The sequence below is a fragment of the Myripristis murdjan genome, chromosome 4, assembly GCF_902150065.1.
Source record: "Myripristis murdjan chromosome 4, fMyrMur1.1, whole genome shotgun sequence".
Classification (NCBI taxonomy): Eukaryota; Metazoa; Chordata; class Actinopteri; order Holocentriformes; family Holocentridae; genus Myripristis; species Myripristis murdjan.
In genome coordinates, this window is record NC_043983.1 from 27139183 (window position 1) to 27282578 (window position 143396).

Consider the following 143396-nt stretch of genomic DNA (forward strand, 5'->3'; position numbering starts at 1 on the left):
AGAAAGACTCATCTGACATTCACTGAATAGTAATTACATGGAATTCATCTTCAAAAAAGCTTAATTGTTGTCCTAGTTACAACAATAATAAATGATACTAATTTTAAGGTGTGTGACCCTATGAGCAGGCTTTTCAAATGCCAGTCCTCACTCTGTTTATCCTGGTCATCCATGTATTGACTAGTGAATTGGAAAAAAAATAAATAAAAATAAAAAATACAGAATTACAAGTGCAATCTCAGCCTTAAAGTGGGAAACACAGCAGCCCAACAAAATGCTAATTTCAATTTGGAGGACCTGGATAAAATGTGGCCACAAATACTATGACATGATTATGTGCTCTCATTTTGAATCACAGCCCTGTAAGCATGACTAACACTTTAAGTTTCTGTTTAAACACACAGGCACAGAATATACTAGAATAACAACGCTGAGTTACTGAGTGAGATATCAAGCTTAGGCAATACTGCTGGCACTGAAATCGTGTAAGTATCATTATTTGAAAAAATAAAATACAAAAAAAGGAAAAAAATGTTTTAAAAAACCTTTTTAGGCCTCGCCTTTGATGAGGCCCAAGGCTGCAGCCAATGAAGCCTAAGCGCCTAATCAAACGATATGAATATCTTAAAACTTTAATTTATACTTTCAATCTTTTATTATACTTTTGAAAATATTTCTTCATTTTCATGCTGGTTTTATTTTCATGCTTAAATAGGCTATTTATGATAAGGAAATAACTTTATCTTTGTTATTTTATTCCTCGCTCATTCTTCTTCTTCCTTTTCCTCTTTTACAAACACTCTCAAAAACACACATAAAATTACACAGGCTTCACAGGAAGACAGGAAGAGGAAATATCAAGAAGGAATGTGAGAGGCAATCATATCCTCATCCAGACTTCATCAAATCACACTGAAATCATGCAACATATGCAGCATTTGGTTTTATTTCAAGTGAAAAAGACATTTTACACATTTTCTTGTGAGACATTTGGAAAACATAAAAGGTGTAAGGCAACATTTCAATATAAAATCCAAGCGTTAGGGGTCTTTGTTAAACGTGTGTGACTGGTAATCCTATTTCATTGTAACCTGAGAGGGATTATAGTCAGTGAAATTATCTTTGGACTGATCCTACTCTGTTAACGTTTTTCTTTTCCTTCTCCCGAGACACTGATCCACTTCCCTCTGTTGTTCATCCCAAAAATCTGCCTCCTCTTGCTGTTGAAGAAGATAGAGACACATTAGCATCAAGCACACAGCATCACAACCATCATTATCAGCTCTCAGTGTCTCTGGTAATGCATATGCCCTCTTACATACATACACACACACACACACACGCACACACACACACACACAGTACCTTTTTCAGTGACAGTATACAGCGCCTGCATGCCACCTTTGATGTGGTCAATGACGTGACAGTGGAGCAGCCAAGTACCAGGATACTGCGGACGCATCTTCACTGTCTGAGGAGGAGGAGGAGGAGGAGGAGGAGGAGGAGGAGGAGGAGGAGGAGGAGGAGGAGGAAAACAGGACCGGGTTCAGAGCAGGATATTCAGGTTCTCTGAATATCTCTGAATAGCTGAGAAGTTTCTTATTTTGTAGGATTTACTTTTCTGTATATTTGCTGTGAAATGCTGGGACTGCCAGTAGAGGCTGTCAATCTTCTCAGCGAAAGACTCATTTTATTTTTTTTGGTACCACTGATATATTATTTATGTTAAAATACCACATGTAGCACCTTCAGTTTTGAAACAGAGAAAAAAAGTTTCTTATTCATTTTTCCTCCAAAAAAAAAAAAAAAAAAAAAATACAAGGCAAAAATGATGAGGTTTTACCTGGAAAGTGGCTGGAAACAGCTGAAAGACATCAGTGCGATGAGGGCCTCCACCCAACTGGACAGAAAGGGACAGGATGTGGGATTTATTGTGCATGTGTGTGTTTGTGTGTGTGTGTGTGTTAACTTGCATTCTTTGTTGTGTCAGCACAAGCATGTTGTATGCTTGCGTAGCCATGCTGTGTGTGTGTGTGTGTGTGTGTGTGTGTGTACCTTATATTCGACGCTGTGGCCGTGCCAGTGTGCACCATGTAAGTCCACTTCATTGCCCATTCCCATCAGATACCAGTACACCTTATCACCCACTTCCATGTTCAAACCATTTAGGTTAGCGTACACAAAACCATTAATACCTGCACAAACAGACACAGACAAGTACACACACACACACACACACACACACACACACATACATATATTGGAAAGAGTTGGAAACAAATTTCCTGTGAGATGAAAAATCACAGGCGTTATTACAAAGACTGACAAAGCAGTAAACATTTCAGATTCCCGGCAGCTTCACAAAACAAACGCTGCAGTTACACTTGTCTTTTTCAAAGTGGCTTTTATCATCCCGTCACATCAGGATTCATTAACTGGGCAGATTATGAGGTAGTAGCCGACTGGATAAAAATGCAAGCAAAATTATATTGTCCGCTTAATCAAAGGGCTGCAGCGCAAGTGTGTGTGTGTGTGTGTGTGTGTGTGTGTGTGTGTGTGTGTGTGTGTGTGTGTGTGTGTGCGTGCATTCATGTTTATCTCACTGTGCATTTTGTTGCTCTCTATAAAATCTTCATCTTCTTTCAGGTTTCTGGCAGGAGTCCTGATCTGGGTCCTGATGTTTTCATCCAGGTACCTGGAGTAATAAATAATACAGCAATTATAATAACTTGCTTGCTTACTTGCTGCAGATACATGCAGTATCAACACTTCACAGAGTAGCGTGATACATGAATATAGTCAGTGTGTTATTCGCACTTTAGCAGTCGGGTAACAGTAGGAATGTTATTTCAGAAAAGCCGGGTAAGTGAGAAACCTAGATTCCATTCTCAAGTTAGGGGATTAAGAGAATCACAGTCAACACAGCAACATGAAATCAGGTTTTTTGCAGATCAGTTTGAAGCCATATTTCTATGTGGTTTAAAGTGTGCTTCAAATATAGACGTGTTTCAGTCTGACCGTTATGGCCACTGAAATTAGTTTTCAAACCATGCTTGACATCTTGATGGTGATGTTTGCTGCAACAGAGGAATTCTGCACTGTGACTTGATAAGTAGACGGCATGACGGCAGTTTTGCCTCAGCTTTTGCAAAACACACCATCAGTTACCGCACACACGTCTGTGTTGTTACCACAGCACCTGATACAGATATCTTAACTGAGCCTGAACATACAAATCTAACCTAACTATTTTTGCAAATAATAGCATGGATAGTCAGTTTTAATGATCAAGATTTGAGAAACACATCAGATTTGCCTGCCTGAACTAAATGTGTCAAATGGTTGGCTCTTACACTTGACCGGCTGTAGTTTTTATCAGAGAGCAGGAAGAGCAGGGTTAGGCGTTAATGACAGGATTACAGCCAGGGCTAAGGCCAGTTTTAGAGTTGGGATTCGTTTTTTCGGGAGCGTCAGTGGTTAGCACTGTCACCTCATGGCAAGAATACCCAGGTTGTAATCCCATCAGGTGGATTGGAGCCTCTAAATTGCCCTGTAAAGGTGTGAATGTGAGTGTATGTCTGTCTGTATGATGCACTGATGACCTATTCCAGATGTTTCCCTTCCTTGTGCCCAATCCCTTTGACCCCAGTAGGAATAAGCAGCTGTTGGAGGGCATGGAAAATGGATAAATTAGTCATCAGTCTGCTTACCAACTCTTGTTCTCATCAAACACCATGAAGAGCAGGGCAAACTCCTCCACTTCCTTCTTCAGACCCAGACTCCTGGAAGCACCACGGTTTACAATAATGTGCATTAATGCTGTGTTATAGATATCCTCCAACGCAAAACATACAATAACATGTTCCAAATCCTCCCCCTCCCTCCTCAGCCTGTTTATATTACAAGACGCTATGCAGTAACTAAATGTTAGATAGTAAATAAATACAGTGCCTAATTAATTTCAACTACATGCATTAAACACGCAACTTAAGCAGATTTACCTGGAGAATTTGCTTATTTCTTACCCCACTGGTGATTATGTATTTTTGCATGATAGGTAATATAGAATGAACTCAGTACTGTCCCTGCAGATTTGATGTGGGATCACTCACCTGGCCCAGCTACGGCGGCAGATCACCAACGGACCAATCAGACCACTGTACAGGTCCTGGGTGGAGGGACAACAACATGTCGGTGTGTGAGCGTCTGTGTGTGCATGTGTTGTGTGTGTGTGTGTGTGTGTTAGCCTACCTTGGTGACATCAACAGTAGAGTAGTACGCCCCAACAGCGCACTCCTCCTGTTCTTGGGTTGGCCCTGTTGCCTTGGTAACATACCAGTAGTATGTGTGAGTCTCCCCTGGTGAGGGAGCAAAGGTTGTGGTCAGGAGTTTGACCCCCACATTATGTTAAGAAAACAAAAAAGTTACACACATTTCAGCAGAGACATTGGGTAACTATAACATGCCATTTATAATAATATTCATATTTTAAAACACTCCCTCTGCTTCAGGGCCCTAACTGAACATAACCATATGTGTAGTTGTGTGACAATGCAGTTCATATGACATTTAGGAGGGAAAAACACGCTATAAAGCCATTTGTATCATATATGATACAAGTTATCAGATAACACATTCCGTTTCAATTTAATCAATACTTGACCAAAATACTGTTGTATACCTTTGGACACTTCCCCTGTTCACCCTGGACCATACCACTGGCACTTCAAGTACTGTCATATATGATAACAGAAAAATCGTATGTAATAAAATATTTTTTGAAAAATCTTTTTTTTTCTTTTTTTTTTTTTTACATTTTGTTATAGGACTAAATAAAGGGTTCAATTTCAAAAATTGGAATTTTCTGCCAATTCTTTCATAGTTCAGGCTTTATAGGGTTAATTACTTTAATAGGCTATTTCCAGTCAGCAATCTGAGATTGATATCAGCTTCAGCTCTGTTGTTTGGGCGGATGATTGTCTTTGTGTTTGATCGTTTGTCGCTCTGTCTGCTCATGTCTCTTTTTGTCTGTACCTGGTTGGGTCTGGTGGACATCGGGGCTTTCTGTCTTTACTCCGTGGGCATGGATGGAGTACGCTCTGGTCGCCATGTTCTTAAAAACTATCTTCACCTTATCGCCCACGTCAGCATGGATCATAGGACCTGAGGGGAGATTATTGTCTCAGGATGTTTATTCTCTCACAACCAGACTGATCAAGTTACAACAGCATAAACTCCATACACACAGAACTGCATGATGTTTTATGTATTTTACTGTTTGAATGATGCCATTAGGCCAGTAATTTGGCCTTATGTATATAGCACCTTTAAAAACAGAGTTAGCTTTGCTTTGACAGACATCAAAAGCAAAATAAGAACAGAAAGCTGTGCAGAGAGGCCAAACAAGAGCAATATAAAGTAAGGTAAATTCAAGATAAGGTTAAAACAGGAAAAAGAAAGAGATGCAAAATGCAGTGGAAAGAAAACAGAAGGATGTTTAAAGATGAAGACGATAAAAAAGAGATAAAACAAAGAGTAAAAAGAAACAAAAAAAAGAAATCTAACTACAACTATACGAACTATACGAATAAAAGCAACAATAAATCAGCAAATCAATAAATAGTTAATATAAAAAGAAAAATCATTCTGAATTCCCTCGCATCACCCCTGGCTCTCCCAGCTTACCATAATGCCGAGGTGCTCCATATCAGGAGGTCTTTGCACCTGTGTGGTGAACTTGTCGTTGGTGAACTGGCGGTAGACCACCTTCTTGTAACGACCACCAATAAACTTATTCTGCTTGTCTAGATATATCGGGGCAGGGCTAGAAAGAGAGAGAGGGAGAGAGAGAGAGAGAGAGAGAGAGAGAAATAATGACATTAGCCTTTGAATAACAGTTTTTTAAGGCCATTACTGATACAAATCTTTGGACGGAAGGAGCTGATAGCTGATCATTTGTGCGCCAATCTTCTGTGCCCACATCATAATTATAAGTCCACTCTTTTTATGCTTCCCTCTTCTCTTGTGCATCACAAAAAAATGTAAAACTGGCAGCTGCAGCCTCTGCTCTTCTGCACTGTGCTTGACGTCTGCTCAGGTCCACACACAGCTAGTTAAGAGCGTTACGGGATGCTACCAAAATGCGATATGCTCTTGGAAAATCTGATGACTATTTTTGCATTTAAAACCATTTGAAAAGTACTAGAAACACAGTCTAGAGGTCTCTGTGACAGTGACTGTACCTAAAGTGCTGGTTTCTTCTGACGGATTCACATCATCACATGCTTGCTTGTTTTGTGAGAATGTACTGTCTGCTGTCCTGCTTGCTAAAGAGATATTATATATGGGAGATTTACCTGGTTAAATATTTTGATCATGAAAAAAGACACTATCCTCCGAAAGCTTTAGGTGAGTTAGTGCAGGGTTTACACTCCAAAACCCTTTGAGCTGTTGAGTAACGAGTCAGTATCTGATAACTGGTGTATTGCTCTAACCCTGTGTGTGTGTGTGCGTGTGTGTGTGCTACCTGTCATGTAGTCCCCTGAACATCTCTGTCTCCCAGGTGCGGTTCGGAGCGTAGTCCCACTCCATTTCCATGGCGGCGATGTAGTAGGTTTTGGAGTGGAACATGGTCTCGCTCTGCCGGTGAAAGATGCTGCACTTCTTCACCGTGTAGTTGGCTCGCATCCCGCCGGTGTAGTCGTTCACTGTAGCAGACGCCACCTCAAACTCACCTGGAATATACACAAACACACAAAAAAAATGTCACCCACGTATACACATCAAACTTTAAAATTAACACCGGGTGCTGCACTTTTGCCTGTGGATGTTAAGTGAATTGGTTATTCTAGCCATTTCATCAAGTGGACAACCTGTTTTTAAGTCTTTTCTATTCTAAAATAACTAAATAAACTAAACCAAATAACCAACTCATATGACTAAATAGGAAAACCACCCTCTGTTGTATTTAATTGGCGTTTCAGCTGTTTTACAATCACAGCGCTGTGTGAAATGCATCACTGACTGGTTGACGTTCAAGTCAAGCGAAGCAGCTGATAAACAGTCTGGAAATTGTTTTACAGTGTTTCTTTAAAGGTAATCAAATTAATCTTCTCGCTCAGTTCGCTGAACCAAACGCGGACAGAGAGATGTATCGCATGGATTCATCTCATTTATTTATCTGATGGTAAACTAAATTAAGCCGAAGCAGAAGCTACAGCTGTGTGTGTTCCCTCTAACGCTCTGAGAGAAGTAATCAGCCTTGCAGAAAGTTTTTGGCTAAAGTTCAAACTGGCTTAGGGAGTATAACTACATTCCAAACTCAAGGATTTTTTTTTTTTTTTTTTTAATTTAATCACACAGCATAGTAGTGTTGTGATGAGTCTTCCATCATTTATACAAATTGCAGCATCTTGATTTGAGAACATATGGGAAACAAATAGATAAATGTTTAAATAACAAATGACTTTTAAGAGTTGACTTTGCAGTGAACGAGCTTTGGTTATTTTCACTGTGTAATATAGTTTTAGACACTGCAACTGTTGAATTCAGTATGTTAATGTGTGTGTGTGTGTGTGTGTGTCATACCCATGCTATCCGGCTCCATAGTGACAGTGTGTGAGATGTGAGGGAACAGGCTGATGCTGTCTCGTCTGTTCTGCCGGTAGATGAAGCGGTTCCCGTTGAAATAAAGGCTGTGGATGTCCGGCTCCGAGCCCAGACCTGACAGGTGCCACGACACTTTGTCCCCCTTACACATCGTCAGGCCTGGAAGGTTCCTATACAAAAAGCCGTTGATGGCTGAGAGAGAGAGGGAGAGCAAGAAAAAAATCATCGAGATACCCATACCCACACTGTCACACCGAGAGCCCTGATCTTACAGATGGACTCCTGAAGGGCACCAGAGCACCATACAGAAAAATTAAAGCACTATATTATTTTTTTCCATATAAAGACATAAATACAGAGAAATTCACATTAAGTTAAAGCAGAGATATAGTCTATGTAGGGAGATATTCCACCTACAAGAACTTCTGAGGCCACCAGGGGGCGACACAGAAACATCCGGTTGACTCTATGAATGCTAATTCTCGCTGAATGCTATGCTCCTGCTGCTTAGAAAGGACTTCATATTCTCATAGTTTCATATTTTATGCACCTAATCATGACTATTTTACTGAAAAATTGCATATTTTAGAGTTTTAGTTATTTTAGTACTGTCGCTTTAAAAACAGAATGAGCACAATGCACTTACTCAACACAGTACAATAAAAAAGTAGATGACGCAACATCAAATGAAAATAAATGATGCAAATCATTATATGAAGCTGGAGAATCATTAGATTCGTATTATTTTACTTTTCTCTTTCTCTTCTTATTTTTAGGATATGCATGTGCTCGTGTCTTCTCACCGTGCATCCTGTTGCTCTCTATAAAGTCCTCGTCCTCCTTGTTGACAGTGTTGGGAGCGGTGGTGTAGGTCCTAATGTTGTCGTCCAGATACCAGCTCAAGTTCTCGTCGAACACTGTAGCCAGGAGGTGGAACTCTTTATCGTAGTTTTTCTACAGGAGAGAAAAGTGACTGTTTAGAAGCACGGCTGCATAAGTGCTGCTCTTTCTTCAGCAGATCTTCTCTCAATGAACCTGCTTCAGTCGTTGTTTTCCTCCTCTCCTCTCTCACCTGCACTCCCTTCTTCAGGGTGTTAGGCCGACAGATGAGGAGGGGTCCGACCAGTCCGGAGCTGGTGTCTTTGACGGGATCCACCGCAGAGTAGTAGAGGTAAGTCAGACAGTCAGCATCCCCTTCTACTGGCCCAGCATCCACCGGCACCGTCCACTCGTAGGTGTACACCGTGCCTGGTTTGACCAGAGCCGCCGGGGGAGGCGTCACCACCCCTAAACAAGGAGGGAGTGAGAAAAATGATCACAAACAGAGGGTATGGTGCACAGGTTTGGCATTTTGTTGATGTATGGCATACTTACAAACAAAAGTATATATTTTCATTAACTCATTTGATTTGTACCATCCTTAGTTGCCTTGAATGTCAGATACAAAATAAATAAATAAATAAAAAGGTTCAAGGCCTTTGTCAGAAAGAGAAACAGCTACAGTTTTTGGCACCGTGATCCTCTGTGAGCCAAAATATGAAATACAACGGCGTTTCCTTGCAAGAGGCTGTAATGTAGCTGAGACCTTGAAACCCAGATGTTCGCCAACCTATTTTGCATTTGGTTGTTAAAACCGTATCATTGCAGGAAGGTTTAATACCACGGTGCATCAGCGTCCTCAGTCCAAAATAGATTGGTTCAAAAGAGTCCGTATTTTTTCATCTTTAATACAGTATATTGCTTTTTCTGATTTTGAACAAAATAAATAGTTTTTGGGTGAAGTGTTCCTTTAAGGTGTCTGTTGATTAACTCACTTGGTTCCCTCCTCAGCTCACGCAGTTTCTTAGCCGTGTAGGACTCTGCAGAGGAGGAGAGGTGGGGAGAAAACACACCAAAACGGATGAGAATGCAGTGTGCCAGGACTGCTGTTCGATGTGCGTGTGTGTGTGTGTGTGTGTGTGTGTGTGTGTGTGTGTGTATTAACCTTCCAGTTCATTGTGATAGAGTGTCCCGTCCTGCTCTATGCTGTACTGGACACCGTGTGGCTGAATGGAGTAAGCCCGGCCAGCCTTGTTCTTAAACACCACCCTGATAGTGTCCTTCTCCTCAGCTCGCAGCACTGGACCTGCAGGCGCACACACACACACACACACACACACACACAGAGAGAGAGAGAGAGAGAGAGAGAGAAAACGACACACACAAGCAAAGACACACACATAAACAATCACAATTAAAGAAACACACAGACACAGAGCCAGGAACACATACATACAGACACAGAACAGAGTTTGTCATTTTTCTGATGAAATGGGATTAGAGCACAATCTGCCGGACAAACTCCCCCGCCCAGTTTAGATTACCCAGAATTCCAAGATGTTCCTCCTCTGGGCTGCGCAGCATCTTGGTCAGGAAGGTGTTGTCAGTGTACTCAACGTAGCGGACCTTTTTATATCGGCTGCCGATGCGGTTGGGACCTTTGGTTAGATATGTCTCAGCCTCGCTACACACACACACACACACACACACACACACAAACACAGGATCAGCTGTCTTTCCTTTGAATGTTAATGTAGTTGTAATTTTTATCACTACAGCTTCAACGGATTATTATTTCAAGCGCTGCAAAATATTGTGTACATGTGTGTTTATGTGTGTGTGTGTGTGTGTGTGTGTGTGTGTGTGTGTGTGTGTGTGTGTGTGTGTATTTAGTCAGTACTGTATATACCCATCAGTAGACTGTACAGGAGCGTAATCCCAGACTTCTTCCTCTGCAGCGATGAAGAACTGTCTGAGCTCACCGTGTGGGCGGGGCTTATGGACATTGGGGAAACACTTCTTGATTTCGAACAAAGCCTGCATGCCCGCTGGAGGAGATGAGAGTAAAAAAAAAAAAAAAAAAAAAATCACAATCACAATCAATACATCATATGAAATGACAAAATAGAGAAACTTATCAAAAATATGTTGTTGGCTACCAAGAAATGAGGCAGCATCCCCATCCTCACTGCACAAAACAAATCCATCTTAACAAATCTCTGAATCTTTTTTTTTTTTTTTTTTTTTTTTTTTTTTTGAGTAAAATAATCTGAGAAACTGCCTTTTGTTTCTGATGAGCTTCATTATTTTTACATGAGCGAGACTACATGACTGTTGAAGATGGATATTTGTTTTGTATTTTGGGGGTGTATGTTTGTGTGTGTGTGTGTGTGTGTGTGTGTATGTGTGTGTGTGTTTACCCATGAGATGGTCATTAACGCTGCAGGACAGCAGCCAGTGTCCAGGGTTGTCAGCGACCATCTCTGCCGCGGCGCTGGTGCCGGGGAAGAGGCTGATCGTGTCTGTGTGACGCTTCTCGCTGGTCAGGATCTGCCCGTGGAAGTGAACTGAGTGCAAGTCCACCTGTCAGCGGCAAATAAGTGACAATAAAATAAGTGACAATCTCTGAAACAGGGCTGCACCAATATGATAACAATATCGTTTTAACTCAAGCTGCCGGTATGCATCGTCTTTAAATTTGAAAATACTATGGGCCCTATCTTGTGCCACCCGCTATCCGCTGCCACTACCCGCTACCCGCAAATTGCGGATTTAGGAGCTTCCGCTATCCCTAAACGGTATCTTGCGCCACCCGCTACCCGCTATCCGTTATGCCGACTGCATCATTTGCGCCTGGAGGTGCGTCGTGGGCGTGTTTCATGCGCTATCCCTAAAGTTGCTATCTTGCGCACACACTTTAGGGAAAGCGGATAGCGGGTGGTCCTGACCACCCGCTATCCGCTATCCCTAAAGTTTGGGCTGTTAGGAGAGCGCGTCCAGGCGGCTTCAATGCGCGCCCCGACGGAGCCTCACCACACACACGGTCGGACTGATACCGGGACGCCGCCGGAATGGACTGAGTATATTACTCATATAGACTGTTTAGAGGAAAGACTGTTTTAATTGGACACTTACGCCAGCACGTTTTATTGTTTTATCATAAGCCAGCAGCTGTGCTATATTTTTATTTTTAATATTTTATTTGCCCAATCTACCTTGTCAATAAATTAGTTTACACATAGTTCCACCTCTGCCTCTTGTGTGTGTGTGGTGTGACCCGGGGATTTTACTCAATCAGTACAACCTTGTGACACGTCCACTTGGACACATGTGGCTCCACCTCCCGAATTAACTCGCCTATAATATAATATATAATATGTATATAAAGCCAACTTGCTTTAGCCTCAGTAGAAGCCCTGAGAAAATCTACCTTCCTCTCTTCATCACGGGTTTAGGATTTAGGATTTAGGATAGCGCATCCTGCCCTTAAAGGCAATGGCACCTGGCACACTGATTGGTTTAACTGGCGTAACGCCCAAAACACGCCTATTCATAATATAGCGGGTAGCGGAGGTGTTTTGCGGATAGCGGGAGGTGCACAAGATAGCAACTTTTACGGGGGAACGCCTCTTCCTAAATTCTAAATCCGCAAATAGCGGGTTTAGGGAGTCTGGCGCAAGATAGGGCCCTAAATCTGTAATACTAACGCTCTGTTTTTTCATGTGTCTTTGCTGTTTGTTCATGATTATGTTAAAAGAAAAAATTCTGTTGTATTTAGCATGAACAAGTAAAGGCTTGATGCCAACAATTAGACATTAATTCAAGGATTCAAGGAACTTTATTGTCATTACCAGCTCACATTTACATGTTAGTAGTACGAAATTAGCACTCAGGTCCTGGTATAAGCCTAAATAAATTAATGATGTATTGTATAATCATGGTTACCCACATTGGCAAGAAAAATGTGACAAAAGTTACCTCATTGCCCATTCCGAATAAATACCAGTGGATTTTGTTGCCTTGGCACACACTCAGCCCAGGCAGGTTACCATACAGATAGCCATTTATACCTGCAATGCACACTCAGGGTTAAACGTGTGTCCTTTGTATGTGTGTGTGTGTGTGTGTGTGTGTGTGTGTGTGTGTGTGTGTGTGTGTGTGTGTGTGTGTGCCTCCTTACCATGCATCTTGTTGCTCTCTATGAAATCCTCATCATCCTTCAGACCATTGACAGGGTGGGGGATATGTGTCCTGATGTTGTCGTCCAGGTACCAGCTGAAGTTTTCATCTGATACCATGAACATGAGAGCGTACAGATAGTCTCCTGTCCTGTCGCCATGCAGGTCCAGAGTTCCTACAGAGGAGAGGAGAGGAGAGGAGAGGAGAGGAGAGGAGAGGAGAGGAGAGGAGAGGAGAGGGTTCAGCCCCTACCTTTGGGATACAAGCCGGGATGCGACAAAGGGCAAACCAACCAAAATTCATTTCACTTCCTCTTTTATTTGCAAAACCCTCTTTTCTTTGTGTATGATCATCCCACATATGGGTCACCACTGGCTGTTTTTAAATATGCTTTATAAGTAAACAGACTTCACTTGACTTTCTAATCTCAAATATTAGTCAGCATTCATCAATCAGTGATCAATTTCAAACTGATGTGCCGTCACTGTAGGGGGAAAAGCAAAAGGCAATGCTGTTTGTGAAAATGTAATTGTTTTTGTGTATTTTGACGGTTGTATTCCTTATAATGATGACCAAATGGAGGTCACAGTTTATGATAATGATAATATTAATAATAACAGTAATAATAATCTTTACCTGTAGAGCACTTTTCAAAATCCACATTGCAATTAAAATAAAATAAATAAACAAGTCATTAGCTCATCAGATTTAATGCAGCACAAGCCTGTCTTGATTTTCATCAAACAAAAATATCTAGATATCTTATTGTACGTCCTGCTGTAATTCAGCAGGTGCAGGTGGACCGAATAAAGTGGCCTCTGAGTGTTTTTGGCATCTCTGGAAACTCTTGGAAAATACAGTTTTGTGGGTTTGAACAAAAAGCTCACTGATTGGCATGTCAGGCTTGAAGAGGTTTAAAAGAGAGTACCTGGCTTACAGGTGATGAGGGGTCCTATCAGCCCTGAGGCGATGTCTCTGGGAGAAGCGACATGTGAGTGGTAGAATCTGCTGAGGCAGTTGCCGTCCTCGGTTGCAGGGCCGTGGGACTCTGGGAGGGTCCACTCGTACATTACCGTCGTCCCAGGAGCCACCCAGTCGTCCCGCTTCTGCTCTGCATCAGTACTGTCTGGGTACCAGGCCCCTGGGGAAGAAGACGCATACACAGATTGATCTATCTATCCACTCATTCAGGCATCAATTGGTTTTATTTGTTTGTTCACTGATTTATTCATTCGTTTATTCCTCACCCTCGTTTCCCTTGCTGTAGCTGAGTCCATGTGGGTGGATGCTGTAAGCTCTGGATGCCGTGTTCTTCAGGTGGATCACCACTGTGTCACCCTCCTCAGCGGACAGCAGGGGTCCCAGGTAGCCCAGCCACGCCGGCTTCACCACCTCTGTGCTGTAGGTGGCGTCGCTGTACTGCTTGTACACAGCCTTCTTGTAGATGGGGCCGATACGCTGGGGGCCTTTCACCAGGAAGACTGCGGCTTCTCTGCAGAGAGGTAGGCAGTGAGAGAGGGAGTGCAGCCAGGAGTTAGCATGTTGTAGGTCGGGGGCAATGGGAGGGATGCAAAAGAGAGGGCGAGGAGAGGGGGAGGGAGGAAAGAGGGCAGGGGCGCAAGGGGGAGAAGCTTGCAAAGATGAGCTTCGAGTGTGTGTGTGTGTGTGTGTGTGTGTGTGTGTGTGTGTGTGTGTGAAGCCTGTGTTTTCTGAATGATTACACCTACAGGATTTCAAAAACATTGTTACATTTAGCTGAATGCCGTTACTGAAGAGAAAAAATGCATCAATCCTATCAGAGATGCTTTCGTAAATTATACAAATATAGATCAGTCAAAAGCATGTTAGTCAAAAAAGAGTGTTTTTTGTATTGTGTTTTTTGTATTTCCACAATTCAGTGTCCATTTTGAAGTAATTCAATAATGTCACATGACAAATAACTCTGGATACAGTTTTAAGCAAGCATGCAGTGATTCGTCATGGATTTTATTCTGAAAGTCACCTCACAAACTCTATAATGTGGTGCAGAGAAATTAGAAAAACTGAAATTATAATTAATCACACTGTTACATTTGCCTGTGGGCACGCCTATAGATCTGTGCCCACATGTTTACACATACAAGTCATTTGCGCTTGGGACTTTTGCTGTTTTTATTATCATATCAGTTTATTATGTCATGTACTATATTCTATGTGTTTTGTATTATTTTCCGGTGTATTTGCTGTGTATTCCTTTTGCACCTTGGCCCTAAAAGAACAATATTTCATTCTGCTGGATGTGCCACATATACGGTGGAAATGACATAATTTTGATCTCGAACTTGATCTGACCTGCTGCAGAGTATCGTCATTGATAAGCTTTACCTCTTCCTAACAGAGTCATCCTGCACACATTAGCTGCACACATGCAGTACGTGTGAATGTACTGTACTGTGTAAGTAATCATACAAATGTGTGTCTTTGTGTGTACTTACTCGTCTTCCTGCAGTGTGTGGTTCTGAATGACGTTCATCCCAGACGGAGCGTAGTTCCAGTTTATCTCCTCTATTTTGAGATAGTACTCTCTCCTCATCGCAGACACACACACCGCCGTGCAGCACAGCAGCAGCAGCAGCCTGAGCCCTAACCCAACTCTGTGCATTTTGGTGGGTTAATACCAACACTTTACCAATTACAAATGCATACAAATAAAAAAAAAATAAAAAAAAAATGGAGTCAAACTAACCCAGAACCCTTAAACTGAATGCCGAGGTGCTGATGGGTTAATACCAGACAGGTGGAGATGATGAGGAGGAGGAAGGTGAGAGTCCAGCCTCCCACAGAGTTGTAAATGCCTGTCCCTCTGTGTGTCTGTCCTATATAGCAGCAGATGATTTTGAAGACAGCTGATGCCTGCTGGTTGGCCTGGCAGTCTGTCTCGGGGACTTTAGACCGTCTCTCTTTGTCCTTATATACTCTCAGCTGACTGACAGCCAGGAGCCAAGCGGGCCAGATGGGTCGCTTCAAACGAACAGGCGAAGTTTGAATGACAGGTCGATTCAGCCAACCAGAGGCAAGACTTGTTGTCTGATACACTGTTGGGTCAAAAGGTTGGACTTGCATAACACCAGATGTTTCTGATGTTTTCCCCAAATTTCACTTTCTGGACAGAGATACATCACATTTGATCTCATTTGAGTAGATAAAAGAAGGTTACACCTGAACCAGAAAAAGTTAGAAAATCAGATTTCACATAGTCTCTCCCTTTTCAGATGAATGTTTGAGTACAAGTTAAGTATCCGATTTGTAAGAACAGACAAAACTGCTTTGGTTTAAATAAAGAAGTGACTTTTGATCCGGTCAATACTGGTGTCTGGTGCTCCCTGGACAGGCCTGGAGAAGTTACTTACAGTATAAAAATGACTTAATAAAATCTACCTAAAACTGATTGCCTTCTTAAAACTGTAATCAAATGCAAATTATGCTGAAAGAGGCTTTTAACCTAATTACTTTCACATTAATTTGGATTACTTTCCATAAACCAAAATGATACAATTTTGGTATGATGATGTCCTTATTTTGTAAAACAATAGTTTGTGTTGATCGAATTACATACACTCCATAAATTCTACCTTGCAAGAAAGTTTATAATGTTCAGTTTTTTGTTGACATTGTGGAGAATGTGTAAATTTAATTCTGTGTTTATTATTGAAGTTGTAGTTTGCAGAGGTCTTGTACTGACTACATCAAATTGAGAGGTGTTTCTAATTTTTTGTCCTCCTTATTTATATACATGAGGGGGGACAGAATAATGGAAACACCTCTCAATAAAATGGAGTCCAATACAACAGCAGCACTAACTATCAGCTCAGTGTTAAACATAGAAGTGAATGAACACCTCTATTACTGTGACGAAAAGAAAACCTGAGCATTACAGGCAGCAGAAAAATAAACTTTATGGCAGAACAGTTGCATTGGATTATATTAGACTGTGCAGGTGGACCTAATAAAGTGGCCACTGACTGTATATTTCCTTTAAACATGTTTTCAACTTTACCTTTAATTAGATTAGTCTTAAACAGCGACTTCCCGTTTTTAAGAGTTTGTTTAACCTTACCGACATATTACCCATTTTTCTCTTTCTCTCTTTTTCTTTACTCTCAGCTCAGCCTGGCTCTGTGTACCAGGGATAAAGTCGAGGGGCAGAGGTCGATGTTTAAGGCGTGGATTTGAACAGTGGGCTCGTCCCAGGCTGACTTGGTAGAGATCCTTTTTCCGGTGTGTCCCAAATTAATTAATGACATGAGCCTGGTTCTTTAATGAGTCTGGCTCACTCGGTTTGGCTCCCCACAGTGATGTAACTGATCAGTCAATAACAGTCAACTCTGGAAATTCCAGGGCACAACCTCCAGTCCGGGAACTGATTTCAACACAACAAGCTCGAGACACACACACACACACACACACACACACACACACACATACACACACACGCAAACGCACACACACAGAGTTTTGTATTTGTGTCACTGACCCTCTCAGTAATAGTCACAGGATCCCATACCAACATAAACAGAATTCAGGGTCAAAATGGGGTTTTGAACAAAAAAAAAATGCATTTAAAAAAAAAAAAAAAAAAATGTTTCAACTTTAACATGAAAAAACACTGGAAATTTAAAATGGAAATAGTTATTTTTTTATTTTTTTATTCAAGGCAGCACAAACAAACAAACACACATTATAAAAATATGACACTAAATATATATATAAAATGTCCTTAACACTGAACTAGCATCCGGAAGACATACAGCAAACAATTTACAACATAATTTGTGAAATGAAAACGAAACATACACACACAAATGTAAATTTGTCCGTCATAGAAAACTCATCATCCATCTGCATTTCAACAAGTGTAGACATTACAACAGCATACATAAAATAAAAAAAGAAAAAAAAAACTGACAGAATGAATACTTCCTGGGGTATCATGCCAGACTTCAGATGGCAGCCTTTCATAAAATTTAACAATCAATGCCACTGAAATGTGCATTGTGTTATGACTGCAACTTTTCTCACTAATACCGGTGAAATGTTTAGTCTGCAGAACTTAAATGAGAACTTAAAGCTGCAATAATCAAATCTAACTGAGGATGATGTAAGTGCGAAACATTTAGACTCATTGACTAATGCATGGACTGAGCTGGTGATTTAATAACTGCGTGTGAGTGTATACGAGTCTTGTTATCAGCCCCTAATAAATTATGTGTGTTGCCATATTTTTGTCCATTGACTTTCACAGCTCTGATTATTGTAGCTTTAAAACTGGGAGTCAGTGCAAATTGTGTGGCTTTGATAGCACATCAGCTTCTTGTCAAACCACTGTCCATTTCCATTCTGAGCATTATTTAACATTACATGGCAGCTTTTTTTAAGTATACAAGTGAAATAACACTGATTTGTATGGGAGTATCATATGTACCCATCCTAATTATGTTGAATGAACAAAACAGTTGCTGTCAAAGGTGCACTATGCAAAATTGCTGATGTCCTGTTTGGACTCATCCGACAAATAAAACATGGAATAAGCGTGTGTTTTCATGAGTCTACATGGTTCTGATCATCGGCCTCTGATAAAGTATGTGCTTATTCCATGTTTTTTTGTTGGTTTATGATTTTGTGAGTTCAGCCATCAGTCATTTTACACAGTGCATCTTAAAAATAAGAAAGTCAGTAGTGTTTTTGAGGGTTTATGTCCGTATACAGAGTGTTGCCACCTCTTCCTGTTCCTATAGAGAAAACCCATCCATCATGCTAATTATTATGGATCTACAATCCGTTGCCTTTAGAGCGCTGAGAGCTACAGACACTAAGCTCTGTACAACATCAAAGAGTGAGTTCATGCTAATTCGCATGAGGCAGAAAACTTCTGCTGCACTTCTTTCCAGAGGAAACTTTCAGGCATGTTGCACCTCTGGTCACTCCCAATCCGTCATGTCACAGCAGGTATTTTGCTTGTGATAACTGCTGAGAAATACCTGCTGTGATGTCGCTGATTGGTTGTCTGACAGTTTCAACTCCTAAAAGAGCAGTGACGCAGGGGTTTTCTGCTCATGTTAACTCGCTCTTTAATGACTGGAAAGTGACTCCGTCAGTGTAACAGGCTGGCTTAAAAGCTGTAAAATATCATTATAATTACACAGTTGTCAGATGTGATTGTGTGTGTGTGTGTGTCCAGGTTGGGACATTGTATGATATCTACACACACACACAAATGTGGTGCTAGGCATCAACACAGACCTCTGTGTTATCATTAATGAATGTGTTTATTCATACATGTTGCATGTGTGTATGTTATATGTGCATGTGCACCCGTCTCTGTGCGTGTGTGTCTCCATACACACTGGCATCTCTCTAAGCATTAAGACTATACTCCTGTTTGTAGCAACAAGGCCTGCAGACAGCATTGACTAAGCCGCTGCCCAGCTGCAGGAGACAGATGATGAACTCCAGCACAGCCAGGCCCAGCAGCACACACAGCAGAGTCACGTTCCACTCCACGATGTGGACCGGCTGGTGACACACAGACCATGACTCTGGCTCCAAGAGATACCTGGGAAGGAAGGTGTAACAGGCATTAACACACTGGCTACTACATTGAGTCATAAAAGAAGTCATCTTGAATGTCCAAGGAAAAAGTTTTAATCACAAGCCTCATAGAGAATAAAAATTCCTAAATCTGTAGCCATCCCTGTTTGCAACTGTCAGGAGCTGATCTGCATTTTTTCACAAACAGCAGCAAAACAGATATGAAAACAATGATAATCCATGCCATTGTTTTGATCTAATCCATTCATGTGAATAGTATTGACAGGATCCTTTGCAAGCCTATGTGAAATAGGTTATAATAGCAGTTTAATTTGGTGCTTGTAGACAGTGATACACTTGAGGATGGATACAGAGAAGAAAGCTCTTTTGGCTTTAGAGGTGGCTTACAGCTCCTCCATGTTAGATTCTCAAACACTGGCAGTCTGGTGCTGCGTCTGCACTGCCCGCCCCTCACAGGTCAACAAAGTGCTGTTGGTCATCGGCACAAATTTATGGGTCAAAGTTTACCAAGTCAGAACTCTAGGTGAAGCTGTAATTCAGTTAAAATTAACTGAAGTCATGGCAAAATATCCCTTTCATTTATCCTAGTGTGACCTGGGCCTACATGCACCGACTGAAGAGTGCAGCCAGTGAGCCGGACTCCAGGCCAGTGAAAAAAACAGAGGCCGGTCTTCAGTTTGGTGAACGTGCATGCTACTTTTGCACTGAACACACACAAAATGCAGAGTCAAGACTTGGATTATGCTGCACAGACTTGGAGAATTTGAAAGAGATGTTGTCGTCCTTTTCACAGCTGTTTATCACCATGCTGATGGAAATGCCTGCAGTTTTGAGAGATTATTTGAAGATACCACTGTGCTTGACGGACTTGGTGCATTATCCTGTCATTTGACAAATTCTTTAAATTAAGCATTCCACTCATGGAGTCATAACTGTTTCTCCAAGAATACAGTTTTGGAAACTTCATTCTCCACGAGCATTGCAATCGAAAACTTTTTGTCAGCCATTCAAGACAAGTCAGGGTGAGTAAATGATTTTACACAAAAATAAATTAAAAAAACAAAAACAAAAACAGTGTGTGGACTAGGTTGAAATATCACAGGGTGGTCTCTCTCTAACAACACATGTATATTCAGCTATACGGGCCACCCATGCTGTGTTATTTCATCAAAACTCTTTATAGTCAGTTAAGTGTAATCAGTTCCACAATATTTTATACACAGAGCTGTGTAATGAACAGCTGTTGCTTATGCGCTCCATGCCATCTCAAACACACACACACACACACACACACACACACACACAGCACACACAGCACTGCCAGCTTACCTGCCCGCCCTCTCTGCGAAGGGGTACGCCCACCCCTTTGCGGTGAAGCACTGGGGACCCTGCAACAAGGTGAGCCCTGATATGACGAAACAGTAACATGACCCCGCCAGGCCGACCACAGCTGCCAGAGCTGAGCCACACATCTGCAGACAGAGGCGGAGAACATGATGATGCTGCTGTTTAATAAGAACATGAATGTGTGTATCCGTGTGTGTGTATATGACTGTATGTCTGACTGTGTGTTTGTGAGCTTCTTTATTGCACGTATCAGTCTAGTCTGTCTATAGCTCAGAGATAAGAGAGGGAAAGCTCACACACACACACAAACACACACACACACACACACGATTGCAGCTGTTCATGTGGCTGCATTGTAGTGTGGGCCAAGCTTACTTTGTTGAGTGCTAACTAACAATGGGACCCTTGTTAAATTATTGGAGCTGGATTAGCATTAGCATTCCACCTCATGAGGACACAGGGTTTGCTGGCTTTCTGACAACAGCAAACTATTATTCTCCAAATTATGCAAGAGACAGAAAAAAAAATAAGGAGGAAAATGGAAACCTCTCAATGGTGTTAGGATTCCCATGCCTGAGATGCTGATTTAAGACAGAAAAAATAAATGCAAAATACTGTCTGTTAATTGCAGTGGTCTTATAGTAGACAAAGTAATGACTATAGGCTGCAAAAAAATCTTAACAAATCATTTAGTGTTATGTTCACTATTAAAATCTGGCTTTTCATAAAGCAAGTAGGATGAGGTGAGGTAATCCCACCTGTTTCCAATGCACTTCTACTTGTTTTAGTGTAAATAAGCTGAAACAAGACAGAGTCAGGCAGATGTTGCCTTCTATCAAGAAAATTATGGAAACAAATTGATTCGCACCAGAAACAAGAGGGATTATCTCATCCCTCAGATTTTTTCCACTTGTTTCAAGAAAATAGAAAACAATTTTAACACTGAAAATGAGACCAAACGACTTGTTACAGCAAAAATTATTTTTTTCTCATGGTGTAATTAATATTATGCAACCATATCTCCAGTATGTCAGATCCTTGCTACATGGCATCTTCCGGATTGAGAAGTTGTTTGGAAAATAAAAGTTTTTCAAAGTATGTTTCAGTAAACTGTTTAAATTTGTTCAGGCCAGGTTGGTTTGTGATAGTTGCTGTGAGCCTGATGCAGGAAGGGGAGCTGGTACCACTTCCACCACACAGTTAGTTTATCATCTCTCCCCTCCAGTTCTTATCTTAAAGCAGCATGAGCTCAGCGTGCCTGCTATAAGTTTTGTATGCACATTAACACAACTACTTACCATCAAGCTTTCATTCCAGCAGCAGTCACATTTTCCCAGGCTGATGAAGGTCACAGCTGGAATCAGCATCTGAAGAGAAAAAGAAGACATTTCTTTTTTTTTATTGCTTTAGTTGAGGAAGTGAGATGCATGGCTTCTAATGGCTGGATCAAGCAGCAGGGCCTTACATGGCTGCGAGTGTGTTGCTTTAATCTCACAAGGACGTCTTATGGAAAATAACAACAGTAAATCTTTGTTGCCTGATCATGAAAGCATTTCCCATCAGTGCTTCCATAATATCACATCCTTACAGTCCACTTTTTTTCCTAGCTGCCAGTCCTCATCACTGAGACTATTTTGTTTACATAAACTATCCAGAGCTATTAAAGAGTAATTTGTCTATCCTTCAAACCATTAATCTGACAACCTGCTTCTATATTAAATGCCTATAGTATAGAGCTCAGTATAGTATAGACATACTACACTATGACAGCTGCAATACAACACCTTCTGACCTGTTACAGGGGACAGATTACACCTTATATGTCGTTATTTATGACCGCTCTCACACTTTCACCCTCAGAATGATAGAAGCAATCAGTGATATGAAGACAAAAGCACCTGCTGCACAAACCATCTGAACTTTTCAGAAGTTCCCAGAGCCGGATGGTGAAACGAACAACGTGGGCAGCTGCCAGAGGAGCCGAGGCACCAAGTTTGCGAGCTTGTGGGTAGCCACATCACCACTGTAATAATGGCCAACAATGCCAGTGAATGATTTTAGGGAAAGTGCCTATTACATTATGCTGTTGAGTCAAGTTGCCCGTCATCCCCCCGACAGTCTCCATTCAAACTCCGTTCAATCATGTTACACAAGTCTGAATGGAAGGATGCAAGCAGTGGGTGCGTAGGGTTATAACATTTTCATTCAGTCACTGATTAGCATCAGGAGGAGGAATTGATGACGAGAGAGCAACGAAGCAGAGCAGAGCAGGGCGGTCTGAACCTTACATCCCTTTGTTTCAGGGTCCCACTCTTTCATCGTTTCCTCTCTCCCTCCCTCGCCTCCCTCCGTCTCTTTCCTGCGCGCTCATCTCTGTGTTTCTCTCCCAGAGGTCAGGGACTTTAAATCACATCCTCACAGAGGGAGGGAAGTTCCCAAGGTTTTACGTTCACACACACAAAGATCAAAACACAGTCGCACACACACATCCTGGATGTCCCCCTAAAGCACTATCCTTAACATCCTTGGCAGCGCTAGAGAGAACCTGACAGCACAAATGGAAGAGAGGAGGGACAGTAGGGAAGAGAGAGAGAGGAAAAGGACAAGATCGGTGAAAGAGCAAGATGGAAAGAGGAGAGGGGGAGAGGAAAAGAGAGAGAGCTAAAGATAGTTTTCTCCCAGAGGGGTCCAGTTTGCACTTTGACTCCTAGCGTTCTGTCATTTCCAGAAAAAAAGGAACCAACAAAAAATGGAAACAAATAAGGACAGGAAAAAAACAACTTCAGATAATAAACAGATAAGTAGCCCTGGCTGTCCAAGCAGCTGATAGAGAGCTAAACAATCAGTCTTTCTACTGAGCTCAGATACAACCTCATGCAGCACAGATACAACACTGTTTCCCCACCTAACCACAGCCACGTATCTCACGAAGCTGAGCCAGTGAACTAAACAAGACGTCACTACGTCTTAGTGAAGCAGACAAGAAGTTAATGCTGCCTTCAGTTCCAGGAAAAACAACAAAACAACACTGAATCGATTAGGATGATCATTTACTGTATGCTTTTTTTCACGCTGCACTAGTGACTGATAAAGTGAGTACAGTCAGCGCATCAACCCAGAGCAACAATCGTCATCAGGACAGAGAGCCAGGTCAAACTCAGACTCCACTGGGTGTTAAAGTTCGGAGTTTAACCCGTTGTTCGCTCGACATGTTGAGCATCTTGTCGTTGACTGCGTCGATGCAGAATATAGACACGTCTGCTTTTGATGATGTAAAGTGACAGCCCGTAAGAAGCTCCTATTTAAGGCTCAGCATACTGTTATAAATGTGTATTTTAGGATTTTGTCTTGTGTTTTATTCCATTTTTGAGATGTTCCATGTGTTTCCTGTGCTGATGCATCACTGCCACAGCTCTTGTGTACACCTGAAAATATAGGTGATTTGAAGTGCTTCTCTTGCAACAAAAAACACAGATATATATTTTAAAAAAAAAAAAAAAAAAAAAAAAAAAAGTACATCGGTCATATAATTAAAGGTTTTACACAGGAAGTAAACCTGTAAACCTGTTTTAGCAGGCTCAACAAAACAACAAAGCAACAATCGAACCCTGCATGATAAACGTCATAAAAGTCAAACATGTCACGTTTGTTCTTGGCGTCTCTCTTAGTTGTAGAAGCTGAGAAATCTCATTCTTTGCTGTCAGTTAAATGATGAAAAGGAACAAAGCAATATATGCAGGCTAAACTCACTAATTTATTTGTGTCCTCAGATGTCCCCTTGTTTTTTTTTTTAGATTAAAAACCATAGCCTTCTTGACTTTCATTACTTTACAAGTAGAAATAAACCAAAACTAAGCAAAGTTAATATTTTAAGAGTGAAGCTTTAGGCACCTAAGCCCTTGGCCTCTGCTGCTCATGGAGGTTAATTTGGTGCAGGAGAGCACAATCTCTCCTCTGTTCTTCTTTAAAAACCAAACCTAAAGAACAGCTTCTTTCTGCTCAGGCAGAGGGTAAACCCGTCAGATCAGCAACATGTAGGGCAGATGGATTAACTGTGAATTCACACAACACTCCATTGTTCCCAGTGAGCAACAAACAATGACTGTGAGCTGTGGTAAGCTGCAACAGAAAGGTGTTAAAAGTGAAATTTGCTATTTAATGATGTGCATGTGTAAGAGAGTCCAAGCTCTACAAGTGAGCAAATCAACAAAGCAAGAAGATTAGAAAATCAAGTGAGTGGAGCTCAGCGCGGCCCACACGAGTCCAGTTCAGTCAAGTTTGGATCAGCTTTGGCAGCAGCTAATCAACTCAGACTGAGAGAAAGAAAGGGGCTTTGGCCAGTCCACTGAATAGCACACACTGCCACCACTGTGCATGCACGAGCCAGTGTGCTACTCTTGCACTGAATAAGGGAGGGAGACAGGTGGTACTGGTTTGCAGTGAAAACGTTTTAGTGTTGCATTGGTCGAAATGTTGCTTCCAAGAATTTAGCTTTTGCTGGTTTCAATGGGGGATTGTATCATCACATGGCTAAAAGGCTTTTTCAAAGAATCTCATTAAAGCTGGTTGCAATAAAAATGTTTTGTTACAGAGTCAAAATGCTGTTAAGGATTGGCTCCAGACAAAGGTTTTAGTGTACCACGGTGTAAATTCTGTTTCAGTGGAGCTTATTTTTATTGGTTTCACTGACTTTCTGCTTCCACTGAAACAAGACAGATGAATAGTTTGCCCTCAGATCACATGCTACCAACCCTTCCATTAATCCAGTAATTGTTTTGGACTCGGCCAGGCAGCATGACCCAACCTGACCACTTACTATAAGGGAAGATACTACTCATCTGGTAGAGCATGTAGCACATTTCAAGGCGTTACTGCAGCTGCCCGGGTTCGATTCCAGCCACAGCCCTTTTGCTGCATGCCATCCCCCCTCTCATCTGCCTTTCCTGCCTCTCCACTGTCACCATCAAATAAAGGAAAAGCACAAAGCCACCCTCCCAAAAAAAAAAAAAAAAAAAAAAAAAAAAACTTTAAAAACCACAAACGTATCCCTATCCTTCCTCTGGCTCCTGCATACAGACAAAAACACAAAACCTTCCCACTGCTCAGCTGTTTCTCTTCACAAACTCTCTGCTTGGTCACTATGGTGAATAATTTGCTCTTCACTGATTTTCCTCATTAATCAAAAGAGTTTGATATGGTTTCATACATGATACATTTAATATATGATAAGACACGATATGAGAATGCTTTTCTTCAACTATGCTGGAAACCTAATAACTAAGTTAGTCCAATAAAACGGGCATGTGGCACTGGAAGGAGCAGCTACATGGATGCTTGAATAAACTAAACCACAACTCTAAACGCTTGACACAGAAGACTCAATGGGCTCTGAACTAAAATATTTAGTGAGGCACAACCAAGACTGGAGTAACACAGAGCTCCCCTGAAAAGAACAGAATGAATGTACTTTGCCATCATGACCTATGACCCTTAAATAGGACATAATAAATGACAGTCCTGCCTCCAGAAAGCATCCAGTACAGTTTCACTTCCAAGAAGAAGATAAGCACCACCCTAGCTATAAGCCACAAACACAGATACATAATGAGGTATAAAAGAATAGAAAGTCAAAAGTGTTTGGTACCCACCAACAGTCCCCCACCTCCTAGTCCACCAAAGTACCAGATGTAGCTGGTCAGGCGGTCCTGCTCCACGTAGGTGATTTCTCCCATAGGAAACAACAGCAGCAGGTTGGCCAGGATACAGCACAGGGCCAGAGGCAGCAGCGCCAGGCCCAGAGACCGCGCAAAACCCACCGAACAACACATCGCTCACCCAAAAACACAACCGCAGGGAGGAGAGGAGAGGAGAGGACTGGAATGGACGGAGGAGAGCAGAGAAAAAAAAGACAGAGAGAGAGAGAGAGAGAGAGAGGAGGGGTGGGTCAAGCCAGCTGGAGAGCCAGGAAACGAACAAGTGGTGAGGGCCTGCTAAGTGTGTGTGTGTGTGTGTGTGTGTGTGTGTGTGTGTGTGTGTGTGTGTGTGTGTGTGTGTATGTGTGTGAGTGTGTGTCTGCATACGTTCTTAACAGATTCTCCTTCCTAACAGAGGGACTTCTGCCATAACACAGTGCGCCTTAGGAAGCACACGAGCACACATACACATACACACACACACACACACACAGGAAGGGGGCTGACCAAACCCTGCAGAGAGCTGAGCCAGAAAAATATGACAAATCCCACAAGAGTGGAGTGTGTGTGTGTGTGTGTGTGTGTGTGTGTGTTTCCCACACCCTCTTAGGCCACAGGGCCTCACACAGCACTCCAAACAAAAGAATTTATTTCCATCAGAATTACTGAGTCACAACCATTGGCCTGCATGTTTCAAAGCATCTCGGTTCATTCATTCCCAAACCTGCTCTTTTTTCTACTAGATGAACCCTGTAATTACATGTTAAGTGTAACTATATGTACATTATTCGTATGTGTTATATATTCTATGTGTCTGGTGGAAACCCCCATAACTCTAATTGTGATGATTCTTGCACAGCTGAAGGTTTATATGTCCTCAGTGGATTGCATGCATTTATAAATACTTCTAAATAAAGTCAAATCTCTACAGACTCCAAAGCAAGGCCCTCAACCTAAAAACAAAGAAATGAAGTTTTCACCTAACAATTATTGGTTCACCAACTCTAATAAATTATGATGAATTTTGCTGTGCATTGTCGCTATTGGTCGAAAACTTCTCATTTCCAAAATGTCAACTTTTCAGGAACTGGGGGAGTGCAGCCTTATTTTTATCTTGATGGCGATGCATTGTTCAGGTTATCCAATATGTTTTGAAAAGGTTTCATAAGCGTAAGAGGTTGAACAGTTTTCTCAAAACCCAGAGCAATGTCTAATCCTTTCAGTGTAGACATGAGAATAAACAAAATTAGAATTACAACATTACACAACAACAATGAAGTTTTTTTTTTTTTTTCAGGGGCAAAACACAAACAAAATGTTCTCTCCATGGTTCCTCGCCCTATAGGAGGCTGGTGCATGAAAATGAGTTTTCATTGGCCACAACGTTTTGCACGGTCAGTGGCTGAATTTTCTCCCTGTGTCATCATTATAACTCAGCAGGTCTATCTGGGGCAATAGGACACGAAATCATTTCCAGTGCATGCATGAGCAGTCAATATGGATTGGGTACAATGCTGTGTCAGAGAGCCAGACTCTGTGTGTTTACAGTATATGTGTGTGTGTCTAAGAGGCCCACTGTGCGGCGAGAAGCTTTAAAATCAAACTGGAATGCGACACATCCAGATTAACTGAGTTGTAATCTGGGGCCGGACACTTAACAAGCTGCACTAACAAGCAGATTATGTAAAAACGGAGAGCGTCTGGCCAGACAGAACACACAGCTCTTTATAACGCTGACGGGTCGGTGCCAGGGGAGACCGGGTCTGTAAGGAGATCAACGCGGAAACAAAGTCCACTTCAGCACCGAGTTGCTGCATCAAGAGATTTGTGCCGGACTGCCGGCATATTTCAGCCACCTGCTCCACCACAACTGGGACTTACAAACCGTTTCCCAAGACGCTCACATTTCAAAATCCTCTCGCTCACAAACAACATGCAGATTGCTGCGTAGGCTCGTAGTAAAATGCACCCTCTCCCTCCTTATTTACACTGAGTGTGTAGCGTGTTGAGACGCAACAAGGCGTTTCCCTATAGCTAAAAATATACACGCAGATAAAGTGCACACACACCACCCACTTATGTCTGTTGCACACAAACATACAACCCAATCTGTCGTCTCACACACACACACACACCAGCTTGCTGGGACACACACTGGGCTCCCATATAATGATCTGTGACATGTAAATAACTACAACATTCACTTAATCTACAAACTATTAGGAACATCTTCCTGATCCTGAGTTGCACAACCCACATCTCTTAATTCAAATCTCACAAACTCCAATACAACCTGTCTGCTTCGGTTAATCTCCTTTGTGATTGCTGTAGGCTGGATTTAATAAGGAAAATCAATATGGAATATTAGCGTTTGCCTGGAATCACCTCATCAGTGAAGATCATGAAGTGTAGAATTTCCCTAATGTTTTGTACATGAAGTGTGTGTTTCTTTGTGTGTGTGTGTGTGTGTGTGTGTGTGTGATAGAGAGAGAGAGAGAGGGATAGGTGATTCCCACCAGATGATACCCAGAGGGTGGTGGCAGTGCTCATAAGGGCCACGGTGACTCAGACAGGAAGCAGGAAGTCCCTCCATGACCCACTTCCTGCTGACCAATGTGGAGACGTATTGTCAGCCAGGAGAGTTTAAACCAAACAATAACAACACCATGACAAAACCAACACAAAGGCAGTAGTGAGCGCAAAGTCTAGTGGTATAAAAAAGAAAATAGATTTCAAAAATAAAAAAATTATCCCCTAATGTTACTGAACAGCTGAACTGAGCATCAGAGCAACAAAATCAATACTACCTGAGGATTAGAGCAGAGCTTCCAGTCTTTTTCATGGTATGAGGAAGACGTCACACACCTGTTTCATGAGACAGGTGTGTAGGAGAGAGACGAGTGGATCCACAGCTGCAAACAGACTCTGGCACACTGTCTAACTCACAGTCATACATCTGTATGTGATGTTTCTGTGCTAGAGCTTCATCAGGCAAATCATTTCTGTTTGATGAAGGATTCTCCAGTTGAATTAGGCCACAGATTCCCATTTCCCATTTGACTTTACCTCAGGGATGCACATCTGGCAACATTTTGGCAACATGTTTTTATCATTTACAGCAACTTGCGAGCATCATGTTACAGGAGATAAGTCGGCAGGTGGGGAGATAACAACAGACACTGAGCCTTTGATCACAGTAGCAGACGCTACTTTGGCTTCGTATTTCTTGGCTTTTCCTAATTTAGGGGGGACAAGTGGGTAAATATGTCCTGGACACATTTTGTAGCTGCAGGTGTTACTAGGCTTTACACACATTTGCTTTAGCTGGTTTGGATGACACTGAGGAACTTTAACATGCCATTTATAATCATCGAAAAAATGGACTTGTCTCAAAATTTTCTTCAGGGCCCTCACCTAACATCAACACACCTGTAGTAGCACCACAACCACTGACAGTTAATGTGACATTTGGGGGAGAAAAACCTGATTCCCACAAGAACTTAGGTTATGTTTTATGTAAGGGGCTATTTAGATAGTCAGCAAGACATAAACTTGGGTAACAATTTTTATTTTAATGCTTTTCAGGAGGTTTAAGATACTGGAGTTGGTAAATCTGAAGCTAACAGGAGGGTTAAGAACCCCAGAGCAGAAATAAACACAACTTCAATGTAAAAATTCATTTATTTCCCTTTATAAAAGCCATACAAAATCATTATGAATAGACCCAGCATCATTTGTAGATCGAGATATTTGAAACAGACTGTTAAATATGTGGTTGTTTCCAACAACACAGAAACAAACATCCTTCATTTTAAAATTTATGTTAAAAAAATGACACAAAGCGATCTAATTAACCAACCAACATATATGGCTTTGAATGAAATTAAATGTCAACTCAACTCAGTTTATTTGTCTTTGTAAAATGATACTCCTGAGGGAAGACATAAACCTAATAATTAAATGACCTGAACCAGACAAATCTCTATAAAACAGTTATGGAAGGCTGTCTGTGTTATGAATGGCATCATCACAGAAAGATTTTTAGCATTTTGCACTGTTTTACCTTTAAGGCCGAGCTAAACAGTGAGCACACTAACACACCAACAGTGCTTCATCAGTTAACTTCAGTCTCAAATCAAGAGAGTTAATAATGGAGAAAACATGGACAGATGGGTAAAACCAAATAGTTGAGATGCACGTACAAGTTCTGGAAGCGCGCGTCACATCACAGCTTCACAACAAAAGATTTCAGGACGAGAGACGATGAAACCAAGGAAACAAGCTGATCTTCACTGAAAATGACTGCACAAAAATATACTTCAGTTCCACATTTCAAGTGCAGGAATTACATTCAGAGAACTCCCTGATCGATTTATTTGATTACAATCATTGAGAAGAAAATAGAAGAGAAGAGAAGTGAGGAGAAGAAACGAGAAAAGGAGAGAAGAGAAGAGAAGAGAAGAGAGAGGACGTCTGTCTAGTATCCCTGAGCACATCCATCTGCTCTGGGGTCCGACCCCGCCCACAGCACCCTGGTTGGACCATCGGCTTGATTGACAGATGGGTTCCACCAATCCCCCACTGTGATGATCTGACCCCGCCCAAACTGAGACCTCTTGTGGCCTGTGGGTGAAAAAAAAAAAAAAAAAAAAACATTGACGTCATCATCAAATTTCTCTCTGTTGCGCTTTTCTCTCCCCCACAATTAAACCAAAAGTAGCCGCACTAAGCTAGGTGGCGCTGCAGTCATGAGGTGGGATACAGGTGTGCTGACAGGGTAGAGGTGTGGCTTAACTCGGGGAGATGCACATAGCTTTTATGTCCAGCAATGAGCAGTAGGTGGACATTTGCTGCCTGTTATTTGCTCTGTGTGTTAATTATTATCAACCCTCATATCATGGGCGTTATAACTCAAACTTTATGCAAACAATGGAGCTGTGAGGACAGTGAGTCCACACATATAACCTGAAACACTGTCAAGACGGCCCGAGGCTTAATAGATGGATGCAGGGAGGGAACTTGGTGAAATGTTATAAAACACATTGTCAATAATTCATTTCAATAATTAGTGATTCTTCATTTCGAGTCGACATCTACACAGTTGAAGGTGTAAAATGTCGCATTTTAAAGCTACATTAAGCAACATTACAGGCATTTTTTACAATCAAATAACCCCTTACAATGGGAGAGTCATTACAGTCTATGATTTACAGCTACTCTGTTGTTATTTCCTGGTTTGAGCTTTCTGCATGTATGTATGGACCCGAGAATGAGCTCCTCCTCTGCCCTCCGCTTCACCTCCTAGATGTTTCATTCAAAGTGTCTCTGAAAGCGCACATTGTGCCGATAAACGTGTCCAAATTTCAGATCAGAGCCCCTGTCGCTGCAATCAGCACAGGAGGCAGCAAAAAAAAAAAAAAAAAGTTCATTCAAAGCAGCTTACTTTGTCCCTGAAAGTCTGCACCTTCACCACATTTTCAACTTGGAGGTCAGAGACAAAATAATCCAAGTAATCAAAAAAGAGTGAAAAGAGAGCAAGAGTGAAATTCATCCCTCATTTCCATCTCAAAGAAGAAATTTTTCATCTCAGCTTTTGGTTTTATACAAGCGATCTAACGTGAACCCCAAAGCAGGAGTGACTTTGTTAGTTTACAAATTTCAATTTCAAATATTCATTTCAAATATTAGTGTAACTACCATAAACAAGCAAGACCAACAGCAGCCTGTACTGGCCTTGATCACCTGGTTGATTTTAGCAGGAGATCTGCTTTACTACACAAAAAGACATTGCTTTACAGCACAAAACAGGAGGAGGCTGGTCTTCCAATGTGAATGGAGCTGAAGCGTTCAGAGTTACTGGCCGGGGCAGACGGTCAGAGGGACGGTGGTAGAAAAGAAAAAAAGAAGAAAAAAATCACCTCCAACAGGTTCATCCTCAGTAAAGTGAAAAACTAAAAACAACGCCAGAGAAGGGGAGGCACAAGTGGCAACAACTTCTTTGTGATGGGAAGCAACAGTATATGGAAAATATGATCTTGGTTTTTTTATGACTAATGTATAAGATAAAGAGTTATATCAATCATGGTCTCATTTGTGTGCAACAGTTACACCAAGATATCAAACTTTATCTGACAATGATACATCGATATTTAAAAATGCAACATGCACCTTTAAACAGAAACATGTTAAAAAAAAAAAATTTTGATAGCTGTCAACTCCTAATGCATTTTATTTACACAGTACTTTGTGGGACAGAAGCTTTACGTAAATAAAAATTCAAAATAAAAATGTGACAGGGCAAACAATGCAAACAGTAAATGTGTAAAAAACAACAACAACGCACCTGTGATTGGCCAGTTGACTTGGTGGCCCCGCCTTCTCAGCTCCTCTGCTACCTCCTGGTCGACGCCCTCCTCCAGATTAACCAACCACTGATCAGCTGGACAGACAGACCGACCAATCAGAATAAGATTTCAACAGAAACCACTTTATATGAACACAGAGCAGAAACAAAGGTTTGCACTCTCATGAGCAATATATCACAAATTAATTAATTAGAGGAATTAAATGTGTCATTGTTCATTTAAATATGAATATTCACAGCTAAACTTTGGATTTTCAAATAACCCACAATCCCTTTATAATATGCAAATCAAGTTACATGACGTCATTGTGCAGCAGAACAAAACCAGGACTTTGTTGGCTATTAGTTTGCATGGCGGCTGACATATGCTGATATATAATGCCACATCTTTTTATAACTGCAACACAACACGAGGTATAACATTTTATTCTTGTTCTTATCACTGTACAAGCAGTATTTCTACCTATGCTAACATTGCTATTATTAACACTGAATATTACTCTTTTCTCCATAGGGGAGATAAGGCAACATTCAAATAAATTGATAATGAGCACTATGCACCATTTGACTGCACCATTTCTGATTTTGAAACTAATTTCCTCCGTGGAAACTTAAAGGCTGATTACAAGAATCCAGTTTCATCCATTTGTCATTCATTTTGTCCAACTTTTCGAGCCATTCTGATAGCTCAAAACTGATATAAGGCCAGTGTCCTCTTCTAAAATATTACATAACCCTCACACCAGGAAATATGGTGTCAGACAGTAGTTTGACTAAACACACACCCACACACATGCACATGCAAATGCACATGCACACACACAATTAAGCACGCCATGATTTACTAGGTAAAGGAGACAGGTGCTCAATGATGCTGTTTCCAATGTATGTGTGTGTGTGTGTGTGTGTGTGTGTGTGTGTGTGTGTGTATTGAGTGGGGTGGGGGTGGTACCTTTGGGGTCATATTGTACGTTGACTCTTGGGGCATCCAGAGCCTGTTGAGGGTCCATCCCAAACTCCAGCATGTTCAACAACACCTCAACACAGGAGAAACGACCACTATCAACGTTTCCGCATATTATACACAAATTATTTAAGGTTATTAAAGCTACTTGTCTTTTTCTCTGTGGGTGGAAATGGGCTGAACACTTTGGATTGGCACACACAGCGGGTTAAAACACACGGACAAAAGCACCGTTTGAAATTACCCTAATGTGCTCTATTCATCTCTGCATTACACCTCTCTGTCTTGTCATTCTAACCCAGTTACTACTGAATAATGTACATATCTAAATGAAATACAAATGCAGGATGAAATGTTGCACTGGATTAGTAGGTACAAGCCTCCTAAGTATTATCAGAATTCTTTAAATGTTATATAACCTAATAAACAGTTAATCTCAAAAATCAGTTAAAACAGTTGATCTCAAAAATTGCGTCAAAATATAACAAATTTTTGATTTTATATACAATTTTGAAAGCAAATACAGTTTTGTGGTAAATTAAATAAAAATGTAAAAAATGTAAAAAATTATAAAAAAAATTAAATAAAATAAAAATTTTAAAAATTTTGTGCCACACTGTAATTTCATTTCTTCTCCATTATATTGCTGTAGCTTGTGTGTACGCTGTTTATGTATCAGTGTGTGCCTGCCTATTAAAGCCATGTGTATTTTTTCTGATGGATACACAACAGGTAAACAGGTGTGTGAATGTCTATGGGCGCACATACACTACTCACAAAAAGTTAGGGATATTTGGCTTTTGGGTGAAATTTATGGAAAATATAAAAAGTTCACGCTACAGTGATATTATATCATGAAAGTAGGGCATTTAAGTAGAAGCATACACTGGTGATTTCCTCATCTCAAACAATTTCTTGAAACAAAAGCCAACAACAGTGTCTCATGCTGTTCACAAGTCGACTTATTGTCTGCTGAGGCATGGCATCCCACTCTTCTTGAAGGGCGGCCCTCAGGACATTGAGGTTCTGGGGTACAGAGCTCCGAGCCTCTACACGGCGACTCAGCTGATCCCATAGGTTTTCTATGGGATTCAGGTCTGGAGAAAGTGCAGGCCACTCCATTTGAGGTACCCCAGTCTCCAGCAGCCATTCCCTAATGATACGACCTCGATGAGCTGGAGCATCAAACACCTGATGTGAATTTTGCCGTTAAACTCCTTGTTAGAGAACAGCAACTTGTGCAAAAAGTACTGAAACACTGAACAGTTGGACATGTGCATTCAAAAGTTTACAGAAGGTCACATTAAGTTCACCTGTAAAGGTTATAATGCATTTTAGGTTCATCCTGAAATTTCACCCGAAAGCCGAATATCCCTAACTTTTTGTGAGTAGTGTATGTTTATTTTACTGTTTAACTGGTAAGTAAAAAGTCAAAGGCATATTTTACACACAAATAACCAGTAATAATAATAATACAGCCTATTTACAAAAAGACATAATGACAAAAGTGACACGTACACACTGGGATAGAGGAGTCAGCATTTCAGCCGACAATCACTGATGATCAGTCTCATTTTTTTGTAAATAAATGTGATAATTTTCGCAAGATTTAGCCCAGCTGATGTTTAGCAGTGTGTGAAACATGCATTCGCCTTCTGACTTCATCTGAAAGTTAACATCCTGCACGTCTCACTCCACCGACGCCGAGCCACCTGAGCGTGAAAACCCTCGGTAAAACTCTCGCGTCCGGATACCTGAACGTGTCCTTGCGGCTGCATAAAAGCTCCCATCACCCCCAGCGCGGCGAGAAGGCGTGGTCTGTCTGACATGTGGGCGGAGTCAGTGAGGAGGGCGGCCATTATGGTGTGGTATGGCCGCTTCCCCCCGGCAGCACAGTTACTATGGTTATGCTGCAGGGAGAAGCTGGAGCCTCGATTCTGAGACGGAGAAATATACAGAGACACCGTTATTCGAAGTGATGAGAGATAATGTTTTACTTGACAAATTTTATTTATTCTACTTTTAAACTACTTTTCTTGTTGTTTTCCTCGTTTTAAAGCCTTGCTGTAAAGTTCATTGCACATTCTGCTTTTAGTTAAGGGCTATTAAATGTATTTATTATGATTATTATTATAGCTGAGTACCTAAATGAGGGGAGAATCTCTCAAACACACACACACACACACACACACACACACACACACACACACACCTGCAGAGAGAATCCACAGCCCCTTGGGACCAGCCCAGTTCCAAAGCCCATGTAGATGCTGTTGACAAACGAACAGGCGTTTCCCTGGCTGTCAATCACACAGAAGTAGACCGTGTCACTTCCTGTCGTCAGGCCAGGCTTCACTCCCTCCATGGCGCTGTGAACACGAACGTGAACACACACACACACACACACCAGACACAGCTGAAATTACTGTCAGTGACATTAGTGTCAGGTCGGGTTAAGGTTGGTCGGTTTGTTAACGGTGAGGGTGAGGTGACAGAAAATTAATCTAACTCCATGATCTGTCTAGGGTTATTAGAATATAAAACTACATTAACAATGTGGGGATGTGGAACTACATTGTGTGTGTATGTGTGTGTGTGCGTGTGTGTGTGTGTGTACAGTGAGCATTAGGAAGTTTTATGGTTTTGTGACTATGTGTGTGTTTGTCTTGCAGCTGATGAATACCAATAGTTCAAAGTCTACGGTAATGACCGCTAAATAAACTCATTGTTGCCAAAATACACACACACACACACACACACACAGAGAGACACACAGAGGAGACAGCGGAGTGGAGATGGGACATGACATGCAGGGATGATCCAGTTTGTGGAAGTAAAGTCAACAGTCCTATCTAAAGCAAACAGAGCAAGACTGGTACGCATTGGTATCAACACACACACACACACACACACACACACACACACACAGACGCACCTGTCCATGCTGATGCGCTGGGCTTGCTGCTGGCTGTAGTTTTTATCCAACAGGGTTTCCAGGGGGACGGTCACATGGTCGGGGTCGCTGAGGTAATGCAGAGCGTCTCCGAGGCCCAAGCGGACCGCCTCCACCAGGACGTGGACGTACGCAGGGCTGTTGTGGCCCAGAGCTACAAACACACACACACACACACACACACAGGGATCATCAGTGTTCCCACAGATTGTTGCACATCAAATTCATCTACCCATGTCACATTTGTCCAAAAGGTAAAATTATTACACTGAACATGACTTACACATTTACTACATTACTACCATTTTCCAAGGCACAAAAAAAATTTCTGTGATAAACCTCATTTAAAATGTTCTGTCTGGGTTTAGTACTCAAGGGCATTTGAATTTAGTCTATAAAACTAAATCTTTTCCTCAGGGCCTATTTTCTGGCAGAGACGTGCTCTTTAATATGGAAAGCATTTCTGTGCATTTATGTGCTATCAGATACATTAATCACTGCGTAAGGTCTTCAGATCCGTGTCATTCATTTCACAATGTTCATCTTTGTCTTCTGATTTTGATTTCCCAACTCAGCATGTTGGAGCTTCCCACCAGCAAATTAATACACATATTAAACTAAATGACCACAAAACAAAAAAGTAGCTTGGACAAAAATGCATTTGGGTAAGATGATCAGTTACCTGTCTCAAGCAAGTTTCAGATCTGGGCATGTTGATTTGAGTATCATAACAAAATGAATGGCAACAAACGGCTCTCTGGGAGGTAGAAAACAAACTATACTGAAAAATCTAAAATGGAAAATGGTCAGTAGTAATGTAAAATATGTGTGCAGTGAAATAAACAGGCTACATGACAGATTAAAAAAAGGTATGGTTGTTGAACTGTTTGGACACACCAACACACCCATAAACACAGCTGTTACTGATGACATTAATTAAGATTCGGTTTCTTGTAGCTCTAACAAAGCCCTAAAGTCTCTGCTGGACTTAAATGCAACACAACCGTGATTAATATCATTAGCAACACCTGTGCTGACCTGCTAGTTCATGTCAAAATGACTGCAGTATAAACTCCTCACATACAATTTCTATGTAAGTGTGTGACCCCTCAACACTGGATGATATTTTCACTTGAGAAGCTCCAGCACGTTCAGACATAAGATGGAAGCTGCCGGATGGACTCTGTCCTTGTCGTTACCTTTCAGAGGGAAGTTCTCGAGGATGTTGAGCACCAGCAGGGCAGCCAGTCCCTGACTGTTGGGTGGAGGCTCCCACAGACGCACACCCTGAACACACATGGCACGTCGGCAGGCACGTAAGCAATAAATTCATCTTTTATACATCAAAAACAGCTTTTTCTAAGCATACACATTACCAGGGTATTACCAAATAGGATGCAGGGAAGGGCAGAGGTGTAACCCAGGTCAAAATAAATGAATGTGATGTCCTCAGTAATGTTAGCTATTCACACTGTGGGTATGACTCTGTTACTTTCTATAAATTCAGTAACAAAATCCGGTGACACTTTACAATAAGAGTACAACAATTAACGTTAGTTAATGCCGTAATGGTTAATTAACTGTTAGTTAATGATTATTATTATGACATTTACTAATGTTAATAATATTTACAATAACCCTTAAATAACATATAAATTAATACCTTAGCATGAAGAGCATTAGTACATGATTCTTAGACACATTTGTTAACAGTTAGTTAACTGTTACTTAATGTTTATTACAGCATTAACTAACGTTAATTGTTGTACTCTTATTGTAAAGTGTTACCCAAAATCCTAAATCCATCCCTTTCATACATGACACACACAACAGTTTTGCACCAAAAGCCACTGTCATCAAAATGCATCCAGAAGATGATTTTTTTTTTTAGGATGTAAAGAATGATCACTTCAAATTATTTTTCATTATTTCAAATGTGTTGCTCAGACAAATAAGCCTCATGTGCTTTTATTGGTAGAAGAAACAAAAATATGGCAAACCCACTTAAGTTTTGGGCGCAGAGGTGTCATTATTCTTCCATTACAATGAACCACCTCTCTTCCCTCCCCGTCTCTGGTGTTACAGTGTCAGACCTCACCTTGTAGTCTGCGCTGACGGGGGCGATGACCTCACTGTCATGGCCGCTGAGGTCATCCAGGGTCATGACTCCTCCATGCTGGCTGATGACATCAACGATGGCTTGGGCCACTCTGCCCTGGTAAAACGCGGGCTTGCCACGCTCACCGAGCTCCTGTTAATACAGCAGTCCATCAATCAACCCATTCATCTATCAATAAATCAATCAATCAGTGTGCCAGCTGATTTACACAGGGATTATCCTTGCCCAGTGCAGATTATTGTTTACAGCGCAAAATATTTCAGGTCAAACCTTCTAAGACTTCTCACTAAATAATAACAAAATATGCAGCTTTGGGGTAAATTGATCCCAAATTTGATTATAGCCAAAGAAACATTTATTTTTCTGTTGCCTCTGTGTCTCACAAACAGAGAAACATTGAAAATGAGATTTTTAGTGATTCACTGCCTCGCATAATCAAATGCCATGAATCTCACCAGGGTTGAATGGGTTGAAAAACATGTGGGCGATGGGTCGGCTTTCATTGCGTATATCAACCCGCTCTGATCAGTGCGTTGATGTGATATCACTCAGAGGGAGTGTGTGTGCCTGTGAATGTGTGATTGTGCACCACCGGGGAGTAACACACACAGTCATCTCTGAGGAATGGCCCTTATGATGCCATGGAAACCATCCATCAATATGGCTGAGGTCACTGCCATTGTTTAACTGTCTCAGGAATATGTGTGTGTGTGTGTGTGTGTGTGTGTGTGTGTGTGTGTGTATGGGTGTGTGTGTGTGTATGTTGGGGGGTGTTAAGGGGGCCGTGTGGGCGTTCTTGGTATTGCTTGCATTAGTCACGGAGAAGCGAGCGGCCACATCAGTCCAGCATCAATCAGTGAATGACAGATCAATACAGCACACCTACAGTTGGAATACCGTAGTGGTGACACACACACACACACACACACACACACACACACACAATTGGGACACCGTTCTATTGAAGCCCCTCAGACAGGAAGCTACAGAATGAGCGTGGTTCTATGAATATCACCATTATCACTGCTCCACCCAGCACACACACACGCACACGCACACACACACACACACACACACACACACACAGAGTAGGGAGAGTATGAGAAGTATGAAGACGTGGAAAAATGTGCATGCCGCCTCACCTAAAATGGTTTCAGAGGAGACGTTCAGAATCACATGAAGGGCTACAACTAATGATTTTTTTTTTATTGTTGCCACAGTCCAAAAAATACACAAAGTATTGATTTTTTGATGATATAATTGCGAGCGAGCAAAGTATCTTGATGAAGCTGAAATCAGCAAAATGGGATTTTCATTTCACAGACGACTAAAACAGCCGGTCAACAGTCGAAATTATAACCTTTTAATTTGACTAATCGACTGATCAGTTAAACAAATCATCATTTCAGTGCGAGTTACTTGATCTAAATGCCGTCTCAAAAATATCATCAGTAATTCATTTTTTTTCCCCACTGGATCTGGCATTATGGATGAAATATCCCTTTAAGTGTAACAAACTCCTTCTTTCATCCGTTCTTCCTTTTTCCTCTCACTCACTCTTCAGATTGATTTAAAAACTTTGCTCAGGGTTCATTATAGTTCTAGTTTTGCTGCAATATTTTTTTCTATCTCATTTTTTAGTCTGATATCCATTCATGTTTAATGTAATAAACCAACACTGAGACTGTTTAGTCCTACATAGTCTTGATAACGACAATAATGATACATCGTTATCACTTTTATTTCAATTTACTCAAATGATTTTGCATGACTAATTCTTTTTAATCTTAGTTGTGACTTTATTTGATCACAACATACTTCTTGCTCCTCCTTCTCTCTACCACTTCACCTCCTACATCCTTCCTTCTCCTGTCTTTATTCATCTTTCCCTCCCATCTGTCCTTCTCCTTCTGTCTTTCACCTCTCCCCTTCATCCTTCCTTTCACCTTTCATTTTTCGGCCCTGTTTCGCCCTCGTTCGCTCCCTTTTCCTCCGGTCACTCCCTCCCGTCCTCCTGGTCATCTCTTATCACTCCCCTCCCTCTCAACCTTTTGCCAAACGTCGTCCCAAACCCTACCTCTCCCTCTTCCCTGTTTTCTCTTCAAATGGGTCCAGTTTAGTAGGGTTAATTACCCAGCATGCCCCTGGGTTCACCCAAGGTCTTCCCCTATGGGAGGTTAAGTCAAGTTTAGCAAAAGTCAGCACAAAGGTTTCCCTGGGGTGACAAGTTCACAGAACGACTTCTACATTGTTCTGTCTTCATGTTCGGTTTCCTGGATGTTTGAATAACATCAATTCTGGAAAAAAAAAAAAAAAAAGTGTGGTCGCATGCACAATGATGTCCCAACACGTGACGTGACATCACTGTCGTGTCACTTCTTTGTTTGTTTGTTGTAAGTCATTTTTAGGTGTTTACCTTCAGGGTCCGTGCCAGGCCGGGGTTTCTGAATACTTGTCCGTGATTGGGCGCCTGGCCATCGATCAAAAGGTCCCCGCCTAGTTCCTTCCCAGCACGCCGCAATTCAGCCACCCAGTGCGCCCAGTGGTGAGCTGTTACCTTGGCAACCGGAAACCCCTCCTCCGCCAACTGCACCGCCCCGCCCAGCACCTCCTGCAGGGAGAGCTGGGGACACAGGAAGAGGAAACGCACGTGCATTACCTCACAGGAAATCTCCCCCGAGCAGGAAGTGTGAGTCACAGTGGGACAGGAAGTGAGCAGATACGAGGCTAAAACTGATTTGTGATTTCCTGTCAGGATTTTCCTTTCCTGCCGGTTTCATGAATATTCCTCATACAACTGTTCTGCATCATCAGTCTGCGATGTTGAGGGCATTCCTGGGGTTATTTTGTCATGAAGTGTTGTAATTGACTTTTTCGTGCTGCACCCACTTTCCCTCCGCCGGCGTCATCTACTTTTACTGCAGTTAATAACTTCCTACAGCTCCCAGAATGCCTTTCAACGACCCCCAGAGGACCAGCGGTGACCGTGTTGCACTCAGGTGGTTTTCAGCAGAATCCCACGGTGACGATGTGGTGATTTGACACACAGTTAAAAAGTGCTGCTGTGTCGAAAAAGCAGCTGTCTAACAAGCAAATCTGTATTTTTATCTGTAAACTTGAAAAACATTTCAATTAAATGTTAAAGAGGAGGTTGGTTAAACATTTTTGTTGGAGGGGGGGGTAAAAATTTTAATGATTCTGAGACTAATTAAGCATTAAATTGATTATTTAACATGTGATTTTTGTATTTATGAGTCATATCATGATATCTATCAGCATCTGAAAAAAATCCTCATGAGGACCACGACACACTGCGATGACCACATCACATAGCCATGAATGAAAAAAAAAAAAAAAAAACACAAGCCACCACGTGAGTGAGCAGCCAAAGAAGAAGAGCTGTTATGACCAAATAAAGGAAAAGATGAGACATGAAGTGGTTTGTCCGCTCCTTGTTTACACGTCAGAGGTTCACCTTCGGCAGCACTTAACATGTTTTAAACAGGAGGGACCAAAGCTACATACAGAACCTGGGACACAGCTGGGAACACAGCTGTTTACAACACACACTCACATCTCGCTGCCAGGTGTGTGTGTGTGTGTGTGTATACTTCCTGTCCTCTCAGTCAGTATGCTTAATTGCCCCTAACTCTGGGTCCCTTTGCTTTTGTAGTGTTTATGTTTAAGGTATTTATATTACGTAACTGTCCTTGCTGCATGAAACACACACCTAGACACAAAAATCTTCACATATAAATACACAAGCACACACACACACACATGCACACTCACGCATTAATTGGGGGTATTGCGATACCAGAATTGATTACCAGTACCAGTGAAACTCCCATTAAGCACAGAGTCCTTTATATAATAACTTATATATAAACTTACATAAAAACTGAGTTACCACGCCACATCGGCCTGTAGCCTCCAAATTGAAAACAAAGCAGCAAAATAAAAGACTGATTTCCATTTAGAGGAACTGTAGGAAATGTCTCACTGTAACAACAAAAAAAGAGGTGTGATGATGTGCTTTCATTTTGATTTAAACCTTATGTTTCAGTATTTAAGGCTACATCCGTGTGGGAGCTATTTATGGTCATCTCTTCATACCACTGATTGCTAACTGGTGTGTAGGATCAGGTCATCCCCACCTGTGGAGCAACAGCAACACTGGAAAAACTGGAAATTATCATTAAAATTAGTAAACGAACACTGAAATCCTGGTATGAACTCTGCACTTGAGCTGTGTGCTTGTAATGTCGGAGCGGACGGACATAAACAAGCGATCAGACCTTGTGGCTACCAAACAGCTGCACAGTATCACACCAGCAGGCAGCGGCTCCCGGCACTGTGACGTTTAAGGCATCCAGGACTGGGACGGGGGAGTCGGTGCTGTAACCACGACCCTCCAGGAGGTCCAGGGTCTGGGCTCTGGGAGATCGACCGCTGAGAGACAGACAGAGACAGAGACAGACAGAGAGAGAGAGAGATGCAAGTAAACATATGTACCTGATGGAGACAGAGTGAAGAGAGAGAGTGTCCCCACCTGCCGTTGATCCCTCTGATCTCTCCAGTGTCTGCGTTGTAGAACAGGCAGAAAGCGTCTCCACCTGGCCCGGTGCTAAACGGCTCTGTCACCGCCAACGCCGCTGCTATGGCAACCGCAGCATCCGCCGCATTCCCGCCACGCTTCAGGATGTCTGGACACAGATTGAGACGCACGTTCAGTGACTCGTTGCTTGACCTCAATCCTCAATCCTCAGTCCTCTGTGTGTCTCTGAGACTAAATAAAGGTTTGAATGAATTACTGTCCTCATCAGGGACTGCCACTGTGTATAGGCCTATATTTAAAGCACTAGTACACATGAGCTCGTTGGACCCTTCGGTACTTTGAGTTGTAGGGGCAGTCAAGAGTTAAAATAGGGAAAAGCGATGCACAATTATAGGTGAAATTTAATTATCAGACATTTTACCCCAAACTAACATCTGACACCAAAGTCCTGAGTAACATGTCAGGAGCAAACTGTCTAGATTTTGTCCATTTTTGGCAAATAGACACTTTGTTGCAAACAGTCATAACAGGAATAGCCATTTTGGATATTTGAAGACAGCACAATATCACAATAATATATCAATATTGTGTTATGAGACTATTTATTGTCTTGGATTTGGACACGATAATATTGTGATCTGACGGAGGTGTTGTCTTATTCTGGTTTTAAAGGCTGCAACACAGTCAAGAGATGACAATTTCTGAACTTATTCACTGCTGTAGCTGTTATGATACTTACCTGCACCTACCTGGTCATCATATCCACATTACTATTGATTATTTATCTGAATTTATCTAGTTTATTTTAAGTTTGAATACCTTATGAAAACACCAATAGTCATATCTACAATATCATCACAATATCGATACTGAGGTATTTGGTCAAGCATACGATGATATTTGATTTTGTCCATATCGCCCAACCCTGCTTTAACGTATGTTTATTTTGTTCAAGGTGGAACAAACATTGCCACTTAGAATACAACAGATGGTGGTCTGATTTAGTCAAATAAACATTTATACTTTGAGTCTCTGGCTTGGCACCATAAGAATCACAGGAATTAAAGACAGACAGAAAAACATGAGCTCGATGCTGCAGCTTCACACTTTGAATCAAAAGTCTGGAGGAACTTCAGTGACTCTGAAGGTAAAGATGAGTCAGACATGAGGCTGCTGTGGGTAAATCAGGCCAAGGAAGAGTCTCGAATAGTGATACCACCACCAACACATGAGGCCATATCAGGTTAGGATCAATGTTTTGCTTCTTTTTTATATCTTTAGGCCTGCAATAAATGTTAAAAACTAGATTTGACTGACATGCTCATGATAACTGTCTTTGGAAGTGTGATAAAGCTGTTTTCCACAGTGCAGTGTTTGAAAGGAAAAAGTAATCCAAAAATCACACAATAAAGTAAAATCAATGGCAACACTCAAAAGTGCAATAATCACAGAATCACAAGTATCATGAAGGATCCTTGTTGTATAGAAAGGGAATCCCCACGGGTAACGATAAATTATGAATGGAAATCCCCTCATTAGATTGTTGAAATTCGTGGAGAAAAATTAAAATACGCCCCCATTCTCTGTCTGTGTCTCTGTCTCTGTCTGTCTCACCCAGTCCGGCCCCGGTCGCCAGCGGCTGGCTGGACGCGCAGCAGCCGTGTAAACACAGCACAGGTGACCGCCGGGAGGAGAAGGTGAGGTCGGTGTCCATCCTGCTCAACCATCAGCCACTAACTCAGCCTGCCTCACACTTTAAGTGTTTTCATCACAGAAACACACGGTGCACATCACACACAATCCTCAGGGAAACAGCAGGGAGCAAAGTTCGTCCATTTCCCTCTCCGACCAGAAGAAACAAGACACAAAAAACAAACCCACATGACGGGATCGACTGGTCGGACAGCGACTGAGAAGGCTGAACCAGGCTGACAGGAGGAAGGACGATAACATCGATATTTAACTTGCAGCTCATGGTTTCAGCAGCTATGCAAATCTAAAAATGTTGCCATTCGTCAAGGTAAAACACAACTGTGATGAAGTAGTATAATCCTGAATACACTCAAAATAATAATAATAATAATAATAATAATAATAACAACAACAACAACAACAATAGCAATAACAACAACAATAATAATACTTGTTGTTATTGTTATCATTATTATTATTATTATTATTATTATTATTATTATTATTATTATTATTATTATTGTTGTTGTTATTATTATTATTATTATTATTATTATTATCATTAACCCCAGGGATATTTTCTTCAAAGTTCAAACAAGAAACATGCCAATTTCCACGGTGCTTGTCAGTTTAAAGCCTGCAGATTGACAGTTGAAAATGAATGAATGCTTTATTACTGCTAGTGAGTAGTCTCTGTTTCTATTTTCAGTGCATTAGATGAAAACTAAATTGATCCTAACCCTGCAACTGATTTACCTTTTTCATCTTCAGGCCTGATTCAGCCCATCTGAGGAGTGGTGATGTTAGAATAGGGATGAACTTTCTGCATGGAGAGACAACCTGCAACCTAACTTGAGTCCTGATCAATAAAGGTTAGATAAATTAGATAAATAACTAAATTTCTGCATTTCTATATCTGCTGGTTAAGACATAAACTGGCTTTGAAGTGACAAGAGCAGAAAAATGTTGCATAAAAGGTTATGGCAGTCCTAATGATTCCCCTGACTGTAAATCTTGGTTTGGTGCCTTTTTTTCCCCATCAGAATTGTGTTTGTTTTCTCTTTTCATACACTAATATGAATACTGTATGTGATTTTGCATGCAGAGGAACCTCCACAAAGCCAGTTTTTCCACATTAAGAGTAAAGTAAAGGAAATTATGAAATGGTGCAGTGGCTTTTGAAACGGTATCATGAGCTCTTGGGCCGGCAGACATGAAGTCTAATTCAAAAAGGACTCGGGAAACCTCCAGTTTGAGCAGTAAACATCAAAACTGCAAAACCTGAAGCTGCAAGACCTTCAAACCACAGCTTTGGCATGTCAGTGCTCCAAATCATCAACTCCTTAAACTCTGTTTTTCCTTTAAATTTCCCCTTAAGTAGCTTCAAAATTAGAAAAGACATTTCTCCCCGTGCTGTGCAGCAGTTTCACATACATCTTCTGTATCTGCTGGTTGTGACACGTCACAGAAGGTATATCGTTTGTCAAGTCATATCGAGGGAAATATTTTATGGGTGCACAATTACATCAATCAGAACATGTCTAAATCTCTTCCTCATCATTTTATTGACATTTCCCTGTTATTCATTAAGACCTATTTGGTAACTGTGGAAGCAATTTAAAATAAAGTTCTGTTATTTTGAGCAAAGCAGCGTGCATGTGTGAGAAAAATGCACTAGTGGGATTAGGGGAGTTGATGGGGTTAATTTCATACATCTGTGTAAGATCCCACGACAAACAGTCACACCCTTGGTTGCACTGCAGATCAGACAGGCCTGGCTAATAAAGCAGTCTAACATATGACTCGCTAAGCCTGGTAGATGCAGAATGGCAGCGGGAACTTTGCCGTATCGACCAACTGTCGGCTCCTCTTCTGTTTCCATGTATACAAAACACACAGTAGAACATTAACCAGTGTCTTCGTGTGTGTGTGTGTGTGTGTGTGTGTGTGATCCAGCCATAACGCAGCTGACTGCTGTAAAAGTGAACCAGTGACATCATGCAGCGTGACAGACACGGGGGCTATAAAACCCCATCCCTAAAATCACTATCCCCAGAGACAGGACAGGTGAAGTGGACAGGTACATGTGGAGAGGGTGAATAGAGTGAAAAGAGCTGTAACTTTGAAACTTTTTGAAAACAGGGCCAAGAGAAATAGGAGCAGAGAAAGATTCTGCTGTTGGGAGGACAAGTAGGTGTGATTTTGAGGTGCAAAGTGGAAACACAAACCGGGCTGTCACGGACTGAATACGACCTTTGATTTTTACACCACAGAAACTCTATTTTTGTATTTTGGGAGTAACTGCAAACATTTGAATTGCACTTTAGAACTTGATTCTGCAGAGGGACTGTGTGAGGTGGAGATTCAAAGTCTGCCGAACACCTTTCCCAATCCAGTTTCGGCTCCAGAGCCCTCTCGGTTGTAGTGTTGCCACTGTTTATTAGCAAGAGTCAGCGTCAGAGGAGGCACCAGCATCAGCATCAGGATGTGCTCAGGCGGCTTTGCCAAGTGTCTCGGGATCAGTCTGATGCCCCTGTCGATTGTGTGCGTGCTGTGTAACATCCTGCTCTTCTTCCCCGGTGGAAAGGTGGTGGAGAACGAGCACATCACACAGGAAGTCTGGTACTTTGGGGGCATTCTGGGATCTGGAGTGCTGGTGAGTATATGTTCAAATTACAACACTGACAGCAATGAATCCCCACAAGCAACAGGAAACTGAGTTTGTGAAATCCATTACACCATGCAAATTAGAAATGCAATTTCAGGGCACAGGGAAAAAAAAAAAAAAGATTCTGAGTAATACCCATTTCTTGTATCCTAACTGGCAAAATTTAAGTGTGACTGTGTGTCTTTTTGTATCTTTGTGAACACAATAACTCAGGAGAACAAGAGATAATAGAAAGTGACACTCTCACTACAGATTCCTCCTACAGAGCTGCTGATCCGAGTAGATTTCGGAGCCTTTTGCTGCATAAATTTGCTAAAAAAATGAAGAACACATGAATTTTCTTAAAACTAGCTTCTAAGTGCTTTAAGATACACAGACCATACTAATACTGCTCATGCAATATTGTGTGTGTGTGTGTGTGTGTGTGTGTGTGTGCGCGCGCGCATCAGATGATCTTCCCAGCTCTGGTCTTCCTGGGTCTGAAGAACAATGACTGCTGCGGTTGCTGTGGTAACGAAAGCTGTGGGCAGAGATTCGCAGTGAGTGACGCCTTTCACTGTTTTAACATTAATAATCAGTTTGATTCATTTCAGAAGTGGGTTTCAAAAGTTGGGCCAGGACCCAAATTTGGCACACAGAGAGGGTCCCCAGGTTATTGTACGCAAAATGATGATGGCTTTCATTTGGAAAATTCAGATTTTAATGCTAAGCAGCCGGGGTATTTCCATATTCCAGGGTGGATGAATGGTCTTACTGGTGGGATTCAGCTAACTGGTTATTATCTCTACCAGTCTCCATGTGTAGGCCCATTTGCGGACAGTAAAATAAAACATTACTAGCCCATTGAGCAATTTTATATTGATTAGCCATTAAAAAAAAAAAAAAGATTTAAGCAACACTGGATTGTAAAACAAGCGAAACCTCAATGGACAGCAACACTGACAAAATGCATTTTCTCATTCTTTGGTGCGTATTTGTCATATTTACAGCTGTTGGTATATTTTTGACTCCACAATTCAAGATCGTGGGCAGGCACTGTGGACTGCCCTCCATCCGTCCATCCTGTGTGATTTCCAGGCCTGTGCTTTGAAAATGATTTTTGAAATTGGATTTTGAAATTGGGTTCCTGCATTTGAATGTAAATGTGAGGGCAGTAAGCTTCACAGAGAAATTTGATGAACGTTGGGGAGATTATGTGTTTTCACATTGACTGTCATATCACGACAGGCCAACACATCCCCAAGCTTTAAGCAGCAACGTCTCCACATACCACATTAAAAAAAAAATTATTATTATTATAATCATCATAGTAATAGCAACACCCAAAGTGAGCTGCACCAGTTGTGGGAGACTAATAATGTATTCACTGCTTGGAATAAAACAAGGCTATTTATACAGTCAGCGTGTTCACCGAGATCCAAGTTTTATCCTCAGATAAAACTTGAAAAAATATAAAGGTCTCAGTAGGAATTTATTAAGACCGGTAAGCAAAGTAACTGAATTTTTAAAATCAGCACAAAAAATTAATTAATGAATTAATTAAAATTAATACGGCAGACAAAAACACAAAATAGATGTTTATATTTGCTTAACAATCAGTAGGAATGAGTTTAGTTTGGGAAGAGGAACCAACAGTTTACCGACCCTCCATTCTTTCCCACTGAGCGTAGTGAATGAACACACACACACACACACACACACACACACACAAATCTACATACACACACAAGAAATTAATTACTGTAAATACGGTACACAATCACACACAAGGACAAAGGAGAGAGACAAAAAAACCCAAACGCACATCACACGCACACGCACACACACACACATATTGATGAGATTTCAATCACGGTGGCAAAGACATTCCTCTGATGGGAGTTTCACATGACTCTCACACAGAGGTGGTATTGTACTGATAGACACACATACTGATCAATACTGCAGGAATGTGCGTGTGTGTGTGTGTGTGTGTGTGTGTGTGTGTGTGTGCGTGTGTGTGTGTGATACCATCTCAGTGACTCTGTGTTGGCTGTGCTCCCTCCTTGACCTTCAGTTTCACTCTGAGCAGAATAACTTCATTGTTTTTCAGTTTTGAGTTTAAAAGAATAAAGTGTTGGTGTTAAATATATATTGATGAGTAACTGTTAACCTCTCTCTCTCTCTCTCTCTCTCTCTCTCTCTCTCTCTCTCTCTCTCTCTCTCCAGATGCTGAGCTCCATCCTGTTTGCAGGGGTGGGGGTTTTAGGGGCCGGTTACTCAGTGATAGTGTCTGCTGTGGCCATCAACCACGGGCCGTTGTGTTTTGCACAAATTAATGATACAGCCGAAGCATGGACATATCCCTTCTCTGATGGGTGAGACACACACACACACACACACACACACACACACACGCACAGGTAGGCAAACAATGTACTGGAGCTAACTATATTTAACTTGGTGGTAAGTTAACTACACACGTTTTTTCCCCCCCTATCTTATAGATTTTGACTTGACTGCTCTCAGCCACTTTTGTGAAACCTACAGATGAAATATTCTCTCTCTAATACTTAAATATCACACACACCTGGAGAGTAGTTGTTGTGTTCTGAGTGAAATGTTAATTTATTTATTTATTTTTTTAATTGGGGATGTCGCTCTGCCATCGATCAGCATGACTTCTGAACGAATCCTGACATTGATAAATTACTTAAAATAAATTTAAAAAGAGGGGAAATATTTACAAATAAATACAGTGATAAATTTAACAACAAACAAGTTAGTAAATAAATGCACAAAATGGGAAATAAATAAATGGATAAAGAAGATAAGTAAATAATTTACCTGAACTGATACAATCTCTCTCTCTCTCTCCCTCCCTCCCTCCCTCCCTCCCTATCTCTCTCTCTCTCTCTCTCTCTCTCCCTCGCTCTCTCTGCAGTGGCTACCTCTCCGATAAAAGCCGCTGGTCTGAGTGTAAGGAGCCGCCCGGCGTGGTGTCGTGGCATCTCTCCCTGTTCTCGGTGCTGCTGGTCATGGGTTTGATCCAGGTGGCGCTGTGTGCGTTCCAGGTGGTGAACGGCCTGCTGGGAGCTTTGTGTGGGGACTGCTGTGGCTGCTGCGGAGGGGTGCGTGGACAACTTTAGTTTAGTTTGTTTTTGAGTTGAACGATCTTGACTAGAAGAGAACTGTGAATGCAGCCTCATAAATACTCATAATACTGTGTGCCACTTAGCCCTTTGCAAGTTGAGCAAATTCACTTGGGTAAAATTTGTAAAAATAAATAAATAAATAAATAAACAGAAAATTATCAAAAACAATGACCAAGAAATTAGAAGAAAATGGGGGGGAAAAAAATTAAAATAAAATAAATTAAACTATTTACAAGGACATTGCAACAAAATTACTGAGAATTAAAAAAAGACCAGAAAATAACAATAACAATAATAGCAGTAGTAATAATAATAATAATAATAATAATAAATTATTGTATTATAAATTATATGGGATGTTGTTACAATAAACTGTAAAAGCAGTAACTTTAATCCATTGCAGTTACTTAAAAATAATCAAATTACAGATGCTAGTTGAATTCAGAACGGCGTTTTGATTAGTGTAATAGATATGAACTTTATGTAAGCATCTTGACTTAATGCTGAAGCAAAACTAGAATAAATAATTATGATTAAATAAAAAATAAATAACTGTGGGTGTATAAAAGGCTTTTATTTTGAAGGGTTTCAGAGGAAGTGTTTATATTTCCGTCTTTCTTGTTAAGTGAATTGACGTTATCACTCGGCAGAGTTAATTAGCAGCGGCAGAGTCGACGGATTTTTTCTCCTGTCTCCGTTTTTTCACCTCACACCTATAGGGCTTACCTGTGTGTTTTTACCTGTTGCAAGGTGTGTTTTTGTTTGGGATTGGACTTGTTGTGGTGCTCCAAGTGTTAAAGTGGACGCAGAAAGTAAGTGCCGTTTTTTATATGGATATATTTATGCTAATTACTTGGCGAGGGAGCCGACATGTGCGCCATGCGTGGGTGCTTATTTTACGTTTGGTTTGACCAGTAGAGGGTGTTACTCATGTTTATGGTGAAATGTATGGATGTTGATTTGTTATGTATTATGGTGGGTTTTTATGCACAGATGATAATGTGTATATTATTCTGTTTCTGTGGTAATATTATATTAGTAATAAGAAGACAATTAGATATAATATGATTTATTGTTATCATTTCCAGAAACTGTTACAACACTGAGTGCCACAATAAAGAGCCACAGCTGTTAGATCTGCTGAAAGGAGTCCTCATCTTCTGTCATTATCCTGGTGTCCTGATAGACACAGCATCTTGTTTATTGCATAACCCTGAAAAGAACTAGCTACCAACCCTTACCTCATTTACATTGGTCCTTCGAGCCGGATGCAGCATTCAAGATGCAGTCAGAAGAAGAGTTTTACCCTGATGTGAGACCCAAACGTCTAACACGTCGACCTACTAGACATCAAGATTTTGAGGTGGACTACGTGGGAGATCGTTCCCGAGACCCATCACAGTGGGGAACACCACCCCCTCCCTCAGAGCAGACTGTGTTTTTTCCCCAGGATGGTCCTGTTGATATGAGCCATTTTCGTTCAACCCAGTCTCCCTTTAGTGGCTTCCATGGGGATGCTGCTCATCATGAGACACTTCAGCTAGCCCCGGGTCGCCTTCAGTGGGGAAACCTAGCCTCAGAGATCCTACCTGGAGCTTCTTCCTCACTCCAGTGGAGTTCCCACAGAGACCCACCTTTTTATCCAGACATCAGAACCATCCAGGAAGAGAACGCTAAGTTGCTACAATCTCAGCAGGTGTTCCAGTCTACACTAAAGGAACTCCATGAGGCCCGGAAGGAGATGAAGGAGCTAATAGGCGTAGCCCGCTCATTAAGGGAGGACATGGAACGGTCTGCTGGCTCAGCCTCAAGTCACAGCAGCTACAGACCTCTTGGAGTTACTGCTGCAACATCGCAGAGTTATCCCATTCCTATCCAGCTAAAGGAAGAAGATGAGGAGGATTGGCCTGATCCTCCGCCATGGCCTGAACCTGAGGATGACCTGCCTACGGGCATGAGTGGTCTTAACCTGGGGAAACAAGACATACAGAACACTCAACTTTCTTATGGTTCCCAGATTCCAGCTAAGTCAACCTCTAAGCCTCCCATGTTCGCCTCACTACCTCATCAGCTCACACACCCTGCCCCATATAGTGGGACCCTGCCTTACCCTCCAGCGCAGCCTTCTCAGTCACTCCCTCACCCTGCTCCTGCCTACATAGGCCCAAGACCCCCAGCACCGCCACGAGCATCACCTCCCTCGGCAGCCACCGGCGCTGCACCCTGCTCACTCCCACCTAACCAGCCTGTACAGGTTCCTGTGTCAGAACTAGTGTATAGAGGCCCCAAACCTACAATACCCAAGTTCATTCAGCCAGACCCCAGTGAGTTTGCTAGACTCCGCCTCGCCTTAGAGAACCTCCTCCCATCAGACTCCACAGAACTCTTCAAGTACCAGATTCTTGTGGATCACTTGAAGTTGGAGGAAGCTAAGCTAATAGCTGATGCTTATCTAAATTCACCTACTCCCTACACTGACACAATGAGAGCTCTGTATGACAGATTTGGTCAGCCTCATCAGCTAGCTTTAAGGAAGATAGCTAGTGTCTTAGAAGCCCCGGAAATCAAACGTGGTGACGCTGCAGCATTTCAGAGGTTCTCTCTCCAGATCCAATCCCTAGTGGGTTTGCTGAAGACCTTAGGCCCAGAGGGTGAGATTGAACTTAACTGTGGTTCCCATGTGGCTCGTCTCCTGAGCAAGCTGCCAGCAGAACAGAGAGCTGACTTCCGTCGCCATCGGTTCAAGCAGCCTGGGTCTTCACACACGCTGCATGATCTGTCAGAATGGCTCAGCTATGAGTCCTGGTGCCTGAGCTTTGACAGCCAAGTCAGTGCAAGAACTAGTAAGGAAAGACAGCCTACTCGGCCTGATACTCGTCCTGGGAAACAGATGGTGACTGTCCTACACGGTCTTGGAGAGCCATCCGGGGACGTCGCAATGCCTAAGCCAAGTTCTGGGAAGAAGAAACCTACGAGCCCAGCTCCCTGTGCCTATTGTCAGAGTGCTGAACATCACTTCAGTCAGTGCAGTGCGGTTGCCAAACTCTCTAAAGAGCAGCTCAAGGAGTGGATTCAGGCCAACAAACGGTGCTGGCGCTGTGCACGGAATCATCAGGCAGCTCAGTGCACCTTAAAGAAGCCCTGCAGTATTTGTCAAGGGAAACACCTCCTAGCCCTTCATGAGGTAAACTTGAGGCCAGAGAGACGTGACAAAGATGTAGCAGGGAAGGAGGAGAGCTGCCTGACTAACTCCGCCTCTGACTCCCTCTACCTCGACCGACCTGGAGCTGGAAATCGGGTCATGTTGAAAGTCGTCCCAGTGCTTCTACACCACGAGGGACGCAGTCTTAGCACCTTTGCTCTGCTGGATGATGGATCAGAGAGATCCATGTTACTACCAACTGCAGCCAAGTCACTGGGAATGAAAGGCATCCCAGAAGATCTTCCTCTGCGGACAGTCCGGCAAGACATCCAGGTGCTCCATGGACACAAGGTATCCTTCCATGTTTCTCCAGCTGCCAATCATAAGGTCAGTTATAAGATTGAAGGTGCCTTTACAGCTAGCCGTCTCAGTTTAGCTCAGCATACTTACCCCATAGAACAACTTCAGAAGAAGTACAAACACCTTCGTGGCCTTCCCATACCTACCCTGAAGGAGGCTCAGCCATCGCTCCTTCTCGGCTCTGATCAGGCACATCTCATAACCCCTGTGGAACCGGTCAGACTCGGGCCGCCTGGTGGCCCAGCAGCAGTCCACACCAGGTTGGGATGGACCCTTCAAGGTCCTGTCAGATCCATGGGGCGGCCAGCTCACCCTGTGCAGTGTCTCTTCACCTCCTCCCCACCACAGGTGGATGAGCTATTCCGCCATGTCGCGAGGCTCTGGCAGATAGACACTGTACATCACAGACCAGAAAAGGAAGTGACTCGGTCCAAACAGGACCAACAAGCAGTCTCATTACTGGACGCCAAGACAGTGCGCATGGAGGTTGACGGAGTTAGAAGGTATGCTACACCACTACTACGTCACGCGGCCATGCCCCCCCTGTGTGCACCTAAGGAGTCAGTCATGGCTTTATTACGGAGTACTGAGCGGCGCCTCCTGAAAGATCCTGAGAGAGCAGAGATCTATCAAGTGGAAATGCAGAAACTCATAGGAGCAGGTGCTGTGCAGGAGGTCAACCAGGAGAAACCGCCAGAGGAGTGTTGGTACATTCCACATCACCTGGTCGCCCATAACGGTAAACATCGGCTCGTTTTCAACTGCTCTCACCAGTACCTTGGGCAGACTCTGAACCAGTACCTACTTCCTGGCCCCACCCTTGGAGCTTCCTTGGTGGGTGTGTTACTGAGATTCCGGGAGCATCGCATTGCTGTAAGTGGAGACATCAAGGGGATGTTTCATCAGGTCCTCCTCCTTCCAGAAGATCGTCCCCTTTTGAGGTTTCTGTGGCGTGACCTGAAGGTGGATGAGCCCCCGAGAGTATTTGAGTGGCAGGTCCTGCCCTTTGGCACAACCTGCAGCCCCTGCTGCGCGACATATGCACTGCAGCGCCATGTTGTTGATCACTGCCAGCCTGATGACATCCTGAGGTTCTCAGTTGAACAGTGCTTTTACGTCGACAACTGCCTCCAGAGTGTGCGTACACCAGATGAAGCCAAGCAGCTGGTGGATCGCCTTAGAGACCTTCTGTTCTCTGCAGGCTTTGAGATGCGACAGTGGGCCTGCAATGAGCCGAGGGTTCTGGATCATTTGCCCCAGGATGCCAGATCTCAGAGCCTGGACCTGTGGTTGGCCCTAGACAGGGTCAACCCCCAGGAATCGACCCTTGGTCTCAGTTGGAACTGGGAGAGAGACTCCCTGAGCTACAAGCATAGGCCAGTGTCCTATGACACCCCTACCCTTAGGAACATCTACAGGGTCCTGGCTTCCCAGTACGACCCTTTAGGTTACCTCCTACCTTTCTCCACCAGGGCGAAGCTCATCATCCGACAACTGTGGGATAAGCAGCGAGGCTGGGATGACCCGAACTTACCTGCAGCGCTGCTTCAAGCCTGGTCCAACTGGGAGGATGAGCTCCAGTTCTTACCTCTCCTTAGCTTCCCTCGGGCATATGTGCCCCCAGACTTTGACCCTGAGGCTGTCACTCGTGAAGTGCACATCTTCGCTGATGCTTCAGAACAGGCTTATGGAGCCGTAGCCTACCTGAGGACAGAGACCAAAGAGGGCCAGGTTCATCTTTCCTTCATCCTTGCTCGTTCCAGAGTGGCTCCTAAACGTGTGCACTCTGTTCCACGCCTGGAATTGTGTGCAGCTCTTGTAGCAGCACAACTGGCAAGTCTCCTCATAAAGGAACTCACCTTGGAAGTGGCCCACACCATCTTATGGTCTGACTCTACCACCGTGCTCACTTGGCTCCATTCCCAGTCTTGTCGCTACAAGGTCTTCGTCGGGGCAAGGGTGGCAGAGATCCAGGAACTGACCGAGAACTGCACCTGGCGTTACGTGGACTCAGACCAAAATCCTGCAGATGACCTAACTAGAGGTAAAACTCTAGAAGAGCTTAAGGATCCCAACAGGTGGTCCCAGGGACCCCCCTTCCTTCTGCAAAGCCCAGACAACTGGCCAGAAAGGCCCAGGACTGAACCTCCAGAGGATCAAGTCGAGCTCCGTAAAACTGCCTTTTGTGGAGCTACAGTCACTTCAGCTACAGGCGATGGCCCAGGTGACATGGAGTATAGTTCCTGGCAAGAACTCATGGAGGCCATTGCCAAAGAGCTCCAGGGAGCAACCTTCTCCAGTACCCCACCAACGGCTGATGAATATCAGCAAGCTGAAACCAGAGTCCTGCAGCGAGCTCAGAAAGAGTCCTTTCCTGAGGACTATAAGTTGCTTGCAGCGGGGAAATCAGTGTCGCCCTCAAGTCGCCTACTCACCTTAGCTCCTGTCCTGGACCAAACCTCTGGTTTGATAAGAGTGGGTGGTCGACTCAGACGGTTGGAAGACCTAGACTTATCCCTACATCCTGTTGTCCTTGATGCAGCTCATCCAGTTGTCCATCTTCTCATCCAGAAGTTCGACCGTGATTTGCATCACCCTGGTCCTGAGCGAGTTTTCGCTGAGTTGCGGAGGTCGTTCTGGATCATCCATGGGCGAGAGGCCGTCCGAAAGCATCAACGGGCTTGTGCAGAATGTCAACGTTGGAGGGGTCAGCCTTCTATTCCCAAGATGTCTGATCTTCCTGCTGCTCGCCTCAGACTGCACAAACCAGCTTTTTACTCCACTGGCGTGGATTGTTTTGGGCCTATGATGGTGAAGATAGGCAGACGCCAGGAGAAACGCTGGGGTATCATCTTTAAGTGCTTAACTACCAGAGCAGTACATTTGGACCTTCTCCGGAATATGGACTCCGACGCCTACTTGATGGCTTTGAGGCGGTTTGTCGCCAGAAGAGGAACTCCTGCGGAACTGTGGTCAGACCAAGGAACTAATTTCAAGGGAGCTGAACGGGAACTCAGAGAAGCCTTTGAGAGTATGGTCCCAGCGTTGCAGCAACAGCTCGCCCGTCAGAAGATCAAGTTCCACTTCAACCCTCCTGCTGCTCCCCATTTTGGTGGAGTGTGGGAACGGGAAGTCCGGTCTGTTAAGTCAGCACTCTACACATGTGTTGGATCTCAACCAGTCCCTGAAGAGGTGCTCCTCACTGTGCTTCTTGAAGTTGAGGCCATCCTCAACTCGAAGCCATTGGGCTTTGTATCGGCTGACATCGCAGACATTGACCCTGTGACACCAAACAGTTTGCTGATGGGGCGGCCCGATGGTTCACTCCCTCAAGTAGTGTACCCAGAGACTGAGATCTTGAGCCGCAGGCGCTGGCGACATTCACAGATCCTAGCGGATCAGTTCTGGTCTAGGTTCATAAGGGAATACCTACCTGGTCTACAGACAAGACAGAAATGGCAGTCCTCTCCCCCTGACCTGCAAGACAAAGCAGTCATCATGTTGGTGGAGCCACAGCTACCACGGGCCCAGTGGCCAGTAGGACGCGTGGTTAAGGTCCATCGCAGTGATGATGGGTGCATCAGATCAGCTGATGTCAACATTAAGGGACACATCTTCACACGGCCTGTAGCCCGGTTGGTAATGTTACCAGCTCTTCCATCTGGTGAGGAAGATCCTCCTCCAAGTTCGAGACTCTCTAAGACTGTTTGAGCCTTTTATTTGATTCAAATGTACTATGCACATTTGGGGGCGGCTGTATAAAAGGCTTTTATTTTGAAGGGTTTCAGAGGAAGTGTTTATATTTCCGTCTTTCTTGTTAAGTGAATTGACGTTATCACTCGGCAGAGTTAATTAGCAGCGGCAGAGTCGACGGATTTTTTCTCCTGTCTCCGTTTTTTCACCTCACACCTATAGGGCTTACCTGTGTGTTTTTACCTGTTGCAAGGTGTGTTTTTGTTTGGGATTGGACTTGTTGTGGTGCTCCAAGTGTTAAAGTGGACGCAGAAAGTAAGTGCCGTTTTTTATATGGATATATTTATGCTAATTACTTGGCGAGGGAGCCGACATGTGCGCCATGCGTGGGTGCTTATTTTACGTTTGGTTTGACCAGTAGAGGGTGTTACTCATGTTTATGGTGAAATGTATGGATGTTGATTTGTTATGTATTATGGTGGGTTTTTATGCACAGATGATAATGTGTATATTATTCTGTTTCTGTGGTAATATTATATTAGTAATAAGAAGACAATTAGATATAATATGATTTATTGTTATCATTTCCAGAAACTGTTACAACACTGAGTGCCACAATAAAGAGCCACAGCTGTTAGATCTGCTGAAAGGAGTCCTCATCTTCTGTCATTATCCTGGTGTCCTGATAGACACAGCATCTTGTTTATTGCATAACCCTGAAAAGAACTAGCTACCAACCCTTACCTCATTTACAGTGGGCTTGTGGCCATAAAATCATAGTTATAAATTCCCAGTTCACTCGGGAAAATGCAGATGCTGGATAAATAAACAAATTGTGAACTGCTCCTCTGAATTTTGCACTTGATCTGGACAGAAGCAGCTGGGAATAAGAGGTTAAGTGAATTATGCCTCAGTTTACAGCTTGAAGGGCAGCATTAGAGCACCACACTGGATTATATTTTTATTCTTATTTGATTTTAATCTCATTTGTGTTTCAGGGCGACGGCGCTGTCTGAGCACCTCCTGCCGCCGTCACGTCACCTGCAGCTCCTCCTGTATTTATTCTGTTTTCAGCTCTTGCTTGATGTATTCTGTGGTCACAAAATTTGGGATAACAGCTCATTAATTAACAATACACACAGGGTAACAACACAGAAAGTTTTTCCTGTTTCTTCTGTTGCAAACTCCTGTAGTGACTCCATCTTCTCTTTCACACCTCAGTTACCATCTGCTGTCATTTTTCTGGTTTATATAGAAGCTTCAGTTCATTCTTTCTATGCACAAGTGCAGATAATTTAGTGAAAAACATTAAAACACACACATTTAGGACCTTGAAGCAGGATATGATCATGCCAGTGCTTCACATTTTCATCAGTTCATCAAGGAAAAATGATGCAGACTTGTGGATGCCACAAATAATGAGAAAAAGTGAAGATAAATACATAAATAAGTACACTTTTCTATTTCTATGATGTAGTAGTAGCAGCTTCCATGTAGAAATTACATATTTAGTGTAGCATGACTGCCCCCTGGTGGTCATGTGGCTGTGTTGTTTCAGTGTGAATCTGACGGGGAGGAGGAGGAGGACAGGGAGGTGCATTTCTCTGCTCCCCCTGCATGAGGGTTTATACTGTACAAACAATTAATAAAACTATAAATCCTGGACTTCTCACATGTGTTGTCATGGTTGAATATTTTAGTGTCAATAGTTACTGGAAGGTGTGGAAATTTCCTCAGGTTGTCCATGTGGAACAAGACTTTGAAAATCCAATTTATCATTTTTTTTTTTTTTCTTTTTTGTTTTAAATTATCATCGGTCTCTGTTCAGCTGTAGATGGACTTTGTTTAAGTAAATACGTCATTTAACTGTGTTCTCTTTGGACTTTGAATTTGCAAAGCTCTTTATATATGTAATGCAAACATCATCATCATCATCATCATCATCATCAGGGGTGCGGCAGTCCTCTTGGTCATTGGCTCGGACAGTTTTGATGTCTGCTCTCTATCAGACTGTATGTTCACACACATACATGCACACAGATACACTAATTTGTTACTAAACTGGACGATTTGTAATATAATTTAAAAAGACATTAAATAAAACACTCAGGTTTACAGTGCAAACGTTCAAATATGAATACAATTTTATGTTGACAATAATCTCTTTGTAAGACCACTGATCTAGAATACTCAACCCTGGCCTCCCTCTTTCTAAAAGTGTTGGAGATGTAAGACCAGTTTCTATATTTAAAAGAAAAATCAGAGAGAGAAAGAAAGAGAGAGAGATCTGTAATTGGATTTATATGTAATTTTATCAGTCCTATAGGGTAAATTATTTTATTGTCTTCTTTATCCGTTTATTTGTTTCCCATATATATATATATATATATATATATATATATATATATATATTTAAAAAGGGGGAAATATTTACAAATAAATACGTTGATAAATTTAACAAACAAGTTAGTAAATGAATGCATATATATATATATATATATATATATATATATATATTTAAAAAGGGGGAAATATTTACAAATAAATACGTTGATAAATTTAACAAACAAGTTAGTAAATGAATGCATATATATATATATATATATATTTAAAAAGGGGGAAATATTTACAAATAAATACGTTGATAAATTAAAAAAAAATATATATATATATATATATTTTTTTTTTTTTTAAATATATATATATATATTTTTTTTTTTAAATATATATATATATATATATATATATATATATATATATATATATATATATATATATATATATATATATATATATATATGTATGTATATTTTTTTTTTTTTAAGTAATTTATCAATGTCAGGATTCGTTTAGAAGTGCTGATCGATGGCAGAGCGACATCCACTATTTAAAAAAACAAAACAAAACAAAAAAAAAACATTGCACCAAGAGCACAAAAACTACTCTCCAGATGTGTGTGACAGATGCGGTAATTTTCAAGTAATATCTAAGTATCACTTTTACTTTTTATGGTAAAGTTACTCGTTATAATTTCTTTTGGGTGGAACCAATAAACTTGCAGGTCGGGTCGGTCGTAGCCAACACGGAGGGAATAAACCGCGTACACGTGCACACTTGCATGCTAGCGCGGTGAACGGGTTGACCCCGGAGATTAAGACGTAGTTTAATCTTAATTTGGACGTTATTAGACTGTTTTCAAAGCATGAGGTGACCGACTTCAAACAAAAGTAAGAGCACAGTGTCTTTGTAGTGATTTTGATGTTGTGTTTGTGTTGTCGGATGTGTGTCTGTGCTGCACATTACCGGTCAAAACAAGACAGAAACGACACTGTGGTTCATTTCCAGCTGAGTTCACTCATGTTTCTGTGATTTAGAGCAGAGCTGGGCGATGAAATAATGTTAAATATTGTTGTATCACATTACAGTCACTGACACTTGACTTTCACACCGCAGGCACATTTGAATATTGGCGTTTTTCTGAGTCCAGTGCGGGCAGTGGGGTTCAGTTTGGCGGTTACACACACTGTATTTCACCCAGAGGTCACAGGGTCAGACCCTCAGGTCAACAAAGCATCCATCCTTACAAAGTGCCCATGAACAAGACACCGAACCCCCTCCCAGCTCCAGGGTCACCTCTCTGACCTCTGACCTTCTGGGGATGAGCAAGAGAGACTTTCCCAGTATGATGTTATGGAGCTGGATTGGGATTAGGGAGTCAGGTGTCCAGTTTTCTCCTGCTAATCTGATGTGTTTTACCTTTTTTTTTTTTTTTTTATCAGATGCTCTCTGCTGTGTTTGGGAGAAACTCCTTCACTGCCTTGAGGGTAAGTGTTGTTTTTCTGTATTACACTACAATATTTAGTGTTAGAGTTTCAATTAGTGATAAAAATGTGAATTTGCATATCTGTTTTGATTAATCAAGCGATATCTGGCATCATCTATTTAAGTGAACAGAGACAGACAGTAACACTAGTGTTCGACAAATGTAAATTTAAGTTCAGCAATTTTGCATCTCATTTGTAATGATTCAATTTTGTATTTTATCAGATCCAAAAAAAATAAAAAAAATAAAAAAAAATAAAAAAAACATGATATAGACAGTACATATCTGCCCTCAACCATCAGCCATTGAAAAATCCACATGGACAACCACTAATTATTATTTTTGTTGTTGTTATTATTTGGTCAGTTGCCACCCATTTGTAGTGAGTAGTGGGTTGTTTTCCTGCAAATTAATTACACCCTGCTATTCCTAGTTACATTTAAAGTCTTTTCTTTTTTGAATGTTTCTGTCTCAGGTGTGCCATTGGGCCATTCCTCCACAAAGCTCCTTGATCTCGGCCCTGACTGGAGCGTCTCATGTTGGGTCCAGGTCCCTGCAGGCCTGTGGGGTCTCAGCTGGATCAGCAAAGAGCCAGACTCCTGCTGTCTGCCGTTTAGTGAGACCCGAGCTCCTCCAGAGGACCCGGCCTCATGTTGCTGCTCGTTCAGCGAGGATCCAGCACCTCCACACCTCTGCTGTGAGGCTGAAGAGACGGGAGCAGCCGGAGCCTCCTCCCAGGGAGCTGGACCTGCTCCGCTATGACATGAGGGACTTTAGGAAGAGCCCCAAACCGGCGCTGTACCTGGGCCTCGCCGGGCTCATCCCTTTCGTCTCCCCTCCTCTGCTCATGGGAGTGACTGAGATCTACTTCCCAGAGCTGGCCTATGCTCAGTTGGCCTACGGCGCCTCCATCTTGTCCTTCCTGGGTGGAGCACGCTGGGGATTTGCACTTCCTGAGAGCAGCCCAGCCAAACCTGATTGGATAAACCTGGCCAATAGCGTTGTTCCCTCCCTATTAGCGTGGGTGGCCGTGCTGTTCGGGGACAACATCACCACGGCAGCCATGTTGGTCATCATGGGACTGGGAATCTCGCTGCACTACGACCTCGCTCTCCTGCCCACCTACCCCAGCTGGTTCAAAGCCCTGCGCGCCCTCCTGACTGTCGTGGCTGTTTTCTCCATAGCTGCCACACTCATAATGAATGGATCCTTCCCAGAGAAAAGGATTTTCTCAGATGAAAAGGAATGAAGGAAATATATATATATTTTTTTTTTTAATTATTTAAAAACAAATAATCACAGGGGACAGGAGAGTTGAGTTACTTTGGTCATGCAACTCCCAGTCATTTTTTGATGTGAGAGATTCCTGCTCCTCTCCACAAATCCTCCATATTGTCCTGATCTAGTCATATTTTGTATGCTATGTGTGTTAATTTTACAGATTGTAAGCTAAATTGAGCTCTCTAACGGTAAAATTGTTTCATGTGTTGTCGCATTTAGATAAGCAGGGTGCAATAACATGAAATTACTGTTTCATGTTACAACTTCTAGATGGACAATATGCAGATTACAGTGCTGATCATGGATGTGATTTCTTAGGTTCTGAGGTTTATTTGACCCACAACAGTGAAGACTCTTCATCTCCTGCAAACTGTATGCCATTATTTTTTTGTTGTCCTCATATGTCTGGCAAAGTTGTGATCAAGCCAGGCTGTTATTTTAAGAACCAAAAACGACTGACTGAAAATGTGGCAAACTTTAATTCTCAGTCACAACAAATAAATGTGGTTGTACTTTTCAATTCCTGTGTCCTTTTGACTTGTTAAAGTTTAGTTTTGCAGGAACTTGACAGCTGAAGTCGTTGCCTGCTTTTCTCCTACATCCTTTGTTTTAAAAATCGGCTTTGTCTCAGTTACACGCCACAACTATGTCCTTTTTAAATGTCCGGGATCAGACAGCTCAAGGCAGAAGCATTGACATCACTGGGTATTGCATAAGATCTAAATTGGAGTAATCTGGACTTAAAGCCTCAAGTGTCGCCAGCACGGCATCAAATGACAGCAGGCAAGGCTTGAATGAAGTGCATAGACTACACTAAAGTACTACTGCACACATTTCTTTGTTTTGTGAAAGTTTAAAATAAGGCCAAGCACACGGGTGGTTGTTCAAGAGGCCATGAGGTCACACTCAGTTATGCACACACGTCTCACAAGTTCCCTGCCTTGAAAGGCCACCAGACTGCATTGCAGAAAATCAGTTCCACTCACGTATGTATTCAAATGCTTTTATTAATGTAAACCCCAGTATCTACTTAACAAAACTTTGGAAAGAAAGGCAAAAGGCATGGGACGGTGGAGAAGCCCACAGATATCTGAGAGAAACTACATAAGGCACATATTCCCATGCTCACCAACCTCATTGAAATGTGCAAAATAACCTGCTGTCAAACTCTCTCAACAACAAAAGAGACCCTCCTTGTGACCAGTAGCAACAACGGTGAAATCCAACCCCACAAGGACATATCAGTTTCCAATACAACATAATGTGAACGCTCAATTTGTGAACACAATATTGCACTTGATGTTTTCTCAGATTTCTATCTGAAACACCTCCCCACTCATTAGGGACCTCTTTTACATCGTGAATAATCTGGTAGAGTGAACAGACCTGGACGAATATTGGGGAAATAAATGAATACTGTGATGTTTTCTATTCGGGTGTGTTATCTCACTTCAGAATGTGTGTGTGTGACTAGGGCACAAAAGGTAGGGCAGGTCTTTTCCTGTTGGGTTAGACTGGGTAACCAGTTTCTCCGTCAACCCCGACAGAGAGTGGTGGCTTGGTTAAGTGCCAACATAAACGTGTATAACATCATGTGTCAAATGAGGCACTGAAACAACAGATTAAACCTTTACATGTCCACGTATTCCCTTTGATAAGGATCAATCTGACAAATTATTCAAATAAAACAGATTTTAACTCTAATTCCACCTTTCCAGGTGCAGATTATACACTGGTAAAACTGTTAGTTTGTTGACAGAAGTTTGACTTTAACATTATGATCATTAAATATGCTGTAGAGTCAGTGCTTAATGGTAAACTAAAGACCTAGGAGATTTTTTTTGCCCATGTGACACATCTCTAATGAAGTGAGATAACACAACCCAAATTTAACATGTGACAGTAAGACTGACAGACATGCTGACAGTTCTATTCAGTCTACATGTGAAAACCGTGATTTGTCTCCAGCATTGTTTTTGGTCTTCAAATTAGAAAATCCCCTTATTTGGTTTATTAAATGTAAAGTCAGTTGACTCAAACCCTTCTAAAATCCTACACCTGACAGTGCAGTAAAAGGAGTGTGTGCAATGGTCAGTGCAATGTTTGTGCAAACACTACTCAGCGGTAAACATTGTAGAAGTCCCACTATCCTGTATCATTCTTAGAACAGCAGGATTTTCCAACCAAATGGGGCAGCAGTGCATCCAAAGTCCTGCATTCATGTTAAAAGTGAGACTTCTACAAGACCAAACTTTGGTGACTTACTGGTAAAAAAAACAAAAAAACAAAACTTCTTTACAGACCAAATCCCCCGATACATTACAATGGAAATGTTTTTGAAGTAACATTGGCGAACATCCTCATATCATGCACACTCACAGATACACACATCCAGACATGACTCCCTACTTCTGAATACCCAGGCCAGAGCGCATGTACTCGTACACCACGTAGCTAATGCTGACTGCTGGTATGACTTTCATGAAGTTGGGCAGGATGCCACGGTAGAGTCCAAAGAAGCCTTCCTTTTCCAAGATCTTCTTCACCAAACGGCCCATTGGCAGCTGCTCCGAGCCTTCAACAGAAGCTGGGGAAAACAGGCAGTGAAAAATCAGTGAGATTGTTCAACATGTTTGAGCTATTCCCTGCTTGTCAATGTTATATGTGGGATTTTACTGATTTGGGTTTGCGGTTCGTTACTCTTAAATGTAACAACAATCACATGAGTAACTCCCGTGTTTGCCCTGTTATGCCATGTTAAAATGGCTGCTGTGAAAAACCTCTGTTGGCCTGAGGGGAGCTCAGGGTGTCCCTACCTTGCGCCTGCATCCTGGTGCGGACCAGAGCCAGAGGGTAGCTGGCCAGCTGGCCGCAGGTGCTGGAGATGGTACCGCAGCCCAGCAGCACAAAAATTCCAGGGTTGGCCGTGTCTTTGGCATAGTGGGACAGCCAGAAGTTCTTCAAGCTCTGGTGACGGGATGGGCAGAGACATGAGTGAGAGGTTAGCTACATGCAAGTCACAGCCACAGTAACTGAATCACCTGAGCACACAAGGGATACAAAGTACAATAAAAGCAGGTATTTGAGAAAATGCATGTCCAATTATTAAGGCCAAATGACACTGAAACTCTCCCCACAACACACTACTAATGAAATACTAATGAAAATGTTTCTGGTGAGGTCCAATTTTTCACTCCAGTGACTATCACGTACCTCATACACAGTCAGGTCGATTCCAGCGTAGGGAATGATGCCCAGCATGTTTGGAATGTAGCCCTTGTAAAATGCCTTCACTCCTTCCCTCTTGAGGATTTTCTTGGCACAGTCGTACATGCCGGAGTACTGCCCGGTCTTCCTCAAGGTCAGCCTGGTTTTCAGCACCTGTACCGACACCAGATCACAGGTGAGGCTTGTTCCTAGTTTCGTCAGTCCTTCAAATTTGATTGACTTTGGCACGTCTTTGGCATGCAATGCAACATACTTTCAATGGCAGGTTAAATAATCTGGTCCAAATCAGATCACTTTTTCTAAGGAGACAGTGAGGATACTTTGATGCAGCCAGCAGCTCGGGCTTACTAATGAAGAGGTTGGCTCCATCATCATAGCTGCAATATGTCTCTCCCTCTAATAGTCTGAATGTGCACTGTTATCATTTGCATTTAAATAATTTGGCAAATAACACAGCCATCCTTTTAGCAGAGAACAACTGCTGCTGTGTTTGTATGTTGTTCCAAATAAAGGGCAGGCTGACGGCAGGTGAGTAGAGACTACACGGAGATGGACAGCACACACATAACCACACACACATGTGAATGTGGATACACCCATTTGAATGTCCCCGTCTCACCTCCATGGGGTAGATGGCAGTCTGCGCTGTGGCTCCAGCCAGAGATCCAGCCATAAACCTTTCATGGATCTCGATCTTCCCTGCATCACTGGCCAACAGCTTCTTATACTGTCAAAACACAGAATGGAAAGGGAACGTGGCATCAAGTCTGAATGACAAACTGGTAAGGATTATTAGCAATGAGATGATATACAGTTAAACCCAGCTCTTTCATGTCATATGGAACGGTAAGTCATCAGCAGATTGTGGAACACAGTTCATACATAGATAGACTTAGTGATTGATTGATAATTAATGGTAATTTGTCGGTGTCTTGAATGTGCAAATGCCAAACAAGAACCACTTGTCAAAATTAATCTTAAAACCGTAACACATACACACAATAGCAAAGTATTGTGACACAGTTTAACTTGGTATTTTGTGCGATTGGAAAACATATGAGAAACATGAGCCTTGTAAACTTTCGATTCATTGGCCTGTATGTTCAACACTTGTGAAACAATGGACAAAAGAATCAACTTCAGTCCAATCTCCCGATACGTGCATGCTATTGACTCTACATTTGCATTTTATAATGTGCAGCACTCAGCCAACGAAGGTGATGAAAAGCTGGGCTCTCATTACCTCAGATGATAGCTATTTATGGCCTAGTAGCAGGTATAGTAGGTAATTAGCCTCCACCCATTCTAATTGCTGTGAAAACAGCGACACTGCAGGTGCTCTATCACACACTGAATAATTTATGTTCCCTCCTGATAATGGAAATTTTTCAGAGCACGAACCTAAAGCAGAATGGCCCAGTGTATCAGTGATTTCCCTTCCACTAAACAGTCAAAAACAATTTGAATCGTGTTTTAGTGACTTTTAGTGTCACACTCACGCTGAAAGAAAGAGAAATGGATTGTGGATTGAAATGAAATGGATTTACCTGCTCATAGGCCATGAACTTAATGGCCGTCTCGGGGGCGATCTTCAGGACATTGATGCCATTTCCTCTCCACAGAGAAGTCGGACCTCCTTCTTTTAACATTTGCTTGAAACCACCAACCAGGCTGATTTTGTTGCTCTTAGATGAATGCACCTGTAAATGAAGACACCCTTCAATTTCAGCTCCTGAGGTTCAAAAGAGACCATCTGCAGTTCTTTAGGTAATATTATAAGGAGTGTGTGATGTGGAGCAGGTTTCATGATATCTGACATACTTTTTTTTTTTTTTTTTAACATGCACGAGTCTTCAAAAGGATAGAAAAGTTTTCATCCAACAGCAGGGGACATGGCAAACACACAACCAAGACAAATTAAAACAAACAGTCCTGACACACCTGCATGAAGACCTTCATTCTGTCCAGCGGGGCGGTGCCTGTGCGGGACACGGCGCCCGCCATCGCCCCCGCCGTCAGCTGCTTCCACCACACACCAGTCGTCTTCTCCTCCTCTGTGAACTCGTCTGGAATGGTGAGGCTGTCACCAATGTCGAGCACCTACACACAAAAAATAAATGAAATAGGATAAACAGATTAGAATAGGAGTTCAGTATACTTCAGGACCCAAACACACATTTGAGAACTGCATACAGGGCAATGTATTGCAGACCAGCTTGAATTATCTTATAATGGAGCGCTGGAGCAATAGAGCAGCAAGTGTTCAAAAAGAGGGCTTTCTAAAATGGCTATATCTGTGTAGCCGCATTTTCATTTTGCCAAAGCCTGGTAAATTAGGTATTACTCTGATACATGGTTCAATTTAGCCATATTTAATATTTTATAAGGGGATGAAAATTGCTTCTTATTATTATTGCTTATTGGCTTCCTATTGATGATTTTGTCCCTTTCATGTTTCTAGCCCACCTCACTCTGATGACTTCCTTGAAGGTCCAATTATGAAAGCCTTTGTTGACATTTTTCAGTCCTGATAAAGTCCTTAAAACAATACTCTATCAGTAATAAAGATGACCGTGTTATAAAAGTACAGAAGTGATAACCATCAATAAGCTTGGTCTGCATGTGTTTTAAACAGATTATTTATGAAAACATAGAAACCTGACATATTGTTCTACTGGAATAATTACTGAATATTACCACTTAATATTTGACTGAATAGTACCTGATGTGATATGACAGTCAATAGAAAATACTAGAGCCTGCTCACACCCTCTTTGTCTCAGTCCTGCCATACAAGTGAACGGGTAAATGATGTGAAACCACACCCATGTGCTAATGAACGGTAGTGGTCGTAACCACAAGAACGTGTGAAACCTAAACAAATAATGAACAAGATACGCATTTTTTGACTTCTACATCTAGGCCACTACCAAAGAAACATATGTTGCTTTAGGTGGAAAACTCAAATTCACACTGCTCACGTACACCTTGAACTTTAATCCCCGGCGGGACCTGACACTCAGCATGGCTAATCCAAAATATTACGTAACAATTAGACACGTCCACACTGTAAAATCAATTACATCACTGCAAAGCACTTTAAAATTTGTTGCATCACTGACATAAAATTGGGCGTTAGTAGGTGTCATATTAATGTTTTCCTTGTCACTTGCAATACTTTGCATCTTAGCCAAACTCTCATTTCAACATACAGAGCTGTTCATTAAAAAACATTTGTTGACGAATGCAGATGCAGCATGAAGACATTAAAACAGTGTTATCAATGTTATAGAGAATATTTTGAGACAAATTCTTAAACATTTTCAAAACCCTTTTTTTTTTTTAACATTTCCAAAAAGTTCATCAACGTTTTATGGCAACAGTGAAGGGGAACATCACCCTAAACTGGGATTGGGATTACCAACAGGATTTAAATCTGTGTACACGCAATATGTCCCTTCATCCCTTCATCTAGACTGTCTACAAAACTGGTCCGTGTATCATGGCTTTTAAAAATATATTCGAACCAAGTCTGGATTCCTTAAAGTGGAGTGAGAGGCTGAAAAACAGAGGAGTGGACCTACCATTTCCACTTCCACCACATACATCCCCCCATCATCTTCAAAGTCGAGGAAAAACCAGCTCCTCTGCTGGGGCTGCTGAGGCTGCAGCAGAGCCATGGCCGGCAGAAGCCTTCGACAGAGAGACTCACTCCTCAAGTAGTACTATGCAACTGAGAAGGATCCTTTTCAAGAAATTACTGTGCCGAGTCAAACGTTACAATGGTGAGGGACTGCAGATCCAAGCCAGCCTGATGAGAAAACTGCTGAGCACCATCGGCTAGACGTGCTGCAGACACTAGTGACAGTCAAGAGATGCCACTGTCATTGACTTCCAATCCGAGCTTTCTCTTTCCTGTCCTGCTCTAGACTCATTTCCTTTCACCGCCTGTCCTGTCCCAAGCCCCTGACGAGCTAATCCTCACCGAGGACAGTCTGAAATTAGCTTATCTCCTCCAAGTTTAGCCGCCGCAGGTTTACTTAACCTCTGTAGTCAGGCCAGTGGTGAGACACAGCAAATGTCAAGAGATTACCCATTGACTGAACTGGCCGTGTTTCTGGCATGCAGCCACAGTACGTCATGGTACTGTATGTCACATTATAGTTCAATAGTGTCAGCAGTCTTTATTTGAACACTGAGTTAAAACAGTAAGGCCCTAGGACACGTGAATATTCATAGTTTGATTGACAATAAAGCTTTAGGGACTGGGACATTGTGGAGGATTCTGGGTGTGTTATTGATGTGCAACAACAAACATTTTGTGAGAAAACTCTTAACCTTGTTCTTAGTGAAGTCTTTAGATGTTGCCCCATTATGGACACCTTCATTATCACTTTAAGACCATGTCATTTTGAAGAAAGGGCTTTATGGAAAAAGAAAAGGAAAACTTCTGCTGTAGCATGGAGCACAACTTCAGCTCATCTGTCCATGTGCACCTAGAGGACACAATGACTTCATGCTGCATCACACCTTTGCTCTCACCTCTTGGCCAGTGAATGAGCTTGCTGACGTGGACTTACTAAGCTGCTGCAAAATTCCTGGGCCAAAGCCAGAAGCAGCAGAGCACGCTCATTCACAACTCTCTCTCTCTCCTTCAGTGCAGCGACTCGTAGGGAGCGGAGTGAGGACACTCAAAGGGCCTCAACAACACGGGTTGGAAAACGAGCACGTGTACTCGTGTTTTACTCCTTTTCCTTGTATTTAATACATTATCTTTAACCTAATAAGACCATCCCTTGAAAGCAAAATGATGGGATGATTCGATTTGCAACTAATTCCATTCATAAGAAGTAACCAGAATAGGTAAATGTAGAAGAATTGCTATTTTCATCTTAGCTTAAACCCTACTTATTGTTATTACAGTTTTGTTGACGACACAGAATAAATGTAACTCTGCTAAACCATATCTTGCAAAAAAACTACCATAGCCATTTTCCTCAGTCGGATGCAACCTTTTGGCATTAAGGAATTTGAAAATGCATTCGTTATAATCCAAACACTCGGTTGCTATCAAACGAGTGACAGGCCCTTTTCCAGTCATTAACACAGGAAACCCAACAAAATCATGTCCACTGATATCATCTATCCAGGCTCATTTTCCTGAGCCTGAGGAGACATTTAGCTGTCGAAGATCTCAGATGAAAAATGTTTAAATGGGAGGCAAAATATACATGAGCAGATAGAGCTCATTTATTTTTTTCTTTTATCTGCGTCTCCATCTTTGGTGCTAGGCGCTCACGGCTGTGGTGGCTCTGCACAGTGATCACCTGTCAATCAAACAGTGCGGGCGGGACTGGGACGACTATTTCCTTGTTTTTTCCCCTGTCAATGGAGTTGGAAATGTAAAATAAATCACTTCCTGTGCAGCTGCAAAGAGCTACCAGATACCTGACGAGTGTTTAGAAGAACAAATGTTTTTCAGATTTCATGAACTGGAGTTGAATTGGCATTATGTTACATCAATTAGTGATAAAGAATACAATAGTAATATCAATTTATATTGAAATGTTGTCGATTATTACTTTAATGAAATTAATCAAGTGGTATAAAGTTATATATTACATATTGGATATATGCCATGAGATAAGGCTTTGATCTGCCTACCTGAACAAAATGATATATACTATATCTTACACCCATGTAAACATGTTGGCGCATGTTTTCTGAGTCTATAACAGTAACCACAAATAAGTCTTTCCAATTTTTTCTCCATCACACACACACACACACACACACACACACACATGTTGGTTTCCATCACTTCTGGGGACATTACGTTGACTTACATTCATTTCCTGGAGATTTATCCTAACCTTAACCCTAACCACTACCTGCCTAACCCTAACCCTAACCCTAACCTTAACCTAACACTAAAGTTATCTTAGCTTTAAATCAAGTCTTCACCCTAAAATTAATGGTGCTCCCTTATGGGGACTTGCTTTTTGTCCCCATAAGGGAGGCGAGTCCCCACAACGTGACTGTGTAAACAGATTTATGTCCCCACAACATTAGTAATACCAGGTACACACACACACACACACACACACACACACACACACACACATTTAAACCCTCCCCTTACCGTGGAGTGCTTCCAGTAGTGGATAATCTCCTGCAGGTTGGTAGCTGGGTTGAAGAGAAAATGCTCCTTCCATTCATTCCAGTCCACAGTCATGGTACCGTCCGCATCAATACTGGACATCAATGAAAAAATGTGTAAATGTTTGATGACACTCAACTTTCATGGGCAAACATTAAGCCAGGAAACAAAATAATAATAACGTAATAATAACATGAACATGGGGCAGAGCTGCTTGAGCCCCCTCCATGTTGTTGTTTTGTTTCTGAGGTCAAATATTAAAGAGAGACTCAAATAATTGGTATGTACTGGCTGCTAACATACATATATCACTGTAATCTACATCTATACGTATAAGGGGAATGCAAGAGATGATTTTTAATGCTTTAGAGGGGCATCTGTCAGAAGCGCACAAACTAACACCACCTGCTGTCTGGAGTAAAGAGACAGACAAAAGGATTATCCCTGTCACTTCCCAGATCCTATAAGTCCTATAGGTTTGTGCCATGAAAACTAAAATCTCAATAAACCATACTGCAATATAAATGCCTAAATAAATAAATCACACAGACTATACTTTTGCTCAGAAAACTTTCAAAATTGCAAAAATTTGCCAAAAAAAAGTTGCTGGAAAATCATTTTCTATAGCTACATGCACATTTTGTGAACATCTCAAACATCATTTCAACCACTAAGTTCCACCTGCATGTAAAAACAGTTACATTCTGAAACCTATGACATGACCTGTGACATGAAGCGTAGTTTGTTGCAAAACAACAAGACTTGTCCCTATCTGACCTCTCTTAAAACGTCTCCTCCTTTTCTTTCTCTCTATGTGCGTCTCTCATTCCCCTCCTCCCCGTCAGCTCGCAGTCTTTAATTGTTCCTGTGGTTTTCCACCAAATCTTTCTACATGAGTCACAGCTCTCCCATCATGCTTTTCTTCCTATTCTATCTTGTGCAGCCATGTTTGCCCTGATACATCTGCAGAGTGTTATCGCCACACTTTGTTTAGGCAAATGAGCCGATTCCTGCCTTAAAGCCAGCCTGCCTCTCTAAGTAAACTGGTATGTTGTGTCAGGATCCAAGTCATCACAATCAGTTTGACGTTTGACAACCTGAACACTGGGGAAGTAAAGCACCACTCAAATAAATGCTACAGTAAACTGAAAAGACAAACCCATCTGCACAAGCCAAGACATAACAACTTCACTGGTATATAGGCTGAAGTTACTGTGTGTGTGTGTGTGTGTGTGTGTGTGTGTGTGTGTGTGTGTGTGTGTGTGTGTGTGTTGTGTGTATGTGTTTCACTCTAGCACACAACCATTTGATACAGAGCAGCACTAGACTGCTGAATGTAATTTGGCTTGTGACCCAGGAGGATGGTTAGGCTATATATTAACAATAACTTAACTAAAAATACCTGGGATGCTTAGACACTGTAATAAAGCGCCAGCGGGTCATGTTGGGGTGTTTGGCAACAAAACAAAATTAACTGCGGGCGGGTTACATGATGAAAATACTAAAATAATAGTATAATACAGTAAATGTGCTCATTTCCCCCCTTAGGTTATTCCCTCCCGACATTATTCGACGTTTGCCAAGCGGGTTCATGCGATATGTGAATTTGCGTTTTATTAACCTTCCTCTTATGTTCATATTTACGAACTTTTATGTTTGGGGTCAATTTGACTCCAACAGTTTAAACCTCCACAAAATTATTATAATTAAAATTGCTACCAAAGTTTATGTGTCAGATAGGCTACTTTATGCTTCTTTGTTGACGAATGAATTTCATGTTTACCCGGTATTAGGCCTACCCATTACATTAGGAAACCTCATTAAATATGAAGCTAAAAACTTGATGTTAATCATTTATTTGGAGACGTTAAACATTGGTTGGGGTCAAATTGACCGAGCAATAGACAGAATTTAAACTCATTAAATTTCTCAAAACTGCCGGGTGGAGTAGAGGCCCATTGTAAAGCCGCAGTGTCGCCCAGTGTCGCCTCTGTAAAACAGTTTCCCTCTGCAGAAACCACACACTTCTCTGTTGTTGTTTGAAGAGAAACGCATCCGTACCTGACACCTTCCTGTTCTTCCAGCCAGCTCACAGAATATAAATATAGCTCATATAATAGCTCATATAAATATAGAAATGGAAGATGGAAGCCTGTAAAGCCTCGGTGAAACCCATTCATATCATACAAATATCAGAAATACACTGGCTCCTGATATTTTCTCTCCATCACGTCACATTAAAGCCTTTGCTCTTTTGTTGCTACTTCATATAAAGCAGGATTATAGCAATAAACACATTCTCTTTCAACGTGAATTTTGTTTTTTTAAGGTCATTTTGTGAGTTCTTCATACTGTCCCGACTCCAGTCAGACAAATTGCTGTTTTACTTGCCAGCTCTTTATCATGTGGCCTCACTCCCTCCTCCCTGCCCGGTGTCGGTCTGCTCTGGTTATCAGTCGCCGTGCAGGGCGGCTCTGTGGGCCAACACTGCCCCAACACCCCAGTCCCCACATTTCACAACCGATGCACGAAGCTGCTTTCTTTGACTTTCACTCCAGGATCATGGGCTATTTGCTTGAGTGATAAAGCAGTAATTTTTTTATATAACAATTCATCATCCGGTTCTTGGTTTTTAGGAACACCTTGCACTGATAAAAAAAAAAAAAAAAAAAAAAAAAAAAAAAAGTAAGAAAGAAATGTGAGCAAGGAGAAAATCTGTGGAAATACCTTCGAAGGATCTTCTCTGCAGCTTCCTTGCTGATGTTCACTCCCAGATCAGCCAGTGACTGCTTCACTTCTGCGTAATCTATTCGACCTGGGGGGGAAAAAAATGTATCTCAGTTGTCGAGGGAGTGAAATTTCCCATCATTAACCTGATGTTTTATGAATAAAATACTTGCATTTAAGTTTTTTCTCTGCATAATAAGGTTTTAATCATCTGTACTCTCCCAATAATTGTGTGTATAAACCATGAATGCTGGTTAATATAATTAGACTGTACCATCGTTATTCTTGTCCAGGCTCTTGAAGGTCAGTCGTAATTTCTTCTCATGTTCCTTCAGGTACTTGGAGAACTCGTTGAAGTCGAGTCCGTCATCCTGGTCTTTGTCTCCAGAGGAAACAATTTTCTAAAAAAAAAAATAATAATAATAATAATAATAATAATAAAATAAAAATAAACAAATTTTACACAGAATATTAGCACTTAGCAGTCCACAATCCAGTCTGCTCATATGGAGAAGCATCAGAAACTCATATAAATGTCCAGACCTTTGTTGGTGTCATGAACTTCTCACTGAGCGGTGGGTCTGCTTTTCCCACTGCTGAGACATGAAGAGCTGCTCTTCTGTCACCTGCTGTTTCTTTGTTTTGTCAGTCTTGGTTTGGCTTCATCAATATCATCTTGCAAATTAATTCTCAAAAAGCTCACTTTCAGATTCTTCATTTTATTTAAGCTTCCTAGATTATCTTCTACCTCCGCTTTATGCTTAATTTTCATGTTCTCACCTTGCATTTATATTCCCTATCTTTCTGCTCATTGCTGTGGCTGTCAGTTTCATCTCCTTTCTTTGGTAAGGTATTATAAAAATATGGATTCTGATCTTAACATACTATCTTAGATTAGATTAAAATGACTGAAACAGAGAATTTCATTCAGTTGACCAGCTGGGTGCTTGTTTCATAAACATTGTGGAAATTATGCTGAGGATCAGCTCTTGTGAAGGCAATGAAACCTGAGCCTCTGTGTTACTGCTGAAGAGTTACAAAAGTCAGGAGGTGATCTGCTGCAAGTAATGTGGAGGCATGTAGAAAGTGCATGCAATGGACTGTGCAATCAGTGACAAAAAGAAAAAAAAAAAAAACTCATTCAAAAGATTTGTGATATGTATTGCTACCTAAAATTTTGAGCACTGGATTTGATAAAAAGCTGGTGAATAAATATTTAACCCAAAAAAGCATACAATAACCTGTACAAAACATGAATATGTGGATGACTGATATTTTATTACCAAAAAAAAAAAAAAAAAAAAAAAAAAAATCACATGAAGCCATGCAGTTTCAACATCATATTCCAACGGATGAATCATTGTGATTGGTGAGGATAATAGTGACCAAACAAGGAAGTGCCAAAGCAGCCAATCCACATGTTTGTTTCCTCTTTGCCAGGTCATTATCAGAGGGTTGCCTGGAGAGTAGAAGCGTCTGTTTCACTTGACCTGATCGCACACAACGCAGCAGCCTGAGGAAATGTGTGCTGAAGAATAATCTGCATAGCTTCTCTGGTGTTTCATTCTCTGAAATGATCAGACTAAGTGACAGGAGCGAGGAATGCACAAGTGTTTGATTTATGAAGGTGTGACTTTTTTCGTTTGAGTTGCAGCCCTGCAGTAAAACCTCACCTTTCCCATTTGAACTTTGAAACTATGTCGGAAATTCAAATCCACCGCTCCTTGTCTCACCTGGCTCTTGACCAGTCTAATCTTCTTCTTGTCTTAATTATTCAAAGAAATTATCATGTGACTAGTTGTGCCACATCAAAAAAAAAAAAAAAAAAAAACAGGAATTGTTGAGGAAACAGAGTTGAGAGTTTAATGTGGTTTAGAGTTGTGACACACTTTGGCTCCAGGCATGTGCTTGAACACCATCCAATAAAAAAAAAAAAAAAAAAAAAAAAAAAAAAACTGAACTAAAATGGTGCCACAGTGAGTCACAAAAAAAGAAAAAAAATCCATGGATTTGATCACAGTCCTGCCTTTGTCCCTAGTAGCCTTTCTTTCTCTTGCTCTCATATCAACTCAAGTTCAGTTTAGTAGCATGAAAGCAACAGAAAATATTGCACAAGACTTACGATAGTCTATGTGATTTATTTTTTTTAATATGAGTCATTCTTAGGTTAAATCTCTCCCACCTCTATCAGTGAAACCTGTGTGTGTTTACTTCTTATGCAACTGTGAGAGTTAGTTGGAGTTTCTGACCATTTGACACTTTTGACAGTCCTCGTTTCCTTTATTGGGGCAGTTTCATTGTGACACTTGGATTTATGGTTTAGATTAGAGCTAGGACCAGGTTTTCATAAATGCATGACTGAGATGATACTTGAGGTTTTGGGTTAAGATTAGGAAGAAGTTTGGGTAATAAATCCCTGTGACTCAGGGTGTTGTTTGCTTTACTACAAAGTGAGAATCAGCAGTCTGCATGTGTCACAGTGTGCATGGAAAAAATCATGCCATTTTTATGTCTCTCTCTATATATGTTTTAATAAATCTCTCTCATTGTGTGTATATATTTTTAATGCATTTGATTGGCTACCTGAGCTGCTCCCTTCCCGGACTTGATGCCCATGGCAGCCAGGCCTGCCTTCAGCTCGGACACATCCACTTTACCATCTTTGTTAGTGTCCAACTTGGCAAACAGCTCCTCGTACGTTTTGGACGCATCATCTGCACACCGACAGTCCGTAAACACAAACTTCCTCACGGCTTGATACATTGTTGCTGTTGCTGCAAAATGTAACTTGAGCCCGCAGAGCTTCTTTTGCACACAAACAGGGAAACTGAGCAGATCCGGAGACAGCCGAAGAGGGAGGGAGGAAAAAAAACACACACACAACCTCGATGCCTGTGGTTGGTACTGCCTGCTTCTGTGTGGTTTCAATCAGATTTCCGCACTGCAGCGCACACTCGAAAAGTCCGAGAAAAATCCTCAGAAGTCGGTAAAAGGTTTAAAATCCGGAGCAGAGGCTACATGAAAGTAGCCTGTGTGCTGATGAGGTAGGCTGAGAGGCTCGGTTTGCCTTAGAAGACCTCCTCCTTCCCTGGCAGGACAGACACACCCTTCCCTGACAAACTCACTGCTCCGTCACGATATGGCTTCTGCATTTTCATACTGAGACGGCCCACGCAAGTAGGAGACACACACATTTGCCACTTTGATCCATAAAGGCCTGTTAACATGTGTTTTTGATCTTCTGGCAAAACTGGATTCTTACTGCACTTTCCAAACTCCTTTAATGCTCTTGGCCCCCGCCGCTGCCCCTCCTCAGCATAAACACGCATAAATACATACTCGGGGGTCCCATGGGCAAACAATAGACATGAGCAATCTATTTTCACTCGGTGAGACGAACACATAGGAATCTAACAGCCGGCCCGAGTAGGCTAAAACATAATAATAGGGGGATTTTTTTTCTTTGAGTGTGTGTGTGTGTGTGTGTGTGTGTGTGTGTGTGTGTGTGTGTGTGTGTGTGTGTGTGTGTGTGTGTGGTGCATTTTAATTACGTGTGCAAGAGAGGAAAGAGACATGGGTGAGGATGTCTGTGCCAGCAGTGCACGGATGTGGTTTATTAGGAAACTTGAGCTTTCAATACGTGTGTGACCTAAATTTAATATGAAAGTCTAATACTAAAACGAGAAAGTAGCCGCAGTTCTGAAATTATACCACAAGATGGCGACAAATTCAAGCAGTAACCGCCAACTATATTTTCCCCTTTTTTGTTTCAATGTGCAGTCCTGCTGTTGTCGTTATTTCCCACCAGGGGGCGACAGAGAGAGAAAGACAGGGGGCGGGCGTCTTTGAACTTCTATCAAGTTTTTGAAGCAGATGTGGAACGCAAGTCAACTTCCGTTTAGCAAAACGTTCTTTAGAATAAAAGTAACTACTAAGAAAACAAGTAAAAATGTAAAAAAAAAAAAAAAAAAAAATCAAAAACATCAAGATGCTCAATTTTCTCAACTTTTAACAGTTGCTCATTGGTAACATCTTAAAGCTTAAAAATATCAGCCAAAAATTATATTTCAGGATGTTATTTGACAGGCTTTGAAATATTGCAGACATGGTGCATGAAGCACAATGACCAGTCACACCTTTTTTTTCATTTTATGGGGTAAAAATTTGGAACAGTCTGCATGATGAACTGGAACAATGTCCAAACATAGAACAGTTTAAAAAATATATATAAAAATATGAATTTTGAAAAGTATAAAGATGAAACTGTATAAATAGCGCTGTCAGTTGACATAGCCTCTTTTTTGGTTTTTGTTTATTTCCTCTTTTTATGTATTTATGTATTTATTTTTTCTTTCTTCTCTTGAGTATTATTATTTCTATTATATTATTAGTATTTTGTTTGTTTTGTTTATGTTGTGATTATCATTATTATTATTATTATTAGTAGTAGTAGTAGTAGTAGTAGTAGTATTTTTAGTATTATTAGTATTAATTGGAAGCGGGTTAATTATTGATTAAAAGTGTAAGGTGAAGGGGTGGGACTAGACAAGTTTCGACTTCCTCCCGCTACCTTTTGAACATGCAAATGACAAATTTATTTGGCTCTTTGGTTGTTGTTTGCTTTTTCTGTTTACTTTTTGTTCATGTCTTTATTTTGTTCTATGTTTATTTATTTGTTCATGTTCAAAATAAAAATAATAATAATTATTATTATGTTCCATGCAGACTAAGCTATCTGTATCTTCTCATATTTTCCCTTATTTAACAGGCCTCTTTTAGTACAGAGAGATCATTTCCTGCAACTTTGCTGAATAGATTGCTCCTGTGTGTGTCAGCTCCTGTGAATCAGCAGGATGCTTTCAAGACTTTAACAATAGGACCACTTCATTGTATATACATTTTTTATTAGTTTTGGAGATAATTTGCATGGTAAAGTATTTTGAAATACATTGGAAAGTGGATTGCTTTCCAATTCCAGGTGTAGGATACAAGCCCCCAATATAGTGTGCCTAAGACATAAGTCACTTATGTCTTAAATAGCAATATGCTCACTGAGCTTCTGTAAAAGCTTAGCATATTTGATAAGTGCAGTAGTTTTCATTGTTAACAGTTAACAGACATTTATACACATACTATTAATGCAGCCATGCTTGTAGAAAGAGAAACCTACAACACAAGACTATTCCCAAAATCAAACCAAACTGGTGCTCTTATTTTGAAGAGAAGGCAACGGAAGTGGGTTCCCATGGTTACGCCTCCGGGCAGATTTGAGAGCGACTGTTGTCACCAGCTTCATCATCCTCATCACAACACTACACTAACACAATGGGTCTGTAATGTCAGCGGCGGCGGCGGAGAGCGGAGCATCTTCCTCCCCGGAGTGACCGAGCAGTGGATGGATTTCATGATGATGAAAAAGAAGAAATTCAAGTTCAAGGTGGATTTCGAGCTGGACGAGCTCTCGTCGGTCCCCTTTGTCAACGGCGTGCTCTTCTGTAAAGTGCGGCTCCTGGACGGGGGGTTCTCCGAGGAGTCCTCTCGGTGAGGATGTTTGGCTTTTTCAATCAATAAGAACATAACCTAACCCGTTTTCCTCCGCTAGCAGGCTAACGACGGCTAGCTAGCAGCAGCTGTGGCTCGGTGTGTACGATACTGGCTAGCTCATTGTTTATAAACAAACAAACAAACAAACAAACCATAATGTGTGTTGTGTCCGTGTCCAAGCTTCCCGTTTTTTCCAGCCAGATGCTAACTGGTTAATATCAATTATTAATACGACCTGTCTGTAGGTGGCAAGGTAAGGGGAGGTGATGTTAGCATTACTAACAATAACTGAAGAAAAACAACATTAGCCACTGTGTGTTACGGCAGACTGCAATGGAAGAAAGTACAATATGGAGTTTAGTTTGCATTATTTATGTCAAGACCGACATCTGGGTGCATTTCCAGCCAAGTTTTTCCAGCTACCATTCTTGTAAACAGAGGGCAATTAGATTAAAAAAGGTCAAAATGTTGTGCAATCGATATTAGTGACCTGGACAGCCGGTTGATAAAAGTGGCACAAGGCGAAATTATTTTCTTTTATCAAATGCTGCTTATTTTGAGGCTTTTAAAGTTACAAATAAAGTAGGTCCAAGACATCTGGCTCGTAAGAACATGTAAAACCTAACCAGCCATAGCGGAATTATCAAGTTTTGGTTCCCAATATGCAGGGAAGTTTTCCGAAATTAACTAAAACAATCATCGAAGAGAAATCAGGTGACATCATTTCCTTGGTTGTTTTGGTAGTTTTGGCAGCTCACCTTTCAGTTTCCCTTTCTCTACCCCGAGAGGCATTTATATTTACATGAACCATCAATGCATGCTTTTACCCAAAGCACCCTTAAGTGTTATGAGTGCATTCATTTCCAGCCAGGATGGGCCCAGTGAGAGACACACCCCTACATCTCTGACACAGTCACTGTGCGGCTCTGCCCACTGGGTTGCAACAGGATAACATTTCAATCATGAGATAAGACTTATTTGTTTTGTTTTATTGCATGTGGTATGACAGCTTGAGTGGTTTCCAGTAATCAGAATGGGTCGTGATCAACTTGTTTTTAAAGGGGGGGCTTCTTATATTACTCATTAGTAAGGCCTGTTTACTTTAGAGCAGCAGAGTGAATTTTATCTTTATTTAATAAGAGACATCAATTAAAGACATTTATGCTCGGGATCAATAAACAAAAGAGAAGCAGATGTAGGGCTGTGAAGTGTTAGAATAATGCACAAATAAGAAAAAACAGGATTTCCAGCCACATCTCACTAATGGCTTATTTTGCACATGGTGTAAAGAGAAGCTTGCATCCACCCCAGCAAGGGCTTGCCCATCTGAGTCATGGTGATGAATGTGCATCTTTCTCTTTTACAGCAGTCAGGGCTTTAACAGCTATGTTCAGTTTACCCAGCATTTATAGTCTGTGGCCTTATGTGGGGCATCCTCTGCCAGTAAATGCACCATCTTTGAGCAGGAATATGAAAATTCTCTAGTGTTTTTATGGCCTGTGTTGTTGACCTAAGTCGGAAATCGATCACTTTGCTCCTCTTGATCCACATTGTAGCTTTTTAATTTGTACTGACTTAACCTTTTCATGCCCAAGAAACCAGAAACTGAGTAAATTGAAATTCCATTCCCTCACCCTGGAAGTATAATAGCAGTGCTATTGCTTTGGTCATGTTGGGACCTTGCAGAAATGTTACTCTGTGGTCCCATTCTGTTCAATGTTAAGGGAAGCCTGGCATCCTCTTGGGTTACAAAAGGAAAATATTGTCTTGGAACAAGGCTCTAGATGCATGGTCTCACCCTGATTATTTAACAAACCCGCTTTTTATTCTAGAGAAAGCACTTCCTGCGACTTTGCTGAATAGAAAGCCCTTGTGTTTGTCGGGTCGTGTGAATCAGGATGCTTTCAAGGCTTCAGCATCAGGGCCGCCTCATTGTATTTACATTTTTTTTAGCGTTGGAGGCATTTCTTCAGTTGTGGGCAGCCACCTTGGGACACACAGGAAGAGATTCTTTCATCCCAGAGGTAGAGGAGGAAGCAACAGTCACAAGCCTTAATGCGTGCTGTGACTCGTGAATGTGTCATTTTACTACCTCAGTTTGATTGGGTGGGCCTCCAAACTATAAATTTCCTCTAATGCTCTGAGTCATGCCAACGTTGAGTTTTAAGGGAAGTGTGGCCTGTTGTTTTACTGTGTTCCTTTATTTTCCTTTGACGTGGCTTTTAATCGAGGCTGTCGTCATCTCTGCCCAGGACTAATTGTCTTTGTTAGTTGTTCTCTGAAAAACAGAGAAACATTTCTTGGCTGAATTCAGACTTGCATGATCCAAGTCTGACCTTTTCATTGCTGCTGTTTACGTCTAAGTCAGATACAGTTGGAAATCATTTTGTTTGTTAGTGACAGTAACTCTGTTTACACTCAGGCAAATAATCAGACTTACTCCTCCTGTCAGGACCTTACTCAACACCTAATCATATTAGAATAAGCCAAGCAAGGCCAGTCAGGTTGAAAATACATACGGAAGTGCCAGATTATATTTTTTGCAATCCACTTGTCATATTCCACTGCAATCATGTAAGCCTTCAATCAGCTTTCATATCAGAAACGGTTGTGGCACACACTTGCTTCTACAGGTACATGCCTGTGATGGTTTGACGAATTATGCAGTTCTGTTTGACAGCACCTCATTGTTGAGTTGATGTTGAGTGTTTGCAAATCCTGATGAGACCCTCTCATCCATAAATAAATTAACACAGCCCAAAAAAAACAAAAACAAAACAAAACAAAAAGCACAGAGCCAATGGAGAAGCCACATATTGGACCTAATCCGCTCTGTATTGATGTTTCTCATCTGTAGGGGTTGTTGGGCCATAATTAGACCCATTAGCCAGCTGTGTGCAAAACGTCCACTCTACACAACAATCATTAGTCCCCCGGGCACCTGCAGTGTTCACGCACCAAATCGTAGTGCCGTGGTTTAATGGTGGTAGTTTGACAAAAAGATGAAGGTTACACTTCACCAGTCAAACATGAAATTGCTGCAGTCACTAGTTATAAGCATATGAACAGCTGACCGTGTGCTCTCTCACCCATGTAGACACCCCGTTACATTTTAATCACTATGAACAGATAATCATTTTCAGGCCTGTAAACAAACTCTGTGTGTTTTAGGCCAGGGATTTTCAAAACTGTAAGGTTCTGGACCCCCAAGCTGGCTTTCATTGAGCTGCAGATCCTCATCTGAAATGATTTTGCCTTGGGAACCTCTGATAAGAGAATATAACTTTGTTTGTCCTAAGTATTGAATTGTTTACACGACAGTCTTGAGCAGTGACAGAGATTCAAAGAGGTGCGACATCATGTTAAAGTAATCACTCAAACCATGTACCATTACAGTTTCTAGTGACTTAATTAACTGTAAAATTAACCCTTTCATTTATATTTATTAAAAGTGGGTATTTAAATGTCAGATCAGTGATGCTGGGTGGATGTCCGATTTCTTGTGTGCGTTCTGACGCCTTTCAGCATTTAATCTAGCACTCATTTTGCTGTGGACCCTCTGGAAGCCCCCTGAACCACTTTTGAACCCACTGTGTTAGACTACGCATCAGTGCATGTATTAACGTAAATCTTGAAGTCAGAGCGAAACTGCCTTTGCACAGAGAGCAGCTGTAGCTTAGCAAGGTATTTGACCCATCCAAAGAGATGAGAGAAAGGCAGACAAGCCTCACTCTGACTTCTGTTTCTGCTTAAAACCGAGCTCGGTCACACCCACTAATAGGATTTTGCTGCGCTGAGAAGTGCTTTGGACTGCATGTAATCAACTCAGAATCCCCGAGGCACACCGTGTCCAGCTGGCTGGGAGTTCCCTTACTGACTCAGGGAGTTCACGCAGAAAATATGAACTCCAGGATGAAGTCAGCGTTTGAGAAGCTTTTTGTTTATCGTGCAGCAGGGTTGCACCGCACGACACAGGCCTGCATATTCAGCTCTTGTTTTTAAGCCAATCCTAACGAGAGCAATCCCCAGGCCCTGTTAATGTGTTATGTCATCATCATTACAGGGTTACAGGGTTAGCTTATCACACAGAGCATGACTTAGAGTTCAACAACATTTCTTTCTGTGTGTCTGTGTCTTTCTCTCGCGCCTATCTTTCTCGCTGCATGCAAACTCTTAATGTTGCAAGACTTTTCTTCACAGACGGAGGTTAGGTGTTTCTGAGAGGAGAGAGAGAGCAAACCAGTGAATGAGAGGCCATCTGGGCTATCATAATGCTGCCCACGCATGCACACACTGTCTCTTTCACATCATCTCTTCCTTTCTCTGCAAGAAGGCTGCATCCCACTCTCAGTTTAACCTCATCTACTGGACTGAGGTTGTGTGTGCATGTGAGAGAGAAATATTATTTTACTCCACCTCTGTCATGCCAATGCACACACACAGGTCACACACACCACCCTAACCTCTGGATTCATCAGTCAACGAGTCATTGAGCTGAAACAGGAGTGTGATCGATGAGCTACTTTATGAAGTGCCCTGCAGGACCAGAGTCTAAGCACTCTGTCTTATTACTTTCTCTTGGTTCAGTAGCCTTAAGCAGAGAAGATTTGTGAGGATCATTAATCCAGTAGCCTTCCATTTTCTATCTAAACCCATCCCATCGTTATGTAATTGTGATAGGCAAATCACTGAAATGAAATTGTCCCACTGTAATACAGGGTCTGTGTGATTTGTTGTAGGGATGTGACCAGGGAAGCTAAAAGCGAGAGATAAAGCAGGGAAATTTTAAGCTCCATCTAGAAATCTATGGGAAAGCAGCTGAAATCTTAAAACAAATCCATAACTGTTCAAATTCAGTGTTCTCTAAATCCATCTGAGCTGTGTGTGTGTGCTTCTCTGGGAAGACAGCACACTGGCTTTTGATAACACATGGACTAGGTATTGAGTGGAGGGAAGCATTATGGCTACACTATTTTAAATATTTGTGTTTCTAAATTGTAATCGACAGCTGGCATTCTCTCCCATGAATAGAAGGTGATATTTTGTCCAAAACTGTCAGAAATGTGTAGGAAAATTAACCCGTTTTCACAGTTTATGAGAAATGACATGCTGTGCTGACGGAGCTGCAGAGGGAATGCAAAGCTTATGCTAACAGTGGCAGTGTTAGTGCCTTGAGCCTCCATCTGAAAGCACCATTTCTTATTAATATTGTTTTGAGGCTTTTGACGGCAGGAGCAGTCATACAGTCGGCTTTGAACGTCGAACATCATGTGTGCTCAATGCCTTAAGACAGTGGTTTTCAAAGCGGGGTCTGGGTACCTTCATGGGTCCTTCAGGGTTTTCCAGGGGGTCCCCAGCAAAATGAGGAATAGTTTAATTTCACTTAAACTCAAATGCTTGTGAAAGGTGTCTGAACACAGCCTGTGAATACACAAAAATCTGATGTTGATCCAGCATCACTGATTTGAAGTTTAGCATTTTAATAATTATAAATACAGTTTTCTCGCAATTAAAAAAAATATACTCATTTGCTAATTTCAGGTAATTTCTTTTCTAATTTTCTGGTATTGTTTATACTAATGTGCCGGTAATTGTTTTGCTAGTTTGCGAATTGGTTGTTTTATTCAGAGAGGCATGCTATCTGCCAATTCGTGTTTGTTTTAACATTAAAGTGGGTTCCTCTGTGTTTTCAAGTGTTGCTGGAATCCTCTTGTTCCTGCTCGTCCATGCACCTTGCAAAGAGTTGAAGTGACACCAGACCATCTTGTTCACTTATGTTTTTTTTTGTGTGTGTGTGTGCATAAGAATTAAGAACATCTTCATATCACAGTCTCAAGGCCAAAATGACTTCAAATGAGGGTCCAGAGCTTAATGAGACTCAACTTGGGGGTCCAGACCAGACCCCTGCCCTAAGTCCTTGTGATTTCTCTCCACAGGGAGCCAGTGCAGGCTAACTGTGTTCGATGGAAGAAGAGGTTCTCTTTCCCCTGCAAGATGAGTGCCAGTGCAGGAACAGGCGTCCTGGACCCCTGTGTGTGTCGAGTGTCAGTCCGAAAGGTACCGTATGGGTGCATTTACCCCTGAGCTTTTCAGTGCTCTCCACATGTTTTGGGTGAGAACAAACAAAATTACTAGACCGAGCTGCAACAGGCAAGATTTCTTCCTTGTGAATTGATTATTGATTTTGATCACAAACATACATGCACGCATAAGCATAAAGATAAAGAACAACCTACTTGATAAAATCTAGTGCTACTTATGATACTACTACCACTACTGCTACTACTACTACTACTACTACTACTAATTATAATAATAGTGATAATAATACTGATGATGATTATGATGATGTGCATTGGTAATCCTTGGCACTACAGGAAGATCACTACAAAAACAAGTCAGTCCTGTAAAAATAATATTAGGCTATTCTAGATGAGTTGTAACAGAAGTTTACATGGGAAGACAGATGAAGGTATTTGGTTGGATTAAACTCTTTCCGCTCTCTCTCAACTTTCCCACAACATTATGTAACTAACAAAACTCTGAACAGAAAGTACTCAAAAAAGAAAGGGAAAAAAAATTATGGGGATTCAGAAGTAAATACAGCATGTAAAGTAATTCTTAAGTGAACAGATAATGAAAATATTACAAATGTTTTCATCTGTACAATCTGGGGTTGAGCATAATTCAGTCACACATGTCACACAAGTACTGTACACTAGTGGTTATTTGGCAAGAGGACAGGACTTTACTGAGTTAAGAGCTCTCTCAGTGGCCACTTATGTTTCAACATAGGCAACATTTATTGATGCAATTGACACTGAGGCACATGTACACAATAAAAAAAAAAAAAAAAAGAGGAAGCCAGCTAAATCATAGTATGAGGCTGAGACGTCACAGTGAAAAATACATGGTCACATAAATTAAATAGATACAATATGACAAGAACAATTATAAAACAGTAAAAGTAAGCCAAAGGTATTAAAAGCAATACCAGTGACAAATAATTAAGTATAAAATCATGTCTTGGAACTGTCTCGGTAGTATTAATACAGCATAGAATAAAGATCTGACATTATGGAACATACCAGGCAAGGTGTTTGTGTAAAAATGCCACTTTAGGATTGTGAGTATTATAAAATTGTATGTGTAATCGTGAGACTGCAGTAACAAAGAGCATCTCAGCCCTGCTTACTGACACCACACAGATTCAGCACGCACGCCAGATAAAAACTCTGCTATCAGGTATGCACAGGAAACAGCAGATTGAAACTTGAGAGTGAAACACGAGCTTGTCTTCTAAACAGCGGCGAGAGAGCGGTTTGTTCAGAGGAAGCCGGACTCGCCAAAATTAGATCTTTTGCCTTTCTCGTCACTTTAATATCCTTTGGTATAAAGTATCACTGACTTGCGTTGATGCTGTGTGCGGTTTACTGGCATTGGGTATTGAAGGTCAGATTTTTCACACAATTAGCTCTCACCGCGGTTTGGTGCTCCCAAAGGTCCAAAGGCCCATTATTCTGAAACCCAAATAGTCTGAAAAATGTCCACTTAAGTTTAGGCAGAGGTCTCCTCAGGTTAAGATTCAGGTGGATGCATTTCGGAGCAATGGGCCTTTGTTTTTTGGGATAACAGGCTAATGGGCTTTCGGTCCAATGGGACATTTTTTGGACTATTGGAGTTTCTAAATAATGGGACGTTGAACCAGTGGCATGGTACCCCACCAGTGTGCATTACATTGAGGAAATTTCGTTTTCATCTGTAGTATTTAGTCATTTTATTTTTATGAAGAAAGAAAACTGAAAGCTGTCATACCTAGTCTCAAGGTTAAAACATTTGTTAAGGCTACAAATCTGATCTCACTTGAAGTGGTGTATGGAGTCAAAACATTTCATTTATTTATTTATTTTTGAAGCTCAGTGTAAATTGAATGGAAATATAATCATTACTTTGTAGGCTTTTCCAGCCACATTATACTTAAAATCATGTCTAAATGAAGCTGAAATGCCTGCAGTTTGAAGGCATTTTTATGCTCTTTTCAATTTGCTCATGCTTCTCTTTTACAGGAGCTGAAGGGTGGGAAGGCATATGCAAAGGTAATTTGTTAGACATTTGTCACACACACACACACACACACACACACACACACACACACACACACACACACACACACACACACACACACACACAGACACACACACACACACACACACACACACACACACACACACACACACACAGAGCTCCATGTACACTGTAGCACAGGTTTACAGTAATCAGTGGTGTATATGTAGTTGATCTTGAGAGCCCTTAGCAAACAGATGGCTTCCGCTGCCTGCAGGTACAGTAGGCTCATTATGTCATGTGGGCTTACTTTCAGTCTACGAAAGTATTTTCTAAGCATGCTAAACCTGTTCTTGTGTATTTTCAGGAATAAAGAGCTAACTTTTTCAGTTATCAAAAGTACAGAACATTTCAGAAAAAAGACTGATGAATAAATACACATGATAGGCTATCATCTTGAGGTTGCATTAGAGATGAGTTGGAATGAGATATTAGTATTATATGGTAAATTTCCCTGAATTTGCTCTCACATTCAGAGCTTTGTCATTTTATACCAAGACATTGTCACAGTTCTGATGTGACAATAGACGAGCTGATGATCACTTGAGACAGAGATGGAAGGTCACCCGGTGTCATTCTCTCTCCTGTAGCTTGGATTTGCAGACCTGAATTTGGCAGAGTTTGCTGGCTCAGGGAATACAACCCGCAGATGTCTGCTGGAAGGCTACGATACCAAAAATACTCGTCAGGATAACTCCATTCTCAAGGTACTGCTGGAGCTTGGATAACACTTTCAGAACAGCACTACAGTTGATCTTCTGTGAGGGGATGCATCAAAGAAAGTACTTTTCTTAACTAGGAACGTTTAGTCTGTAGGGAAACTGTTTTTGTCAGAAACATCTTGTTTGCATTACCACCACCAACAACAAGACTCCTCATTGAAACCAAAGGGAATGGTCAGATGTAAATTGCAGCTAAAAACAAGTAGTACTGGCTGTTAGTTAGGGAGCTGCCCTACTACTGGCAGGATCTGTTGATTTTAATGGGGAATTCTACCAGTGCTAATAAACATTGAGGCAAACTTGGTGAAAGAAAAACACTTTGACTAGTCAGGGTATCTAGTATCAACACTTCAACTACTCTCTGTGAGTGCATATTGTTGTTTTTCAGTTAGTGTGCATTCATCCATATACTATTTGTGTGCAACTTCAAATCAAGGGCAGCTAAGCTTGAGCTCCTTTCAGCCTTTCCCTTTTTTATTGGATATCATATAATACATGCTAACTCAAGGCACTTGAATAGCTTGAAGCAAGCTGAATTTCATTGAAACCTGAATCAATTAACAAATCTTTCCTCTGTAACAGGTTATCATCAGTACACAGCTCATGTCAGGGGACCCCTGTTTTAAAACGTAAGTTTCCTCACTTTTAAATGCGGCTGTATTTGGATGGCAGATGATATTGCACTGAGTCAGTGATATTGTATTCTTTATCTACTCTTCGATAAGTGTTAAATTGAAGATCCTTCTTACTGGAGAGGTTACCAGTGTATTTAGCTTAGAAAATCTGAATTGACACATTGAGTTTAGTGCCATTATGTTGATTAATAGGTCTTTTTTAATGTAATTGTGAACATCTTTTAGTATATCCTTCCTGTGAGGCTTTGTATGAAGTAAAAGAAATAAAGGAGGACAGTTTTGAGGCTAATAACAAAGTGATGTAGTTTGTTCCATTTCACAGAGCAGCATTTCCTCTGAATTCACTTAGCAGTGGTGCACCACCACAGCAAGGGAATTGCCATCACTGCAAGACTAAATGCAAAACTAAAATGAACTTTATAATTAGTCTTACTATTGCCTAAAACTAGAAATGGTTCAGTTTAAATGTATTGGAAGTAATGATTATACTATAACTGAAACATTTTTAACATTATAACCTGAGCTAGAAACATAACTTAGAGCCAAACAGCAACAGATATGGGACAAAATTATAATTATTACCCAAAGCACAGCTGCATAACATTATAGAGGAAACACTGCATGGACGATTCACTCTTAGCCACTCAAGATGCCTCAGTGCACTGCAAATTTGCATGTTTATGCTCCACCAACCAGGGTGAGCATATTGAACGCTATGGGGCTCTGCTGTTTTCTGTGTATATCTATAAGGCAGGAGCAACAACACTTGCCAATCCGCTTTTGTTGACCTGAACACAACATGGGCGAGACTGGCGGTGTCTGACATTCCTAGCAAAGTGCTGCTCAACATGCTCCAGACTGGTTACCACTGTCACTTCCTGTGGTGCTGGGCCTACATCTTGGAGGATAAAGAGGTAGCCAGACTGCACTAAGTTGCATTTTGAGAGCAATGCCAAAGAAGACTGGCAGCTCCTTCACCCCTGCTGTAAATGTCCTGTCCTGGAGCCTCCCTCCCCCAGCATGATTGACAGAGCTGCGCCTCGAGTGCAGTGACAGCGAAGCAGAATGTGCCGCTGGGCCTCCTGGGCCTGGCCCATCTGCCCTGGCCTTAATTCTCCTGTCGCTGGCCCCTCCATCCACACCAGGAGGAAGACCATTGCTGCCCTTTGAGGAGACCAGTAACAAAGACCTCTCTCCTATCTGTGCCCAGGTGGTGTCCTGCTCCTACGCTATTCTGCCCACTCTCTCTGTTCTCTGCAAGAGCAAGGAACAGTAGCACCCAGTGGGTAGTCCTTTCAGAGTTGCCTCTCCTGTGCTTAGTGCAGTGGGCTATCTCGATACATGTCAGCTTGTTAAAGAATCACAGGGCAAAGCTCCATTTTATTCGAACGACTGGCCCAACTGAGAGCCAAGCTCACTTACAAGTTTGATAGTCAGGCTTGTTTCTGTGTCAGCCTCCCCACAAGTGTCATGCTTTGTCATCTCTCTGCACAAGAGATGGGGACAAGTAATGGTTTAGCTGTCTAAGGGAGTGAATGTGCATTCATGTTATTTTTCTGATAAGCATCTCACCCCTTTACTAGAAGAGCAAGTTCTTTAACTATCCTCATGAGCTTGTGCTCCTCCATGTCTGCGTTAAAGAAAAGATGCATGAGTGGCAGTCTAAGCGTCTCTCTTGGGGCCCACACATCATCAGCCGGCTAGGTTTGAATGTAGAGAGCAGCGAGCTCTCAGAGACCCTGTGTCTCCTTGCTGCTTGCGAGTGGTGTTGAGAGTGGTGCTTAATGGTGTTTGCCTACTGGCTTTTGCGACAACATATTGCAAGCCAATGCAGTTAGCAGTCAGGGACTCTCCTGCTGCTATTTGTGCAAACTCTACACACAGTTTAGTCAATGCCCTGTCCTTTCATCATATTATATCTACAGTCTTGGTCTTTGATCAGCCAATTCTCAGCAGTCACCAGCACTGGAGTTCAAGTGTGAAAAACATAGGAGTGTTGCATTATGTATGGCAAAGGGCAGTGGTGACATGTTGCACCTGTTGTTAGTTCACAGTCAGTCAGACTTGTGATAGGGTATGTTGGTATCATAGCAGTGTCATGGCAGAGAGTGACATGATTGTGCCAGTAGAGCCCTGCTCGAGGGTGAAGCCTGTGTAAAATAAAATGATAGTTATGGATTATCATGTCTGTGATCATGATTCTATAATCACAGGCATATCCCTATAATGAGTCAACCTGCTGCTACTTCACTGGCAGAGCAATATTGAACTTTGTGATATGTTGAGACACTGAAACTGATTTTGTAATCCACAACTGGCAGCATTTGTTTGGAAATTGTTCCAAGAATTCCTGCTGCAGTCTTGGGTGTGGCACTGACAGTTGTCACCACTGGCATTCAGCTGAGTTTACACCAACATTATGCTGTGTCTCACATGGGAAAGATACATGCGAGCAACAGTAGAAGATTATTATTTCAGGTGTCTCTTGGATATATGTTGATCAGTGATTGCAGTGTGTGAAATTGCATGATAATTGAACCGTTATGTACCATGTAAAATACAGACTCAGCCACATTTACTGGCTGAAATATAAGTTAAAAAAATTATTTGACCTCTTTGTGAGTTCAGTGTAAATACTGTTAGGGAATAGGTTTTCTACAGGTCAAAGACTGTCTCATCAGTTAGCAAGTGATGTATATCATCTTACCATACTACTTCTTCCTCAGATTGACAGAGACTTGAAAAAGAAATGTAGGGTACAAATGTGCCTTTCAGTGAAAATGTGTCAGAACGCGGAGAGAAGCGCTAGTTTACCCAGAGGCAAAATATGACCTAAAAATTATACAGTAGCCTATATGTTGGTGCCAAAAGTCGCATCCTCTCCTTTTAGTGCAGCCAGGATTTAAATACTGAGAAAGTTTATTCACTATAAGACTATGCTGGAAGTGGAATTGGAAATATTTCATATGACCTCCTTTGTGTTTTAATTTTCTAGTCTGTTCTCTCCTTACTGTTTTTGTCATTCTTCATCCCCTATCTGTCATTCCTTTGAGTTATTTAAATAACTGACACATTGAAATAGAAGACTGGGAACGCAGCTTCATGGTGTTTGCTCTGTCACCAGGCCTCCCTCCACAGCCACGGTGATAGGGATCCAGGGTGATGGAGAGAGCCTTCTGGAAGAGAGGAGAGGAGGAGACTCACAGAAGGCCTGCACTGGTGAGACCGGCTACACTGCTCTTACTTAGCCCATTACATTTATATATAATGGATGTGTGTATGGAGATTTATGATGAAGGGCATCTTGGTTGGCTGGTCTGATTTAATTAAAGATTTGGTCGCACAGGGTAGTGACTTACTAAGAATTTCATCCATGTTCATTTATCAGCTGATTTTATATGCTTATATCTCTATACCAATATGAAAATATGAAACAAGCATGCATATATGGAAATGTAATGGAATATAGGGTGGTAGAAACTTGCACAAAAAAGTCTTCACCAGCTTTGTGTTCCCTTTTCATATTGCTTTTTTTTTTTTTTTGGCCATGTTACCTCACTAGTGATCACTGATCAGTGTTGGCATTTGTTGTCATTTTTAAAATAGATAGCTAGACAGGAGATGTTTGTTTATTTGTTGAAGTTATCAATAATGATCAGTCATGTTACTTCTCAGTGCTGAAGACGGTTAATGATTTCCATAGGCAGTCTGGATAGTTAAGTTGCAAATATCGATCCTTTAACTCATGTCTAGCTGATTCCCCTCCCCTGTGTGCATGCATGTGTTTCTAAGGAAATACACTTGTAGTCTTGCTTCATTTAACTGCCGTGCATGTTCCCTTTAGTGCTTCTCTTCCAGCTGTCCCTTTCTGCTGTGTTTCTCACCACTCTCTCCATCCCCCTCTTTCCTCTCCATCCCTCTGTCCTTTGTTGTATGTGTGTATGTGTAGTTGTGTGTGCACACGTTGGAGTGTTGTATGCTTGTTCCTCCTGGAAGCTTTAGAGAGTAGTGCTGCTCTTTCATGTATAATTTAAACTAGCTCTATTTTAGATTTGCGACAATCTGCTCTGACCCCTGTGGGTAGGCTCTCGAATGGTTAAAAATAGGACAGTGTGTATGCGTGGGTCTGTGTTGGCGTGTTTGTGTGCTTCAGATGCTATTCTGTCATTTTACCCATAGCCCCATGCACATAGCTTACTGTAGCTGTGTGTGTTTGCGATGTATGTACACATGTAGTGTGTAAGCTGTGTAGTTCAGTGAGTAAGAAGTCATTGGGAAGATGCTGGAAGTGGTGGGCTTATTTTGCCCTCTGTAACTTCTGAGTGTGTTGATTATTTGCTGACCCTGGTTGCTTTCTGACTACATCAAGATGAAAATTACAAGACATCAAGGTATAAATGTCTCACCATTAAACAGAGCCCTGTAGAATTAAAAAAAAAAAAAAAAATGAACAACAGATGCACTGATCTGATACTGGGCACTGTATCAGAGCCAACTCAGCTGAATTTTGAAGTATTGGCTACAAGTTGTTTGATGAATGATTTTATTTGATTAATTTGCCTAATTTTATTTTATTTAATACAGTAAACACAGAACAAAAATGGGTATTATTGTCGACTTAAAAAGAATTAGAACTACAAAGGATTATAAACCTATGAAAAATATGGTTACATCTGTCTAATGGTGCATTTGGAGTGACTCTGCCCTCTGGATTGGCTTGAGCTTGCCTCTGCTCTGCCGGTCTGATCATTTTAGCCACAAAACAGCTTTGGTGCAGATGGGTCACCTTCCTGCAGGAAAGCAGAGCCCATCAGCAGCCACTACTTGCAGTCCGGTCCCAGCACCCGGGCGAAGGTGGCTCCTGGATAGGCAGTTGTTCTGTGTTTAACGGCTCCTGGGACCGGACTTGTGTGCAGGCTTTTCAGTTTGGACTGTAGTAATGTTTCTTTGGCTTGGCTCTGAAATAACTGTAGCTCACGATAATAAACTGTTATCTGGTCATGGTAAGTACTGCTGCTGGATAAGCTGTAAATTCTACATTCCTACATTCCTACACCTCTGTGCATACAAGCAAACATGCACATCAAAACCCAGTTACATTAAATAACAATTTCCCTCGTCTGTGTCCACTTGGACTCAGGGACATTTAATATTCTTGGTTAGCCCCGTTCTGGCAGCCCAGCAAGGATTTTGAATCTGTACTCAGTATTGGCAGATAATTAAAATTTAATAACCCCGATCAGTATTGCAGGCCAAAAATGTAGATCAGAACATTGATACTCAGATGACAGAGTATCACTTGTTGCAACAGAGGACACTCTTTGCTTCCAGGCCTCTATCAACCCCTGTCTCTCTTTTCTTCTGTTCTCTAACTGGGCAGAAAGTCGAGAAGGGAAGTGTACCGCTGTTCCTGATGAGCTCGGGGGCTGCGGACACTCTCGAACCTCCAGTTATGCCAGCCAGCAGTCCAAACTCTCAGGTAGACTCTCTCTCTCTCTCTCTCTAAACACATCTGAATGTTTCATTCTGATTTTCTGGGATTAGACTTGTTTCTGGCTTATGTGGAGCTACAGGCATTCATGCAAACCATTTTTAAAAGACATAAGAACAGTTTTTAACTTTCCATTTGGAAGCGGACACATCTCATATCAAGGGTTGGCAAAATTACAATGCTAACATCAAGAAACAAGTTTAATGTCCAAAAATATCAATCTTGGCTTCTAGCGCAGCCATGATCTCCTTAACTGCTGACATTACAGTCTCTTTTGACAGTTGCTTCCACATCATACAGTGACTCAGCTAGATTTTCCTTCTTTCATTTTAACACTTTCCTCTTTGTTTGTTCAGTATGTTTTAGGGCACATGCTAACGGTAAGCTCTCATGCACAATACCTTGAGTCCGTTTAGGCCAACGTGCCAAAGTGGAAAATCACAATGTTCTGGAAAAGCTTGGGGTTTTTATCATTTATCCTTCAGACAAATTGTGTCTCAATCTTGGCAAAAAATGTGTAGTGTGCACCCATTCAGATTATGTTTCTCTGCCTTGCTTTTGTGATTTAGAATTTGAAGAAATTGACTTTAACATGAGAATTTCTCTGCATGGCAGGTGTAGGTACTTCAGCCACAGCTCCCATAATTCCTGCTGTTTTTTTTTTTGTTTTTTTTTTAAATCTGTATCGGTCCATAATCAAAACAGGGAGGCTTTTTCCCCTCTGCATCTTTTAACTACAAACCAACTGCCTCTTTGGGTGTTCCCTTGATCATATCATTTGTAATGTTTTTGTTTTTTAATGGTTCATGTTTCCACATCCTCTTAGGGCTAATTTACACTTGATCCTAAGTTTTTATTCTTTATTATTCTAAACTGATTGAATCAGGCTTTCAAAGAGATTTTGTCTAACATGTTGAAGCATACATGGTGAGTGGTATATAAAGTCTTCCAGGTTAAACTCCAAAAACATAGTCCTTGGTTCTTCCCAAAACTTGTATAAAAAGCTAAAGTTTTATATTTAAAAAAAAAAAAAAAAAAAAATTAACCGGTGAGCTTGAACTGCACAAGCATTCAGCTGCTGGGAGGAAAGTAGTAATAGAGACATTTTACAGTGCAAAGACAGCCTCCAGAACAGTTTAGACCTTAGGCTTCAGTTCCTATTACAGGCAGATCAGATAACAGTAATAAAAGACCTGACAGGAAGTGGGGAGATGCACTGTAACAGCTATAATGGCAAACTCATTCTGAAAATGAATTTTCTGTCATTGCCAGGGAGGCATAATGTATGAAAGTGATCATCAAAGTCACTGGTGTAAGTCTATATGAGGAATCACCTAGCGAAAGATGGAAAGGGATGGAAAATGGGCCAGTCAGTGCAAATCATACAATCATCCCAGGAGGACAAAATTAATTTTGGACAAATTTGCATAGTGCCCTAAACATGCGGATAATCCACAGTGACCTCTGTCGCTCTCGATAGTTGTTTCAAACACAACTATCTCATCAGTGTGTGGGAGTTGCTTCTCTACCGTGGCTGTAGTACACTGATGCCCTGAAATGTCTTTTGCCATTAACAGCCCGCTTCAGGCATGAAGAACACGTGAGTGTGTGGGCGCTGCTGTAGCTCGACTCCACTACTAAATCATTCAACACTGTCTAAAACCTGCTTGATGGAACAGCAAATTGGGTTTCAGCTGCAAAATAGCACAAAATGTAATAACCGGTGAATACTATTTGATGAACTGGTGGTTTGATTCATGTTCAGCATTCTAGCTGAATCTTCATATACATTTGTCTCTAGATGTGTTGACATTTGCAGGATGTATATGGTATCAAATTCTCAATCAGACTTTATTTGTATAACACAATGTGCTGTACATAAATATAGGTCAGAATGAGGAGTAATACATTTAAAAATAGAAATCATAAGAAAACAAAAGCTCATTGCCAGTTAAGTTTAAAACATGGAGCAGGAGGGGGGACTAAGGTTAAATAATAAATAAAAAGAGAGCAGAACGCTGATCACAGCCCTACAGGAGGGAAAACGGTAAGAGCAACACGTACTCTCATCAAAGGATTTTTTTTGGATTCTATTTTTTGCAGTAGTAGTTGAATACAGACCAGTGCTGCAGTGGGCATCAGCCTCTTCAGTGCCACAATAAACAAATGCAGGACTTCCCAAGGCATAGCTTTATGTTACTAATAAATGTGTCCTAGTTAAACCTAATGTTATGAGAGAAGAGATGGCAAAATATGAAGAGCTGCTGGACGAATAACAATCTGTAATCTGAAAATGTCAAGGCACCCCTGAGGTGACTCTAGTTGAGAACTGAGTTACAAGCCCATCCCCGCCCGTCCCTCTCAGGCTACAGCACAGGTCACTCCCGCTCCTCCAGCCTGTCTGAGTTCAGCCACCGAAGGAACCACTCAGTCGGCAGCGCCTCCACGGGCATCGGCAGCATCCCAGAGCCCTGCGAGGACCGGGACCGGGAGAACAGGCCCTGTCCCGCCGTGCCTGAACACCCGGTCCCCATTGATGCCGCCGCCGCCGCCGCCGCCGCCACTAGCAACCCAGCAGGCACGCCGGTGCGGAGCGCCTCGTCCTGCGAGCGACTCAACAGGTGAGCAGACCAACCAAACAATGAAAGGTGATGTGGAGACATATGCAGCTCTTGCTGAAGTCTTGTTTTTACATGTTTGCTGCACCAACACTGTGGTTCATGTGGAATTTCCAGCTGTAATGCAGGACATAACAGATTGTAGATGGGGCCTAATACAGAAATAAAAGTTCCAAGAATTCTGAATAAAAACCTGCTGGACTGGCAACTTGTCCCGGGTTTTTCCCCCGTCTTCTACCCAATGCAAGCTGGGATATGCACCAGCCCCTCTGTGACCCTGAGGAGGATTAAGCCGGTATGGAAAATGGATGGATGGATTATGAATGAAATTACGTAGAAAAAAAAAATAATTAAGTCAGGCATACAGTTAAACCCTTTTTATTGCACATGCTGTGCAAAGGATTCAACACGCCATTCAGGCTGGATACCATGAGAAAAATCATCACAAGAGCAAAGTTATTTTAGAAACTGAAAACAAACTTTAAAACACTCAAAGGAAATTTCACACCTGAGCCCTGTGTCGTACCTCAGGCAGCGGCTGTCAGGTGTTAAAAAGATGTGAGGTAAAGCACAGGAAGAGCGTCTGTGGCTTCATTATCAAAGTGTCATCTGAAGCTTTTTTCCTAAAGATACTGACACATTGTGTTTTTGAGATCTAAAAATAAGAGTGGTTTCTCAAACTCAGGACCATCCCTGTCTCTGCTCCCCGTCTTTGTTGTCTTGATTATACCTCAATTTAGCATGTTTTCCTTATTCAGGTATTTTGTATCAGTTTTGAGCTAATTAATCTTTGCAGTATGCTCCAGAGCACCAGAAAATAATTGCACACCTCAGAAACTCCATGAAACTGTTAATCATAATACACTCAGGAGCATCAGGAACTATTAATTTACCATGCCCCTCCAACACTAATGAAACAGCAAATGTGCATCAGACAGCATTTTTAGAGTCCAGCACTGGGGCTGAAACTGAAGCAGACTGACCCCCCTGTGTGTCCCCCCTCCAGACACCCGGTGAAACAGGACTCCATGGAGTCCCAGCTGAAGAGAATGGACGACACGCGGGTGGATGCTGATGATGTCGTGGAAAAGATTCTCCAAAGTCAAGACTTTACACCCAGCCTACTAGACTCCAGCGCTGAGGGTGAGACGCACACATTCACACACACTTGATGAAACACGCAGGAAGAGTAAACTATTCACAAGCACAGAATTGCCACTTTAGTCAGTAATGTGGATGTTTGGGTCGTCTTGATCAGTGTTTTTCTATGAGCAGATGTTCTGAAACATTTTTTCCTATCTTGTATTGTCTCTGGGGAAAATGATCAAGTTGCAAAATGCATCCATTTTGTTATACACTGGAGTGCTGTTTGTTGTTAAGTGCCTGATGACTGCATTACACAAGAATTAAACTGAGAATGTCGTATGACCCCTTGACTCAGTCTGTGTGCTCTGAGCAGAGCCATGGGTTATTCTTTCCAAGGTCTCATCCAGCTAACAGCTGAGAAAAGAAAGCTGCTGTCAATACATGATTATTTTTAGATTGCCTAGCAACTAGCTGCTCCTGATGACAGGAATTATACATGAGGATGTTGGGGTTCTCTTTACGAAATGAGTGATGCTAAAACTGTGTGTTTCAGAGGAGGGCCTGCGTCTGTTTGTTGGCCCCGGGGGAAGCACGGCCCTCGGAAGCCATCACCTTCCCACGAGGTGAGTCTTGCAAGCCGCTGGATGTTGAAGATAAACTTATGACTTATCTTCTCAAAATGTGGTGTTTTCAGTTGGAAGTTGGAAGATTATCATCATAAGCAGTTGCAGCCTGTTTCTGTTGCCGTTATTTCTTTATTCCTGCCATCAGCTGCCTTTACCACGGATGCCAGTGGTTGTCCAGAGAGGTTTTCTTCATACCTCAAGCTTAAGACAACTTTGAAATCTGGAATTCATTTGGAAAAAACTGCACCTCATCATTGGAGCTACAGTAGGCTTTTTGCATTATCAGCTAATTAAACAGCAAAATAAGAAAACTCTACTTAAAAAAAATATCTTCTCAGAATCAATTTTGTTTCGAGCTTGCACTAGGCAAGTTTGCACTTTAGCGGCCCCCAGTGGCAGCAAGAGATAACTGAATTTTTTTTTTTTTAATGCCTTGTCTTAGTGGCTTGTAGGGTGACAAAAAAAAAAGTTTTGCAGCAGATTGAGCCGATTCTAGACTTGTCTGCATTCAGCACCTGCTCAGTGCCGTTTAAGAGACAAGTCTTGTGTTGTGATTCATCACTTTGTTCACTCTGAGAAGATTTCCTGCCTGCGGACATGCCTCACGCCTGGTATCGATCAAATAGGGCAGCACCTCGGTCAGTGGAGATGTGACACTCTGGTCTAGTGCAGCCCCACTTTGTGAAGTAGACTAAGACAGGTGTGTTTTTACAGAATAATCTTGCTCAGTGCAGCTTTAAAACATCTTTAGGGATTATGAGTAAGCCAAATCCTGCAGGTCAAGAACAACACATTTTCTTCCTGCATACCCTGAGGCTTAAGTATCATCTTTTCTTAAACAGAGAGGGAATGACACACTTCTTGAATTGTGAGTTAGCTTTCTTAATATCTGATTTTGTCTTCTCTTTGTCATGTCAGGGTTGGTGGTGGAGCATACGAGCAGGTGGTGATGAAGCGTTAAGCCCCGCAGCCTCCCAGAGATGGACAGACTTCACTTAACTCCAGAACCCAGGAACGAGGCTGTGTATTTGAATCTTTGTCGGAGCAGCAGCTCACGTGTGTGATCGGCACCATGCCTAACCAGACCACTCAGTGCAGCGAGGACAATGTTACAACTGCGCCCTCTTGTGTCCTGTCTACTAAGTGAACTGTCGCTCCATGGGCAGAGTTCAAAAGCAAGAGGTGGACAGTAATCTCAGCCAGAACAAAGTGTTTTGACCCACGGCAAGTAAAACACCTCAGCCAGTATGTTTCTAAAGTTCACCATGCATGTGTGGCACCCCTCCCTCCTGACAGTAGTGTGCACTTCTGTTTTTCTTCCTGGGTGTTTATTATCCTGGTGTTTTTAATGTCAGCTGTGTCACCTGGCCTCCACCTCCGGTCTGTTTGAAATGGTTAGAAACTGGAAAACATCATCATTTCTTCACCAACAGAGAACAGGTGGATGAATGAAGTGAAATTTCCCCGACCTCCCGAGGAGTTTGCCGAGCTTTTTCAAAACATTCCATAGTGATCCGTTTTGTCTTCCGGTGATGTCCTCCTTTGTTTTTAAACTGCCTTTTTTTTTTTTTTTTTTTTAACATAGATTTTGTTCTATTTTATGTTCAAAAGTAAGCTGCTCTCTAACACCCACTGGTGTTTTTAACATAATGGAAGATATTTTGCTACAGACATAAGGCATCAGAGCTATTTGTGATATGTTGTGGGTATGCATGGGTGTGTGAGTGAGTGAGTGAGTGGTCGTGTTTGCTATGTGGTAAGACCACTTTGTTTTTTTTATTTTTAATTAGTGATAACAGTAATGCTGTGGGATGAATGAGGGACTATAATATGAAATGACCTCTTGTTGTCCTGTTTTTGTATAGATGTAATGGGAGAACAGTTTGCCTACTTGTAATCATGTGATAAATCTCACATCCTGGTTGGTACACTGTTTCAACATCAGTTTTATGGTAGGAAATTCTGCAGCCCCGGTGCTGCATGTGGAAGAGGGGGACATCTACAGTGACTACCGCTGTTAAAAAAAAAATACACTAAAAGTTCACACATATGAGTGATCCTGTGACTACTGCAAGAATGTGACTCTGTCCCACTGATGCGTACCGTGTAGTTTTGTTTCATGTCAGCTGTGTACAGTGAAGGACTGGTTAAGTAATCCACTGCCATTAGAATCTACATAATGCCGAGTGTATTCAAAAGCACCAGAGTAATACTGTGAGATGGGTGTGTTTGACTCCGGGCAGCATATCAGATTCAAGAACTTTTTTTTTTTTAATTCAACAATCAGAGCCGCAGACAGAAAAGTCATCAGTGACTCAAAACGTCTATTTTGCCTTTAAGTGTACCACAGCAGTAAAAACAACAAAACAAAACAAAAAAAAAAAAACTGCTGTGACATTGGACTCGTGACATCATGCTTGTTGAATATTTGCGTTTCTAAGCTAATAGCAAATAAGCATACAGTTTATTAGACAGGAAGTCAGCATGAGTGCACAACCCACTGTTAATATCTGGAGCCAAGTCAGGCACGGTAAGAAGTATTTAGAAAAAAAAAAAAAAAAAATTCAGCAATTCACAACAGACCGTGCATTACTTGTAACCTTGTGTGTCTCTGTCATAAGCCATAGTGGAGGCAGCTATACTTGCCTCTTTAAGATTAACTAAATGGAAGCCAATACCTGCACAAGTGTCATTAATGTACGGTATTATAACTGTAAAATGAGTGTTCTCAGTTTGTGTTTGTATGATTTGTGTCTGCATGATTTAGAAGTCCTTTTGTTAGTTGAATAGCTTTGACTCTATATTGCCATCACATTTGTAGGATATCACTGTGTTTTCAGGAGCGTTCTCCGTTCATTTATTGATATCGTGCCGCCTTTTATTCTCAATATTTCCGTATTCAGAAGAAACTCAAACCTATCTAGTTTAGGAGTTAATTTTGTTCTCATTGCTTATTTGAGACCTTCAATGTGTAGTAAAAGATTTTCTGCTACCAAATATCAAACTCTTGGAGTTTTGTTGAAAAACATAAAACGAAAGTTAAATGTATTTTTTTGTTTTTGATTTAAAAAAAAAAAAAAAAATCACTTGTTCTACCTGTGTGAGGCGGGTAGTTGTTCACCTTGGTACCTAACATGTTGTTACAAACATGGTTGCTTCTTCTCTTCTGTGAAGCTGTGCTTATTTGGAGCTGTAAAATGTATTCTCCTGTAAAGTGACGTTTTTCTTCGCTGTCTTGACAGTGTCTAGTCCCATGTTTCCTGTTGCAGACTTATCCTTCTGACCAACATTTGCTTCCTTAACAGGTGTACTGTATGCTTTCAATGTGTACCTTGCACTGTTGAATAAAATATACACTTAAAAATCTTCCCAGTGTGTCGTGATGCAAACATTTCCCTACATTGTGGACTTTTTTTTGGTCTGTGGCTCCCTACAGGAGAATCACTGCTTTCCTCAGTTAATATGCTTTTAGATTTTAGAGGCCAAGGATTATTAGATTTTAATTAACCTGTGTTATTAAAATGTCTCTTGCATACTCCAAAATAGAAAGTTTGCCCTCACCTAAATCATCTTGAGTGGTGATGTGACACAAAATGGGATTTTCACCCCAGTAATGACAAAATTCTGCAGGATGTCCTAAGTAAGGTTTTATTTTCAAGATGTGCTAACGTGACTCTATGCTACTTGACAAAAAAAAATTGTGCAAGTGACAAATTCTCTTACACAGGAAGAAGAAAAACAGAAAACTCCAGATCAACAGACTGGCACAAACTTCAAACTCTTGTAGAACAGAGGGTGTAGTTGTGCAGTCTAGTCAAAATCCCAAATGAGTTGTACTGTCCAGCTGTGACCCAAAAAGATTTAATAGCCATTTTGTAGCATAAATTTTCATATCCATTCCCATGTAAATGACTGTAGGGGAACGTGAGCTGGAAAACAGTGTATTTGCTCATTAGTCCTGCTGTTACATTTGAACGAATCACTGATCGTGGCAGCAGCTGTATTCTCTGTCTTTGTTATAAGAGCTCTGCCTCCCAGTCCTCCTGCTGCAAAGCACCATGGGAGCACTGGATACCTGTGCATCTCATATCATCCAAGTTATAGTCATCTTCCTCCTCATCTGGTACTGGAGAAAAAAATATTAATACTACTTGTCAGTGTGATATCTTGCTAATTCATTCTTACATCTAAGACAAAATAGTCTGCGCTTTACAAATCTTAACTTTTTTTTCTACTTTGGGTGGAAGTCACTAAAACAGAAACTTAGTTGTGCATCAACTGCAAAACCATTTTCTATGTAATTACTTTGCTCCTGGTCATTTAGTCGCAGAGCAGAGCCGTCCCAGGACAGTTCAACTGAGGGCTCATCCAGCAGGAGGCGTCTGAGGTTACAGATGCTTCCGCTCAGGGCTCTGACTTTGGGACAGGTGGACCACAGCCTGGCCAGGGGAACACACACACACCTGACAGCACAGACAGAGGGGAGGGTACCTGGTCAGCTGACCCTGCTACAGACGTGTAGTGAGCCGTGCTTGAACATTGTCTGAATGTTACAATAAGCCTTCATAGGTAGAATTTGGAAGAATAAGTCATAAGGAGCTGATCTGGTAACTGGTTTATGCTGACAGCCGCCTCCTGTTCCTTTATGTGTAATAGACACCACAGAGGTAAATATAATGCTTCATAAGACATGAACTTTAAGACATCTTAGATAAATAAGCATTATATATGATCCAGCGCATGAGTGAATTTATAGGAATATGTCAGTCACTAACTAGATGGTTGAATTAATGTTTTAACAGTTTCCTTTAGGTTTGACAGCAACGTGCTACTGCAACAAATCTGTCACAAAACAACAAACTACTACGAAACAGTCACAAGTGAGTTAGGTTAATCTGCATTTGGCATTTTTAGTGTTCAAAATGAGTTAAGTGAAGCAGTTTGGTTGGTTTAAAGTGCTTTTCGACTGTCGGCGGGAAACTGACAAGTGAACTTGGGACTTGTCAGAATGTGTGAAGTTCAGGGACTGCCTTTCACTCCTTTTTTGTTTGCTAAGAGTGGTCTAACATAAGACAGGCCAACAGTATATCCTGTCACACACCACTCATGACTCAACCGATGAAATTTGTAGGAATGATGCATCTTATTATTACTTGTCTGGACTTTTAAAATTACAGTGATTGGTTTTACAGTCCAATATATCATGTGTTTTGCTATCAGACACTGCCATTCTGATATCATGTTTAATTTCAATTTGACTTCTGGTTCCAGATATTAAACATTACTCCTTGGTGAGGTGTTGAGATATTCTAACAGAATGGTCTGGGTATGGCATCGTGAAATGAGAAACTAGGTAATGTGATGCCTGCAAAGAGGGAGAACCTGAAGGAGACAGTTTCTTCCCAGCCAGTCAGAAGTACAGCCCACACAGTCAGGGCAAGAGTTTCTGAGCCTGCAGGCTGTGATATGAGGCCTCTGTTCACTCTGTGCATGTTGAACCCTGCACTCTGATTGGCCGCGGTGACACTGTCCCTCCTCGTCCTCCCTGAGACCCACCGGCCCTCTCTGTAAATCTCCTGCTGTCTCTCGCCATCTGCCCCGAACTCCACTGGATACATCATCTCTTCTCCATCTGTTATAAATGTTAGGTTTCATTTATGGAGGGGAAAAAATCTTGTTTTAATCAAGTAAGTTTACTATAATTTTTACTTTATTACAAAAACAGCATGGAGAGATTGTAAAATGTCCTTGACAAACATCCACAAAAAATACAATATAGGAGTTGAAAAACAGCCTCCTTCCTTGACTCTTACAGTACACACACTATTATTTAAATCTTTTTTTTTTTCTTCAGGAATTCACAACTATCCAATTTTCCCATTCACACAGTTTTCACAATATTTTGAGTCACATGGAACGCACCCAGCTCTCGGCTACAACTGAAAGTAAGACAGTAAATGGAAATGCAAAGTTTCTGCAGGAAACTGAGGCCATTAGTTCTCACACCGAGGCTTTTTCACAAAAAGCCAGAGTGGAGATAAACACCACGGTTTGCTCAAGATACCAGAGGCATGTAGCTAATCCAGCTGTTTACCTATCTCCATCTCCTCCACATCTGTCTTCTGCTCTGAGAGACAGTCCTCGTCTTCTCCTCCCTTGGTCTCATAGAGTGCAGAGGCTTCATCCCATTCGCCGCTCCCTTGCATCCATCGCCTCTTCAGCTCCTCTGACCAGTACAGCAGCTCGCTAACCAGGGTCCTCCGCAAGATGTTGTTGTCATGCAGACTGGGGTAGGTTATGCTGTATAGCTTACATGCAAACAGATTGAAAACAGGTCCGAAAATCACTGTCACTGCAACTTGCATTCATTAATAGCCTTTAAAACTTGTTACTGATCTTTGTGATGACTGTACTCGTTAAAGGGGCAACAACTAGGATTATTACTGTCCCATATCACAAAATAACCAAAATAAGTGTGGCTGATGGTCAGGGTTGTAGATAAATACTCAGCGGCTACTTCCAAGCCCACAAAGTTGGGAAATGTTGAGGGCCATGAGTCTACATATCAATGCACTCACCAGTGTATGTGAAAAGACCTGAGCATTCTCCCTGGGCAACACGTCATCTCTTGTGTAGCGTCTCTGAAACACACCAATCTGGGAGCAGAAGCCGACTCTGTCCTGCAGGCCCGGCGGCGCCCATCCCACACCAGTGAACTGCACCTCGTAACCATGCTGAAAACACACCTTCAGAGCCCTGAGAGGAGACAATCAAAATTACAACCAAAATTACAATTGTTGTACCCTTACTGCTGTCTGGCTGCACTCGTCAAAGCGCTCCTGGATGCTTTTCACTTCAAGTCATTTCCAATTTACAGAGCTTACAGACCACCGTACTGTTGGTTCGCTAGCAAAAGTACTCCTACATGATGATGGCCGAGGTGTTTTAGCTGCAGCTTGTTCTCTGATGGACTACTTAATTTGACTTAATCATTGTGATGCGTCAACACACGTAATGGAAATCAACAAATTTTCGCAACTGCTTACATCAGCAAATTGCAAAAAGCCCCAGTTGGTTGTGAGGGCGTGACAGCGAAATCTGATATTTCCTAATGTTTTTAACAGCTGCTATCAAACTCCATTGCTGCTTTGCCAGAGGCATCTCCCTGTGATGTTAATTTCATCAGTTATCTCAGTTATTAGCTGTTTTTCACTAGAGATTTTTGCAGTCATTTTCCTTCTCTGTCCCATTATTCTTGTGCCTCTGCACTGTGTTTTGTTCACTTAAATCCAAAAAGGCTTGAAACCGATCTGTAAAAATTTCATACCAGGACTGGAACTGAGCTCTGGTCCACTCAAACTTATGGTCCCTGTGCCTGAAGCCTTTCAGTCCCGGGAGAAGGGGGTTGAACTCAGAGTTTGGGGTGCTGACGATAACCGTCCCCGGGGCCATATAACCAAACACCACCTCCGAGAACCGCTCCACATCATCAAGATGGAGGTGCTCTATGCTGCAGGTACATGGATGGAGAGATGGACAGACAGGGAAAGAATGACAAGGCAGCAAAAATCACAGAATTAGAAAACCAAGGAGAAGGAAGTGAGGAAATGAGAAAGTCAGAAAGAGAGCACAGTAAAAGAAAAACTTTTAAACTAAGACTGATGCACCCCATAAGGAATTTCCGAACAGGAATACAGGCATTTACAGCTCTATAGATGTCGCCAGATCAAATCCTCGGAGGCGGGAGTCTTTTTGGGTGACTGAGCCCTCGTACAGCTCAATCTTCAGCTGATCAAAACCAGGCACCAGATAGTCACTTGTGAGTGGGTCTAACCCATGCCTGAAACAATGAAAGAAACGGCACACATTGTCATGCTCTCATAGCAGTAAATTCATTACATTAAAACATTTATGTGAAAAATCAGGAGCACAGGTGTACCTTCAAATCAATCATCTTTGCTTTTAAGAACCGTAAAGCAAATAGCTATAAAATGTTTCTTTTCTTTTTTTCCAGCTGTGAGCCAGTAAAACGGAAAAGCAATATCACTGCTTGAGTTATTTTTTGTTTTTTCCCTTCTAGCAGTACAACACAAAGCTATGCAACTGTTTTTCTCCTGCAAGACAGTAGCTGGGTTTCTTCCCAAAATGTTTCACATAATTTAAGGGCATCTGATTAAAAAAATGTAAATTAATGTACGTTTCCATAATGCAAATTATCCTCAAAGGGTCAAGTTCAGTTTTATTTAGAGCCCACAATCCCTCCCTCTCTCCACTGCATGCCACAAACAGTCAAATGATGTTGGCACTACAAATTGGCAGTCCGTGCACAACAGAACAATTATTGTGGCTCTTTGATAGCTCTGTGCTAAATTACTAGGCTAGTGATTACTCGCGGCTTTTGTCTGACAGAGGAATCGCTCCCCGGCTCCCCGCTACATCATTGAGAAGAGTATTAACTCTTTTGCAAAAAAGACCAAAACTTCCTCAAGTGAGTGTAAAACCTTTTTTGCAAAACTTCAATCAGCTCAATCAAGCTTTTGTAATGCAATATTTCAAAATGCGCATAAAAATACTTTGATGGAAACACGGCTAGTAAAACAGAAAAGTCAATGCGAAGGATTCCCCTTTAAAAAACAATTTACAAACTCATACCAAAATAATCCCTTTCAATTATCAATTATGAGCCACTAGAAGTGTGTGTTGGTGTGTGAATCTGCAGAGACCCTGCCCTCTGCACTGAGGGAGAGGATGAGGATGAAGAGCGACGTGGTGCTGGCCTGTTGTCTTGGACAGGGAGGTGTCGGCCAGCAGTTAGCTGAACGTTTCGTTTACAAAACGCAATGACAAGTTCTGTTCATTCTGCCTTTAAACAAGTTCAGATGAAATTTGATGAACTGGAGAAGAGGGCTGAGTAGGGAGAAAGACAACCATCCTTTTTCTCTGAATTCTAAGTGAACACTTTACATCCAGGTGTCTAAATAATGAGCAAAGTTGTTCTGTTTTGTTTTGTTTTTTAAATTTATACTTGATGTATAAAACAAAAACTAATCACCATGTAATAAGTTACAGGCTCTGTTTTTAATGTGCCGTGATGAGATCCCTTTGTTCTCATTTTATACATTTGAGTGGTTCCTTGTGAATACGACTACTGATAAAATATTAGAAAGCTATTCCTGTGTGTCATGCTTGTTGTTGTAATAGGTGCAGCAAGATACACATAAGACTTACTAACTTAACAGTAATGCATGCAGTCATACTTATCACACATCGTTTCTGGGTTCTTACATCTTCCTCTTAAGCACTGTTTTGTCGATGTCCACTCCAACCAGCAGTTCAATGTCATGATGAAACTTCAGCTTTTTGAGGAGGGCACACTCACTGCACCCCAGGTCCACCACCTACCATGTGAAGGAAAACAAGTTACACTTGATTTGCCTCATGTGAGGAAAACTGAAATTAAAACAACACAACAAAGGAGTGAACATTTTTTGTTTGTGGCTGGAGTGAATGGAGGTGAGAGGTCAAGGTCAAGGTCTCTTTAATAGTACCAGAAGGTAAATTTGTTGTGCAGACAGGAACTCAGCAATCCCAGTATAACCCTTTAACTGCCTGCTCGACCATTTGGTAGAGCACATTTTCATCCACTGCATATTTTTGCAGGTAAGCATATTTTCTCAAAATATTATGGTTTTAGAGATCTAACTGAACATTTTCTTTGAGCATGTATCTTTATTCATAATAAATAAGTTTAGTAAAGGTCAAATCATTTTCCAAAAACATGCTCGACCAAATGGTTGATTTGTCATTTTAAGGTAAAGCCAATGACGAAAAGCCAATGTAAATAAAATGGACTCCTGCCATGAAAAAAAACCTTTTGATCTCATTTTTTTAGTTCCATTACAAATATGCTAAAATAAATTCATGGTGTGATTATTTAACTGTTTAAAAACATTTTCAACAAATGGTTGATTTGGTATTGAATGGTAAATGTAGTCATAAGATAACAATTTTATCCAATGAAATCCATGATTATTCACCCTTGTTATTATCATGTAATTAACAGTATTTCATAAAATCTTTGAATGAAAAAAAAAATCCATCCTTACAATTTTTTTACCATGTCTAAAATGTTTTAAAATTGCATGCGGTAAATATTTAGACGAAATACATAAAAATAAAATTAGTCTGGTAATACTGATTTCATGGTCACAAACCGACACGTTGATATACAAGAACATATTGCAGCTATTGTGTAATGACATTATTTTATTTTTATTTTACTTTTCTTTGTTTGTTTTACCAATTATAGAAGGTCACTAAGACGTTTTATAGTGCAAGGTCACACACTTCTCTCTGATGCTGGTCTCAGTGATGATGATGACGACAATGTAGATGATCCTGATTACCAGCCCACACAAGTGTAAGTGACAGGAGACTCTTTTAAATCAATGAATGAGACTGAGGCTGGCTAAACAAGCAAATCTTCTGCATTACCATCCCGTAAGAAGAGCAGAAAATGGAAATGTGCCTTGAAAATAGTTTCCTCGGTGGAGTCAGACGACACTCCTGAACCAAGTTCACCATCAGACCCATACAAAGGTGCAAGGACAAAATGGAAAGGTGAAGATATTGAGGAATTCCAGGTTCCTGGTGCAAGATTTGAACCCTCTGAGGGTGGCATTAGGTGTGTGGAGGTGGAAATTCCAGAAATGGCATAATTTCCTGTGTTCGAATGGAAACTACAATGTTTTTTAGCATACCAATAGAAAAAAAGTGGACCTAATACCCCAACAAAACATCTGAAATGTACGTTTCCTCAAAAAGTTAATATTTTGTATGACTTCTTCTAAGTATTTTGATATTTGTATACACTTTGGTACTTTTACCATAAAGCGTCAGGTCAACCGTTTGGTAGAGGTCTATATCTCAAAAACTGTGGGGTCTGTTTTAAAAAAAATCATTGATTGTTGTTATTGTTGTCCAAATGCAATAAGAAATGCTTACAAAAAAAAATTTCTATTGCTGTTTTCTTGGTGGGGCAGTTAAAGGGATAAAGTCACAGCCATGCAACAGACATCAGGACAGACAAATCACATAATAGAAAACAATAAAATCATCCCAAAATATATATAGAAAAGTACCTCAACATCTCCATGGATCCAACAAGTTCAATATGAACAAGATTGTTCATCTTGTGGCCCTACTATTTAGCACTACAATTGCTGTGGGTAGAAAGCTATTTCTGTACCGTCTTGTCCTACCCTTAGGGACCACAAAACGACAGCCAGAATGAAGGTTCTGGTGTAATGTAGTCCAGTACAAGAACTCTGCAAACTACAACCTCAATAATAAATACAGAATTGAATTAAGACATTTTCCACAATGTCAACAAAACCTGAACATGATAAACTTTCCTAAACGGTGGAATTTAGCCTACTACTTAATGGACCTGATAAAGAGGCCACTGAGTGTACATGTGATTTCTTTGTATGTATCTGTCATTGGCATTATTTTTCCATATTATGGGGTATTATTGTTTATACGTATTGGCTGTTTTTTTTTTTTTTTTTTTTTTTTCTTCAAGATTTCCGCGTAATGTGAAACCCTTCCTGTATGTGTTTAACTGGGCACCGTTTCTTTAGCAATTAGCGATACGCATACATGGGGGCCAAACTAGTGCTTTAGCGCCCTCTTGTGGTGAAGCACCACGCCCTACATCAGGGGTGTCAAACTGGTGACATATAGGGCCCAGAGACTGCAGGTTTTCATTCCCACCGAAACCTCCAGCAGGTGATTTCACTGATTAGTCCCTTCTCTCTGCTTGGAGGTGAGGTGATCAGTGAAATCACCTGGAGGAGTTTCGGTGGGAATGAGACCCCGCAGCCTCTCGGCCCTTCATGGCTCCAGTCTGACATCCCTGCCCGACATTATGGGGGGGAATTCCACCAACGGCTGTTATAGATTCCGGATGATTTTGTTTGTTAACGTAACGGCAGTTTCATTTGGACAAATTGGTCGTCAACTTAGTGGCGTTAAGTTGACGACTAACCGAACACAGCATAACGTTAGCTGCTAGGTAACCCTTAAGGTAGGAGAGATGCTAGCTCTGTCTTTTTTAAGTTATCGCAAAGTTTAAGTTGTTTTTCCAACGTGCCGAAGTTAACTTACCTTTCTGGGTTTGTTCTTCAGGATAAAATCGATGACAAATTCGTGTCTCTGTTTGTGCAGCGGAGGGCTGAACAGCGGATCCATGGTTTGAGTCGTTCAAGAGAAACAAGGCGTGCTTCTTCTGCTGTTCCTACTTCTTCTGCTTCTTCTTCTCCTCCTGCTTCTTCTGCTGTTCCTACTTCTTCTTCTTCTGCTGCTCCTACTTCTTCTTCTTCTGCTGTTCCTACTTCTTCTGCTTCTTCTTCTCCTCCTCCTGCTTCTTCTGCTGTTCCTACTTCTTCTGCTGCTGTTGCTGCTCCTACTTCTTCTGCTTCTTCTTCTGCTGCTACTTCTGCTTCTTCTTCTCCTGCTTCTACTTCTGCTCCTTCTTCTGCTGCTCCTACTTCTTCTTCTTCTTCTTCTTCTTCTTCTTCTTCTTCTTCTTCTTCTCCTCCTCCTCCCTCTTCTTCTTCTTCCTCTTCTTTTCTCCTCCTTTTACTTCCTCTTATCCTCCTTCTGCTGCTGCTTCTCCTTCTCCTCCACCTCACATTTCTTCTTCTTCTTCTTCTTCTTCTTCTTCTTCTTCCAATTTCTAGCAAGCTGTTTAAAAATGGAGAAAGTATCACCTGTATACCTACTTATCCCCTCCCCCCCAAAATAGAAGTTTCAATACACTTTAAGTCATAAATTAAAGTAATAAGTAAAGAAAAATATGAAGCTGTCATTATAGATACAGTGCAGTGTGCAATGTCTGTGTATGCACATGATGCTGGATCTAAAAATATACATACAGTACATACTCATGCAGTATCTTTTTGTGTATACATGTGCAGTGTCTGTGGTGGCGACAGATGAACTGTGAGTGGTGGATGGTTGTGTGTGTCTCACTCAGTGGAGGTATAGCAGTATAGTAGTTTGGTATGAGGGACGAAAAATGACAAAACAATAAATAAATGAATAAATAAATAAATACGCATATAAATATATAAATGCATAAATAATTAAATTAATAAATAGCTCTACATTTATTTATTTATTTCTGTTTTTATTTGTGCATTTATTTATTTATTTGTGTATTTATACATTTATGCATGTATTTATTTATTTATTTTTACATTTATTTATTTATATATTTATTTATTTCTACATTTATTTATTCATTTGTGTATTTATATATTTATTTTTACATTTATTTATTTATACTTTTATTTATTTCTACATTTATTCATTTATTTATTCCTTCTTTTATTTCTACATTTATTTATTTATTCCTACATTTATTTCTGTATTTCTACATTTCCACATTTATTTATTTCTGTATTTCTGTGTCGTATGTTAATAAGGTGGGCCGCTGAATCACCTCGGGAAAATACCACCTTCAGCCAGAAGAAGTAACGGTCGCATTCTGTTCTGGTGGGGCATGTGATGAAGCTCAAGTGCGTAGTGATATATGGCACCTCTTCAGCAAAAAAAAAAAAAAAAATTGTTCCAAGCACGTCGAGCTCTGTCGCAGTCAGTAAACTTTACATTTTTAGCTTAAAATAAATAAATAAATAAATAAAAATAAATAAATAAAAGCCTTTAATTTTGTTCCTAATATGCAGGGTCATACATTTCTTTCAAAGCTTTGAGTCTTTTTGATTTTAATTCAGTTTTTTATTTATTTTTCTCTTTTTCTTTCTTTTATATCTATGAGCCAATGGTTGGAAGCCAGACATATTTTTACCAGCAACTGTAAAATGGTAAACTGTTCATTTTGAACCCTGCTAAACCTTTTAAAACATCAATTATCTATTAAAAATTATACGCTTTTCTTGTTAAAAACAAAAAGTAATATTTGTTCATGAGTTTTTAAGTGATCATGTGCAGACACAATCCAATTCAAATAATGGATTTTTTATGCATTCTGTGCAGAGGCTATAAATGCAGTGTCTCTCTGAATTTAAAATTACATTTAAAAAAAAAAAAAAAAAGCCGCCAAAGCGTGGGAAATGACTTTGGGCTGCCTGCACAAAACCAGCATGGGCCCAATGGTACAAAAGTTGCTCTGGACCCAAATGGGCTGGCCCACACTGGGCCAACATGGGCTTTCTGTGGGCAATCCACTATTATGGGCTGCTTACGGAGAGCCCGTGGTGAGCTCAGAGCTTTGGGCCTTGCCTGGGCAAGCCAGCACTGGGCCTGTGTAGATTTGGTCTGGGCTGGCCCTAGCCCACAGTGCCCACAAAAAGCCTGTGTGGGCCCCACTGGGACATGTTTGCTGGGGAGCTCCTGAGTCGCCTCAGCTCGGCACAGAGAGGATGAGAGGGCCCGTCTGTGAGAGCTTTGAGCCTCTCGTCCTCTTCTCTGTGGCTGCCTCCACACGGTCCAGCTCCACCCCGACCACAGAGCTGGCCTTCCCCACCAGCTTGTCCAGTTTACTGGCACCTCCCGAGCTCACCACAGCAAAGAAGATAACACTGGCCACCACAGACTGGTAGAGCATCTGCAGCAGACATTAAGGGAGCTGAACCTCCTCAGGAGGAGCACTCTGCTGTGTCCTGTCCTGCAGGGGGCCTCAGTGCTGTCCTACATCACTCCCTCTCCTCTTATGGTGACAGGTGTTGGGTGCCTCCTGCTGTGTCGGAGGTCTGGCCTTGTTGATCCACAGCCTTGTGACCTGCCGTGCCGTCTCACCTGGATGGTCATGATGATCAATCAATAAAAAATTCTGGGCACTCCAGCGGCTCACCGGATAAGCACACATACCATGTACCAGATCACAGCGTCCTGGGTTCGAATCTGACCTCAGGCTCTTTGCTGCATGGCATCCCCTCTCTCTCCTTTGTGCTTTTCCACTGTGACTGTCAAATAAAGCAGAAATGCAGAAAACAACAACAAAAAAAAACTTTGTACCAATGTGTAGGCCATATCTATATGTGTTTATATGATGGAGAGCTAGGTTCCCAATAATAATAATAACAGCAAACATGAAAGAATTGTTGCATTACCAAATGATGATGATATTTATATGATTTGTATAACTTGTCTTAATATATTATCTTTCTCATGCAGTCGTATGATGCCCTAGCAAGCCAAGGATTTGGCCCATGAAGAGATGATATGCAACCCCTAGATACTAGTTTGGCCTTAAGGTGATTTTGTGTTTTTATGCACACAAACAAAAACAGACACACTCCCTGATCAATGCCCAAAGAGGACATAAAAGTCCCACAACAAACATATCATTAGTTTATGGACATCATTTTTAAAGGTTTCCAGTTCACACCTCCTCAGTAAATAATGAGGTTTCCAGCTGCAGAGGTATCGCTCCAATCAAAGGTGTTAAGACTCCTTCAAGCAAAAACACATGATGTAACAACACATGATGCAACCGTGCTGTGGGAGCGCGGGGTGAAGTAGCCCGGGGGCTGCCGTTGCAATTTGAGTAAGACCATGTGAGGCTGTTTTGCATTTGAATCATTTATTCTGAAATCTGACTACAATCAAGGCTGGTGGCTCAAATTTAAGCCTCATACAATTTGGGTGTAACTGAGATGATTTTAGACTCCTCTGGAAAAATGATGTTGTTGTCTGAGTCCAGTCAGGCGAGGTGGACTTGAAGTTGTAGCCTGCAGGTGTGATTTGGCAGCTTGCTGTTAATGTAAAAAGCTGTGACTGTTTTTATTAATCGCTTTTTTACACAGTAAACAAGCATATTTTGATATAAGATAGGCATGGCATTGCTAAGGAAGAAGGCCTATGTGAAACATGCATTACATGTTGGTCTGTAGTCCAAAACATTATCATCTGGTTGAAGCTTGACTTGGTGCAAAACAACTTTGATGAGTATTTACCAGCACGGTGCCTGCTGGACCTCGCCTCTGGCAATGTTTAGTTGTCATCACTACGAGGCTTCACTGTCTTATTTCAGAAAAAGAAAGTCAGTGACTGAGTGAATGAATTACCAGTTTCTTGGCCGTCCACCCTGGTGGGAGTTTGGTAATGATGATGGAGATGATGGATTGGCTAAAAAGTACGACTGCCTTGCTCAGTGTCAAGGAGGCCTACTTTAGGGCTACTGTAATGCAAACTGTTGATCATGGGTGTGTAGTCTCTAAGGCCAGGTCTAATGTACTGGTAGAAATAGCACACAGAGCTTTATTTACCAGGGATTACATCTTGTAATAAGTGTGTCAAACATACATCTGCCCCGACCAACAGAGTACATCTTGCAAAATGACTCCATCACTCGGGCCAGGCCCATTATAGACACACACACACACATACAGGAGGCTTTAATTCTAGCCACTTGTGTTTCGTTTTTTTGTGTCCAGCACACTGAGAAAGGACTCTGCCCCAGATATCCTTGCACATATAGAACAGCTCGTATGCGTACCTCTGCACAGTATGTCCTTTGTGCCCTCTGCCTTAGTTGTATGATTACTTCTTGTGATGAACTGACCTCCTATATTAGCTGGATCTGGGCCTGTGACCAGGGAGCAGCACATCCTCTGCTTTCCTATTTGACTGTGAGCTCTCAGTGGCTGACCTTTTGGACGCATGTCACTGCCTTTGGCGCGGCTGAGGAAGATTTCAGTGAAACAGCAACAGGTTGTTTTTCATTTGAATGATTTATTCCAAAATGTAGTTGCAAAAGTAGAAGTCATGGGCCAAGGCAAAGGCAGTCAACTATGGTTTGAATGGTCTGAATTTCAGTGTGGGATTGCGGATATCCCTGCACGTAATTTACATCATTCCTGCAATTCTTCCACTTACAATGTGGGAAATTACAGCAAACATTTGCAGCAATGTCAAGAGCTGCTGAGAAATGTCTTATCATGTTCAACTTATGTCAGATGGCCAGTGTTTGAACCTCCATCTGCTGTTGCCTCATGAGCATGTACAGACATAAGCAACCAGAAAATCTACTAATGTCAGGTCAACACACTCAATAGTTAAGCTGCCTATAAATTGTTAATCACAGGTTCCTGTATGTTTGTGCCCAACACGGCCGGTGGTCTCTTAATGCTGCAGAGATCAGCACTGCCGTACCAAAATGTTTGTTTAGCTTGCTCACTGCTCAGTGACTGTATTGAGGTCATGCTAATGTCGACTGCTGTGGGTTTTTGTTTGGTGGTTGTTTCTTGCAAAAATCTGCCAAGAAGAGATGTAATAAGTTGTGATAAGTAATGCATCATCTGATTTTTCCATTTGTGGCTACTCTCTAAAACTTCATTTGGGTTATCATTTTATTGAAACACACTTGTATATATGTCCAGGTAAATAATATACTGTTCAGGTAGCAGGTGATGAAAGACAGGGAGGGCAAGGGCAAAAGAGGAGTAGGGGGGTTAGAGATGAATTAAGGGAAAGAGGAAAAGTTGATGAGAAGGAGGAGCTGGGGTCAGTGGGGACAAGGGGAGGGAATCAGAGCGATGACAATGAAGATAAGCAATGAATTAAAAAACCATGCACGGGCAAAGTTTACGCACTCAACAGATCGATGGAGACGATGGAAGGATCCGAGCTCTGCCTCCCTCTCCTCAACGCCTCCTGCAAGCCGCTGCCTCTCACCCCCAAGGCAGCGCTCACGAATACTCTGCTGTCTGCTATTGCTGCGCTCACTGTGTCTCTTAACATGTTGGTCATTATCTCCATCTCCCATTTCAGGTATGTGTGCGTTATTTTAAACACAGCAGCAATGCATTGGTAGACGTTTTCGTACAGAAAGCTTATGTCAGTCTTGTTTTTGTTGCTGTCTCCCTCAGCAGGAGCAGGATTTATGGACGCATGTGTGTGTTTTTGAGGCCTTTGTTTCAGGAGACCAATTTAATCTCTCATTGTGCGCCCCTCACTCTCTGTTGTAAGCAAGAGCCTTGTTCTCAGGGGACGCTTCTCAGTGTAAAGGAGCAAAACCCATCATCTCCTTTTATGTATCCCCACCACTCTTCCCCTGCATGAAACTATTTTAGTGTTTAAAAATAATGTGGAGCCAAATTATAGTGTGGAGCTACATGTTTAATATAAAATATGTACAGGGTAATGCTTGTATTTCCATAATCATAGATACATTTCCCATGTTTGTTTTGTTGTTTGTATGTAATTAGACTTCTCCTCAGGAGCTGAATATGAGACTGAAAAACAAATGATCAATAATCATCATAATCTCCCTGTGCAGGCAGCTCCACACCCCCACCAACGTCCTCCTCCTCTCCCTGGCTGTGTCCGATGTGCTCGTGGGCCTCCTGGTGATGCCGGTTGAAATCTCCACCCTGCATTCCTGTTGGTTTCTGGGTAAACTCATGTGTGTGCTCTATTACTTCATGAGCTTCATCCTCACCTCTGCCTCCGTCGGGAGCATGGTGCTCATATCAATCGACCGCTATGTGGCCATTTGTTACCCTCTGCGCTACTCATCCATGGTAACACCAAGCAGGGCGAAAATCTGTGTGAGCCTGTGTTGGATTTGCTCTGTTTTATACAACGGCATAATTCTGAAGGAGCACTTGTCACAGCCAGATATGTTTAATTCCTGCTACACAGAGTGTGCCGTCATCATAAGCTACATTTCAGGGGCAGTCGACCTCGTTTTCACCTTTTTTGGCCCCGTTACTGTCATCATCGCTCTGTATATGAGAGTGTTTGTGGCGGCAGTGTCACAGGCGCGTGCCATGCGGTCTCAGATTGCTGCTCTCAAATCTGGTAATGTGACTGTCACTGCTAAGAAATCTGAGTTAAGGGCAGCTACAACCCTGGGTATTGTCCTTCTGGTGTTCATACTGTGTCTCTGCCCGTATTACTGCCCCTCTCTGTCAGGGCATGACACTGAGGCCGAGGCTTCCTATGTTGAAGTCTGGCTCTTCTATTTCAACTCCTGTATGAATCCTCTGATCTACGCCTTCTTCTACCCCTGGTTTAGAAAAGCCATTAAACTCACTATCAGCCTGCAGATACTCCAGCCAGGCTCCTGTGAGGCCAGGATGATGTAGTGACGCGCTGTTCATGAAACAGGACTTGTCTTATAATGCTGAACTACTTTGTTCCTTTTTATTTTTTTGACAGCAAACGATATGTTTATAAAACAAATGAATATTTCACATGCACGACTGTGTGATTTATCAGCTTAGGATCTTTTTTTTTTTTTTTTTTTTTTTTGGACAACACAGAGGTGCAATATTGTGAAACAGATATTTTGGCATGGTTACACCTGCAATAAATTCACAATATCAACTATAATGTTAAGTTCCATCATTTCCATCAGGAAGAAGTGTCCTGTTCAAGGAGGAATTAAAAAAAGCTCTATCAGGAGGAATGATGGAAATTAAAATATTTCACGTCAGATTTCAGGGAATTCAACAATAACATTGGTGAGAACTAAACAGGAACTATTATGGATTCATAATGAATGATGAATTTTCCCTGAATGTAATGGTATTTAAATCCACTGTATATTCCTCATTAAGCTTTGTTTCAACATAATCTTCATTCGTTTTCAATGTTTTGAATGATAGATATTTTTCTTAACTTGTTGTATTATATGTGAACTAATCTGAACTCAAAAATTTGTCTGCATTTTATTGATATTGCTCCAGTAAATTTGCTCCCTATCACTGTTGGCCTTGTCATTTTTTCTTGTTATTGACTGTGTCTATAGGCCACTGGCTGTATTGTAATGTACATTATTTGTTCATAATTTTTGCTGGAATTTTCTGATATTTAATATTTGATGCATATATTTATTCATCTGCTACTACATATATTTATATACTGCTGTGATATATATTTATTCAGTAGTTGAATTATTATTTATCTATTGAGGATTTCAGATCTTTGATTTCTCTGGTCTGTAAGTCACACCTTTATCACGTTGTGACTGACCTACCTGCCCGCACCTGTGTCATACATTCCTGCTTGTAATTGCTGATTGCTTATGAACTTCTGAGGAAAGTTCTGCTCCACTGAAACATAAATAAATACTGTGTCTTCAAAAGGCAGCGTCACAGGGAACTATCTCCACCGGTATGCTGAATTGCAAAAATGAATGAATGAATGAATGCCTGGACTGATTTCAGTGAGGCCCTTTTCAGGACAACTATGGTGCAAGAAGTTGCTTGTGAGTGTTCAAACTCCACAGGCTCCTGTAATTTACAGATGGAAGTAGCAGGCAGAGCTTCATTCACTTGTATGTTTGCTTTGTCACCTGTAAAATATCTGAAGACCAAGCTGAGGATGAAATGTGAGTGCTTTGTTGAATGAGACCCTCAGCCTTTATAAAGTGACATGCTGTGTGTTTTAATAACTGCTGATGTAATAATCATGAAAGTGAAAGGATTTGATGATCATCACAAAGCCTGACAGTAAAAGTACATGCAAATAATACAAAATATTTAAACTAGCTGAAATTGTTTGCAAAGTTGGCTCCCGAGTTTTTTCATTTTTTGTGACATTCACATTCCAATATGGGAAATTTAAATGTTCTCTTACTTGAGAAGAATACAGTTCAAATTGAAAGAGGGTTGAGAATATATCAATATTAGGAATGAAAACCATTTTTAAAAGATGAAATGAATGTTCGGTTAATCTGAGCAGTTGATATATATATATATATTTTTTAAATTCAGTTTAACTCTGTAGCAGAAATCAAGGTCCACAGGTCAGTATCAAGTGTGTTGTCACTAGCCCATGTCCCACTGCATTAAGAAATGCAAATTTATCTAAATTTATTTAACTTTTCACTTATCACACACACACACACACACATTAGCACTATGAGTTTTTAGAAAAATTGAACTTCCCAACACCGATGTTTAGACAGGAGGGTATTTTAATATTTCACAGACATTCCTTCATTCGTGGGCTTGATAAAAAAAAAAAAAAAGATGTTAAATTGTTCACAATTGTGAGAAAAGACATAGTACATCAGATAGAAAATATACTTTATGGTTTAAAAAATATTGTTTGATAAATTACCAAATTATTTGCTTCCACTATATCTAGGTTTAGTTTATTCTGTGTACATGATTTGATGTAACAATCAACCGCAGAATCTAAGATGCTCAGAAAGTTTTATTTTTGCCCATCTCAAAAATAGAACCACTTTTGATAAATACAATTTCAGTAATATTTTCTTACAGAGCTAGAAAGCCACATGCTGCTATTTTACCAACCACAATTATGAATGAGAATGAATATAACCTAATGCTAAAAGTAACTCAAAGATTTTTAAGCATTCCAATCTATAGGTACTCCTCAGGTTTGATCTTATTTTGACTTTATGAAATGCAACAAATAATATAAGAATTTGGCTTTTTCAGGATGGCTGAAAAATGTTTAGATACGCAGTAGCTGTTTTTGTTGTTGGTATTGTTTTTTCCTTCCAATGACACATTCTCCCTAAATGTCACACATATATTTTGAACAAGACACAGCGTTCTGCTGAGGATCCCTATTTAGTGAACAAGACACGAATATCAGATCAATTACTGGTGGCTCTGCTCAGTCCAATGTCTGTTTAAGGTGGAGGGGGTGCTCTTCACTCGGGGGGGCCGGTGGTTCTGCATACTGGCGTGGAGAAGTTGCTTTGGCTGATAATGTTTGTGGCTGAGAGTTTGACACAGTAGCTGGTCCGGGGCTTGAGGTCACTCACTGTGTAAGAGTCCTTGTCCACAGTCATCACCACAGTGGGCTGGATGGCGTTTTTCTCGTGAACGATGACTCTGTACTCGGTCGCGTGCTTCACCAGATTCCATTTCACGTACAGGGAATCTCCTATTACTTTTATCTTTGTTATCTGTGGAATGCCTAAATCTGAAAGACAGAGAGCAAGAAAAATTAGGAAATATTTTGTGGTCTGATTGACAGCTGAAAAGCCAAGTTCTTAATCACCGTAAAGGCAGAATGAGTGGGATTTTCCTAAAAAACAATGTATGGACAAAAATAATCACTTCTGACCCACTAGAAGTGTGTGTTGGTGTGTGTATCTGCAGAGACCCTGCCCTCTGCCTGATTTTTTTTGCTCGCTGGGCTCGGGACTGTCCTGAGCATCAGCATTTGAGCAGTGGGTGTTTAGCTCCCAGCCAATCACAGTGCACAGTCACAGATCAATAGCACAACATCCGATAGGAAGCAAACCACAGCTGCTAAACCCAAACATTGCACCTTTAAGTAATTTTCAGTTGTGTATTTTTTTAAGCCTAATTTCACATGAAATCTCATACGTTGCAGCTCGGATATTTGTGACACAACTGAAAAGCCTCTATTGACCAAATGGAGTGATCACCTCGACACCATCAAAGAAAATCATGCAGTATTCACACTGTCGTCATGTGAGGACATACAAACATGTTTTAGATTCCAGCCTGCACATTAACAAGGTTATGGAGTAATACACTCACTCTGCTCTGCGCTGCCAATCATTTCGCTGGCCCGCAAATCTCTTCTTCTGCGATTTAACACTGGGCCTGAGGGAAAGGAAGACACTCATTATGGATTTCATTCAACAGTGAAACAGACATATAACTGATTAAATTTCATGCATAATAATTAAAATTCAGTTTCTTTGATTCAATACAACAAAACTCAGAGAATCTTAGCTGAATACTAAGTGCACACATGGGACTGAACGGCTCAAGGTTCAAACACGTGACTTATATATTCCTTGGAATTTCTTACATCTGATTATCTTGTGCTTTTGTATTTAACATAACACTTTTCAAGTTGTTAGAGCAAGGATGTGCAACGCTACTCATTGAAGTACTTTCCACTTCAGCTCTCTCCACACAGTGATGCTCGTCTTATCTCACCTGTGAAATCTGTGGTTGGGAGACTCTCCCCGAAGGCATTGCTGGCTGTCACTTCAGTGCTGTCAGGGTCAAAGTCGGTCACCGTGCAGGAGAGTTCGGGGCCGCTGCACACCTCGACGCGGCCTGCCTGCGACACCTTGTACACCGTGTACGTGGTGGCGAGCACTGACGCCTCCCAGGACAGCTCGGCAACCTGGCTGTTACCAGTGTATGTCACGTTCTGCGGAGGGCAGGGGACTGGGAAAGAAATAAGACACAATATTGGTACACAATTTCATTCATTCATTCATTCACTCACTCACTTTACCTGCACATTTCTATTCAGTGTCATGAGGAGCTGGAGCCTGTTCCTGACGCTACACTGAGGCTGCTAACCACCGAAACACCACGCCACTTGATATACCTTTTGAGCTTTCTAAAACTAATTTAATTTGGTGCTGGGACGGCTTAACAGGTAGCGAGGACATCATACCCATCAAATCATCCTTGAGCAAGATATGTTATGTCTTTGAGTTCCAGGGATTACAGTTTGACCGGACAGGACCTGACTGCTCTGGTCGGGTCAGCTCAAAAATATCAAGTATACGGACTGGGTTTGGGCTAAGCCTTACTGGATAATGGATGTATGTTGTCTTAAAGCTTTGAGTGATGGAAGAATTTGTTTACGAGGCAACTTAAACGTAATTTTGGAGTTTTTGGGTGGAATTGACTGATAAAGCATAACATGAAATTTAGATTTTCCATCCATCCCTCTCAGGTGTTATTTAGACCACAGTTAATGGGAAGCTCAAATGTAAAACATACTATATAATTATCAGGCTAGACTGGTGGTAGAAAGTTTGGGCAAAATATCAGGCCCAGTTCAAGGTCTAGCACAGATACCACAACTTGGCTTGTTCCTTATAACATGAATATATTATACAAAATCTTTTTTTTTCTAAAAGACGTATGGTTTTGTTTTTAAATGTGGGATTTTGCTTGTACCTATACAATGGAGATGACAATGAGATGACTCAATGTCACAAACAACCACTCACATCTGTGTATAATCTGTGTTACAGGCTCCATGGCTACAATGTGTAGTTTGTGCATATTGTGTGTGTGTTTGTGTGCCAAACACTCTACATGGTTCCTCTCCTCCTCTGCATGCAGGGGTTTTTGCAGAGGCATAAGTCAGCTTTTCCAGTTACCTGTGCTCATAGTAACAACATGGGAAGGCTCGCTCTCCCCAGCTGAGTTTCTGGAGCGGACAGTCAGGTTGAAGGCTGTGCTGCAAGGCATTGGTATTTCAAAGTATGGCCTCTCCACCCAATAAGAGGAAACCTCCATCAGGGTCTGTGGGTTGTTTTGGATCCGACCTTCGATCTCTACCAAGTATGTGACGTTAGAACAGTCGACAGGAGTCCACCATGTCCTGACCCAAGGAGCTCCATCTATCATCTGAACCTTTGTTCTCATAGTGGCTGGAGGACACGGAGCTGAGGAGGAAGGAGATGCCATTTTAATGTGCTATACATGTGGGCAATGCTTGTCACAAGCCATAAGCCTGCTCTGTGAAGGTTAACTGTGAGTGAGTGTGTTTTGCTTGTACATGCACACGTACACATGCAAGTGTAGCGTATCTATATGCCAGTATTGATGGAGTCATTTGGCAACATAGCTCCTAAGGTAAAAACAGGCTCTGTGCTTTCTTGATAGAGTAACCTCTGATAACATCTACCCTTGAGCAGTGCTTACACTTCAGGGATTAGACCTGACCTTGTCTATTGTTCTGTAATGATCTGCAGAGTTCAGACAGAGACACACACAGTTGCACTGTGGATTTTTGCTAGCCTCTTTTCATATCTTTTTTTTTTTTTTTTTTTTTTTTTAACAGTCTTGAGCAGACAGACTTTTCCCGGAAAATATCACAAGGTTTCACAAGGCCTTTCAATCGTAGCACATTAATTGCATTAATGATATTAATCTTCTTGGCATGCATCCTTGAAAGGGTAATCAAGACAAAAAGGCTACGGAGTTGACAGTCTATTAAAATCAATATGAAAAAACAGCACCCCTCACAAGTACTATCAAACAGCATAAACAGTATTTCAAAACTGTATCTTATTGTGCTCATAACATCAGAGAATTGATATGTCCGTAGGCTGGACAGTGGATTGACCGTTTCAGATTGAATAATTACCTGCCCCTGCCAGCACAGACGAATTAGACGAACTGAAGCAGGAGCCATCAGAGGCTTCAATGAAGAAATTATACATGGCACCACATTCCAGGCCCTGGATGGTGCAGGAGGTGCTAGTGCTGTTACAGCGCAGCATGTCTCCACCCTCGGATTGGGCGAAACCAAAGTACTGCGCGGAGCCCTCGCTGGGATGCCAGGACAGGATGGCGGAGTTGGTCTCACACTGGAGATCCACTTCCAGGCCGGACGGCTCACAGGGCGCTGAGAGGGAAGAGAGAGGGTCAAAGATGCAACTCTTGCTGGCCAGCATTTTAAAGCTAATGTAAACGTTCCCTTAACTGGCTGTAATTTCAAAGAAGAAATTATCTTAGACGGAGAAATGACTTGTGACACACACTTCTATATAAACAGGAGGTTCTCACCTACATGCAAATGGGTTTTATCTCACAAATTGTTGAGTAAATGGTATTGATTAATGGTTGTATCAAATCACATTTGTCGGCCTATGGTCATATTTATTACACATGTATTATTGCTGAATGTTGTAAAAAGTATCCTCTTGTTGTTCTCCTACTGCACTAATTAATATAATATCATATGATCATAATAATTGTGTTATTATAATTTTAGCACTTTCTGGTGATTACATCACCCCAGCGTTAAAGAGAAACTAAACTCCAAGCCTAAATCTGCGTGAAGCCTGACCTCCAATGGTGAAAAGTAGCATAGCAGGTGGTTTCAACACCCATACAGTACAACAGGTGGGGACATACACCTATCAGCCATAACATTATGACCACCTGTACAATTTAATGCAGTTCAGTGCAACAGCTCTGCTATAAATACCTACATTTTCTATCTACCTTTTAAGAAAGTTTATAATGTTCAGTTTTTGCTGAAATGAAGAATCTGCAAATTTAATTGTATGTTTATTATTGAGGTTGTAGTTTGCAGACATCTTGTACTGGACTACATTATATTGAGAGGTGTTTCTATTTTTTTGTCCTCCTGATTTATATACACGAGGAGAACAAAATATTGGAAACACCTTTCAGTAAGATGCAGTCCAGGACAACAGCACCACTAACTATGAGCTCAATGTTAAACATATTGAATTGAATGAACACCTCTATTATTGTGACAAACAGAAAACATGAAGCTTATAGGCATCATAAAAAGAAACTTTATGACAGAACAGTTGTATTGGATTATATCAGATTGTACAGGAGGTCATAATGTTATGGCTGCTCGTTGTATACTGCCACCAAAAACATGCACCCTACTTTTCACCACTAGAGGTCAGGCGTCACACAGATTTGGGCTAGGGATAGGCTCGCGTCTTAGCTGCGTCTCACGGGCATAACCACGACCTGAAGTGTTTATTTGCGCTTCAACTCTATTTTTTCAACAACATGCCGGTAAAGCTGCACACTACACATAAAGTTTAGCTACATCTTTGCCGCTTTGAAATGTGACAAGACGAAACGAAGACGAAGGTAGAGACAGTTGCTCTGGTGTTGTGTGAACTCTGTTGTCTTGCGAGTGTCAGGCTGACATGATGCCTGCGGTCTGGACATAGGGTTAAAGTCCTGCTCAACAGAAAAGAAAGACGACCAGCCCGTAGAAAATGTCTCATCCTCTCTACCTGTTCTGAAGTCCACAGGAAAGCTCGGCTGGGTGGTGCAGTTTTCTGAACTGGCACTGACTGAGATGCTGTACAGCTGTCCACAGTGTAGATCAGGCAGGACGCAGCGGTTCACTGAGTTGTTGCAGGTCCTAACCTCTCCATCCCTTGCTGTGGCTGTCAGATGGAAGGATGTGGCTACCTTGGAGGGGGCCCAGGACACTACGGCCCCCTTCTCCTCACATGACGCAACTGCTGTAACATCACTGGGGACACAGGGTGCTAAAGCAGGACACAGGAGAAATTGGTGAAAATAATGAGAACAGAGGACACACATATAGAGGCTGTGCTCGTATCTCCAAAGAGCTAACATCTCAGAAATTCAGAAATCCATTCATGTGTCCCCTGCATGCGAATAAAGGCTAGATCCTCCATGTACCATGGTGGCAAAAACACATATATGCAGTATCAGGTGCAGTTTGGTGAGACACATTTGTTTCCATTGGTGTGATTTTGCATTTATCAAATACACTTTTAAGATAAATAAGATTAAACCTAAACAAAAATGACCCTTTGTTGACAAAAACTTCAACAAGATATTACATTTTCTTCAGTGCCAGAAACAGACACAAAGGTACAAACCACTAGACAAGTACAGATGTACTGGAAGTCATACAGAAAATATTTATTTATACATAATTTGCTGAAGAGTTGCAGCAGCCTTTGTGTCAGCCCCAAGCCCAAGCAGAAAAAAACAAAGAAAGGTTTTAACACCAACATCACGTTTCTCAAGTGCTGTAGAGTTTCACTTTTGTAAAGCTGGTCTGGCCTCTTTATGCCATACTATCTTTTCACTTTCAAGTAAGACAATCACAGTTATTTACATAATTTGGATGAATTCACCCTGATGCAAACATCTTTGCAACAGCACTGTTGCAGATACAGCATTTTGCCCTGTTATTAATGATCTTGCATTTTCAAATAAATAAAGTAAGAGTTGCTGACTCTCAGGCACTCTACATGCACCTGTGGTACATTACAGGTGCTTAGTGTGATAAATGACTGAATTCCCATGAAAATAAGAAGAATAAGAAATAAGAGGTCCAACGTCTTCCTAATCTATGCATTCCTGCAAATGTGGGGAAATGGTGAATGGGCACAATTTACACTATATTTAAACCAGTCGTGTCTGTAACCATGGTGTCATTTTTGTTTAAGAGAGAGTGGTCAGGTTTTTCTGTGAACATGGCCCACGTGTCTCTCTGTATCCGTGGTGTACATGTTAAATGTACACCTTAAACCAACTAGCTAAAAGTTATAAGGCATCATTAAGCACACACCGAGATATGATGGATGTCTGTTTGATACCCATAAACCACCTTTTTCACCTGTCAATTTCTGTACAGAGACAGTGTCCAGTATCCACTATCAGAAATCCCACAACATGAACACTATATGAGGCGAACAGAGGTCTACCTGTGCGAATCTTCTTCGGCGGGCTTCTGAGGCTGCTGCATTTGTCAGAGGAAGCTGACACAATGATGGAGTACTCTATGCCACAGCGGGCCCCCCTGACCTCACAGTATGAGGTGCTGCTGTTACAGGAAAGCAAGTTATCCTTATCCTCATCGTCCTCAGCAGTCACCAGGTAGAGGGGCGAATCCTCAGTCATCTCCCAGCTAACCAGGATGATGTCGCTGTGACACTGTGTCTCTGCACTGATTTCTGATAGAGCGCATGGGCCTGCAGGAAAGGTAACATACTTTTAGGACACTGCTCCTGCAATTTTACATTTTCCAAATATGCCTTTCAAGAAAATTTGTTTGTAAGAAACAACATTAAAGTTTTAAAGGTTCAAGCACAATGACCTCAGCACGGGGAAAGTTTCTGGATACCTGTCTCCAGCTGAAAGGTGGTGCTGTGATTACTCGTGCAGTAATTGTTGGCAGCAGTGACATGGAAGGTGTAAAGCGTCCCGCACTTCAGATCTGGGACAGCACACTGGGAGGAGACGGAAGTGCAGTTGGAGGTGTGACCGCCGACCCCTTCGGCCAGAGCAAAGTAGCTGAGAGCTCCCGCTGAGTCATCCCATATGAGCCAGGCAGAGTTTGTGACACAGTCCAGACTGGCTGAAGGGTTCCTGGGCACACATGGGGCTAGGAGATGAAATGCAAATCAGTGAGCATGCAGTTTGAGATATGAACATCGAACATTTCCGAACCCACACGTGTTTATTATTTTTGCATGTATTGTCAGTTCGTTCCTCTTTTTTTTTTTTTTTTACATCTCTTGCTGTACTTTATCTCATATTCTGCCATATTTGCTGTCAAGTAGAAGCATGACCCCTATTCAAAGAACATTTCTAGCTGGCAGCGATATCTCTAAAAAACATGCCTTTATTTGCATTGCTTAAAAGTTAAGCAATGCAATCAAAAATCAAAAGTTAAAGTCAAAATTTAGAAGCCATTTCATGAATTGGCTAATAAGGGATAATAAGGGAGAATCTACATCCATGTACCAAGTTGCAGACCACAGTTAAAGATGTGCAAATTTTACATTTGAACAACCAGCTCACAAATCAAAATCTACCTGAGGCGGTCTCAACAACGGGGCTCGGCTTGCTCTCGCAGCCATCTCTTATCGACACGACAGTGACGTTGTAGCTGTATCCACACGGCAGATTCTCTATGGAGCAGGAGGTTCCGTTGGAGGCACATGCGAGACGCACCCCAGTGTTGCTAATTGCCTCCACTTGGAAAGACTCTGCATCAGGGTTGGGGGACCAGGACACGACTATGGCTCCTGCTTCACACTGGGCATCCACAACCACATCTTGTGGTGTACAGGGAGCTAAGGACGGGGAGAGAGGAAAAGAGAGACAGAATAGTAGGGATGATAGGATGGTACCTTCCTAAGCCCTTAGAAAGCAAATTCACTGTTCCATGGACAGTGTGTGTTCCATAGAATAGCCAGAGACTTAAACTCCCATTGCAGCAACTTATTATGTTGGGAGTGTCGGAAATCTCCCAAATTCATCTGATTCCTACAAATGCATGCTGAGATCACCTGCAATGCTCTTCCCGCTGCATAGAGTGCAAAAAATCTCCATCTTAACAACTCCCTTAGTGTCATATTCAGTCTTAAAATCTTGTCATTTTCTTAAACAAGGTAAAAAAAAAAAATCTGTCACTTCGGTCAAATAATCCCACTTGTTTCCAATCAAGTTTTGCTTATTTCAGGATTTTTTTTTCCAGGAATCAGTAAAAGCTGAATTAAATGCAGAACAGATCAACCCAATACTATCAAGAAAATCTGGAAACAAGCTGATTATAAATAGAAATTAGTAGAATTATCTCATTCCATTGATAGATTTTTTTCATTTGTTGTTCATTTGTTTAAAAGAAGATTTCAGCATTGAATTTGAGACTAAATGACTTGTTATAATGGAGTTTTTGCTGTGTAAACAACTGCCTCTCCCTACATACCTGTCCGCACGTAGGCCCTGTCGCTCTCCACGCTGGTGCAGAAGTCATCCAGGCCAAATACGCTCACATTGTAGGTCTGTCCACAGAGCAGGTCGTCGATGTCACAGTGGGTCACGGAGGAACGGCATTCAAAGTCGTGGATCTCGTTTACCATGACTGCACGGTATGACATCGCTCCGCTGGCACGCTCCCAGGTCACTGCAACAGAGTTGGAACTGCACAGCAGAGAAGCTCTGACGCTGGTAGGGCTGCAAGGCGCTGGAAGGGACGAAGAGGGAAAGACAGACAGTGAGATGCCAGGGAGTTTATGTTGCTCAAGGAGTAACCAGATCCCACACCTAAAACTCTGTGAAGACCAACATCTCATGGTGAAAAGTAAGGCACCGAACTGGCCACCTGCTATTGGCTTGTCTTTGTGCCAGGTGGTGGCAGCTGGACCACGCTCCTCACAGTTCTATGCTTTCAAACTCAGTTTCAAACCCGAAAAAAAAATCACATTTATTAGCTTTTGCTAAAGGAAAATGCAAACAGAGACGAGCACTGAATCTAACTTAAGGACAAAGATGGTTGTCTTCCAGTCTGGGCAATACTTCAGCTTCAATGCTGGCTGGCTGTTTCCTTGTTCATACGTTCACTGTTGCTGTTTGACTGCTCACTGCATGATTTTATTCCATGAATTAGCAGCAGTCAGTGTATGGGTTTGTAGCCCAGATGCAGCATCGGCTATCAGTCCAAACAAAACTGTTCAGCTGCACAGGCAGTGCCATGTTTTGGCCAAAAGGCACTGTACCAACACGAGCAATCTATCAGTCACTTATTTAGGGGTTCACATAATTAAAAAGTTCTGTTTTAGCAGTGCAGTAAGCCAGTTCTGGCTTTTTCACAACATAAATAATTGAACACGACAGCAAACTAATAGTGGCACCTGAATAAAGGACAGTGGTATCCCCTAGTCTGTCAGCATGCTTTCATAGTTGTAAATAAGACCAAATCCATGGCAAATGACATGGAAAACAGATGAACCTGTTATGAATTGACTCACTGCTGTTGGTCAGCCAGAAAGAAACAAGTTGGTTCACATACACATTGATGCTCACCTCGTGTGAAAAAAAAACACTCATTATTACATTATCCAGACTCACCTGACTGCAGATTGAGGTAGGCCTTGCTGTTATCACATACTCCATCCTGGGCTGTCACTGTCAGGTTGTAGAGCTGGCCGCAGTTCATGCCCGGTAGTTGGCAACTGGTGGTGTTGCTGTCACATTGGATCATGTCACCATCTGGGCCAGCAGCATGCACCTGGTAGGAAGCCACGCCCTCTTCTTGTTCCCATGACACCAGGCCAGTATTGTTACCGCAAAACATCTCTGCCTCCACCCTCTGGGGTACGCAGGGTACTGCAGACAAACAGTGACCAGGATGAGAATGAAGGAAATACTAATATAAAGTATGTTGGGGGTCCCAGATGGCATTCCTGTATCTAAGGCTGGGAAATAAATCAATATTATATCAATATCATGATATAAGCTATCATGTGGGATTTTGGATATTGTAATATTGTGATATAAAATAAATGTCTTATTTTCCTGGTGTCCTACGGGCAAACAGGATGAATTTATGAGTCAGTGATGGGACGCTTTCCAGCTACAGCTCCACACACACTGATGTTGACTCAGGTGCATTTTTACATAATAATCTTGCCTACTGTAACTTTACCACAACTGGACACAACTGGTCTTAATACAGAATGGCACAGATTCACCAGGCATCATCATTTCTGCTGCACAAGTGTGACAGTATCCATCCACAAGAAATTCCAACTTTTTATGTTTTGTTGATGTCTTGGTGAATACACAAACAGACACACCATTTTAATGTGGCATTTAAATCTTGACCGTACCTGTGTTGACCTCCAAAGCGCTGCTCCCAGCACTGCTGCACCTGTCATCTGAAGCACTAACGGCGATGGAGTAAGTCACGCCGCACAGCAAGTCGTCGAACGAGCACACAGTGCCGGTGCTGTTGCATGCAGGTGCATAGCCACCACTGCCCTGGGCGATGGCGGTGTAGGAGGTTGCCCCACTGCTGGGCTCCCAAGAGGCAATGACGACACCAGACTCACAGTCCACTCTGGCCTCCACCAGGTTTGGTACACAGGGCACTGGGACAGGCAGAGAGAGGTAGAATTATCTCAAATAATGATTTAGGATCAGTATTTAGTGGCCATGTTGGCAACAGCATTATCACCATGACCAGAGAAAATACAGCAAAAGTAATAAAAAAATATTGTGTGCAGTCGTATGTAATCACATACAACCACAGCTCTAATTGAAACAGAGAGCAGAGTCTCTGTTTGGGTAATGGGTAGCATTGGCAGTAACAAAGTCAACAACAAATTTACAGTATCATGTTACAAAGTTACAGTACTGCATTACTGTAACATTACAGTAATACATTACTGTAGATTACTGTACTGTAGATTAACATACAGGAACACATTTTAATTTTCCATAATCACATTTGTTACTGTTCTAATAAATACTGTTCTTCTGTTACTTGATCGCAGGACTTTCATTGAGTTATGGCAAATTTAACACTTCAACAATCAAATTGCTTGTACACAGTTAAACTGATATCATTTGGTGCAGCCGGTTGGATCAATTCACTGCTGAGGAAAATGTGGCAACAGAGGTAGGTTGAAGAGCATTGAGTATTTATTATAGATAATATTCAATCAAGGTAATTTCCCAGAAAACCAGTTCTAATCTGCCTTATAGTAAATGAAACATTAATCAGATATAAGATTTTATTTAATTAATAAGATTTTTATTTAATTAATAAGAAAAACTAATCTAATTACTTTTTAGAGAAAGAAATTAGTATTGTAATGTGATTACAGATGGTACAAAGTAATGAGTTAACTTTACTAGATTACTTTTTGCAACACTGGTAATGTGTCTGGTATAAATTCCATCTATTGTCTCACCCCCAAAAAAGATGTATTTTTAAATTAGATCAGTGTTTTACACAGCTATCTGTCACAGTTTTCTCTCCTCTCCTTCTTTACTTGTTTTCTTCGTTGCATCTTCAGTGTAAAATCTGTTCAACCACTGTCTTACCTGACATCAGCTGTGTGGTGGCACTCCCAGACACGTTGCACTGACTGTTAACGGCAGTCACACTGATGTTGTACATGAAGCCACACATAAGGTCCGGGACAACGCAGGAGTGTGAATCAGAGGAGTTTGTGTTGCAGCCAGATATATGTTCTTCCACACCGATGGCTTGGACAATATATGAATCTGCCCCGCCGCTGCCCTGCCACTCCACAACGGCCGTGTTGGAAGAGCAGTCGAGTGTAGCCGTAACATCCTGAGGAGAACAGGGCACTGGGAGAGAGAGGAGAGGTGGAAAGACAGGGGAGTGTGAGGGAAAAGAATAAGAAAAAAAATAAATTGCTTGTTTCCTGAAATATGAAAATAAATTGCTTTCCATATTATGTCATTTTATAAAAAATGAAGGTTGCAGCTTGGCCCTGGTTGATCCTCACAGTGTTCAACTTTTAGAGGAAGGTAGAGCAGTACAGATAACCATAGTACAACCAAGCTGTGGCATTTTGTTAAGGGTTCAAGAAGTCAAATTTTCACAAAAATGACCATAAAATATTATAATATAGAAGCTTTGTTGGAGTATATTTGGCAATTGGTGAGTCAATAACACTGACTCATTAATTACCAGACCAGTTAGTGAGATTTTTGTCCAAAAATCACTTTATTTTCCAGTGAAGCTCCCCTGCTGCTGCCAGCAGAGGTCAACAGAGGTCATAGATGACAACAATAATCAACATCGGAGGAAACAAGAACCAGCTCTATTAAACTCTATTAAAGGTGGAGTCAATGGATTCTGGATATAGACTGTTGATAATTGAAATCAACAGCCAGATTTATCGTCCCTCTCGTTCACACTCAGATATCAACAATCTTTCTCCAGAATCGCTGACACCACCTTTAATTTGCTGAGTCAGTGCATACCTATTCTACAGATCAGGTGATTCTTACAGAGTACTTACCCGACGCCATCTGCACGCTGGAGTTACGCAACGAGTCGCACTGCCCGTTTGAGGCCACCACATCCACGGCATAAACCTGACCACAGTGCAGCTCTTTCAGTTCACAGTTGGTGATGTTGTTCGTGCACATGGAGACGTGGCCGCTAGCAGACTGGGCTGTGGCAATGTAGGACATGGCGCCCTCGGTGTAGGACCAGCTCAACAGGAATGAGTTGGTAAAGCAGTCCACAACCGACGTCATAATGTCGGGATTGCAGGGAACTGAGGGAGAGAGGGGAGATAAGCAGGTCATGGGAGTAACCCTCACACAGGTCAGTGAAGCATTCAGTGAACATTTAAATGTTATGGGCTCCATTCACTGACATAAATCAGATTTATCTGGTTAGAGTTTAAAGGAGATGCTTCTGTATTGAAGTAATTCTAATTGAAACAGGAATTTGGAGAGAGAGAGGAACTGTAAAAATGGGCAGACTGACTACAACAAATACGGGGAGTGACTGAGAAAAACTAGCCTGCATTCCTCCTCCAGCACCACCATCCCTGTTTTATTAGAGGAGGAAGTGAACAAAACCCTTGGGAGGACAGGAAGCAGAGGAGGAACACGGAGAAGAGGGGGACTTTCTTTGGTGTTGCCACTTGTTCCACTTTGACAGTTGCGAATTTGCTTTCCTGATAGAAGGGGTCGAGGTTGGGGGTTTAAACATGTAGGATGGGCTTTCTCAAATACAATATCTAGGCTATAACAGTGGCACCATAATAACCTGAAAACATGATGTGAAAACTGCTTCAAACGCCTGCATCCGGTATTGCCCCAGGTTGAAAATGTAAGTATGAAAGATTATTCTGAGAAATAGGATTTTAGTTGTTGTCAACAAGCAGCAGACACTGGCAACTGGCAAGCCAGATATGAGCGGTGCATAACACAGAACAGTGGCTGGAGTGTTATATTTACATCAGTATTTTTTTTTGTGTGTGTGTCTGAGCCCACTGAGCCTAAAAGGATCCTCTTTTGGACACCCCATGTGTCCATAACTTATTTTCCTCTCACTGTTTTCTTGGCAAAGTGGTGTTACACCTTAAATTTTAGTTCTGTTGTCTTCCTACCTGAGTTGAAGTGTGTGGCCTGGCTGGGCAAACCAGAGCATATGTCATCCATCGCCACCACCTGGACGAGGTAGTTCTGCCCGCAGGCCAGGCCGGTCAGGGTGCAGCTTGGCTCTGCGCTCTCACAAGTGACCGTGTCTGCCGTGGAGCTCTGAGCCATCACTTTGTAGGACAGCGCCCCCTTGCTGACGTTCCAGGACACCACAGCCTCATTGTTGGGGCAGTCCATCATCACCTCCACATCAGTAGGGACACAAGGCACTGGAGAAAGGCAAGGGGGAAGGTAGGTTTCATGTTTACCCAATTATTGAAAAAAAAATAAATAAATAGTGCATTTCATGAAGTGCCAGATTCATTATGCCAGGTCTGGCCTGAGTGTAGGAAATAAAATCACTCATTTTTAAGGAAATGATACAAGGAAAACACTTGGACAATTTTACAAACACTGATATAATTTCTTACAACTTTTTTACCCTAAAGGTTTTTCCTATTATGCATACATATCATCCGTTTGCCTATCCTCTTCTTCAAAATAATTATCCATGTATCATCCCCGTCAGGGGATAACACATGAGAAACATTTTGAGGTAATGTAAAATGGGACAAAGGGGATGGGTTAAAATGGGAAAGGCCTCTATGTAGGAATTCAGTGTAGAGAGCAAAGCTATCTAAACTGACCTTTTTATTTGTCGAGTGGAGTTTATCTTCTTATTTAGATGTCATAAATCTTTATAATGTAAATATGATGTAAATTCTTTATAATGTAAATTAAAATGTAAAATATAATATAAATTTATAGTGTACATCATTGCAAGCAGTAAAGACTGATGCAAGATGAGTGAAGATGGGGTATTTAAAGAAAAAAAAAAAGGCATACACTAATGCTCCTCTGAAAGTATAAATTCCAGAAGAGATGACTTTGTGCCTATTGGCGGCGTCTCCATTGTGTTTAATCCTCACCTGTCTGCAGGATGTCACCCTCACTGGGGTCCGACGTGCACTGCTGACTGAGGGCCGAGACTGTGATGGTGTAGTTCTCTCCACAGCGGAGGTTCGGCATGCCGCACTGCAGGTCGTCTGACATGCACGTCTCGATTTGGCCGTCTTCGTGTGTCGCTGTGGCCAAATAGAAATCTGCCCCTTCAGAGGAGGCCCATGACACCACAGCGATGTTGGAGAGGCAGTCCACGGAGCTGGAGACCGATGTTGGAGGGCAAGGCACTGAGGGAAGTAAGGACAACATGTTTTAAAGGTTTTTTTTTGTTTGTTTGTTTGTTTTTATGAAAATCACAGAAATCATTAATAACAAGAACAACAACAACAAACATCATTAGATAAAAACACAACCATACAGGCCTCTGAAAATGGGGTGACAATATATAAAACTGGTATGAATATTGTGTGACTGCCCAAATACTTATGGACCAAACTGTACAGTTCCTCTTCCTTTTCTCCTGGGTAAAGCATTATAAATAGTGGGTGGTGTCTCAATTAAGGATTAATTAATTAAGGATCTAAGGATATACTTAGAGGCTTAGAGCTGTTACAAGATCAGCTATACGTGTACTCTACCTTTAAAGGTGAAACTGAGCGTTGAATACTATGTTGAACCGTCAGTGTAGCAACACGGTAGATGTTGTTGTCAAGTCATTCCATGCTGACAAAGCACATATACAGGTGGTACGTCCAAGTCCAGCTGCATGATTTTTTATCTCCATACTTTTAGACATGTTTGGCTATATATTTTTATGTGATTCATAAAAATTACAGGTGGAATCACCTATTCCATTCTAGACTACAGTTTTAAATGCTGACTTATTACTGCATGTATATTTTGATATTTTATATTTTCCTGTGTTCCGTCATTCTTTAGTGTGTGCAATGTTCGAAAATGTGGTGAAGTTGCAGGCTTTCAGCTACATGGTAAGCTGCTTTGAATTAGCTTTTCTTTTTTTTTTTTACAGAAAGCAACAACCATGAAATAACAGGCTGGCTATAAATTGTATGGTGTAAAGAAGAGCTATATTGTCATTTTACCGCAACAAAGTGTATGTAAGATTACTTAATGTAGCTTTAGCTGTGAAGCTACTTAATGATAATTAAAGTGGAAAATCAGACTTTAAAGTTTAACCGGATAACCGGATATGAGAATTAGGGAAAAATCCTAGCTGCTTCATTTGGTGCACACTGGATTCAATACACAGACAATAAAACTAATCTAGTCCATTATCAGTTTTAAGGTAAAGCCAATAATCTACCTGTTTTGAGCTGTGCAGTCTGGCTTGGAGCACTGATGCACATGTCGTTTCCTGCCTCAACGGACAGGATGTAATTCTCGCCACACAGCAAATCAGGAATGGTGGCCGAGGTGTTCACGGTTCTAAGCTCCACCTTGTGGCCGTTGCTGGTCTCAGCTGTCACCAGGTAGTGCGTCGCACCTTCACTGTCATTCCAGCTCAGCGATCCCATCTTAGGAACACATGCATAACAAGATAGGATAGAATAGAACAGCACAAAATAGGATGATTTTATTTTGTGAAAATGATACAGGCATGAGAACATCAGTCTCATTACTTTATTATACTAGAAAATGCAATCAGTAAACAAACCTTTGTTGTGCAGTTCAGAGATGCTTCCACGATCTCAGGCACACATGGTGCTGAAAAAAGCAAACAAATTACTCTTACATACTACATACTTACTACTTACATAATGCTGGTGTTTCTCACATGGTGCCATCTTAGAATTTGATTTGTTTAATTTCTGATAGACTTTGGTGAAAAACTCTCTCAGCTTATGATGCTCTCAAAGTGTATGGTGAGAAAAAAGTCCTGGTCGCATACCCATCAATATCCACGTGCTGTTGCTGGGCATGCTGCTGCACAGGTAATCATTGGCAATGACATGGATTTCGTAGTGCTCGCCGCAGTGCAGGTCATCCCAGGTGCAAACTGTGGTGGTGCTAGTGCACATGTGAGTGTGGCCATCTAGTCCCACTGCAATGGCGGTGTAGGTCTCTGCCCCGTCGCTGGGGCCATAGCTGACTGAGCCCATGCTGTTCTCACAGTTTGGATAGCCCACTACATGCTGGGGTACACAGGGGGCTAGGGAGAGAGAGAAACCCAGACACACACACACACATGCATGTTGACACACAGTGCTTCAGTACACACCTTATCAGGCAAAAACACAACTGAGGCACACACCTGTCCTGAATATGGCAGACTGGCTGACAGTGCTGTCACAGCGATCATCCTGGGCCTTTACAGTGAAAGTAAATGTCTGTCCACAGAGCATCTCTGCCTCTATCACTGTCTCGTTGGTTTGGAAAGATGTGGTGTAGCCCAGGTCTCCCGTGGCAAGAACTATGTACATTGATGCTCCTCTGGCCTCCGACCAATCCAACGTCACCACGTCACTGTCACATGACCCGCTAACTGACACATTCTCTGGTTGGCAGGGTTCTGAAAGAGGAGCAAACAAATGCTGACATTACTCGCCATAGCTTTCCAAATTCCCAACATTCCCATTACATGCTTGATATGTCGCTGCCGCGTAGAGGTTAGCATCCTGAGGGGAACGGGCTGGAACATCATACAACACTGAAGCAAGATAGGATGAAACTGCATAGATATGAGAGAAATACAAAAATAAATAAATATTGATGGAACTGGAAGATTTTAAGCACTAGCTGGGTGATATTACTTGGCTGTTCACCCAGTTCCATCCTTGTCTTTATGCGTGGAGTATTGCTGACTGCACAGGCCAACTGTAGGTAAACAGCTAATCCAGGCAACTAATCAGTCAGTCCCCCAACCAGTCAATTAATCAATGACAATGCATTCTACCTGTCAGTATCTCCACAGTGCTGCTGACTTCGCTGTAGCAGTTGCCGCTGTGTGCGGTGACAGTGAACTGATAGGTTGTGGCACAGTCCAGGTCGGGGAACTCGCAGGTGGAGCCGGTGGAGTTGCAGTGCCGTGTGTCTCCCATGTTGCTGTAGGCAGCAGTGACGTACAGCTCCACTTCGTCAACCTGCTCCCAGTACAGCACGGCTGTTCTGCTCCCACACTGCAGGTCCACTCCCACACGCAGAGGCATACAAGGGCCTAGATGGCAAGTTAAGTTAAGATAAGTTAAGCTACATTTGGCCAAGTCTAGACAAGACTTAATTTAGTTTAAGTTAAGTTAAATTTGGCCAAGTCTAGTCTGACTTAAAATAAGTTAACGTCAACTATCAAAGAGATCTCAGTAGATTAGATTAGATACAGTAGATTTTCTCTTTTTATATTATATGCATTGGTCTTGCACACTGTACAGTAAAAGATCTTTTTGCTAGTTTTGCTAAGTTCTGCTTAACTTAATCTAATTCAATTTAAGTGAAATTAAATCAAAGATTCTCTTTTTTATGCAGTAGGTTTACACAGTATACAGTAAAAGATTAAGTTAAGGGTTAAGTTCAGTTCAGTTAAGACTTCAACATATATAAAGGGAAAGGGAAAAATGGAAACTGGCCCTGAAACTCATCCAAGAGTGTTCTGAGGTTGACACTCTTTAAATTTCACAGTAAATTTTCTCTGTACAATATACAGTAGGTCAATGCAGTATACAATACAGTGCAGAATTAAGTAAAGTGCAGCCCAGCATGGACTTCTAGTTAAGTTAAGACTTAAGTCTAATATAGTCAAGTTAGTTCAAGTCATGTAAAGTTACTTTAAGACTTAAGTAAGTTAACCTAAGTTAGGCTAAATTACATATAATTATAATATCACGGGAAAATCCACCATGACACTGTATTTTGAGGTAGATGTTCTCTGTAATATGCAGTGAGCCTGTTTTGGTGTCAGCAATTGTAATTCCCGCTTTTTGCAGGTGATTCTACTCGACTTACGTGTGCTAAAGCTGACATTGGGGTCTGTCTCGATCTGGCAGAAGTCGTTGACGGTTGTGAGGCTGATGTTATACGTCTGACCGCACATCAGCTCCGTCAGCTCACAGGAGTTCTCTGCGGTCTCACAGGAAGCCTGATGCCCATCACTTCCTGCAGCAGTTACATAATAGGAATCTGCTCCATCGACCCAGGCCCAGGAGATCATGGCTGTATCTTCCTCACAATCCAAATCAGCGTTCACCTCTGTGGCTGCACAGGGAGCTAGACACATGAGACAGACAGGAAGTTAGAGTCAGAATTATTTTTACCTCCAATGTACACTGGACAACTTTGCACTCAGGGTTTATTTCTATTTTTCTATTTTGCGGTTAGTGGGTGCAAGAGGCTTGTGGTGATTTACATTGATATAATGAGTGTATTTTGACATGGAAATTCTCGCTTCTTGTTGGAAATTATGGTAATGTTTCTCCTATCAGCCTGATGTTCCAACATTATTTGATAGGTTTACTTAACTTCGAATGATTCCCAGATTGATTCAGTCTAAACCATAACAAACACAGGAGAAGGTTGACGGACAGGGAAGTCATCATAATATTTGAATATGCTAAAGCCAATGTTTGAGCGTGGATGTGGGATTGTACCTGAGACCAGCAGGATAGCTTCAGAGTGTGTGCTGTTCATTGACTCTCCAATGGCGACGACGGTGACGTAATAGACGGTTCCACAGTGGACCCCCACCACACCACAGGAAGTGTCTTCGGTGACGCAGGTCAGGGAGTGGCCATTGCGCCCCTCCAGGAAGGCAATGTACCTCACTGCACCATTACTAATCTCCCATGTCACAGAGCCCACGCCACTGTCACAGTACATGTGGGCCTCCACATGTCTGGGTGGGCAAGGCTCTAAGGGTAAAATATGACACGAAACAGGATGAATGATGTAGAGTAGCATTTAGTCTATGATGAAAAAAAATTTAAATACAGAGACAAAAAGTTTTATATGCATGCCTAAATTCCAGATACACAGAAGTAAACAATTTAGATAAACAGATAATGACAACATGGCACCATTAAAATAGTTCCTCTAAATGTATCTTTTTTGTCTTAAACGTCTTCTACATCTACGTCTTGACATTCATAAGACATATTGTACATATATTTTTAATGGATTGATAAATTAACTGTTTTGTTATTGTTACTGATTCATCAATTCATGGGATTTACGACCCTAATCAATTCTGTTTGTGCATCAGTAGATTCAGTACTATAGGTATCAATAGTTTTCACTGCTGCTGTCATGTTGGCCTAATGAAATATGAAATACGACACACTATGTGGGATTCTGAAAGCAAACAGGATATATGTAAAATAAGTTAAAATATCATACTCCATGAATGATGCAAGCAACCACTGGGCCAACCAGTAACAAGATGTGTTAGTCCTCAAACTTCCCTCAAAATGGGAGCAGGGGGGTAGAAGATATGAAATGTTAACTTTTAACCCACTCTGCCAATAAGCAACGATGTCTTAAACTCTAGAGCATGAAATTAGCCTGTTGAGTTCCCGTGCAGCTGAGGATTGATGCAGTGATGGTCTGCAAACCTGACAAAGAGCAAATGATGTGTTCCAACATGACTGGACATGAATCAGCCTTTTTGCTTTGGTTTCATTGGTGGCTAGATATGTAATTACTTCATTACTTTACTTCATTTCCAATTTCACCCTACATTACAAGATCTACTAGATCTACATATTTTTTTTTTACAAATTAAATCAGAAGTAACATTTGCATAATAAACTTTTACAAATGGAATCAGAGGTAACATTAGTTCCAACTTTTACAAATTGAATCAGGTTAACCATCACACGTTAACAATTTCTCTCCTTCTGTCCCCCGGGGGCAGATGGCTGCAGAGACCATGCATCATCACTCCCATGACAGAGACAGACACACAGACAGTGATATAAGGGATTACAAAAAAATGTTACCACTCTGTGTGTACTCACCTGTCGCAATGACAGCTGACTCCGTCGACTCTGACATGCACACATCGTTGTGTGCGGTCACGGTGACGTTGTAGATCTGGCTGCAGTCCATGTTGCGCATCGCACAGTAGGTGTCGGTGTGGTTACAGGACACCATGAGGCCCTCGTCTGTTAACCCCACAACCGTGTAAAAGTCAGCCCCAGTGCTCATGTCCCACTGCACCTGGCCGATGGTCAGGCTGTACTGGATGCTGATGTGTTGAGGTATGCATGGCTCTGGGAGAGAGGGATGGAAAACAGACACACAGTGAAAATGGAAATTAAAACAAGACGACTTGATATTTAACACCTTTAATTTTGAATTAAGTCCATGGAAAATGGAAAATTGTTGCTCATTTTCCATCATACTAGTGCATTCATAATGAATGCCTTTAATTCACTTGATACTCAAACTTAGCTGGGAATTTGCTCTTGAAAGGATAAAGTGAAATCAGAAAAACAGAATAAATAGGGTGCTGGTTTGTAATGGACTGAGAAGAAGTGATGCAATAACACAGCAAAATACAACATGGTGTAAAAGGACAGGTTTAAATAATATGTCGGTTGTACTTTTTGATATTATGGAAATTGCTCTAAAATTGATTGAAACACATAGTCCAGATGTCGCTTAGCAGTGAAATGATGCTGGTGAATGTCAGCAATTTATAAAAAAAAAAAAAAAAAAAAAAAAAAAAAAAAAAAAAAAGCAACCACTTTGTTCAAGTTTCCCAAGCTTCATTACCCATTCATTGGTTTCACTGCAAAATATCTCTAATCTCCAATTTGAAATTTTTTGTTATGCATATGTTTTGTGCCAATTTTTTTATGACCTCTAGGTTGACCTTTAATCGTGAATGTAGCTTCACACTGTGCCTTTGCTCACCAGTGACCAGATATCCCGACATGTGAGCCATGCTGCTGCAGCTCTCCCCCACGCTCTTGACGGCAATGGAGTACCTCTGGCCACAAGCGAGGCCCCCGAGCTCACAGTGAGTGTGGTTGGTCATACAGGTGACGGCGTGGCCCAACTCGGTGGTGGCCATGGCTGTATATGACACAGCTCCCGGACTGTAGTGCCAGGAGAGCAGAGCTGTCCGCGACTCACAGTCCATTATAGCCATGATGTCCCACGGCTCA

The 143396-nt window shown here is 41.6% G+C and overlaps 9 protein-coding genes across 10 annotated transcripts; 4 read left to right on the top strand and 5 right to left on the bottom strand.

Annotated features, from left to right (window-relative positions):
* Positions 1-937: 937 nt before the first annotated feature.
* cp (ceruloplasmin) lies at positions 938-15247 on the bottom strand. Its single transcript, XM_030049715.1, has 24 exons — positions 15081-15247; positions 13854-14098; positions 13535-13747; positions 12608-12781; positions 12406-12497; positions 10848-11010; positions 10337-10475; positions 9972-10111; positions 9593-9733; positions 9423-9467; positions 8681-8895; positions 8412-8562; positions 7588-7800; positions 6527-6734; positions 5687-5824; positions 5035-5165; positions 4252-4358; positions 4113-4168; positions 3711-3782; positions 2604-2695; positions 2056-2195; positions 1844-1900; positions 1366-1471; positions 938-1220 (listed from the first exon to the last, which is right to left on the bottom strand). Exons 1-24 carry the CDS (start codon positions 15245-15247, stop codon positions 1195-1197), a joined length of 3231 nt encoding a protein of 1076 aa, XP_029905575.1. The 3' UTR covers positions 938-1194.
* Positions 15248-18019: 2772 nt separating this feature from the next.
* Positions 18020-26546, bottom strand: tm4sf18 (transmembrane 4 L six family member 18). The gene is made up of 4 exons (XM_030050368.1): positions 26190-26546; positions 21840-21908; positions 20524-20666; positions 18020-19198 (listed from the first exon to the last, which is right to left on the bottom strand). Exons 1-4 carry the CDS (start codon positions 26367-26369, stop codon positions 19000-19002), a joined length of 591 nt encoding a protein of 196 aa, XP_029906228.1. The 5' UTR covers positions 26370-26546; the 3' UTR covers positions 18020-18999.
* A 3270-nt stretch (positions 26547-29816) lies between these two features.
* Positions 29817-45114, bottom strand: LOC115358473 (glutathione hydrolase-like YwrD proenzyme). The gene is made up of 12 exons (XM_030050471.1): positions 44807-45114; positions 43187-43340; positions 42933-43086; positions 41051-41257; positions 38614-38766; positions 37715-37802; positions 36498-36669; positions 35775-35931; positions 35317-35499; positions 33551-33635; positions 32578-32673; positions 29817-30857 (listed from the first exon to the last, which is right to left on the bottom strand). Exons 1-12 carry the CDS (start codon positions 44904-44906, stop codon positions 30712-30714), a joined length of 1695 nt encoding a protein of 564 aa, XP_029906331.1. The 5' UTR covers positions 44907-45114; the 3' UTR covers positions 29817-30711.
* Positions 45115-47369: 2255 nt separating this feature from the next.
* Positions 47370-59119, top strand: tm4sf4 (transmembrane 4 L six family member 4). The gene is made up of 5 exons (XM_030049822.1): positions 47370-47540; positions 48002-48091; positions 49761-49909; positions 50476-50662; positions 58880-59119. Exons 1-5 carry the CDS (start codon positions 47370-47372, stop codon positions 58895-58897), a joined length of 615 nt encoding a protein of 204 aa, XP_029905682.1. The 3' UTR covers positions 58898-59119.
* Positions 59120-60953: 1834 nt separating this feature from the next.
* Positions 60954-63505, top strand: LOC115358039 (transmembrane protein 69-like). Its single transcript, XM_030049821.1, has 3 exons — positions 60954-61108; positions 61661-61705; positions 62180-63505. Exons 2-3 carry the CDS (start codon positions 61661-61663, stop codon positions 62951-62953), a joined length of 819 nt encoding a protein of 272 aa, XP_029905681.1. The 5' UTR covers positions 60954-61108; the 3' UTR covers positions 62954-63505.
* Positions 63506-63974: 469 nt separating this feature from the next.
* Positions 63975-78173, bottom strand: LOC115358038 (calcium-binding mitochondrial carrier protein SCaMC-1). The gene is made up of 10 exons (XM_030049820.1): positions 77684-78173; positions 75375-75501; positions 75101-75188; positions 72356-72467; positions 68155-68313; positions 67761-67913; positions 66833-66940; positions 66199-66366; positions 65802-65952; positions 63975-65572 (listed from the first exon to the last, which is right to left on the bottom strand). Exons 1-10 carry the CDS (start codon positions 77861-77863, stop codon positions 65391-65393), a joined length of 1428 nt encoding a protein of 475 aa, XP_029905680.1. The 5' UTR covers positions 77864-78173; the 3' UTR covers positions 63975-65390.
* Positions 78174-80370: 2197 nt separating this feature from the next.
* On the top strand, positions 80371-103313 carry fam102bb (family with sequence similarity 102 member Bb). Of its 2 annotated transcripts, XM_030049845.1 has the most exons (12): positions 80371-80641; positions 86581-86701; positions 88711-88740; positions 89359-89475; positions 90073-90119; positions 93250-93344; positions 95506-95604; positions 95973-95996; positions 97982-98237; positions 99241-99377; positions 99874-99943; positions 100865-103313. In XM_030049845.1, exons 1-12 carry the CDS (start codon positions 80496-80498, stop codon positions 100905-100907), a joined length of 1185 nt encoding a protein of 394 aa, XP_029905705.1. In that variant the 5' UTR covers positions 80371-80495; the 3' UTR covers positions 100908-103313. The 2 variants fall into 2 exon arrangements, with proteins under 2 accessions (XP_029905705.1, XP_029905706.1); XM_030049846.1 differs by lacking the exon at positions 95973-95996.
* Positions 103314-103580: 267 nt separating this feature from the next.
* Positions 103581-112355, bottom strand: henmt1 (HEN methyltransferase 1). The gene is made up of 9 exons (XM_030049843.1): positions 112115-112355; positions 109232-109344; positions 107652-107786; positions 107274-107456; positions 106525-106702; positions 106041-106254; positions 105503-105578; positions 104252-104409; positions 103581-104072 (listed from the first exon to the last, which is right to left on the bottom strand). The coding sequence occupies exons 1-9, from the start codon at positions 112196-112198 to the stop codon at positions 103963-103965; spliced, it is 1251 nt and encodes a 416-aa protein (XP_029905703.1). The 5' UTR covers positions 112199-112355; the 3' UTR covers positions 103581-103962.
* Positions 112356-117578: 5223 nt separating this feature from the next.
* LOC115358003 (trace amine-associated receptor 13c-like) lies at positions 117579-119064 on the top strand. Its single transcript, XM_030049773.1, has 2 exons — positions 117579-117745; positions 118254-119064. The coding sequence occupies exons 1-2, from the start codon at positions 117579-117581 to the stop codon at positions 119062-119064; spliced, it is 978 nt and encodes a 325-aa protein (XP_029905633.1).
* Positions 119065-143396: the final 24332 nt, after the last annotated feature.

Excerpts from the sequence above, each read along its gene's own strand:
- cp (XM_030049715.1), bottom strand. The coding sequence starts at position 15,247 with ATGCACAGAGTTGGGTTAGGGCTCAGGCTGCTGCTGCTGCTGTGCTGC. Across the intron at positions 6,735-7,587 it reads TATGGAGCCGGATAGCATGG|GTGAGTTTGAGGTGGCGTCT; the intron begins GTATGACACACA and ends TGTATATTCCAG. Across the intron at positions 4,169-4,251 it reads CTACTGTTGATGTCACCAAG|GACCTGTACAGTGGTCTGAT; the intron begins GTAGGCTAACAC and ends CCCTCCACCCAG.
- tm4sf18 (XM_030050368.1), bottom strand. The coding sequence starts at position 26,369 with ATGTGTTGTTCGGTGGGTTTTGCGCGGTCTCTGGGCCTGGCGCTGCTG. Across the intron at positions 21,909-26,189 it reads TAGGAGGTGGGGGACTGTTG|ATGCTGATTCCAGCTGTGAC; the intron begins GTGGGTACCAAA and ends TTTTCTCTTCAG. Across the intron at positions 20,667-21,839 it reads GCTGGAATGAAAGCTTGATG|ATGTGTGGCTCAGCTCTGGC; the intron begins GTAAGTAGTTGT and ends CTCTGTCTGCAG.
- LOC115358473 (XM_030050471.1), bottom strand. The coding sequence starts at position 44,906 with ATGGACACCGACCTCACCTTCTCCTCCCGGCGGTCACCTGTGCTGTGT. Across the intron at positions 41,258-42,932 it reads AGCTGTTTGGTAGCCACAAG|CTCTCCCTGCAGGAGGTGCT; the intron begins GTCTGATCGCTT and ends CTGTGTCCCCAG. Across the intron at positions 35,932-36,497 it reads CAGCGCATCAGCATGGACAG|CGCCATGGAGGGAGTGAAGC; the intron begins GTGCGTCTGTGT and ends TCGTGTTCACAG.
- tm4sf4 (XM_030049822.1), top strand. The coding sequence starts at position 47,370 with ATGTGCTCAGGCGGCTTTGCCAAGTGTCTCGGGATCAGTCTGATGCCC. Across the intron at positions 47,541-48,001 it reads TTCTGGGATCTGGAGTGCTG|ATGATCTTCCCAGCTCTGGT; the intron begins GTGAGTATATGT and ends CGCGCGCATCAG. Across the intron at positions 48,092-49,760 it reads GCTGTGGGCAGAGATTCGCA|ATGCTGAGCTCCATCCTGTT; the intron begins GTGAGTGACGCC and ends CTCTCTCTCCAG.
- LOC115358039 (XM_030049821.1), top strand. The coding sequence starts at position 61,661 with ATGCTCTCTGCTGTGTTTGGGAGAAACTCCTTCACTGCCTTGAGG. Across the intron at positions 61,706-62,179 it reads ACTCCTTCACTGCCTTGAGG|GTGTGCCATTGGGCCATTCC; the intron begins GTAAGTGTTGTT and ends TTTCTGTCTCAG.
- LOC115358038 (XM_030049820.1), bottom strand. The coding sequence starts at position 77,863 with ATGTATCAAGCCGTGAGGAAGTTTGTGTTTACGGACTGTCGGTGTGCA. Across the intron at positions 72,468-75,100 it reads GCAGAGAAGATCCTTCGAAG|TATTGATGCGGACGGTACCA; the intron begins GTATTTCCACAG and ends ATTGATGTCCAG. Across the intron at positions 65,573-65,801 it reads CACCAGGATGCAGGCGCAAG|CTTCTGTTGAAGGCTCGGAG; the intron begins GTAGGGACACCC and ends TGTTTTCCCCAG.
- fam102bb (XM_030049845.1), top strand. The coding sequence starts at position 80,496 with ATGGATTTCATGATGATGAAAAAGAAGAAATTCAAGTTCAAGGTGGAT. Across the intron at positions 95,605-95,972 it reads CCAGCAGTCCAAACTCTCAG|TATGTTTTAGGGCACATGCT; the intron begins GTAGACTCTCTC and ends TTGTTTGTTCAG. Across the intron at positions 95,997-97,981 it reads TTTTAGGGCACATGCTAACG|GCTACAGCACAGGTCACTCC; the intron begins GTAAGCTCTCAT and ends CGTCCCTCTCAG.
- henmt1 (XM_030049843.1), bottom strand. The coding sequence starts at position 112,198 with ATGGATCCGCTGTTCAGCCCTCCGCTGCACAAACAGAGACACGAATTT. Across the intron at positions 106,703-107,273 it reads AGAGCTCAGTTCCAGTCCTG|GGCTCTGAAGGTGTGTTTTC; the intron begins GTATGAAATTTT and ends GTCTCCTCTCAG. Across the intron at positions 105,579-106,040 it reads TGTGGAGGAGATGGAGATAG|ATGGAGAAGAGATGATGTAT; the intron begins GTAAACAGCTGG and ends CATTTATAACAG.
- LOC115358003 (XM_030049773.1), top strand. The coding sequence starts at position 117,579 with ATGGAGACGATGGAAGGATCCGAGCTCTGCCTCCCTCTCCTCAACGCC. Across the intron at positions 117,746-118,253 it reads ATCTCCATCTCCCATTTCAG|GCAGCTCCACACCCCCACCA; the intron begins GTATGTGTGCGT and ends CTCCCTGTGCAG.